Raw genomic sequence first — 121,896 nt, forward strand, 5'->3', positions numbered from 1 at the left:
TCTTATTTCATATGTGAAAGAAAGCAAATTTAGAAATGTGAGGTTTCTCCAAACAAAGGAATGTCTCAGTTTGCCTACTGTACCAAAATCCCTATAGCACCTGGGCTAAATCAGTTTCCAAAAAGTAAACCTCTTTCAGCCATGTGTTCGGGTTTTGCAGTTTTAACTTTATTAATCCATTTCTCTATCATGTGCTATATCCTATAATTTAGACAGCCTATTCTTGTTATTTAACTACCATATATAAATGTTTCTACATGCTCCCCAAATCTTTTTTTTTTTTTCTTTAATCATCAGCAATTCTTTAAAGTAGCAGTTCAGGCTCCCCTATACCCTCAATTCCATTTTGCCAAACACATCACAAAAAAGATAGCCTTTGTTAAAAAGTTTAATGTTCTTAATTAGTAGAATTGTCAGACTAATTAGAATACCAATTAGAATTGGCAGGACTATCATTAATTTAGAAGTGCTGTGGTCTAGTGTTAAACGCTATTAAACCTTATAGTTTGTGAAAGAGAGGGAGCAAGGAGATGAATACGCACACATGCAACCTCCCTCCCCTCCCATTTTAAATGTTAAGGGTCCATAACCATAACGAACCGTGCTGTCAATGTGTACTTAGGGACTGTTTAATCCACGGAGACATTGATGCAAAGTTAATAACTGTTTATGCGCAAAAGCAGCATTGCGGAATAAAAACTTGGAACTTGTGTGTTACTGTTAAAATGGTGAAATCCCACCAGTGGCTAGAAAAGATACTCAAAGCACTGAGGACTTCTTAGCAGAAATGTGCAAGAGAAATCCCCTTTACTTGCTTTTACTTTTGGTACTGTGAAAGTTACTTTGCACTTCTTGCAGCACATGGCAAATAAAGATCTCTCAGGACTGTCAATACAGAAATTAAGCTTCAGTGCCTGCTGGTTCAGTGAGTTCATATCAGTGTTTCATAGATGGAGGAGCTATCACGCAGGTTCCCGTGGTGAGTCAGACGTACAGTGGGAAATAGTCTGAGAGCTCAGCAGATTTTGGTCTCCAGATCTAACCCACACCCATGTATGCCCTTCCCATTGACCTAATTCTAACTTTTAAGTAATGAGAAGATTGCGGAGCAAAACAGTTTTATTCTTCAACCTCAAAGGAAAGTAAAGAAACTTCTATTCAAACTATGTACTTAAAACATCTGTTCCTGACTGAAGCCGTAAGGGACAAGTTCCCAACAGTGGATGCTGTGAATATTGCTGTGATGCCATGTACACCGCTACCATGTGCACAAAGCCCAGTTTATATCTGCAAGTGATTAGGAAAAAAGGGTGTTCAGGTGGCTAAAGAAACACGCAAGAGCCTGATGTGTCCAAGTCCCAAGTACAAACAAAACGTTTCCTAGGTATGCATATATTTTCCATTTTGATGTTTTTTCCAGCTAGGACAATTGCCTTCTGAAATCTCTTAGCTGTGATAGATTGAGGCAAGAGTGATGGTACTGATTATTGTTTATCTGGGGCAAAGGTGGTGTGAGCTAGAATAGGACAGACTGAGGACAGAGCAGAAAAAAGAAAGGTCAGGGACATTGCTCTCTATGGAGCATGTGAATGTTCTATTGGTAACGCAGCACAGTGTAAAGATTTTTCTGTTCCTCTCCAGCCTGATCCAACCCAAGTATTTTTCTACTTAGAGCACAGCTAGTTTGCAGTCTGATAAAATCTACCCAGACCTGACTGTGCTGCTTCTTCTATTCCAGAGAAACTGAACAATTCATTTTCAAGGAAGTCAGATGTTTAAATTGCATCTTTTAAGTGTACGGTCAAGAAACCTTTACCTTGGTCAGATGGCATCTTGTACACTAATGCTTTATTTAACCTCTGTTTATGTAAAGCTATAGTTGAATATAACACGTATGTGGGTCTGCTCTTGCAGAATAAAAAGTGTGAATTTACATGCTTTATATAGGAAAAGGGATTTAAGAATTGGCTCCAAACTTAAACTTCATAGTTCCCATTGTGTTACTGCTCAAAGCTAAGATTTGATCCTGGATAAGTAAAATGCTAAAAAAGAATAATAATTAAAATACAGTAAAATAAATTAACTGATTAAAAAATGATTTAACTGAAAGCCAGCATTTTAATTCAGTTTTTCACTAAGTGAGCTAGGTAGTGAATGTTAAAAAACTGCATACAAAACCAGATTTCATTCTGGTCTTTATATTAGAGGGTAATTCAGATGAGAAATTAAAAGAGGAACTAAAAATTCATAATCAGTTAGTAACAAGAAAAAAAATGCTTTTCTCCCAAAGCAAATCTTTTTAAACATGTAAGAATCCTTCCAAAACCCTAGTTGATTTATTATTTTTTTTTAGGGATTTTTATCGATCAGGAGTCTTTTTTTCTTTATTTAAGTACTAGTACACTTATTTCAAGACTTTGATTTTGAGCTGCCTAAACAGTATAGGCAGCGTGGTCAAGCCATAGAATTATAGAATTCTTAAGGTTAGAAAAGACCTCTAGGACTACCAGGACATTTAAAATCCTATCAAAAGTTTATTCCAAATCTGTCAGTCCCATTTTCAGTGACTGTTTTTCTGATAAGGAAACAAAAAGATTCCTGTCACCTTAGGCTGCTGCAACCTTTGCTCCCAGCAACATATTTCATGCCATAGCTTCAGGTCTCTGCAACTCTAATATTACAGAGCCCAAAACATTATTTCTTTTGCACAGGCAGATGCATGCAACCATGGTGATGCTAAAGATGAAAATGAGGATATGGGCTTCTCACTGAGCTGAGCTCCAGGTGGACTTCACTCAGCACCAGCATCAGGTTAGATGGGCAATTAATACCAACCCTGCACATACATGTGAAGCTGTGCAAGGAATCGCATACCCCCAGCTTACTGCCTAATAGCTGCCTGAGGGAAAGCCACCCGTCTAAGCTTGCTTTTAGAGACTGGGAAGAGGAAGCACCATCTTCTCCTGGGATGTCTAAACTAAGTAAGTGCAGTGAACCACCTTCCACTACTTTCCACTAACTCTGTGTGTGTGTTAGACAACCTGCTTAGGAAAGACAATTTTTTTGGTGGCTTGTGTTAGATAAATCAAATTCCACTGTAAGTCTTCACAGGGCCAAGACTAGAGCTGGTTGGAAAGCCTTTGCCAGAACAATTTCCTCTTTATAAAGCTGTTCTCATAAATCAGAATTTTCATGGGCGTGTTTCATCTGATCAGACAGCCAAAACCAGCCCTTCGTGGGGTCAATAAATCCCAACAGGAATAATCTGTTTGTTAGGCTACCCCAAAAGGTATATTTCCCTAGTCATTTAAACATCAACGTGTCCTGTCCTAGAAGTCATATTGAGGCATGGGAGCTGCAGTGTGAGTCCCAGTTTTTCTTTATGGCTTTTGTTCTGTGACCATAACGTGTTTGCCAGGGTGCAGAGCAATCCTATCTCTGAACAACCATCTCTCCGTACCACGATGTGCAGCCAGAGCAGGAAGCTGGGCTTGCAGGGGGCATTTGCTCCTGAGGAAAAACTCCCACAACACCCAGTGTCATCGGAGAAATAGGCATTTCTCTGTTTTAAGTGTCTGGCAATGAGCTGTTGTTTCGTACTTTGTACATCAAAGCTGAAAATGTTCAGCTTCTGAAATTTAAATGTAACTTTCTGGTTGAAAATACTGTTAGGGAGTATATCAACCAGATATCACAACATTTCATCATGGCTGGGATTGAAAATAAACATGGAAGTTTGGGAATAACTCACTGGAAGAATACTCTGACTTTGGTTTAGCTTTAACAATCTCAGCGTGCCTTGCAGCCACAAGTCCATTTTAACCTGTCCTACAGCAGGGTCAGCATTTCTGCCTCAGTGTAGTACAGTGAAGTATCCTACAACAAAGGTGAGCGAAGGACTTTGAAGTACGGTAGAAGAGAGTAAGCCAGATCTTTTTATCTCCAGTAGGGATGTGGTGGTTCCATTCCACTTTTCTGACTTGAACCAGTGGAAGTCCCCAGCCCTGAAGCACTGACCTGCTTCACACTTTGATTTGCATCAGAGATGCTTGTTGCTGTTGCCTTCCTGGGCAGCTGCAACTGCAGCATCCGAGCCCTGGGCTCCCGCTGTTTTTATATATCACCATATCCCCCCCGCCCAGCCTCAAGTCTGGTTCCCCACACAGCTGCCCTCTCTGAGCTGTGGTGATGGTGCTGCATCGATGTGAGAGCAGAGAGGGAGGCATCTCTCCACTCCTCTATGAGAGATGAACAGCAGTCTTAGTTTGCTTCTCTAGATATCTTACCACTTGGTTGAGAAGACATATTTGTGCTTGGAGTGCCTGGAGGCAAAGAGCTGCAGTCATGGAGTTTCAGTATAGACAAATGATTTTCCCATTTTACTGCTATCCCTCCAATCGTTATTTTTATTTTTTGCTTAGGTGGTTTGCAGTTACCATGCTTATCCATTCTATTGTTTGCCTTTAGGGCTTCTCTGTGCCTTTTCTCCACCATTAGTCTGTTCTTTTTTTCCCCCAGTGATTTTATATGTAATCTTCATTTTAATCTAGCCTGATAGTTGTCCTCTTGTCCATTGTAGATGCAATTGTTTCTAAAGAGATGAAAAATATTAACGAATTTTTTTGATGCAAAAGACCTTGTGTATTATGCCATCTCTTTTGCTCAAGGGATCAAGTTTTCCTTATCTTTTTTTCATCCCCTTTTTATTCTAACCTTAAAAAGAATTAGGAAAGAGACTAAATGAACTGCCAAAAGCCATCCATTCCCACAAGAGGAAGGACCGTGTAGGGATATAGTCCACAGCAGAGAACACAGGAATTTTTCCTGTTTATTTAGACCTGAGATCGATCTCATCTCATATTTATTTTCTGGCAATAGCCATTGCCGAAAAGAGACCCCTAAAGTGTGTACATGAAGGTTAAAAAGAGATTACCCTTGTTAAGTCTCAGCCCGTTCTCTAACAGTTGCTGAATTCTGTGAGCCCTGAAGCATGACCCAAAAACGTTATTGTAATTAATTATGGTAACTCTGATATGCATATCGATTCCTTTTTGCAAACATACATTTCTGAAATCCACTTCTTGTGGCAGAGAGCTCTCTAGCCGAAGTACATATTAAGTGCAGTCCATTTAGGATGCTTTATTTTGGGGTTTTTTTTCTGTTTAAAACTCTTAATATGTATTAAAAAATCAGTTGCATCTCAGATCTAGCAAAACAGAGATGTATTAGCTGTCCTTTTGCCTCCTTTTCCATCACTGAGCCTTTTATTCCTCCATTTAGAATGAACAGGACCTTGTTCAGAACGCATCATAATCCTTGATGAATTTCTGGCAACGGTTGCTGTACTGCCATAAGGTTTCCTACTTCTGTGCCCTTCCTCCAGACATCACTGAATCACTGTGCAACCGAGGACAAGGCTGCAAATTAGCTCAGCATGGTACGCGTTCTGTTGCACTGGGGCCACCCATCCTTCCCCCAGCAATGGAGGGGGGCCTTTAACCCTTAAAAAAAAAAGGGTGCTGGAATGCAGTGCCCCAGTGTTATGCATGCAGAAAGCATTCACTGGGAAGCAGCAGAGTGACTATAGGCAAGTGCCATCCTCCTCCAGAGCAGGGCGAAGGAAAGGGACATCAGTGTAGTTCTTGTTTGAGTTTTGCTCATGTTAAATTCTTCTTAAATAGGACACTAATAAATAGTGAATAATATATATAGCAAAACGCTAACAGAAGTCAATAGCGAGTACACTGGTCTACTTGCCAACAAAAAACCAAAAGTGAATATGTTAACATGTGAATGCTGCTCTCTGTATGAAGAAGTGCCATGTTCCAAGCATAAGTGCAAACTAAAACCCCATTTGTGTGAATAGCTAATTACAAGGGTGAAAACACTGTCAATCTTAACACTCATCTGGGTTTCATCTTGGATGCCAAATGGGTCTTGCTGTCCTATATGTTAAGAAAAGTCTTAATTTCACAGCCCTGACAGGAGAATAAATATCAGCCAGAAGTAATTGAAAGGGAATAAACACAGACTATCATGATGGAATTTTTATTAGGATCACTTTTTTTCTGTAAGAATTCTGAATCAAGACAAAGTTCTTCAGAAATAAGTATGGGCAAAATTTTCTTAGCTATTTTATGAACACAATTAAAAAAAAAAAAAGAAAAAAGATTATTTTGTTCACAGTGCCTGCCATGAGGAAGCTTACTGCAATTTGCAAAAGATGAATGTGCTGTTGAAGTTTTCTAATTGAAGCTAACCCATCAAAGGGTCTAGAGTCTTTGTCAAATGTCTTAAGTTATATCTCATGTCCCAGTGCAATTATGATTTAAATGTAACTCTTTAAAGAACGCTACAGACAACCAGAACAAAGTCCCATTACCGTCTCGTAACTATTCATTATTAAAGATTTACCTGTGGAGTTTTGTCAAAATCTTTACATATTAATCTCTGAAAACTTGTAGGGTTGTTTTTTTTTTAAAAAAAGAAGCTGTTTTTTTAAATACCAGCCAAAACTCATGGCAGGTGGGGAGGACTGTACTATATAACAAACAATTCGGATCCCATGTGACTCCAGGATCCTACAGACCTAGAAAGATCACAAAGGTGGTTTGCTTTTAAATAAATATTTTCATTTGCATGTTAAATGGCATAGCCATTAGTGTATATTAGTATTTCAAGCAAAGGTGGCAATTTTTAAAAAATAAATTTTATCTTTGGCTGTTCCATAAACAGGCTGGTCAATTTCAGTTATTTTAGGTTTTTTTTTAGTTTCCTCTCTTTCCCCGAACCTAAGTCACAGCACTTCAGATTATCAGTTCAACAGTATCTTATTCCAGTGTTTGGATGGGAAAGATAAATAAATAAGAACTTATCCTAGGGTTCCAAACTATGAGAAAAATAAACAGTTCAAGTTCTGGTTAAACCTAGCATGATAAAGGCTCTTGGAATTTAATTACCTGTAAACCTTATTTATTGTTTCAATTTAAACCCAATAATTTAAAGCATAAAGCAAAAAATTTGCTAAGGCTTTTTCATATTTTTTAATATCAGAAGACCTTTTACATATGAGATGCCTGAATCTCAGAGATACAAGAAGAGAGCTGTTGACTTTTAGAATGTCTTTATCTGGTTTTCGGCCTATCTCTGAGGCAGATTAACCCACTTGATCACATTCAAACTCTCAAAAAAATAGGTCTGTGAATATCTCTCATTTATTGAAATGATGGCATAAACCAGTGAAAAGTAAGCAAGTGGAGGATGAAGGAACCTGAGAACAGTGGGAGATGCTGCATTTCTAGCTAGCCTTAACCTGTGTGACATAAGGGGACGCACTTTGCTTAACGCCTTTCTAAACCTCTTGGGAAAGCCCTTGGCTCCCAGGATGCCCGTGATGAACTGTGCACCGTAGCATTGCAGTGAGTTGGTGTAGCTCCATACAATGAGGGGACACAGTGACTCTCTTTTCACAGCCAGGTGCTGGTGGGTTCGTAATGCTACGGGGATGCTTTTCTCCTGTCCTTCTTTTAGGGAGGAAGACACAGAATAAGCTGAGCCACCCGACACACTGACATCCACACACTGACAGGCTGTGGTACCCGAGGCTCCACCAGCATGCCGCCCTGCATGCTATTGCTGGGGTGTGAAGTCAGTGTGGGGAACTCTCTGCACCTCCAAGACGTCACTCTGGGAAAGGAAGACCACAGATCCTGTGGCGCTGGGCAGACCACCAGCAAGGGGGCAATGGAGTCACGCTCACTGTTCCTGGGGTGTGCTGGGGAGGTGAGGGATGCGAGGGAGCAGTGGCACTGGCTGGGAATCGAAGGTTCCGTGTTGAAATGAATCAGAGCCAAAGTAAAATTCAAGGCCAGAGAAGGGCTCTGCAAGCAATTTCTTCTTCAGCTACTTGTCATTTTTCCTGACAACCCATTCAAATGTGATCCAGTGAGGCTGCAGGACTAAAGCATATATAGTCATGATGGTTTTAGCAGCCCCAGCTTCCTGGGATTTGAGCGCAAGCTTTAGCAGTCCATTCAGGTAGAGCAAACCGAATGCTTTCCTCCAGATTATCTTTCATGTATGTATAAACAGCATTTGCTGCAAAATGTGTGAACTACGGAGCTCAGAGTCACAGCCTGCAGCACAGCAAACTGGCTTTTCCTGGAGCTCATAATGTGATAATTAAATTGCTAACAGGCACCTTAGTGATGGCATTTGCTGGAGATGTGAAAGCTTCCTTACAATCATACCTTTCTGTAGGGGACTCATCAGTAGAAGCAGAGCTATCAGGGTAGGTTTTTTTAATATATATTTTCTTCAATGAGTACATTAAATTTTTATGTGGAATGAAATGGGACAGGACGTATTTCCCTTCCACTGCACAATGATTTATTACCCCAAAAAGACCGCAGAACTAATTAGCAGAGTAATTAATTAATATAAATTTGCATATTTGCATTTGCAATTAGTGCAGCCGACTGATTAGTCTGAAAATGGGAAGTTTGACTCATTAGATGTTAGTGTCTGCTGGACCGGAAAGCGGCTGCCAGATGAGGCGAAAAAGCATAGAATAAGCATGAGCGTGTGCATGTGTGTGCGCGCGCAAGCTCATCATGTCTTTTGTTAGAAGAACGAAGTGCAAATATGTGGTCTAAGATACTAAGACTGCTAATTTTTTTTTCCCTTTTAATCACCTCTTCAGCTGTTTTCCCCATTAACTTACTTCCTGCAATGAGCTACTGCAACCACGAAACCCGTCAATGCTTCTGAACAGGGAAATCTTTAAAGGAGGGTAGCTGCTGCAGATCTCCTGATTTAGGTGCCGAAGGGGAGCTGTAAGGAGCCTCCTTGCCGTGTGATAGATGGGACAGGGATATTTCCCCTCTTCCTTGTTACATTGTCTAACCATTTGCTAATGCAGAGAGGTCAAACTCAGCGGAGCTCATAAAAGCCCAGGATAAATTATTAGCTTTCCAGATTGCCGTTCTGTCATCTTTTCCTCCTTGGACACGCTTGTGGGTGTGCCTCTTTGTGTACATCTAAACAGTCCTGCTCCGCATACCTGAATGTGGTATGCCTGGACAGCCGTTGCCCCAATTTAGTGAGGTTTGAGAGTACATTGAAGAGAGGGGTGTCTGCCCATCAGGTAATATATCCAGATGCCATAATATCTGTAGGGTGATTGCTAATGCTCCTCTCAGGGTGCCAGAGCAGTGCTGGCTTTCATGGGGGTCAGTGGAGGAAGTCCTGGTACCTCTCAGGACACTTTACGGCTGGGAGAAATCTCCAGTCCTCCCCCAGTGAGACTGCTCGTCTCCTTTTCAAGATTAGTGTTGGAATGGGAGATGAGCAGGAGCTGGCCCCAAAACAGTCCTCTGGAAGGTCACCGGGTCCTTGTCCAAAAGCTTTGATCAAATTTTAGCCATTGGTGCCATTTTGACACTTGTGTGAGTGTTGTGGAAGATTCAAATGGGCATTGCCCATCACTTGCCATCACCGTGTATTTACAGCGTGGTGGCATTCAAGACTAGTCGCAGCTTCCTTTAGCTCCTCTGCTGTATCACAGCAAGTCAGCTTGGTCCTTATTTTTTTAATTTTTTTTTTTTTCTATTTTTGCTACTAAACTTAAAAATTCAGCTACAGCAGATAGAGCTGTAGTATAGATGCAGTTATAGTTTCAATAAAGTATATTTCTATTCTGCTCAAGGAATGAGTTTAAACTAATGTACAGTTTGCAGGTATAAACTCTGTCCCCTCTGCTATACCTGCATTTGTTTGTAAGATCTAAGTGCAAACTGGGCTTAAGTCAACAGGAATATCTTATAAACTTGGATCCATTAATTTTTGTAAGATTTGCAGGTGTTGATTAGCTCCCAAGATGCTCCTGGCATATTAGATATGTGCAAGATAATTCAAAACGTAATCATCCCTATGAAATAAGAAACCCTCTATTTTTCCTTTATACACCTACACCCAGGTACAATAATTTGTCGTTGTAATGTATGTGTGGGAATTACAAGCAAAATTACTTTTTTTTTGCCTACCAATCAGTATATTTTATCTCTACATTTACCATGGAAAATTAATAAATTCTATCAGTAGCTGAAAATAATTACAAGGTGAGCAAATATTATTTCTGAAATATTTTTTGTTTCAATTATGAATCCAGTACTAGTAAGAAAGGATTTGTGTATAAACATTTGATGGAAAAAGAACTAATATGGGTAAAGAATGTTACTTACAAGAATCTTTTTACCACTACAGGTGAAGATATAGGGTTTACACTCATTCTTTTAATAAGAATATTTTTCACAAATTCTATCATACTCAATTGCATCATAAACAATTAGGAGAAAATATGAGCAAAAATAAAATTTGTCCTTCATGAATATAATCTCAGGTAAAAATCAAACTATTATCTGTAGGACCAAACAATTAGACTTAGTTTTGACCAAAGTAATTTTTGTGCTTGAAACATAACCAGATTTCCAAACACACTCAGGACCTATAGGGGCAAATAGGTTCCCAGTGCTGTTTTCAGTGCCCCACTCCCATTGAGTTTTCTATCTACATCCTTTGGCACTCTTTAAAAATCTAGCCCTGTAGGCAGGTGAGAGTCATTTTGGACATGGATGCAAATATGTACATGAGGCAGCCCTGGCCTGGGAGCCATGGCACTATGTAATGTAGGTGTTGACCCTGCTGTAGGATGTCCTCCCTGTTAGCAAGGCTTATTATTGGGACTCAGTGCCACATACACACAGCTAACCTCCTGGCAGGTTAGGATTGCTTGGTACCCCATCAGCTTGCAGTGTGGGCAGATGCGTAGTTCTACATGTCCGGAAGCTCCCAAGTCACAGAGTTGTTCTTTGTTTTAATTTAAATTACAGACAGACATGAATTTGCTTTCAGATCTAGATTGACATATCAGCTTCCCATATTTGCAGCTTTGTATTCTGACATTGTCTCCAATTCTAACTGTCAAAACTGTGCTAAAAGAAAATAACACTCTGGCCATTGAGGGAGGTCCTTTCCCCTCTTCACCAAATGCTGACTCAACAACTGAGTTCACCCTCGTCCTAAACTCCCCCGTGCAAAATAGCAAAACATTCTGTTTTCATGAGGTCCAAATGTTTCATTTCAGCTTTATTGAAGAGTTGCATTTTGATAAGGCTGTTTGATTCCAACCACAAAGTAAACCATTTTGCAGAAGCATGACGCATAAACAAACAGAAAAGTACAGGGCGTACAGTGCCTGCAGTTGGAGAGCACCCCCAAAGAGACTCAAGCAGCAGCAGTGACACAGCACTCTTCTTGGCTACGGTACAGTACAAAGGGAAGGATCACAATGCAGCTAGCTTCCTAGGTCTAATTAGCTGCACAGGACCAAAGGAAAACCTGTGACATTCAAAACCGATAACTGGTGAAAAAGTAATCTATATCCATGAGACAGAAGATGGGCATAAGCCAGCTTCCATTTGGATTCTAACATAGCCTTCATCAGTAGGACTAGCGAAATATGGAGGTCTTCCACCCCAAGTGTTGGAGAAATACAGACTGAATATAGATGCAAAGGAAAAGATCAGAATCTCTCTTTCTATATGGTTGACATGCTGGCAGATCAGTCCCGAGACAGAAAATGGTTCCACTTGATAAAAAACTTGATATTTATGCAATCCATTTCATAGTGAAGGCAAGTAAAATGGGATTTTCCTGACAGCTAAGAATTTTTTTTTGCTCACAAACATGGGATATACCCTGGACACTGCAAAAATAAGTCACCTCCCAAGGTCCTGGTACTGACAGCTCAGGTATTTCAGCAGCCACTTCCACAATCAAGGTGCACAAAGAGGTAAAGAAACCTCAGTGTCTGACACAAGACATTTAAAGTAGCCAAACCTCTAAAATGGGTACAATGAGGAAGAATATTATAGTCATCTGGATACATATCAATCACTGCAAAAAATAGTAACTCAGTATTTCAGGAATGCAATAGGCTCCCTATGCTATAGGCTACTATTTATCAGAACTCTGCAGTACATTCTGAATATAGCCTGCCCACCCTGGGCGAAGCAGGTGAGACTGGAAGAAGAGATGAGCAGACACAACTTATCGTAGGAAACACCTGCTGGCCTGTTATCAGCACATGAGATTTCCTGGGAAAAGTGTACGTGAAGCATGAATGTTGACAGGAGGTGAAAACATACATGACAAATTAGAGGTATGCAACCAAGACAAGAGGGAATACTGCCGCTCAGCCAAAATTCGGGAAGCATAAACTAAACCTGGATGACAGCAGAATGTAAATCACTGCATAACAAATGAAGGACTTCAGGCACCATGAATGAAGTGAATGCCATAAGCCAATGTCCTCTAAGAAACTGGAAGCCATGTGTTGGGTAACTACTTACCGATCCAAGATCAGCAGAAGTCACAGGACCGCCATAACAGCAGGGATGGGGCAGCAATCTGGAACATGAAGGATGCTGTTGCCTTCAGAAAGAAACAAAATACTTTATGAAAATAAGGGAAGTCCCACAGCAAGAAAGTGCTTAACAAGCAGCAGTTGGAACAGCACTAGTGCAAGAAGAAGCTCCACAGAGTAAGGATTGAGAGCATAGATGTCAACACAGCAAAATAATGTTCAGATGGAAAAATTGGATTATTGCTGTTGTCCCCAGGTATCAGGAGCTTAATCAGCACATATATAGCTGTGCTGCTACCACTGAAACAGATCACAGGCCCCCAGAGGACATTCCTGACAAACCTCTAGCATCTGTGTCACCAAGATTTTGTTGCAGCACTTTTAAGCTGAGAAGGTACTTCTTGAAAGCACAGTGCAAGCCCAGAAGAAAAATTCCTTTAGGAGATTATTTTCCTAACTGCAGTTGTTGCAGAAGGGGAGGAAGAACTAAAGGAGCAGCCATGTGTGCTGCAGCAGCACTTACCAGGAAAGAAACAGAAAGTGACGATGTAATCAGTCTTTTGAAAGAAGGGATCACCTCAAGGTGGTCTGTACAAGAATAAGTTCCTTTTGCTCTGGAGAGAAAATGCAGTGAATTGTGGAAGTCGTAGCAAGTCGAGTCCGAAGAAGCTGTGGCCAGAGCCACAAAAAATATTCCCAGCAGACAGTTTCATACAGCACTATCCAAAATATGGTTTGGAGACACATCCTTCCAGGTCAACATTTGTGCGCTGATAGCCCCACGCTAACGCACAAAATACTGGCCTTGCTCCACATGACAGGGCACAGAACCTTTGAGCACGTATGTCAGACCTAGAAAAGTGAGGCAGCAGCTGGGGTCCCCTGAAACGGAGAAAATGCTATCTGATGGTGAGTGAAGACAACAGAATTTTTCTGAGGCCACTTCAAGAAAAGCAGGGGCAATAGTTACTGTTTTATCACCAAAGTAATCCCAGAAAGCAGAGAAGAAATTTTGCCTGAAGAATCTTGAAGATTTCGGAGGGTGGGTGTCTGATGCACAAACAACTAATGGTTTGCATGCCACATCGTCCCAGGGGTGGCTAGCCCGGGTGACTGAAGAGGAGCCAGACTGTTTTCTCAGACAGCTGAGTGACTTCAACATACCTGATGAGGTTTTCCCCTGACACCAGCTATGAAGGTGTTGCCCATTTCATGGCTCAGTGGTGGAAAGCTCTGCAAATTAATACAACTTCCTGGCTGTAAGAAGGAGGAGGAAATCCTCCTATGACTGAAGACCATAAGGTGGAAGAAAACCTCCTTTCTAACAGAGGAAAACCCTATTGGACAGTATTAGGCTGATGTGGTAGTCACCCAGCTGAAATGCAAAACATTCAGTTAGAAAAAGTAGTTATCGAAGTGAAGCTGCAGGCTCCAGGGAATTGCTAATATTAGTGCAACTGCTTCTGATAATGAAAACTCAGGCTGCAATGCAGAAACCGTGAGTGAAGTTGCTTGCAGCAATCAAAAAAGCCCAGCAAGAAGGGGAAAGGGAGAACACAATTATAACCCCTGTAATCATGATTGGTCAATGACACTGCTAGTGTGTATTCAGCCACCAGGCTTTCTGTAACTAAACTATAGCCTCATCTTCCAAGCCATCATCTACAGTCAATTAAGAGAGAGAGTAACTTTTTTTAAAGGGCAGTCCTGAGCACTTGCATTAGGATCCTGGACTATGTCTTTCTCTGATGGTGCCACTGCTGACTGTGGAAGGACCTGGGGAGTTCAGCTCTGTGGTGGGTGCTCTGTAGGAAACTGCCTTGTCATAGATGTTGCAATGATTCATCTTACCATGTCTTTGTCCTCAGAAAGTAATACTCACTCCAGACATTGGAGGAGCTTCCAGCTCAAACTGAACTGAAGTAATAAGATTGCCAAACTCTGACTTTTGATGGGGAATGCTTCATGTCTATGCCCAGTGAGAGAGCTGATGTCCTGCTAGCAGAGGGACAGGTTCCTTGCATATGGGTGCTTAGCTGGGTTGCAGAGAGCAAGGGGTCTGCTTGTGAAAAACCTTATTAAATGAGCCCTTCTTATTTTCTTTTGTCTTGTGTAAAATATAAATGGATGAAAATAGCCTGAACCCAGGCAATGTCAGTGAGACAAAAGGGTCAAAGATGAAATGACCTTAAATGATGGCCATGCCACAGGATTCCACAGAAAACCCGGTTATCATGAAGCTGAGACAGAGCGCTCTAGAGATCCTGGCAGGTCTCTCGGCCTGAGCACTTTTAAAGACATTCATCAAAATGTCTTAAGCAAGTAGGTGTCTTCCTCAACTCAGGGAGAAGCCTTCCAGTGTCAAGCCTTGCAGAGGGGTCAAGGGAAAGTTAATTAAAGATTAAGACTGCAGGGTTTAGCCCTTGACCAGAGGAAAGGCTGCACAGAGCTCCCCAGCAACAACAGCCTCAACCAGGGGACTTCCAGCGAAGGGGAAACCCCAAGAAATTTCCTTTCGACCACAGCACGAAACACTGCTGTGGTTCATGAGAGAAGGAAGGCATCTGAATGCAAAGACAGGCTCACAGAGAAAAGCACAAGTAGTCAAGGCTCATGGGTACGGTGCATGTCTTACACAACCAACTTCCACCTCTCATGCTCTCATTATTAGGTCTCGTTCCCATGCATTTGCAGTACAGCCTTGTGGTTTGCCTCCTGATCCCTCACCTACCAATGAGTCGTGGTATATGGAATCTGTAGGAAGGAGAGACCATGGCAAAATAGGGAGCCATGGTCATTTCAGGGAGCACAGGCTGGAAGCATACTTTCTCTCTGGGTTTCTCCAGCATGTCTTAACACACCTGTGGTGGCTAAGCATGCCAGAGCTGTATCTCCCATGTGTGGATGGCATGTGCAGGGGATTAAAATCTTGGAGGGGTCCAGAAATACTGGTAGGGGCACAAAGAGGCTTTCTAACACGAGGTTTCCCACTTCATCCAAATTGTACTGTAAGCCTGGCAAAAAGGGTTTCAGAGAACCATCTGGTGGTGGTTTGGCATCCTGTGGGAACTGAGTTCCTAGTTAGTGGAAGATCTGGACAAACAAGATAATTATGGCTACCACTGGCTTTAAAGATCTTCTGCGGTTGCTTCAGCACAGATGTTTAGATCGGAATGAGAATGGAGGTTGAACTGTCTTCTCCTTTTTGATTATGACTGTGGGTGGGGAAAGCTTTGTGGTGGTTTAGATGGGAAGGTATATGGAACAAGAATCTCCATACAGCATTTTTGATGGTTAAGCATTTGACTTTCAAGCTCCAGAACCTGCTGCTCTGGCCTTTCTCATGAAAGCCAAGGGCTATCAGGCCAAGTATGGTTGAACATGTATTTTCCTTCCTGTTTTGTACATATTGTTATCTATATTACACATGATTAAAGCAGCAGTTCTAGAGAGTGCAGCATTACAAATGATGCTGTACGTCTTTTTACAAATATCTGATTTCAATGATGACAGAAAGCAAAAACTTGAAAGATATACAGTATATCTTTTCCTCATGCCTCTTTCTTCTAGGAGAGAAGAGAGGTGCTGAGGAACCATTATATCCCACTGGTAAAATAAATTAACAAGTCTTCTGTTACTCTGCCTCCTATGTGTACCCCTGTAGTGGCTGCAAATATTCACAGTTAACGATTATTGTGCTGTGAAAGAAAAATAATTTACTTTAAAATAGCACAATTTGGAATGTAGTGCAGCTACCCTGCCTGAACGTTGTATTAGAAGGATGAACTAAGCTTCACAGTCACCTTACACCATCCAAATTACGGCAGCAGTTCTGCCTGCAGTTCTGTTGCTGAAGTTTGCTAGTCACATCATAATCTCTACAGTCAGAAATAGGGAACTGTTTCACAAAAGCTCGATTTGACCTAAACCTTGACCAACCAAGTCTCAGTATGACAGCGAGAGCTAGGTGGGATAAGGATATTTTTATAAAGAGGATGATGTATGTCAGAGTGGCAACAGCATTTGATTGTCTAGCTCCCATACTCCCATGCTGGGATGTGAAGGTGGTACGAGGTCTGAGGCTGGGAGAAGCCCACCTTGCTGGTCACTGAACGTACAAGGCCTTAAATAATTTAGTTTTAAATGCTACTTTATAAAATATTTATTTGCAAAACCATTTTAGGATATTTCCTTTCTACCCTGGCTCCAGTTCTTCACTGGAGCCAGTTCTTCACTGCTATTCTTTCATTTATGTGAAATAATATTTTTTTTAAGGAAATTGAAAAAAAGGCAGTCTTGAATATAAACACCGAAGTATTGTCACAATGGAGAGGCTGTAATCTTTGACAGAAAAGCAGTGGGAATGGGAGGTTCTGGAGAGGGTGTAGAAACCCTCTTCTTGAGCCAGGTCTGATAGGAAAGGATTCATAACGTGGACCTGCACTTTCAATATCCCAAGTCCAGCTTTCAAGACCGGCAGGAATATAGGAGCTTAAGGCCCACTGACTTTCAAGAGGGGAGAGGTTTTTTTAGTAAGGCATGTATTTTTTTTTTACTATCGAGGTAGAAAATGATGCATGAAGACCCCTCATTAGTTTTTAAAAAATGCCTGGGGACTGTTTTGAGGTGAACTGTTATGGCCTAAATACTAGAAAGGGATAAACAATCCAGGGCATTTGCTGTTTGAAGTTGCCAGATCTGAGCTCTGTACACAATCATTTGAGAGCAGGAGCAACCATGCCTAAGCTGGCTGTCCAGAGAGGGTGGTCAGAACATGATCCTTTGTAATTAGCTGTAGTTTGCAATGAAGCTGTCATTTCAGTAAAAGCCAATAAATGAGGTATTTTTGGAAACTTCCGTGAGATCTGCCATATCATGCCAGAGTCACTTTTCCAATCACTGAGGTATTTTGGGAAAGTTACTAGTAATGACTGAACTAAAGAACCCATGAAGAATGAGCAGAGTAGGCAGGAGAACACCACACAAATGGGGACATAGGTGTCAGATAAGAGAAAAAGGAACAGAAAATCTTCCTCAGCACTTATCCCAATCATATGCCTGTTTTCTTGTAGGTATTCTTGGTAGAGTCAGGTCTTCCAGAGTTACCTGAACACAGTGAGAATCTTAATTCAAAGGACAATCTAAAAGAAGAGTTCCACGCAGTATATAGTATAGGAGAATTGTCAGAAATGTCTGTTTGGCAGTAAATAAAAAGCTGTCTATTTAATATATATTGAAAGTTAATATATCAGAACATATCTGGGGGCTTTCTCTTGTTTCAGTGGCATTAGTAGATGACATCCTCCCTTGAATGATGATTGTGATTACCTTGTGCCTATTTTTTGCTATAGAAAATAGATGGGACATATTGCACTTGTGAATATGTTCTTGCTACACTCATTGCTGATGACAGGGTGCAAGAGAGCTACAAAATCATTCTAGTGAGTAGTAATTGAAATTTATATGACTATGTTTGCATATGCAAAATATCTTCGTTGTGTGGCAAAATGTACAGTGAGGAAGGTTTGGCATTCCTATGGATATTAACTATTTCAACACATTCATAGAAGGTGTGTCTTGAATTTCTAAATATGAATATAAGCTCCAGAAACCTAAATTTCATAATTAGGTTTATTTAGACAGGAAGATGAAATCTGAGTATTGTCTGGACAATCACTCTTGTTCTGGGTGATATGAGAGCCTCCACTGTAATCAGACTAGTCAAGTCTACTGTAGAAGTAGCTGTTTCCCCTCACACTTTCAGTCAAATCACATTTATGTTCTGATGCAAGGCCTGTTCCTATAGATATGTTTATAATACCTATCTGAAGAGCGTCTAGGAGACCTTTCTTATAACTACTAGAGACTTTGTTTTTATGCATGCCTCCACAAAGAAACTCCATCTTGCACATGCAGTTGGACCAGGCCTACTGCATAGGCACTGTAGGAACACCAGACTTGCTCATCATTGAAGCTGTGACACCTTTATAAATTGGGCTCGTTCCTTAATACATTAGTGTGGCTGTGAGAGGCTTTCTGTTAGGGGGTATGGACAGCTTACATGCCTGATAACAAAGTCAGTCATAATGTGGCACCATAAAGAGCTATGTTATGTACTACATATGACACAAACAGAACAGAGGAGTCCGGGGTCTAAGTTGCTAACAGCATTTTTTCTGTTAAGTTAGCTTTAAAATTTATTTACAAGTCTGGTCCATTTTATTTGTGGTCTTGATTCTGAGCCTGATGTAATCATTCAAATCCTGAAGCAGCTATCAGAGGCAAACATCAAATATTGTGAAACTTGCTGAAACCATGATCTCAGAGAACACCACCTTTAAGCTAGCTCTGCAGTTTTATGTTAATATACATACAATGTTTTTATGCACTGTTATTCAGAAAACCTACCATCAAAAAGGTATATGCTGAAATTTTACCTGTTTTCTACTTCATTTTACATTTGACTTTAAAAGGTTATATTGTATTAAATGTTATCTGAAGACCAGCATCTGAATTCCTGGCTCATACTGGAGAACATCTTGCTCCACCAGCAATTTCAGAAGAGTCAGGCTTTAGCTGGAGAAGGCCACTGAATCAGTGTGCGGTAACAAGAATTAATTGTCTACCAGGTTAATGTACTCCAGAACATGAAGACCAGTTTGTGTTGCCAAACCTGAATGGTTTAATTTTCCAGTTTCTTGGCAGGTATTTGGTGATTTCCCGATGCCCAAAGCATGACTTTGAGGCCTAAAGGATTTGAGTAGATGATCCAATAGCATCAATGTCAATGATGCGTGAGAGGATCCTAAATTGGTAAGGAAATAAAGGCTGCTTGTGTAGGCTTTTTCCAGTGCTAACTCCTGTGGTACCAGGATAATTTTATTCGAGTATCACAGTATGAGAAAAAAAATCTGCCCTGGTAATTGAAACTTTACATCAGGCAATCATTCATTTTAATATGTCAAATGTACACATTACAAGAAACTGTTGAAAAACCCAGACTGGAAAACCCCAGGCCAAACCATATACTTCAAGATTGAAACCAATTTAAATTCCAAGAATAAGTAGCTGACAAAGATAATTTTCATAGATTAACATTTTTCACCTGGGTTTTATATATCTGGAAGAAATATACACTGCATTGGTTATGCATTGATCAAACTTTTATTGTGCCAGCTGTACTTCATAGACCTGAAAAAGTGATTCAAGCAAAACAAAAGAGAACATAAAAGCACAACTATAATGGTTTTAAATCCCAAAGAGGCAATTACAAGTTTGATTCCAGTGATGCAGCTGGACTACATTGGAAAACTAAACACTTTACACATATTAAGTAGATATGAAGGCTAGGACTAGGACTGTAAATAATAAATCTATCCTGCAGTTTTATTTGTAAAGTACAGCCCTTTTAATAAGTTGGGAAAATACAGCAATAAAATTCACACTAATTCATGTGTAAAAGGTAGTTTAAGAGAGCCGAAATGTGTTAAACCAGATTTTTAAAAAAAAAAAAGTTGCAAAATAACTAATCATTTAAATAAAACAACTGGAAAGTGGACCAAAATAATGTTGAAATAGGAATAAATTATAATTCTTTAGCCTCTGTGAGGGTGTTAGGGTATAATATAATGTTTATATTCAGTATATTTCTTCACCTGTTTTATAAAGAAAAGTCTGGTAATTGCAATACATAATATTTATCTTTGCTCTGGGGGCTAGGGAGAAGAGTAAAGGGCAGGGCAGCACCTAACAAACCAGCCAAACAATGGCACAAAGTTTAAAAACCTAGTGGTGCAGATGGTGACTGTCTGGTGGGAGCAGAGGGGAAGGAGACACGCAGCCGCCTCTGCATACTCTGTTCCCAAAAGCAGCCTTTGCATTCAGGTTATGTGCATGGGGTCTTTGCCTTCAGGTCTACCACACCAGCTAAATGTGACATGCCAAGTATAAACTAGTTCTGCAGGCTGCTTTAGAAGGCATTCAAGAGACATTTCTGGAGGGCAACTCATCCTTTGGAAAACTGCTTCTGGCTGAGATGGACCCTCTCTCTCTACGGAGTAGTACTACATAGGCAGTTTCAACTGGATATCTCCAGTTTAGATGGTTAAATTTGAGTGAAATGAGTCCTTCCCTCAATAGGTGCTAAAAGACTGATCCATCTTTTCTCTGCTTCTTCTTGTGTGCTGGGTGTACAGCTGGACAGAGCAAGCTGAGGCAGTTCCAGGGGTGTTTGGAGAAGTTCTGCGTGTGCCTGGAGTAAAAATCTTCCTTGTAGTTCTCCTTGGATGGAGCAGGGTGTTAAGGGCAACCTCCTTTTCTAAAGGCCAGGAACAATCACCAGAGTTTGGGGCGGGAATATCTAATTAAACTTTTATTCTCCAACATTTTGGCTTTCAGAATTAAAGCAAAACTAAACAAACAAACAAAAAAAAGTACTGAAGCACAAAATGAAAGACAACTGGAGACAACTGAAGGGTAAAAATTAGCAGATCATAAGAAAAATAGATAGGACACAAAGTAAATCTGACATTTTAATTTTAATTATTTGTTTTCTCTTTGGAAAATGTAGGTTCATTGAAACAACAATAAAGCTTGCTTGTTAGAAAGGATCAGTTTTGATTGTTTTGATCTAATCTGAAACATTTCTGGGGGGAAAAAAAAATTCTTGAAATGTTCCCTTTTGATATTTTCAGGAAGAGCTTACTGTTTTGTAATTCAAACCAATGCTTTCATCACAGTGTTTTAGTTAATTTATAGTTTAAAGTGTTAAAAATTAACAAAAAATTAAAACTATAAGAATATTATTTACATTAATTATTTTAACAATTTAATCTTAGGTGTTTCTATTCATCTTCTTGCACACCATTATTTTTCAGGTTTTTGTCTTTTTACCAAGATTCTGAAACTTATTATGTGATGGGAAAAACATTTGTGGCTTAGCTTAATGGTTAAAACCTAGAAAGGTCTGCAGCTCATATAATAGTTGATGTTACACTGTTACATTTTGTGTGAACTTCAGTGAACTGTGTGTTGATGCTGCTTTCCATGGGATCCTGCTGGGTTTGCTGCTTCTCTTCACCAGAGGCAGGTCTGGGAGAACAATGTTAAATATACCCTAACATTTATAAAGCCACCTTTCCTGGGAAGTGTGATTCAGACTGGTATTTGCCACCATGTGGCCTTAACGTTTGAGGACACGCAGAGGACACGGATGTACGCCCAGGCGGTGGAGGTGTGTAAACTGGCAGACATCGGGAGAGTTTGTTTCTTGCTTTATAAATGCATGCTTAGTTTGTCTGAAGCTGTTTCTGAATATATTTAAAGTTTGTGATTAACACCTCTACCCACAGCAAGGGAGAAGAATTGAGACAAGAAGCTACAGTCAAGGTCTGCAGAAATAACGGCAAGCATGGGCTGAGGGGTTGCAAACATAACTAGTGCCACCTATAGGTAGAAGAAAAGCAGCCGGTGGAGCTGTGGTCTGCTTTGCTGATGAGCAGCACGGGAATAGCTTCTAGATTTTGGCGGCAGGTGTGGTTGTTTGTATTATTTGCAAGGTGTGTAAACGGGTTGTATTTCTTTATCCTTTCCAGGTTTTTCTAGTATGGCCGTAATATTGCTGTAGCTGGTGACTTGAAGCTGTGGAAGTAAATTGGGGAGTGCAGGTGACTGAAAGGAAAATATTACACAAAATGGTTTCCTTCAGGGGGAGTAAACAAGAACACCCTTTTATTTCACATTTTTACACTGTAGCTAAAGGAAGCTACAAACATCCTGAGATGAGGGGCATACACTTAGATTTAGCTACTCCTTTGCAGCAAGACCAGAATAGAGCTAAGAGAAGAAGCTGAACTAGAGTTTGCTAAGATGGAAAAAAAACCCCATCCCTGAAACCAGACTAGGACCACAGTGAATTTTTAAGAGAAGTTTCAAGGACTCTAGTAGTCCTATTATGATTGTTATTGCTATTAAAAAAATTAAAAATATTTCAGACCATATAAAATACTAGGATAACGGCCTCTTTTGCAGTTAGGTAAGAATAGTTTAAGGAACCCCATAGGCTTGACATCTAGTCCTGGGTGCTATTTCTACTTCCAAACTTCATCAATTTCTGTAGATTTTAAATCCCATTGTCTTATCCTCTTTTCTGTGAAAGATGTAGGGGAGTCAAGCAGGATAACATGAAACTCAGATCATGATAAGAGTTGGTAGGTAGCTTTCTTGCTCCCACTTCATGGGTTCCTATGAAGATTTGAGGCCAAACATATTGGCAGTTGCAGAACCAGGCCCTAGTTTCCTATTCAGGAGAAATACTGAAATTGTTAAGCTCTGAGTGTTCCCACAGGTTACATGTGGATTCAAGCAAGCTCAGTGCCACTAAAAATGAGAACAAAAGTGATGCCAGATGTAAAATTAAATTGATTTTATGTGTGGGAAACTCATTCAAAAAAGAAAATATATAGAAAAATATTAATTTCACCTCCTTTTCAATTACATTTTTTCTAATTGCTTAAAAATTTTGAGTGGAAACATGAGTCTGAAGTTGACTTTGTGCTATCTTGCTTTTTTAACTTCTTCCAGCAGAGTTTTAAAAAATGTTTTGCAATGTTTTTTTCCCAGCATAGCTCAGGTATGTTGTAATTTTTCTTTACAGTTTCCTTCTGTCCCTGTGTGAGGAATGTGACATGAGACCTTGTGTTGCCTTTCCTTGCTTCCTAGTGCTCATCCTGGGCATGTGTCATGGCACTATTATTTGGTGTCTCTTATACTTTATGTTCCACTTCTATTTTTTGATGTGTACATACCACACTTTCTACTATGCCTCGTATTACTAGGGCTAAAGATAAAAAGATTTTACTTTTCTAAATCTCAGGACATCCTCCCTATCTGATGTTTTGTGTGTTGTTGCTTTTTATTATCAGCATGAAGTCTATTATTGCCTGGGGGGGTAAGCCAGAGAAGAAACCAGCATGGCACGCCTTTTGTGAAGCTTCACGCTTCCAGCCTATTCTCTGATCATCTTCTCTCCAATCTTATCTCCAGCTGATGAAACTTTGAATGTAGTTTTCCCTTTTTTTCTGTCTTTTAAAAACAAATTGGGCTACTGCTTTGTTGGTGAGGATAAGTAGATGTCTTCTAGCTTGCCAAATAAGAAAGAGTGATCCTCATATCTGTAGCAAGCACAAGTGATAGTTTTAGTAGAGTTGCTGTTAAATATCACTGTCTGGATTTAAATGTTTGGACAAAGATTAGCTGCCAGTACAAAATAAATAGCATGAATGTTTAATCAAGATCTATCATTCCTCCTGGTCAGATCCTGCCTTTTTTTTAAAAAAAAAAAAACAGTATAATGGAGACACAATGCCTTCTGAGAAGTCTTATGACTCTGTTAATAACTGGATAGTTTTAAGCAAAACCCAATTCATACCTTGGTGCACAAACAGGAGTGAAAGAAAAGAGAGTATAATCTATGGATAGGTAGGTAGATGCGTACTTTACAGTCCCTTTAAAAATTATGTCTTTAAAGCTGGGGTCACAACTTTCAAAAATACATTTAGTCACTAGAGGGAGACATGATCTCGTATAACCTAGAGCATGTCTACCACCACAAAGAGATCAGTGATAAAAAATCCCATTGCAGTGAGGCAGATGTCAACCATGCTGAGTGTTACTGCCCAAGTGAAAGGATGCTGATTTGTTAAGCATCTGTGGGCCGTGGGGATTAGAGAGAGTGAAAGAAGCCTTCATGGACCTGCCTGATCCTTCAGGATAGCATCAGCAATGCCTTTCTGTAAAACACATCTGATCTGGGTTCCAGTGAGACCACCTTCAACTGAAGTAAGCAGAAAAGGCTTTAACCACATCTTCAGCCAATGCTGGTCTGTGCCACGTGGCTTGTCTTTCTCAAGAAACCTGCTGGGTGAGACACCATTTCTCGCCCCACAGCAGCATGGCTGGGTGGAGAAGTGGAAGGTCAATGCAGAAAGCCCTGTCTCTCCTCAGGAGCTTTTCTACTGTCAGAAGTGGACTGGCATACGTTATCGGCTCCTGCCGCATGCTGCCCAATAACTGTCTATTCCCCCACTGCTGCCTTTGGACTGAGCAAAGATGCTGCTCAGGGGAAGCCAGTGAGGGAAGGAGGTGCAGAGAATGTTCCTGGACCATTTGTTGGCATGGGTGGGAGAAGACCTGTTTTTCTTTTGGTGCAAGGCCCTGTAGGGGTCAATCCGTGCAACCGTTTGGCTAGAGAGAGCGGTATGCGAGGCTGGATTGACAGGGTCTCACCCCACTGATTTACTTTAAAATGAAAGCTTAGGTGCAAACATTAGAGGCAGATTTTGTGCCCACTGGAAAGTGCTTTGATCAAAGCACCAAGCCCAGTGAGAAGTCTGTGCAAGTGTTATTATTCATCCAAAAAACAAACAGAGCAAGCCAAAGGCCCTGTCCACACTGGGATCAGGATTGGGCTAGCACCAACCATGTTGCTGCTGATAAAACCACAGGGAAACATCTCTACATCTGGAGCTTCTGTTCAGTGTTAATCCATACTGAGATGCTGTTTAATAATGTATTTAACTAGAGTACTGCAAATGTGTGGCAAATGAAATTTTTTACCATTACATTAATAATAGGTGTTATTTATCCTTTATTGCCCAGAAACATTTTAGGGACCGCTGTTAATATTTCCTCAAAATAAATGTTTATGGAATCATTAACTCTGGTTTTATTTGCCATATTTCTCACAAAGCTTCTGAGTCATGCCTTCAAGTCTGCTAGGATTTGTGATCCTATTTTCTCTTTGCTTTGTACATTTTGTCTGTCTGTGTAATTTGAAGAGAGAATTGTAGAGTGTAAGATGGAGGCAAGTATTCTTTATTTTAATTAAAATGCTAACATAAGAAATTATCTTATTGAGTGATTGTGTTGTAACACAGCCACTTGCTCTGCCATACAGTAGTTAAGTGTGATTTGATGCTTCCTCTAGAATGCTTCCTATTCTCCAGGGCTTATACTGTAGCCAAAAAAAATCCCTTTAAGCTGAAACTTGGCATGTAAAATCTCAGCTAAACTTCAGTGTTGCTTGAAACTTAAAACACAAAACTTTGCTTTCCCATGTTCAAGTTGTTTTGGGACACTACACCTGGTGGTTCCTTGTATCATTTCTTTGTGGAGGGATTGAACAACTCAGTGTCTTTCTAATATTTAAAATGAAATGTTGCTGGCATTAATTCGTAATGGGAATTCATTACTGCTGACTGCAGAAAAAAACTGTATCATAGGCCAGATGAGTTCTGGACAGACATACATATATCACTGCACATGAAGCAAAAATTAATTCTTTTTTTTTTGGCAGGATTTGCCTGTGTTGCCTTTATTAAATGGAGGTCTCTTACCACTTGTGGAGGGGCCATGACACAGGTTCCGTGGATGACCCTGGTTGGAGACAGGGGTGTCTGCTAGCTGGACATTTGATCTGATCCAGGCATGAGCTGTTGTCTCTTCTCAACAGCACAATGAACAGAGGGGATTGGAGAGTCTTGTTATAGTGCCAATGCTGTGAGTCTAGACTCTGCTGTAGACCTTAACGAATATTTAATCTTTGGTTATTTATATGTAAATGGTTTCTGAAGCAAGCCACTGACTACAGAAAGCTGGTCATAATAATCTGACTGGCGGGGTAGATTTTTAATCTTTTGATGAACAATGTACACATGCACATGGAAGAAGAGAGTCAAGCCTACTGTAACCTCAGGACACATAAAGATTGTGTCTAGCACATCTTTCTCATCTAGGACCAACAAGTACCTGTACAGCAAGGTTACAAATCTGGACAGTATGTATCTACCTAATCTTTTTTCCAGTAAATTGTGTACCTGATTGAATTCAAGACGTTTTTGCAGCATGCTTTTCCAAGATCTTTACAATAAACTTAGTAGTTTCACATGACTGGGAAGTGCTTTCTAACATTTTTTTTCTTCTGGTTTTATTTATAGTCACCCTTTGAAATATCTTTGCACATAAATGAAAGAGAGTGTTTATTTGACAAAAATGTCTATGTCTATGAGATGCCTATGGAAAAGGTTCCTTTTGTCAGAAATAAGGAAAACAAATTAGTTCTTTTAGTACAGGAGAAAAGGAGCACTCAAAGTTTTTGCAGTTGGAGAAGTACTGGCTGGCACTTGGGAACAGGGAAATAAACTCTCAGGTAGAAGATTTTGTAGTCATTTAAGCCAGCCAAGCATCAAAAGGAAATTCAGAAGAACATGATAGGACGTAACACAATGGCAGAGGAAACTGAAAGTTTGTAAATGCAAGTGATTTATCTTGGGATAATGAAGGGAGAATTTAAAATAGCCCATCTATTTTTGAGGTTTCAAGTTAACTTCAGTACTGATACCACTCCACACAGGTCAGTCAGAACTAGTCAGTCTGTAATAGTAGCACAAAAATAGACAAAAGGTTAGCACCTGTAAACGTTGGACTATAAAACTATGTCAATCAGTTACAGTTACAGAACAGTGTGAACCTGATAACGTCACTGTATGTGTCAGTGGTGTGTCGTCACCTGCAACATAGGATAAGAGAAGGGCCAATATAGAACATGCAGAGCTATTTTTCTCTTTTTTTATTATTTTTTTTTTATTTTCCCCAGGCAACTCTAGTGTTACATTTGTAAGAGTCCAGTGCTTGTATATCAGTACAGCTTAGGAAACCTGCTTTTGGCAACGGAGACTCATGCAGATCTTTCTGGTCTACCATTTCCATCCCTGTGGGTGTACAAAGTTGTATAAATCCAGAAGAAAATCCTGAATTACTGTTTTCTACCTTTCCATGTGTCACTCATTCCTTTTCTCTATTTTGAGACACCAAATCTCCAGTGACTGGAAGGAAGTCCATTTCTATGCTATGTCATTGATCCTATGAGACGTGGAGTGTTTTCCTGCTCTCTCCAGCAAAGCATCTACTTACCTGCTTGGCTTTGAGCACATCAGTGACTTGGGAGTTCTTGCAGGAGCTCACATGCGTGTTAATCCTGAGCAGAAGCTGGGCAACAAGAAACTCATAGGACCTTGTGCTGGTGTGGGAACAGTCTGTCAGAGGACAACGGGGTAAACAGAAGAAGAATGGCTGCTAAAAAATAAAGCAATGGGACCTGACTCTGCTTTCAGAGATTATGGGAATCACTGGCCTGAAAGAGATGAAGTGATATTTATACAGAAGTTGTTTAAAAGGAATGAAACCCCAGCTCACAGCCTTTACGGGGTTAGTCTTTTCATACTTCTAAGAGCAGAATCGATGAACAAGGTGAGTTAATAGTACATAAGTAAAACTGAAGCCTACAGCAATTAAATTAAGAGCTAAAAAGATTTGGAATGGTAAAACTGAATAGATTTTAATTGAACATAATTCTATTGAAGACTATTAAATTACCACAATGGAATAGAAACACAAAAAACCATGACAATGAGTTCCTGAATGAAAATTTTAAATGGATAAACTGAAAAATTACAGGTACCCCGGTGTATGACATGCAGAGTGCTCATGATATGAGAACATGAATTATTTATATCTTCTTTAAATGTAGAATGTAAATTTGTTTTGAATTAATTTCTGTTGGGAAATCACTACACAGTAAACATAACTGTCTCTTAGGGTGATGTTTTTTCATTATTATTATTATTACTATTATTATTATTTTATCATATTGTTGTTTGGAGAGGGGAAGGAAAAATGGCAACTTTTATGGTAGTAAGTCATTTAAGTAATGCTTATATTGAAAAAAATGCAGTACTTTGAGATGAAATATACTGTAAGCTAGGCAGTTATTACAGTAACTTAGGACACATGAACCCCAATTTAATGTTGCTGTGCTGTGGCACAGAGGTTGGTATCTCCCTGTTTTTCCTATAGCAGCACAGTAAGTTGGTAGGCTGGTACAGGACAGGAAAGGGTCCAGCTAGTGCCTTGTTACTGTTGTGGTCTGTGGGATCCAAAGGCAGGTGCCTCTGCTAAGGCACTAATGACCACAGAAATAGTTTAAGAGTGGAAGAAAAGCTCTTGTGAGTAGGGAGAGAGTTGTTAAAGGAATGATCCGTTGTTATTGTTACCTTTAATTTCTTTTCTTTGTTTTTACTTGTACAAGTGTGTTCAACAGTAAGGGAGTGTGTTACTTTGGGGGAATTAGGACAAACAGGTTAGTTAAAACACAGTTATGCTCGTAGCTTGCCTGTTGGCATTGTTTTGTTCAAGTGATTATTGCATCACCTCTGCAATACTCCTGCTGAGGCAACATGCGGGCAAGTCTGAAGTAAAGTCACTGGGAGTTAGGACTTCCCAGCTGTGTTTTGTACTCCTAAGTTTAAAATATTTGGGGCAGAGAGCTCCTTTTGGTTTCAGTGTGGCCTTGTGCTTGGGGGTCACAGAAGTATCTTTGTCTAAGACGGAGCTACTGGGACTGAAGCTTTTGAGCTTTTGTAACTTGGCCTGACCTTTGCAACCCTTGCTCCTTATTCCTAATGACACTATTGGGCCCTCTGTCCCATGTCACGGAATAAAGCTACCTTGTGGATAATGTTATGTAGCAAACAAAAATTTTGAGTGGCAAGTGGAAGATTAAAAATATTATTTTGCTACATATAATGCACTATTTTTTCATTACTTGTGTCTTTGACTTGCAACCCATCCGGATCTGCAACTCCTCACTAGCTGCAGACTATGTTCTGCCCATTCTCAATCCTCTGACAATGGGAAGACGATGAGCTAAAAATGTAAAGATTTTTGTTCTTATTATTTTGGAACAACTGCTCTCCCGTTTTCTGCTGTTTTCTTTTCATGGACCATTAGCAGCTTCCAAAGGCAATATCCTTTCACTGTCACACTATGCCATGGGGTGCCATTTCAACAACTTCAGACGAGGGCATTAAGTACAATTCTGGATGAGAGTCAGAGCATAACCAAATAAAAATAATAAAGGAAAGCTTGTAAGAGCAATTTGGAATGCTGTCCTGTGCTGAATTCATTTGCAGCTTAGCAGAGAGCTACCAATCACGGGTGATCAGCGCAATACTCCGCAGCACCTTATTTAATTGTAAAGTATTTCATACCCTAAGAAACATCACTGTTCATTTGCTTTTCCTTTTTCGGTGATCATCTTAGCTGAATGCTGAGCGGTGAATCAGTGGGAGGGGAAGAAAATTCATGTTTCTAATTCGAGGAGAATAAAAATGGACTTCTTGTTGTTCCTCTCCCTTTCCCCTTGCAATTAATCTGGAGTTACACATTTCTTAGGATAGTTTAAAAAAAAATCCTGGAGGGAAGGAAAAAACCCTCATAATCCTTTGGTAAATCTCTCAATGCATCAAGGCCAAATTGTGGCTGACATTGCATAGAGGCGCAAGCCAAAGCATCCTCCTGGACAATGGTAGGACTGTGGGGCAGAAGCAATTTCCTTTAGCTCACCTCCCAGAGAGACAGAGGAAGCACTAGTCTATAGGTTCTCTCAGCACCCCATGCTTTGTGGAGGACTCAGGTTACCTAGGTTCATTGAAATAGCCCCTAACTTGGCACTGACCGATCTGGCACTGGCTTTTGCTTTCAGTACTTGAACAAATTTTTCATTCTTTATAGTGCAGGAAATCTGTAAGGTGCGTGATGAACAGGCTGCTTGGAGCTGAAGTCAAAGCAGCCACTGACTCTGATGCTGCGTTCCCTCTCTGCACCTCTTTGTTGGTAATGGATGTGTCACTTAGCAAGCACTGCTTGGAAGTGCAGTGTGGAGATCCATGTAGAGCTTGTCAGCTGGAGAGCAGATCAGTCAAGAGGCTTAAGCATAGGACTGGGAGGTAGCTGGGATGGTTGCTGTCTTGGCTATGCTGATAGATCACTTTGGGCTAGGTACTTAACATCTGTGTGCTCTGCTTTCTCCGTCTATAAAAGAAGGCTAATCTCTCTGCTTGTGGATGTCAGAGTTTTCTCCAGTGCTGGCCTGTGTAATAATATCTTAATGCCAACACAGCAGGTGTTGGGAGATTCTGTGAAGTCTTATAAAGCACTATGAACTTGTGTTGGGCTAGGTATTACCAATGCCTTGCTACCAGTGTTTGCATTTGATTTGCACTTTATGTAAAATACAATTTTGTACTACCCTCTGCTCTGTTGAACAATGTTGAGGCTCATGTAATGTTCTGCCTAATATAGTAAATATATCACCTTGACATGGTAGGCTAGACAAGGGCATCCAGTGCTGGAATAAAAGGCAGAGTGGACATAAAACTGGAGATGCCAGGGCTTTAAAGAGAAGGAAGGCTAGGGAAGTCATTCCTCTGTCTCAGCTCCATCCAAGCTGTACAGATTACTGATCCTAATGTGGTTAGTCATGGGTTTTTTTAAATTCTCTGAATTTTTCCAGTCTTTTTTTAACTCATGCAGACTCTCAGGATTTCCAACTCCTCTTGCCACAGAGAGCTGCAGCCTAGCCACAAGACCTTTTTCTGTGTGAACAAGTACTTCTTTCAGTTAATTTTGAACCAGCCATTGCTGCCCTGCTTCATACACCAGAAAACACAACAGATGATCATTCCCTGTTTCACAGCGGCACTCATGGTTTCTTATGTTTCTTTATGTATCCATGCCATCATTCCACACCAAAGTAGAAGAGCCCTAGTCTATTTAGTCATTCATCTTACAGAAAAAGTGTGTCTAACAAAAGCTATGTCCTACTCTTCACCATCCTTGCCACCGTTCCCTTCACCTCTTCAGTTCCACCATATTCTTTTAAAGGAGGGGGGACTGTTGTTGCAAACAACATGCATAAGACCAGCACATTCTGGAAATAGAAAATGCTATACATGTGTCTTTGGTTTGCCCTCTGTGACAAGTCTGTCATTCATGGTCTTGCATTGCATTTATTTCAGGTGTGGCAATAACGTTGTTACAGGGGTTGGGGGTATATGAGTCCTAGCGCTGCATGACAGGACAGATACTCACCGCCACTGTAAGTCTGAGCGTGAGAGGAAGGAGCCGTCCAGACCATCACAGCTTCCTCTCCATTCTTCCTCGTTTGTCTTTCTGCCTGCTTTATGATGCCCCACATTTTATTCATCACCTTGGATTGTTTTCCTCTAATTGTACATTCGCTAGAAAAGCAAAAAGCCTCTCTAAAACTGCTGGACTGAAAATGAAATATAGGATGGCTGCAGGCTATGTTTTTCTTTGCTGGGAAGCACTGCCATGATAATTGTTTCTACAAAAAGAAACTACTACTCTGGAAAAAAAAAAGAGGAAAAAAAAGACAAACAAAAACCAAAAACCCAAGCACCCTCTGTTTGCTTGAACCTACCATAAACTATTGCTAGTAATTATAGAAGCCGACTGCACAACAGCTTAATTTGACTTAATTGGCAATTTTTTAAAGCTGCAACACAATAACAATAGAAAACGAACTCAGTGCACAGGTTCTGGAGATGTTAAATTTCACTTTACAAAAAAGCTGTAAACCTTTATGCAACGTGTTGGCTTGTAATTCACTTTAGTTGGTTATGTATTTTTTTATTTTATTTTTTTCTTCTGTTGTGATATGAAAGTGTAGAAATATGCAGGAGTGTCTGAAAGAAGACTAAGCTTTGCTTTTTGCCCTCAGTGCTGGGTTCCAGTCTGAGAGAAATATTTCACAGTGAAAGATTATCAAGAAGGAGGGAGATCATCTGCTAGCCTTATTACTTTGTTAATGGCCACAGAGTTGGGGTTTCCTGTATTTATTTTAAATTGACTAGTAATTCTAAATGGCAAATTCTTTTGTTCTCCCTAAACATTTAAGAAAATGGTGGTCTACTACAGAGACAAATCCTTTTTGAGCTACAAATTTACCCACTGTGGGTTTAACTTTAAATAGATTAGTAGTCCCCTTTAAGTCAATTGAGCTTCAGTGGGTATTACAGAAAATTAAGCCATCTGTACACACTACCAGTGAGATGATTTAATTACACAATGTTCTGATATGGTAAGAGAACAATTTATATTAAGTCAATGTTTATTTATTTGGATGTGAGCTGAAGATTCTATGTTATAGTATACAGATATTATACAAGTTGATGTGATAACAGAATGAATTGATTTATACTGTAAGTACCTAAGGGATGCAAATCTATGTACACAGTTAAAAGATCAAGTAAAGATCTGCAAAATTTAAGCGTTCAGACTTTACATCCACCATCCCATTTTACACATCTCCTGTCCCATATGAAGCACCTAGTCCCAGCTCTTTGGAGAGTGGCCCTGGCCATGGGAGTCCCTCAGAGCTCACCTAGTCCCTTCTCTGGGGAAGGTGCTGTAGGTGGAGAGGACTTGGGAAGGACCTAGGTGGGAACTAGGGGGAATGGGAGGGGGTTGCTGCTCAGGCACTGGCAGGGCATTGGTTTGTTGATGATGAGCAATAGTTTTCATTTGCATCACTTGTATTTCTTGGGTTTTATTTCTCTTTCATTGTTATTTTCCTTTTCATTACAATTTATTACCATTATTATTTTTATTATTATAATATTTCAATTATTAAACTGTTCTTATCTCAACCCACAAATTTTCTCACTTTTACCCTTACAATTCTCTTGCCCCCAACCTGCTGCTGGTGGGGAGTGAGCGAGTGGCTGCGTGGTGCTTAGCTGCCAGCTGGGGTTAAACCACAACAGTCCTTTCTGGAGCCCAACATGGGGCACAAAGGGTGCGAGATAATAACAGATTGACCAGAGTGTATTAGGAGGGATTTATATCTGTTAACAGTTGCAGGTCATGATGTTGATTTATCTGCTTCTCAATATTAGTTTATCTGATCTGGGCCATGCTTTTCTTTTTGCTGTACATGTTAAAGACTGAGGTTGGCTTTTGGAATTTGCTGTGCTCTGCAGTGATTAGTGATGTTTTGCCTGGGAGATTTGTTATTAAAACACTGACTTTGACCTTAATCTGGTGTTTGGGCTCTGTACTGAAGCTGTTACTGCACTTTGGGTACCACCTCATGGAGACAATTAACAATGATACTTCCTCCTTTGAGAGGATTTTTGAGGAGGAAATAGAGAATTACACCTTCACTACCTTCTTCTGTGATGTTTTCTCCCTTGTTGCAATAACTTGTCAATATCTTGAACATCCTTGGGTAGTTCTAGTACTTCTGTTGGTATTTTTTGGGAATATTGCTTCAGTTTTTTCTGTGATTAACAAGCAATTTAGGAATATGACCCAGGCTCTGCGAGAGTATGGTCATGGGTGGCACAGCATGTGGGAGAATATGGGCAGGTATCTCAAGAACTTCCCACCTCCAATGGTCTGAAACTTCACTCCCAAACAACTGCAGGATCCTGATGAAGTGACAGAATGCTTGAAAAAAAAATGCCATGCCTATCCCAAAGAGGCACAACTTACCACACCATGTTGGGCCCTGGCCAGCATCTACCAAACACTGCTCAATATTTTGCAACACCCTCGAGAAGAGAGGAAAAACATACCAGTAGACCCTATGGCTACATCAGACACTATATCAGTCACTCCTATAGCTGAAACAAAACAATTGAAGTGGGAGTCAGCTTGTTTAGTAAGGGATGAAGAAGTTTCTCCTAAGAGGGAACAGGAGGAAGAATCAGAAGAGGCAGCCTCTTCTGCATCAGAGCAGTCACAAGAACAGGAAGAGGAAGAAACTGAAATCATAAACGAGACAGAAGCCACCCGATCCCTAAGTGAGCTGCGAGATATGCAGAAAGATTTTAGCTGTCAACCAGGTGAGCTAATTCTCAGCTGGTTACTCTGATGCTGGGATACTGGGGCCAGCAGTCAGGAATTAGAGGGTAAGGAAGCCCAGCAGCTAGGATCCCTTGCTAAGGATAAAGCCGTTGATAAAGGGATTAGAAAAAGGGCAGGAGTCTTCATTCTCTGGTGGCAACTCCTGTCAAGTGTGAAGGGCAGGTATTCCTTCAAGGAAGAATTTGCAAATTCCCAAAGCAAACGGACCAACACTGAGGGAGGCATCTGGTATCTGAGGGAGGCATCTGGTATCTGAGGGAATTAGCTGTGTTGGAGGTGATCTATAACAGCTTGGATGACAAGCAGGCTTCCAAAGGCCCAAACGAAATCCAGTGCATGCAGTCCATGTAGCAAAAGTTTGTACAAAATGCACCAATGTCATACGCCCGCACCCTGGCAATAATGAGCTGGACAGACACAGAGGCACCAACTGTAGGTGAACTGGCCAGACAACTCTGAGAATACAAAGATAATCTCACTTCCTCTATGTGGGCCTGTGTCTCAGCTGTGGACAGACTGAACCAAAATATGTCTGAGCAAGCTGAGAAGGACAGATCTTCTTCATGTACTCCAACCAAGGCCTCAGCTATTAAGAGTCAGCTTTTTTCTGTAGAAGTGAAAGGGTACTGATGGCACACACCAGGTGCAAGCCTGTGTTTCTTCTTATGTGACCAGGGGGAGGACATGAGGAAATGGGATGGTGAACCTACCAGAGACTAGAAGCTCAGGTACAAAAATTGCAAGAAAAAACAACAGCAAAAAACATGCATCCAGGAAAATTACTGCTCTGGGGTCTGCTGGGCAGAGGAGAAGGGCTGATCATACTTTTGACCCTGATGAAGGGACTTCTGCCCTGCAGTTACAAAAACCAAGTCATGAAGACTCCAACTAGAACTAGAGGGGCCCCGCCTTCAGTCAGGCAGAGAAAAGGGACAACCGGGTTGACTGGACTGTGTGGATTCAGCAGCCTGTCTCATCAGCCCCAAAGGAGTATAAAGCTCTAGTGGACACTGGTGCACAGCATACTCTAATACCATCAGATTACAAAGGGGCAGAATCCATATGTATTTCTGGAGTGATGGGAGTATCCTGAGAACTGCCTGTGCTGGAGGCTGAGGTAAGCCTAATTGTCTTCCCCCCATCCTGCTGGGGGGTGGAGTGAGAGAGTGGCTATGTGGTGCTCAGTTGCCAGCTGGAGTTAGGCCATAACACTAGGGCACCTTGCAGTTAGTGGATGGTTCTTAATGGACATTCTCCAGTTGACACAGTTTACCACAGCTGCAGGCTAGGCAGAAAATCAGAGTTAATCTATTAACCCAGTACACCCAATACTGTGAAGAATCTACTCTGACATTGACTTTGACATTAGTCCCCTGTTGGCATCAGAAATCAGATTGCACTTTGTCTAAAACAGTTCATGTTCAAGAAAGATGAGTATGTGAAGCTGACTTTAAGCTGCATTTGAACTTCCTTAGTCCTAGAGTTGGTGCACATTGAAGGCTGTTTTAAGTTGCCTGGCTTCATTTGAGCTAGCTGGTCACTAGTAGATAAGTTTGCTCTCCTCCTAATTCCTGTGATAGTGTCTGACAGGATCACTGGTTCCCCAGTGTAGCTTTGTAACAATGATGGTTTGACTTGGTGGCTTAAATTGACTCAGAAGTTGTCAATAGAAACACAAGAATCATCCCAGGTAATGAGGAAAAATGAACCCTACTTAAAATAAAGCCTGTACAAGATGCACACTTCCGGTGGAAAATGGGTGTACATGCCATAGCACTTAGCCATTCCTGGAAACCAGCTTTAACTACCGTCCCATTCTTGGTCTGCTCTGTGCTTATATGAAGGAGTTAAACTGGATCATCAGTCCTCGGAGTTTATGGGACTCTCAGTCTGGTTTCTGTATGAGCTTCTTACACTCTGATGCTGCTGACTCCCCTGCTGGAGCGTGGTTTAGTCCTGAATCAAAGAGGTGCTGCAGATAAATTCTGACATCATGTGGTGATACATAAATATATATGCTATTACTCTGGGTTTTTTTTCTTTAAAGTCTCATTGCTTTATGGTGGAAGGAACATGGAACTAGCTCTCCCATACCCTCCAGTCAGCATTTATCTATGGGCCAGGTTTGTTTATGACTTTATGGCTACACACTTTTCAATGAGAATGGTAGCACGCTACACACTCTCCACAATAGTTACAAAAGAAACAGGGAGGAGAACATTTGAGACTCTGGTGCAGTATGAACCTACAGGAAATTTCTAGTAGAAAATAGTAGGAGCTGCCATACAATCTAGCTTTTCACAGTCAGTTTTAGCTCTGTTTCATTTGGAAGAGGTTACTAGCAACAGGAGCAGGACTGGACTTTTTAAATAATTAACACTCCTAACCTGCGTATTTATTACCTGCCAACTGGCAACAACAAAGTGATTTGTCTGATGTGTTCACTGAGCAGCAGAGAACCATGCAGCCTGATTTATAAGATAAGAGAACATAATGGGGGACATGCTGCTATCTACTGAAATTTGCTGAGGGGAGTATGGGAGAAAGTAGCAAAATCCTAACTTAAGCACTGTGAATGGAGAGGTTCCCACTTTATGGGTACCCTTTACATTTTTCCCAAGATATCTGTGTCATTCTGATGAAAGGCAGCAGAGGATAGCGTACATGATATTGAAGTTACATGGTAAAAAATTAGATTTGCTGAGGTCATGAGGATACGCAGTCAGCCACGGAAAACTGTGCTATCCAAAGCGCTTTCCAACATACAGTCAAGTCCTAACAACTGTGATCCCAATTTAGTGGCTTAAAACGGCAAGAAAAATTTAAACACCCAGGTGGGAATTTATTTCAGAGAGTCTGAACCTAGAGCGTTCACTTTACTTTCATGCTAACAGCATTTTAGCCAGTAACCTGTTCTTTTTTATTTCTTCTAAACTGGAAGTACCACAGAGAGGGAAAAAAAATCATTAGTATTTGCACTTCAAGTGAGTAAAGCAGTATGTACTCACGGGCGCACAGAGAATTAAATGGTTGCACGAATTTTTTCAAGGCTCATGGAAGGCTAAATATGGATTTTGTTGAAAGTTACTGCTAGGTGTTTTTATGACCTGAGCTGGTTTGATGTCTGTAGCTGGAGTATTCCAGGTGCCACACAAATGAAACACTGGAAGTTTGGATCCAGGCATGGCTTCATTGTTAGTGAAGATTAATTTACATGCTGATTTGCATACAATTACCTTTTCTTTTTCTCCCATTACACCTATCTCTGAAAAGTTTTTTTCTTAGTGTGAGTGGCTCCCCTAACCTAAATATTCATTTCTTTTCCCTGTACATTGACATTGCCTCTGGCTAAGACAACTGCATAGAGCCAATGAGTGTGTAGGGTGGAGAGAAGAAGCTTTTGGCTTTCTGTTTTTTTTTTCCCCCCAAGACATTAAGGTTTCATTTTTTATTTCATACGGGATTTGCAGGAACATGCTAAGAGAAAAGCATGACCCCAACTATATCAAATATTCAGCCCTATTGATTTTGTTACCAGGTTTCACTTAACACCTGTCCAGAAAACCAGACCAATTGACCCAGAACCGCAGCTGGACTGAGTCAGTGTGTCTCTGCTCTCTTCAGGGGACCTATAGCAGCTACAGTCATTGCTCTCTGTGACTCACCACAACTGAGGATGTGGCCTCACTCTTTTAAATTACTTCAAGATGTTCAGAGCTGTATTTCTGCCTGTGAGTGAGCACATTCGGAAGCATCTTGGACACGGTGTATCTGTGCCTTTTCATTCGTGTTATTGAAACATCTCTTGTTCCTCTGAAGGGACTGACTCTCAAGAGTGATCACACGCAGTATGGATAGCATAGCTGTAACGCCAGGAGGTTATATAGGCAGAAATGAACTGCAGATAGGGTAACTTTTTGACACATCGCTGTATGGTTGTGTTTGCATTTCCTGGCATATTGCTCTTTTGCAACTATTTCAGGGCTAATAGTCTTTGACTCAAGAAGCTCGTTTGATTTTAACACTAAAGTTTTGGCTTTCTGCCTGTACTGTCTAAATTGTTGAGCTTTGGGGGGATAGGTTCAACATAATGTCTAGCAATACTAAGTGCTGATCTGAATGCTCCTGGGCTTAAGAAAAAGCCAATCTATTTATTATGCTCATTGAGTTTTTCCTCTCTTTCTAGGCTATAGGTAAAGCTTGGCATGATGTGCTTAAACTAATACAACAGAAAGAATTGTTGAAAAACTCACTTGTGAGTTGTGGGTCATTATTTGTTATTACCTCACCCAGAATCCTCTAGAAAGCAAGCTGCAATTCACCGTGTGTTGCTATACTGCTCAGGTGTTGTAAAGAACTCCATTTAAAAAAAAAAATGCAGAGTAGTAGTCCACCAATAAAAAGTAGTATTTCCTATTTAGTTCAAACAGTTATGTGTCAGACATGTGCCCACAATGATTGGAAATGCTCTGTAGTGATTTTGTATTCCTGAATGTACCATAGGTTTCATATTCTATTCTATTCTATTCTATTCTATTCTATTCTATTCTATTCTATTCTATTCTATTCTATTCTATTCTATTCTATATGTGATCAGAGTAGGATACTCAGGGTCTCTTCTTAAATTTCTTAACAGCCAAATGGTATTTGGAGCTTATTCTTTGAATTTCTTATTTCATGCTATGGGTGCCATCATAACCAAATGACTTCTGTTCAAGCTCCTTCCATACACAACCCTGGTTACAAAAGATGTACCTCATGTACTCAAGAGTTAATTGTAAATGAACTTATTGACCATTAAAAACAATTCATTCTCAGAGGTACCATGTAAATTCGTTAATGGAGTCATGGATGTCCATTCCATAGTAGACAGCTCATTATTCTTCACCTTCTAGGATGTCCAGACAGCTTCCAAAGACTGAAGTGGGAAAGGATTTTCCAAATGTCAGAAGTTGCAGTGAACATACAGGTGAGAAAGGAGTTTTTCTTTCAAGTTTTCAGGGGTATGAGAATCAGTCTTTGAGGGAGAATGACTTATCAGTGTTTTCTATGGGAAGAAATATGCTTCTTTTCCCAAACTATGAGCATTAGATATACAAGCCAGTGAATAACCAACCATGATATACATTAAAATCTGGAAGTAATACTTTGGTGATGGCTTTAATGCATGCATTACAGCAAGCACTGAAAAGTAATGACCTGATGAAGTAGGTAGTAGTATATGATAGGTGGTCTTCTATCCCAGACGGAGGAGGACATCCTGGAAGACCCTGATTTAATTCTTGGCTCTGTCACAGTCCTTTTTTGTGACCATGGACAGGACATTTCATCTGACAGTGACTCAGTTTTTTTAATTCTGTCAATTTATTTATTGTTTCATTTGGATTATGAACTCTGTAAGAAAGAAATGTCTTACTCTGCACCACAATGAAAAAGAAACTTGAAGAACAATAATGTAACATAGCAAAATGTAATCATTTTAAGAGGCTGACTCAGTTCACTGAGTAGCATGATGAACTCTGAAGGGCATGTACTTCATGACGCTGTGTGTGGTCTGAAATCTTATGCAGAGGCAGATTGAAATCCTGATATTTTAATGAAGCTTTAGGTATGAGGAATAATACACTGTCATATTAAATGACTGTAGTGAGTTATTTCGCCAATTTGCAAGTTCCCATAACACTGTAAACAAAAATTAAAAAGCCCTACCCTTGGAAGACTTTGAAAAAGAATCAAATCACACAAAACCCCTTGTATTTGAGAATAGCCTAAATAGAAGAGTTGCAATATTATCACAATAATTTCAAAGTAAAAGGATAAAGCTAGGAAGCCAAGTATTTCATAATGAATGCAGCATATAGCTTTTAAACAGGGCTAACATATGGACCACTAATGTGAATGTGAATGCAAATTAGATACTTTTGATTGCTTGAAATAAAGTCAGCAGAATCCAAGCTTCAAAAAGCAAATTGTGTGGATTTAACTACCTGAGTGCCACAGAAAGAATACTGTTCCTACAATATTTCCATATGAAACAAGGTAATGAAGCTAATTAAGCTAATTCTAAGGCAAGCTGCCCTAGATAACTTGAAGATGAATTGTATGTTTTCTCTGGCCCTTTTTTTTTTTTTTTTTCTCTTTTGGTTTGCCTGAGTTTCGCAACACTGTTTTGTTTAACCTTTTGAGGCTACTCTGCTAATTTTGTCACCCCAAACTACAGGCACTTTACAGGGTGTCTGTCAGTTTTAGAAGTGATACAGCTTACTACGAATATCTTGCTTTTGAGGAGAGGCAGCACAACTGGTGCTGGCTGGAATAAGCAGGTATTGGGAACTCGTCATTTCATAAAGTATGATACAGCAAATAGCTTCTAACACGTTCTGTTTCAGGTAAGTAAAGGGAGAAGATCAGAGGTTGCCTTAAACCTTGGAAGTGCTGGTGTAACGTAACTCAGCAGGACATACCCTGTACCCAGCCTTGCTGGACTGTGAGCAATGGGAAAACTGGAGAGTAATATTTATTTTGTCTGTGAGCCATTGCCCTTTATGGAAAAGCAGCAAGCTGCTCTTGGTGAGACATAAAAAAGCAAGAGGGCTGCCTACCACCCTGCATCTGGCATGGCTTGCCCCTGTGCAGCAGCTGTCATATCCTCACTGCGAGCAGCAGTTTGCAGGTACAGCAGGAGCTGCTGCCAGGAGTTCTTATAATGGATGCCCATGGGGCTGCATAGCCTGCGGGGGGGAAGAGCAACCCCAACCAGTGGGAACCTCAGAGCTGGGATATCTCCATTCCAGCTCCACATCTTGCCCATTTAATAGCAAAGTCTTAGGCTCTACCAGAAGAGTCAAGAGATTATTTTATTTACCATACCTCCTGATCCCACAACCTTCTTCTGTCAAACCATCGCTTCCTCATCCAGGGACACTAGGTTATGCTCAAAACTGCTGTCCCCTGCAGTGAAACCAGCTCTTTAGCTCCCCTGACAGCCAGTGTTGCTTTATCCAGTCAGGTATCTCAGCTCCCACGCTGGCCCGACCATGATAAACATGACCACATCCGCACCCATTTACTCCTGATACTTCTGCAGCTGTGCTGGATACTCCCCTGATGCCTTCCTACCACATCTGAAGATCTCCTCAGTGCATTAGCAGCCTATGCCGTTTTCTAACATCCTTCCCATACTCAGCCAGGCGTAAGGGTACACTAGCCCAAACCCCTGCTAGACCTGCCAGGTTTGGGGCAGTTGCATTAACTTCCCCTTATTGCCATAACTTGGGGAAGGGTGTACTGATCTGAAACTGAAGTTTAAGGGAAGAGGAAAATGACTAAATCAGCTCATTTACATCTTTGCCAATCACTTCCCAATTTGCAAATATGTGAATTAGCGCATTCTGAAATTTGCATAAATTCACACATGGAGCTGTACAAGACTTGGCAGCTATGAAACAAAAAATAAAAAAATGTATTAATGGCTGTGCAAAAAGGAAAGGAAACTGGTTCCAGAATATAAATGTCTTTATAACTATATGAAGAATGGGGAAATGGCTTTTGAACTTAAGATTGCTTCTCAGATTCAGAGGTGGTAAAAACGGATGCAACTCTGTTAGTATCACTGCTACCCATTTATAAAAGTCCTGAAACTGGGTTTCATGATTCAGAGCATTGACTTGGGCCCCCTTCTTTCTTGGGAAACCATAAAAAACTGTTGTGAAGACTAGGAAGAAAAATTCTATGAAAAGAAAAGCACAGCACACAAGGCATTGGCTAGTGTTAGTGAAGTCTTTGGGGGGATTTTCTATCTCTTATACCGTGTGTTTCACACCAACATTACCCACCCCTGGCTGCACAGTTGCACTCTTAAAATTATTTTTATTAAAGCAAATGATGTTTCTAACTTATGGCTGTGTTGAACCCTGAAGGGATTCCTAGAGCACTGTTGCATTCATGTTCACATGTGTTGCTTAGCTAGCAAGGCCAGTGAGACCAGGCTGCAGCCTGACTTGCAGTTTTCCTCCAGAGGGATCCCTGAGAGCAAGCAGGTGTGTGACATTTGTAGCTAGATCACCTCAGCTGGCAATTGGTCTTACATTTCTTCCCTTGTCTTCAGAAATGTATAGCAGCTTGAATTGACTGCAGCTCCTACCTCTCCACAGGATGCGAACTCTGAAGTAGGTATTTTCATCCTCACCTACTTCAGGGATGGCCATTTGCAGGTGGACAGGTAATGCATAGTCCTCATTGTCTGTGCCTTCCCAAGTGCCGCGGCCTCCAGCTAGTTATCTCTCAGTAAGCAAAATTGGCTGATAATGTCAGTGAATGTCAATGACTTGGGCAGTGTCAGTCAATATCACATATTTTTATTAGCAGAGGTGTAACTCCCATGGATAGGCAGGGCAAGGAGTGATTTATGGCATATGTAGCTATGCAAGGGGTAGCCAATGGTGTTTTATGCTAACAGAATTGGGCTTTTGTCAGTGTGTTTTACTTTACCTGTAAAGGTTGTATCAATTGCTACCAAAAAAGCACAGTCATCCTCAAAAAATGAGCACTTTGCTAGTCCTAGATCCTGTTAGCATTACACAAGCTGCTTCCTTCATCAGTGGGTCTGACCGCTGTTATCAGCACCCCAACCTCTTCTGGGTTGAAAATAAAAGGCGCAGATCTGTGTGCAATGCGGTGAGGTAGTATCAGTGTGAGGGGTCACAGAAATCTCTTCTTTGAAAATGTCTTTTCATAAGCAAGTGTTTTTTGACTGGAATGAAAATTTCATGTTTTGCTGGAGTTTTTCTGAACTCATACAAGGAAGACACAAAAATAAGGAAAGTCAAACTTGTTGTTATTCAAAAACTTATTTTAGATTAAAATTGCCTTGGTTTTGCAAAACTGTTATTTTACTGAGGGTGTTTTTTTGCATTATAAAAATATAAATAATCTTTTGGGAAAATTAGGAAATGAGAAGAGCTATTAGATATTGTAGGTTGAATTTTTAAAATACAACTGAAAATGCCAGAGCACCTTCATTCTGAAGTGCCTTGATACCACAGACTTCAGGAACCTTGCTAAAGCTTTTTGTTTTTCCTAGATAAAAACAGTTGCAACAAGTTAGTCCCTGGTTACTTCTGTTACATTTAAAGGACTGTTTATTAAGAATGTGAGGGTATGATATTTGGGGGAAAGATGGTATAAAAGCTAGTATTCTGTTGTACTTTTAAAAATATCTGAAGAGACTTGCAGCCCTCAAAGTCTTACAGGTTCTTCCCTCCCTGATTTAAATGTCATACTCCATGTTGGATATGTTTAGATACTATCATCACTGACTACCTTGTAGACTACAGTAATTAATCTAGTAATGCCCGTCTTGGTGTGGATGACACAATTGGAAATCTGTCCAGGTAGAGACAATTATGTAAAAGCAGAGAAACATAATCCCTCTGTCCCTGAAGTGACAGAGTACTTATCTGCTACTGTTCCTATGTTTCTTCTTGAGAGAGTCAGCAACTATTTCAGTTTCTCTCATTTTATTTACTTTCAAGTCATGATTAGATTAGAGAATTCTGTTGTTGCCTCCCTCTCTTAAAATCCAGGAAACCAGAGCTGAGCTGATTCACTTTTTAAAGATCATTTAATTGCCTTAATGAGTTTGCTTGATTCTTCAAATCTCCAGTGAAGTCATAGGCAGAAGTTGAAATGGTTTTATTTGCCTTGGAGAAAATATATCCACTTTGTACTAAACAAGCAGTTTGTGTGTGTAACACCAAAGCACACACAGCCTCATCTGTCCGCAGCAGTGATGAGGGGGCTCCCATATTGTCGGCAGCACCTGGCGATGTGCACGAGTAAAATCTAATTTGTAGACAGAAATGTCCCAAATTTTCAGCAATGCTAAGTATGCTGAACCTGAAGTGGAAAGAAGCTGAAGGTGTGCATTATCCTGCCAGAACAGGAACATGTTATGCAAAACTTCTCATGCAAATATTCACATTTGGGAAGATCAGCTCTGGGCAATTTGCTCTTGTTTTTATTTCTGATCCTCTGAAATCAGATTCTCTATTCTTTAGAGAGGAAGGGAAGATGATGGTTCTGTGAAGGATGATGTGCAGTCTTGCCCTGTTCCAGATTTCCCAGGTGGTCTGAAGCAGGTAATTTATCTTCTTTGAGACTTTGTTGTCCACCCACCTAAGAAAAATACAGTTCATAAAGATAAAACCATTAGAGGTGTGGGGTGCTCAGAAGCTGTTTTAATGGAGGTGATGTGTATTAAAACTATTGCAGAAATAAGTGCAACTGGCCAAGGGTGATATATAATCTCCATACCCTTCAAGTTGGTAGGTTAACTTTGGATAAAGATTTCTTGTCCAATTTCTGAAGCAAATAGGTGCCAATGGGTCTACCTGTGCTTGCAGGCTTTAAGACTTTGCTGCCTTTCCAGGCTTTTTGAACACAGGAGATTTGTTCTGTGTTTAGGACTAGGAACTATTCTGTCTGTTAGGGTGGCACATAGCAGACTTGGAGCTGCTGTGCAATCACTTAAAATACTGATCTATAACAATTTTGGAAATTCCATATGTAATCTTATCTGTGAGACAAAAATATAGTATCATTCTGCTGAGACACAAAATTTCCCTGTATTACATTACCCTAGCTGAATAAGGGTGTACTGGATAACCAAGTGGGTAATCAACTCCATGGATCTAGATAAGCATCTTTCCAGAAAACATCTGGGGACCTCAGGCTGCCAGCTGAGGCTGTTTTGCAAAAGGCTAAAGGGGCATGTGTGATTTGTTCCCATAGCAGGAACAAATGGCAGGGGTTGAGCAGCGTCAGAAGACTCTCCATGCCATGCGGGGCCATGTGAGAACATGAGAGACAAAGGGCAAAGGCTGACCTAAGGTAGGCAACTTGGGAAACCATTTTAAGTGGGCTCCTGCACTTCCCAGAGGGTGAAACTTCTGTGAGGCCAGTGACATGACCATCATTAGCATTTTTTAGATAGCAAGGAAGGGAACGCACACAGTCAAGCACTGCAATGCCTACTTTCCCTTTTTCCCTGCCTCCTGGCCTGTTGAATTATTTGGGTGCGGAAAGCAGGAGCTCCAAGCTGGTGTGATGGTGACCTTATATCTCTTTACTCTGCACTGCTGGGTTGCTGCATGTGGGACAACCAGCAGCCAGGCCTGGTGCCTGGGTCTGCCAAACCCCCTTGCTGTATGGCTTCTGTAGTACCAGATGCGCAATGTAGGACTTAAAACGATTCCTCTTTCGCCTTCTTTATTCTCTTTCATCTTGTCTGAGAAATAAAAGACTGCATTTCAAGCCCAATAAAGCACTTAAGTGTGTATTTACAATAGCTTTACATATTTAATAAAGGCATTTCACAATGTTTTTGATGTTTTAGCCTGTCACAGTAAGAACACCTTTAATAATATTTTCTTTTTTTTGTATTTCAGCGCTAGCCCTTCCTGTCTTGATTGCAATTAGAAAAAATAAGGGTAAGAAACAGAAAACAATCAAATACAATCTTTTACACTTCCCCAAAGGTCTGTGATCTGACTTGTTTCAAGTTCAAATAAAAGTTTGTGTCATTTCTTATTTAACAGCTTTGTTTTTCCCTTCTCCAAATTAATTCATCCTAGAGGCAGAATTGTCTTTGGATCTTTGTCGATTGCTTTTTTTAACCCTCTTATGGAACATCCAATACTCTAGGGCTGCACTGGATTTTTTTAAACACTTGCTTGTAGTTTAGAGGTCTATTGCGTTTAACCTCTTTGGTGTCTGGTACTAATGAGTGTTCACACTTTGCTTGATCAGTGTGTATCCAGGTTGGACTAAGTGATGATAGTAGTTCTGATACAAAAAATCCATTTACTTTGGTATTTAAATTCCATGTCTAACCATGCAGTGAAGTGCTGAAGTGATGTGGGACACAGAGGAAATTAATCAAACTGTGGGAACTGCATTTTTTTTACGAGGGTGAGCCTAGCACCTTTCCTGGACAGAAATACTTGCACATGCACTGTCTGTTAAGTGGACAGTACTTGGGGATCATCAGATATGTTGCATGTATGCAGACAGTCTTTGTGGTAAACACTGCATGAATCAGATGTATCCTGGAAGTGACAGATTCAGTATAACTGGACTATAAGATTTATCCATACTTGCTCATTGTTCTTCACCAGGTACATATTGGGACAAAAATTTATATCTCACCCAACAGGAGAAGAAAGGTCTGAAGGACCCCAAAAACAGAGTAGCTTTATGGAAACACCAGGTGTAGGTTTTTTCTTTGTGGAGAATTTAGCTACTTAAGGGTGACACTTGAGATTGTTTATAGAGTGAAAGTGCCTTTCCTGCCTTTGATGAAAGTAACAAAATCACCTTGTGGAGACAAGTGAAAAATGACAAGAGGCTTTGTTTGTGCTACTCTACTCCATGCACCTAGAAATGTATCTGTGCAGCTTTAAATTTTAATTTTACAACTTTTTGACTTGGATAGAACAAATGTCAAATGAAAAACGACTGGCATCCTTACTGAAAACATAGAATGTAGCAGCCAGAAAGAGTTTCTGTAAATCTTTTGTGTAAATGATGGCACTGCTATTGCTGGCATTGCTATATGAATTATTGAGATGCTTGCTAGTAAGTGGTAGAGATGTTTTGACTCCTCTACAGGCATTTGGCAATAAAATTTATAGCTTCCATATATTGCAGATGATATAGGTCTAATATTATACACACAATACAAGCAAGTACTGTGGTCAGCTGAATCCACAGACTTGGTAAATTAAGACACTAAGGAGTAATTACCTGTCTTGTGACCTTTGAGGTATAGCTCTATCTTGTGACCTTTGAGGAGTATCTTTCCACCTCTGCAAATAGCACCTTGCATGCAAAAATGTTAATTTTACAGGTGGGGTTTTAGTTTTAAAAATCATGCCAGTATGAAATGTCTGCCATAGTATTAGGGAATTATGATCTCAAAACCTTCTTTCATAACTGTACCAGTCGTTACTTTCCCTACTGTCTGCTACCAGTTAAACCTGTGTCCTAGCTATGCTGTCAGAGTGGACAGAGCAAGTTCAGGCAGGTTGTAGACAGCTGCAGAGTTTGAGTTCACATGTCAGAAACTGCTGGCACTTGTGTTTGCCAAGCAATGTGCTTCATTTTTTTAGTCTAAGTTCAGTGGTTTGTGATCGGTGGGCTTGCAAACAGCCTGTTCTGTGCTCCCTGAAAGCACAGCATCCTGCAAGGACCCCAAAATTGATGCAGCGATGCTGTAACAGGTACCTCATTTAGCACAAGATGGGAGGTTTCTTCCACATACCCCTCCCAGAGGAAGATGTGTGGGTCACACCTAGCTGTGAACAAGCTCAGACTTGGCCAGGACAGGCCACTACAGTGCCATAGGAGATGTGGAGGTGTCATGGGCTGTGCTTAGAAGAGCCTTGCAGCAGGATGGAGACAGTTATCAAAGCACATGCTTTTAAGTTGGACCTTGCAATACAAGAAAAAAGACATTTTCTGCTCCAGTGAGCTTGTGGTTGGAGGCATGATATTTGTCCTGAGGAGGAGGAAGCAGAAGGTCGGTGTTGGCCAGTGAGATAGCTGACTGTTGCAGGCAGAGCTGGAAAGGCAAGATTAGTGTTTCTAGAGTTTCCTCCCATCAATTAGAAATGCAGAGGAGAAAAATAAACTCCTTCTCCCACTAAATTTTTTATCCCAGAAGAAAATGAGAGAATCATACTCTCATTGCTGTACTTCAGTCCTTCAAAATGGTTTCTGTACCAAATAAGTATTTATGTCAAGTTACTGGTTCTAGACAGTATTTGTCCCTTATGATTCTGGTGTGCTCTAAGGTAAGTATGTTGCTAGTACTTAATATCTGGGTTTGTTACATTCAGTAAGCATTGGGCAGCTATGGTGGCTTTCCAGGCTCTTTAAAAACAGGTGTTTCTTTATCTGTATGAAAGCATTAGGAGTGGGATGCATCCCATCGCACTGCAGCTGCCTGGAGTGCAAATTTCTGTGCCTGAGCTAGTGAGTCTGGCTCCCTTCAGTCAGTCATTTAGACAAATGAATCCTGTTCTAGATGTCTGAGCTTTGTGGATGTAACCTTCCTTTTAGTTTTAATTTAAGCAAGATTGGTGGATTTTCTTTTTGGTATTCCATTCTCCCTGTTTCTGAACTCTGTAACTGGATAAATATTCTCTCCCAATAGAAACCTGGTACTCCTGTATGCTGTTATTCACCAGAAAACGTTGGTAGTGATTTATATTATAAATATACTAACAGTACTTTATACGTACTAGCTGACATATATTTACTTCAAATTCTTAAAGATTTCAAATATTTGTATTGACGGATGAGTGAAAACTATAGATCTTTTTTTTCCCCTCTAATTCTCCACACTTTGGGGGAGAAAAGTCAAGCAGCTATGCTTCTTAGCTTTTGGAAGTTTTATGCCTCTACTTTCAGCACAACATGCAGTGTAGGTGTTGTCAAGTCCTTTGCAGTTTTTGTGACAAAGGCAATCTTTAAGGAGAGATTTGCTGGAACAAAATGAGTGTGTAAAGTTCAAGGGAATGCACAGGAGAGATTGTGATGGGATTTGTTTGCAAATGTGACACCAGAACAGAGGAAGATGACCTCCCATTTGAGGGATCATCATTTTCTCTTTTTCTTGATCTTTTTCCTGTTCTCCCCAAGCATTCAGAAACCACGAGTCAAGCCTCGGAAGAACACCATGAAAAGGAATGGAAAATTACTGACTTGGCATGCTTTTCATTTGTCCTTTCACAGCTGATTTTGCAAGCTTTTTTTTATAATGAGGACCTCAAATTCACTTCCTGCTTTTAATGAGCATCTTTGATTCTTAGATTCACATGACTCCAGTAGCTGGAGCTTTAGGAATAATATTGTGATACATTAATTATAGTTGTGATATATTCATGGGAGCTAGCAGCTGTGAAATAGATCTGGAACTGAAAGTGTAGGAGAGAGCTTCCCCTTTCTGTAGATACTTTGGGCTAATGGAGTTGTAGCCTGCGTCCGTTGGTACTTCCTTGGGAGTCTTTGCTGGGTCAAGGAGACAGTGTAGTCCTCTCAACAGTCACTTGCACTGCTGCTGCATCCAACCCCAGCTCTTGGTCCGAGGTTTTCCTGCAATGTCCTCCCTCATGCTGTAGAGGATCTATTTTCTTGGCTGTACAATCAAAAAGTCCAAGGCTTCCTCTGTGATGGGAGCTCAGGCAGCCTAGGAAGGGCAGAAGTACCGCTTCCAGTTTGAAATGTACGCACATGAAGGGGTGATCTCTGAGTGGTGGTGGGCCTTGTAATCATAATTTCTTGTGTGCCACAGTGACCATTTACATTTTGTGGAAAAAGTCTCCCTACAGAATTAATATTCAGCATTTGGGAAATATGGGCAGCTTTTTATAGTCTGTTAATAATTTATCAGCCTCTCTCCTGTAGTCCTTTGCTTGCTGGCCACTCTAAAAGTACACAATCAACAAGAGAGCAGTGAACAGAAATATTTTCAAGAGCAGATGGGATGTACCTTCAAAAACCAGGATTGTCCCAGTGAAACTGGGACATCTGGCAACCCTAAAAAAAACCCAAACTAGATGAAATAAAAATTATGAGATGGAGGAGCAGAAAAATATGTCTTTGCATTGATTAGCAGGCAAAGTGATTAATCTCCTTCAACTCCCCTTTCAGTCCTTGGTGTAAAACAAGGAGAAATAGGGATATTATTGCTTTGCTGAGCATTAATTCCTGTATAGTGATTGCCGAGCAGTATTTTCAAACTTAGAAGGGATATTTCACACTCTTTCCGCCCTCTTTCCTGTTGCCCCCAATAACAATCTTCATGCCATTTATAAACAAAACCCATCCTTCACTATCTTTGCCCCTGGGCCTAGTTCAAAAGTTTTCCCATTTGCCTTTCGGGTGCTTTGGATCAAACTCAAGCCCGTCTTTGCTAAGTGTGTTACTGTGCAAGACGCCAGCCTGTCCACGGTCTAGTCTGGAACTGACTGTCTATCCTGGGACTGCTTTATAACAAGTTGATGTATATTCACCTTCTCAAAACACTAGACAGACAAAATAGCAACATCTCTGCAGTTTCACATGCATCATCTAGTCCCACTGAAGGCTTTCGGGTAGAAAGTTCACCAAAATGCTGAGTGCGAAAGACAGGGACATTTGATCTGTCAGTTCAAGAAATTAATGTGTTTTGCTAGAAAAATGTTCTAGAAATCCAGATGAACTATAAAAATTATGTTCCTTGTATTGCAATGATTTAAAAAATTATTTATATGCATTTAGAAGACAGTATGTGCTTATAGCACGCACAGTCACTAGTGCAGTGAAATCCTCACCCATGTCAGAGTGGGGAAAAACTCGTGTGAGGTTACAGGTAAGCTCTGTGGGAATGTTAAACAATACTGGTTTTGTACTGTGTTTCTTCAGCAGATAGCACGATATCTCCATAGTGGAAACTTGTAATTTCGGTAAAGTAAAAAATTAAATAGTAGAGAGGTGCTTGGCCAGCGAAAGCAGGTGTTTTAATGGCGGTGAGACAACATTAGAGGTAAATGTTATTCCAAGCATCTTGTCACCTGTAAGATGCCAAGACAACCCGAAAAATCAATCCAGCATAGGTGTGTTTTCCCATATGATTGTACGACAGTTACTATCAGCTCTCCTCTCACACATGTCTACTCGTGCGTGAATCACTGTGTTACTCTCAATGTTCATTTTGGACAATTGCACATTTTATCAAATTTCCCATTTCCCTTTGTTTCTATTTTTTAATTAGTTACAGTACAACGGTTTAATGCTTTCTCAGGTTCCTGACATAGCTGTGCCTAACAGGTATTTCTTCATTTTAAACTTTTTTTTTAATTCCAGGTTCCTTTTCTAAGTAACAACTCTTACCTTTGCTGAAGCTAAAAATCTAAAATGCACACCCTTCCTAAAACTCAAATGTCAGTATGTATTACTTCATAGTTTGATTTTTCAGGTGAATGGTATGCATGTGTATGTCCTTGTGAACACTGTTTATCAGAGAAGCCCCTCAACGACAGCCATGCCACTGAGGCAGTGTATGTGGGGGTGGGATTTCGCCTTCTGGGAAGGGAATAGCAGACGATGCTGGTAGACACAAGGAGGAAAAGGGAGAAAGCAGATGGCTCCCATTTGCCCACTGCATTTTTACTGAGATATATATGGAGTTTTAGTGTTGCATAGGCAACTTTTTCCCAGACAAAAATAATTGCTCAGGAAAAATATTTAGGCCATCAGCGTTCCTTAAACTGACCAGTCCCATATGCATAAGAAAAGTGAAAGCAGGGGTTTTGTTCATATTTTACAGCACAGACTGAATTTGTTTGATCAAATTAGATACATTTGCTTAAGCTTTTTAACATTCTTTATATCCCACCCCAGATTACTTTCTTTGATGAAGAATACCCTCGGCATTGGGACTGTTTCTAAGATATGCCCTTAGATAAAAAGACAGAGCTTTTTATGAGCTCCTTAACTCATTCTAGAGTGAAAATGACCTCTGCTGGTGGAAATCTGCACGTCTGTTCAATTAATCAAGTATTTTTCATGTCTTTTCACAAACGTTTGTGTCCAAATGCTGTTGCCCTGCTTTCTCAGTGTATTTCATTGCAGCAATCTTCTAAGTAGAACTGGAATATTTCAAAGATGCTGTGTGTCAGCTATCTTCAGTACCAAAAAGATATAGGCCCAAGGAATGTTAGGGAGGATGTCACAAATGCTGAAATATTAAAGAAAAGACAGTGACCCCAAAATATTTGTTGTTACAGGAAGCATTTTGACTGTGGCACCCATTCCTGTGGCATCCTCTCCTTAAAAGTAATGAACAGACGCGTAGCAAGGATAAAATTAGATCACATAAGTGGTAGTAGAAATTTTACTCCTTTCTGTAAGAAAGATGGATTTGATTTGGAAGAAGATTGTCATTCTGCACTTTCTAATAGAGTGTCTTTCTAATCCTTCTATAGGATCCAAAAGGTTTATGGTCTAAATTATGTTTACAAAATATGTCATTTTCTATGTCCTTCTATAAAGGGCACTTGGTGAATGATAACAACAAACAAACTTTGCATAGACAGTGGTATTAATCTGTATGCAGGCACGGAAAAGTGGAAAATTATGGCCATGTAGATTTCTTAGATTACAGCAGTTTTGAAAATGTTGCCTAAAGTCACAGTACCATTTTCTAGACGCCAGCTTACTGTTTTCTATGCCAATGTCCACACACTTTTGTTATTGACAAAGATCTGAACATAATCAAGAGAAAAAAAAGGAGGCTTTTACCCACTTTTTGTAGTTGCTGAGCAATGTTTGCCAGTGTAAAACAGTAGCAGAGTGAGGAAATGGGATGTGAAAACACTGGGGTGTCTTTCTAAATGTGCTTGTTCCAAAACAATTTTTAAAAACTCACATTTAAAAAAATCCCAGCTCGTGAAAGCTTCATTCTCATAAGAATATCAGTTTCAACTTAATCCCATTTTTCACTGGGGAAAGAAAGTTCTTCAGAAACTTTCCAACCAGATGTCTCTAGGGAGCTTGCAGTCACAGGACAGGCCCTATCATTTATATGCTGTTTTCCCAAATTGTCTTTCGCATTCTGACTTGGAGCTTCCCATGGGACAAAAAGGGGGCAGAAAAGACATGGCAAGAGCTCAGAATGAGCTCTTTGTGCCATGGGTTGCAAGAGAACACGTATTAGTTGTTTCCCAATCCAGATTTGTTCTTTGTCATGTTTCTGGCTAACTTCACAGAGAATGCTGGAAAAATATACTTTCAGCACTTTATTCTAATTTTGTACACTTCCTGTACACCCCCATAGAAAAGCAGACATACGTACATGTGCAAATACCTCCTTATTAATGACTGTCCTTTTGAAAAATATTCTCCTTTTTTGCCTGGTATTCTAGAAACAGCTCTGAGAGGAATAGTTTCACTTCAGTGTCACGGGTCATCAACCAAACTTTTAGATTTTATTTGTACAGAAGGTATCTGTGGCTTTATATTTCTGAAGAAGAAGATGATGAGCTATTTGAATTTTTTTTTTTTTAACAGGAGATGGGGAAGGAAAATTTTAAAAATTATTACAGAAAAGTTGACAGAAAATCTTCTGCTGACGGGCTGAGTCCATCTTGCTTAATTTCAAGCACAAATCTGTCTTTATCAGCAAAACAGTGGAAGCTGTGCTTAATTCTAAGCCATGCTTTGCTGTATCCAAACCTAAAATCTGGCCAGAATTTATAATACATTCTGTAAAGATATATTATTTATAATAGTAAGTGAAAGACGACATGGAGACAAGAACATAAATGTGCTGTGATTTCCCACCAAATGCAGAACATTCACCTGCAAACCTGAGGAGCAACTTACCACCGCTTGGCAATGATATTCATCATATTGCGTCCCTCAGAAACTGACAACATTTGTTCCTGAAAGACAGACGTGTCTTTTAATAGGACATGACTCTCCTCAAAGTAATTTGAGATTGAGGGAGGAGCAGGGAAAGGAATTAGAGGTAAAGCTGATTAGAACTTTTTTTGACGTTTTCCTAATTAAAAATGTTGGTCTGCCAAAACAAGAACATTTTATAGAAATAGTTCATCTTGACCTGAAACTTTTTAGGGGAGCCTTTCTTCTGGACTTGTTCAAAATGTGCCATTGTAGCATTTTCATCACAAGATTTTTTTTCCTTTCTAGTCAGAAAGCTTTTTTACATAGAAATTGAGTTTTTTAAAATACTTGTTTTCAAATTAAATTAGAAGAATGAAATTCATTGGTTTGATATTACTAAAATAAAAATATTTAATGGGCTTGAAAGAGCTTGTAAAATGACTGTTAGTACTTTTTTGGGGAAAGGGAGAAAATATTAAATAAGAATGGTGGAAAGAACAGAAATCTAAAAAAAATCAAAGGATTTTGTATATGGGGAAAGTTTAAAAAGAAAACTGAGAATGCCATTTGACCCAGCAATTCCATACTGGAGGGCGAAATGTCTTTGAAACCCAGTTTCTGAGTCCTGATGGAAATAATCATGAAAGGATTTTTTGTATGTTCAATAAATTGTGTTCATGTGTAACGATAAACTGCATCATCCTGGCTGTCGCAAAGACATTGGGATACGGCACCTGCCTTGGTGAAAAAGCTGTGGAAAAGAATCGGGTCTATTTCTATTGGCCTCCTCAAGTTGATTGTTCTTGCTTCACCCCTTTGGTACAATGGTCCATTGAATGCTCTGAAAATAAAGGGACGACAAGTACAGAAAAATTGCTAATGCAGGCCAGATTAGACATTTTTCCTCTTAAAGAGGCTGGGATTTCACTAGGGAAAATAACATCATATTGTGAGGGTGAGCTTGCTATATGAACGTCATGCAACACAACTTTGTATTTAAAGACATCCATGCAGAGCCTGCTGGGCATCTTGCTGCATCTTGCACTAATATCAACTAGTGCTGGTAAACTTGGTTAGATCTGGTAAAATGCCATGCAATAGTGCAAACTAGTTAGTGCTGTATGCCAGGAGTTTGATGGAGCTCAGTGCAGCTCTGTTGTGCTTATATTATTTCTAGTTTTGTACATCTACCCTTAAGCATGAATGAGGAGGGATAGCAAACGCACAAACCAGTGGTTTGTGTTTTGGACTTCCTCACTGACAAGTGGGAAGCCAAAAAGTCTAGAAGATTGAGAGGAAGAAAGGGGGAAGGAGAAATTACACTTAATGAAATCATGTGTTATTTATGTGTATTGACACATGATAAGTAGCTCCCATTCACAAGGTCTTACAGAGACCCTGATGGGATTCCTAGGTTTTTCCTTGATCATGTTTTTTCTAGTCTCAGTACTGGTTTAGTGAACCTACTTGACTGCCTATTTCATGGAGCCCATCCAGTATGAACTTCGAGCTTTCAATGCACATGGAGGGAGACATTATGGAGACTTTTTTTGTTCAGGATTCCTGGTCAAAGAGCTCAAGGGCATCCTTGCCCTCATGAGTGTTGCTTTCTGAGTCTGTAACATGTGCTTGCAGAGGAGATGTTTCATCCCCAGTGAAGACTGACTTTAGATGGCCATAGGGAATACTAATAGGGACTAGTAATGTGTAAAGTATTAAAGTGTAAAGTGGTATGCATACCTTAATATATATGTGCCAGGTTGCTAGAATTCTTATTTTATAAGTGGTACAGTGTAGAGACAGAGAAGTCAAATTACTTGCCCAAAATACTTAGTAGAAGTCAGAGGTTCAGCCAGGCTGAGGATATGAGATTTGTCCCAGGTTACATCCATGCTAGCTGGTCTGTTCAGTACCTCTGGTGTAGTGGGCCTATTGAAAGTGTCCTTGCCCCCAGCTGAAATGGTGCACCCTGCAGCAGTTGCATGTTTGAGAATATTGTGCTGCTGAGAGTAGCTTTGTGAGATTGGATTTGTTGTTTGTCAGGCTGTTTATTTTTTTCAAGTCTGATGAGAGCAGCTTTGTAGGCTTTGGCTGTGTTGTTATTTTCATTAGTTTTCAAGTGCTGAGTTTGTTTTTGTTAGCTTGCCTGTTTATTTTAAAAGTCTTGTTTGTTCTTGGGATTGATGTTTGAGAGCGCTTTGTGCCATTTCCATGAGTCGTGAAGGCACCAGGAATTTTTATGGTTCTGATGAACTCTGCAGTCGCTACCATCCCCAGTTTGGATGCCTGGCTGACAACTGGGCAGGCTTCCTTCTCACAGACAAATGGACCTTCATACCTGTAGAAGATGGTGTGGACCGACCACGTTAAGGTAGTCTGGTTTTAGATGTCGTTGGGACCACTTCCCAGCCTGTGTCTGCCTCACCCGGCAGGATTGCCCAGTGTGTTTTGCATTCACGTACGACTCTGTGCAGACAGGTTGGCTTGTGGCATCAACAGGGCAGCAGTGCTCACAACAGGTCTTGCTGACCCTACAATCTGCCAACTTCCTGCATCACTTTAAGAAAAAACTGAATGGTACAAAACTTTCTGAACATGTCTATTCTTGAGAACACTTTGTGACACAGAGTAGACAGTGTGTATTTGAAAAACAGGTTTCTTTTTGGCGTGAATGGGTGGGGATTATGAAAATATCAGCCGAGGTTAGGCAAATGTTTGTCTTCTCTCCTTTAGGAACAGGAAAGCTGCAACAGATTTCCAGAGCTGTTGAGCAGAGATGGGAGAGCTGCTGGAGAGTCTCACCTGTCCCTCCTCTGGCTTCTGAAGGAGCATTAGAGCATGCTCTGCAGTACCCATGCTGGCCCAGGTGAGCCTTGTTTACTTTCCTTTATTCTTTATTGAAGCTGCATTTGTATTGTAAGCCTACCACAGACAAGAACAACTGTCAGACAACAGAAGACAACAACTTCCATGCCAATGGAAGTATCTTTGGAGGACAAAATTCCTTTTCTGCTATTCCACCGTGCGGGAGCACATTAACAGAGAGGGAAGGTGCGTCTAACTGTGCCTCGTACTATATTACTCCATGTGCATGGGACAATGCCATTACCAGTGGCTAAAGCTTGAAGCTTACGTCACTGAGTAATTAAATATACAGTGTCTAATGATACCACTATCTAAGACACTAACCCGTGTAGTTTTATTGGCCTGTATAAAGTCAGTTTAAGTTATTGACTATACTCTTTGTTTTCTCAGACATAGAGATAGGATTAGCAATTGTTTAAATGACATCTGTTTGACTCAAGGGCATAAAATCTGGCCTACAACACAAAAGATTACATATACTTACAGTCATTGTCGTCCCCCTCTGCCACCCACCCCGGGTATGCAAAGTATACTCTTATTAACCCAGAGGAGTAAAATGTTTGCCCTCAGGGGTTTCTGTGCCAATTTACTGATGGGGGAAATTAACGTTTGTGATGGCTAGCAGAGTCTAGTGTGGACGAAGCCTGATCCAAATTTTCTCAGTGGGTAGTTTTCAACTGACTTTTGTAGTGTCAGAACTAGACCTGAAGTGACTGCAGTTAAATCAGGAGTAATTTTGGGCAAAACCTCTCTACTTCCATATGAAAGAAAAATTGGTTGAAACTCTGTATTGAAGAGGGAAAGAAGGGAATAATTATGGTTAAATATTTGTCAGAGCAATTCTGGTGAACATGTAGCATCTCTAATCTAAGATAGGAGGTCAGCCTCATCTGATTTCTTTCCTTATTTGCTGACATATATCAAGCATGCTGGCTTCTGACAGAATTCAGCCAGGCTGCTTGTGAACTAACCTAAAGCTACCTGAATTTGTTCCAAAGTCATGTCAAAATCAGGTATGACTAGTTGCAAGGGAGCAGAATCAGTGTTTCCTTCTCCATGTTAGGATGTTACTGAGGTATTAGTGAAATGCATATCCTTCCAGTACTGGCTTTGGGAACTTTTATCATCAAATAAGAAGTCTGAGCTCCCATGTAAGGGTGGGACAAGGATATAAATGTTGGTGAGAACCAAATTCCACTTGAACAGTATTGTTGTAAATAGCAACAAATTTAAAAATAGTTTACACTGATGCTATACTTTGAAATGAGCCCTGTGAGAATGACATTTCAAGGGCCAATACACTTAACTGTTGCTCTGTCCTTTGTGACTTAAAGATCCTAGTTTTATCGAGAATAAAAACCAAATGTTCTGAATCTCATTTCTGCAAATTTACCCTTGTCCATAAGAGTCAGAGTGAGTTATTCCTAGCCCTGACAATGCTAAAAATAAAAATAGCAGGCCATTTACCTCTTCTGGAATATCTCTCTGTAACTCCCCTGAAACCAGTAGAAATAGCAGGATATCTACCATTTATAGATTCATCATTACCATATAGAATTTGCAGTCAGGCTGATGTGAGGAGGAAGGGAATGCTGCTTTTCCCATCCCTCTTGTGGTTGTGCAACATTAATAGAATTAAAGCAACAAAATATTTTTCACTAAACTAAACCAGGGACTGAACACCCAGAGGAAACAGATCTATTGATTGTAGGACTGAGCCCAAACTTATTTTCAGACACTAAAGAAAACAGTGCTTTTCATAGATTATTCACTCTGAGTCATTTTGTCATTCAAGAGACTTTACCATCCTGCCTGCCTCACCATGTCTTCACTGGCCATTGTACTAATGTTTAAAGAAATGCCAGGAAAACGATTTCCTAATCAATTTTGTTGCAGGGGAAGGAAAAGATCCTACATGGCAGGTGGATGGGACTAAAAGTAATCAAAATGCTAAGTTCAGTTTTCCAGGAAACCTACGTATGGTCAGGATTTACACTTGCTTTGGTCTGACAAGACAGGCTGGCACCGGCATTTTCTACACTTTCCTGTTGCTGCTCTAGGGTGCATCTGGAAGAGGACTAAGAGCAGCCCGTGGGCAACGTGTCCCTGCTGTGCACCACTGCAAGGGGAGACTGAGGACTGGGAAGCCCTGGAGAGCTGTTGCAGGTATTTGCTCCCATTTCAAGTCCCACCCTCCTCCCTCTCCCTTCTTGACCTGCTTCGTGGGCTGGTGCAGAGAGGGAGGAGGAAAAAGTAGGTGCAGAGCTTTGTTTCATTGCCGGGCACTCTGAAAGGTTAGGAGAAGAATGAAGCACGTGTATATAAAGTCCAGTGGTGCTTACACAGTCAACACAAGCCTGGGGCAGATTTCTGTGTTTAATACTTGCCCCCTTCCCTGCCCCTCTCCCCAGCAGCTTGTTCACTAAAGGACCTGGCAGATGCTGTCCCATCGGTATTTAACTTAGTATTAGGGTTACTGGAAACGCCTGAAATAATCCTCAGGGTACATGTAGACCTTGGTCTGGTGATGTTGCTGTGTGCCTCTAAAACTGGTCTCAAGGGCACATATTACTGTGCTGCTACGGGGTCTGAGCGGGAGTTCAAGGGGCATGATGAGGTGGGACAGCAGAGCAAGGAAGTAACTTAACCCTTTTGCAAAGCTCCCTATTCTTTGCTCACAGTGTTTGCTCAGGGACACAGTGGTAATGGGCTTGACCTCCCCATGAGCACAGTGTTAGAAAATGCATTCAGGGCTAGGTGTGGCACCAGCTGCTTGCTTTAGAAGAAAGGGAAAAGGCAAACACATCTGGGGGTGATGCTTCTCTCACTCGCAGACACAAGGAAGAAACAAAGCCACTGATGTGAGTGGTGTATATTGGTGCAAAGGTACTATTTTGTGGACCGTTTAGTGGGCAATGGAAAGGTTGGTGGTCCTAATTATCCCCCCCTACCCAAGGAGAACAGTGGTGTAGGGACAGAGAGAGATCTGGGAGATCTTCCTTAACAAAGGAAAGCTACTTAGATGGTGTTGGTGCCCTGTCACCAGCTGTGGGCCACTGTCCTGAAATGGGGAGCCAAGAAAAGTATCCTGGAATGATGTAGCTGCCCTGGCCCCATCAGGGATGGGCCTGGTCCAGTGCTAAGGGAGGAAACAATGTTTTTGCCAAACATCTATCTACTCTTCGGGTTAATCCGTGCCTAAGATCCCTGGGAAAGAAAACTCTTAATTCATGGATGTGGGCTATTTGGATCCAGTTCTTTTTTCACTGAAACTGATGGCAATTTGGCCGTTTCTATCCATAGAAGCAGGGCCATACCATTTGTATTCCATGTCAGTTGAAATAAAAATGATGTGTGACTATATATCTGGCAGAGCTTAAAGCAATAGAAAAGAATATCTGACAGCCTAGCAATCTAATAGACAAACAACCATTTGCAATTTGTTTTAGGGAAACAAGACAATTTCCCTCTTTGCTATTAACTGTGCTGTGCTGGTTCCCACTAGGTCTGCTTAGGGGACTGTTCATCTTGCTCATTTAACTGGATTTTGTATAAAATTAAGGTACTTTATATAGTACTTCTGCAGAATGAAGAGGATACTTAGCTAGATAAAAACTGTTGCATAAAAGCCCAGCAATCATAAGACTTGGCCGCTTCCTATTCCATTCCAGTGTTTGTGGAAACCACTTACTCCAGATTACCAACACACTGATTGCCGGGGGGGGGGGGAAAGCTGGAAAGCTAAATGATCACCACACCTATACAGTAGCTATTTCACACTAGGTAGGGCAAGAAATGCTATTTGTTCTGCAGACGTGCATGATTCTGCCTCTTCTTTCTTCATCTGAAATGCAACATCCCTTACACTTGTTCTCTTGGTACCAAGCGCAGACCCAAAGCTGGTGGTTTTTACTTGTGATCAGTCACAAGGAAGAACCTGGGACGCTCTGTGGCCAGAATATCAACTTGGGTGTCCTTCACTGCTCCTGGTTGTTTGCAATGCAAATGGGAGGCTTTGTCTCACATAGTGCCATATCCATGGTAACCAAATGAAGACAAGTTTGCATTACTTCCTTAGTAAAGTGTAATCCTTCCCCTGGTGTATGTGCCAAAGAGGCATACGGAGTTAAAGGCACAGCAATATATTTCTTGGAAATGGAAGCAACCAAAGCGACTTCTGGCTTTTTATTTCTCCCCCCACCCCCCACCCCACCCCCCACCCCCCGTTTCAGTTATTGTTTCCCTCACTCCTCCACCCTCTCTTTCCCATCCTGTCTTTTGCTGACATTCCCATTGTTAAAAACTAGATTAGTCCCGATTTCTGCTTTCCCTTTGCCCAGAGGCTAAGCAAACAATCATCCCACCAAACTGTCAACTTAAACACCACATTGTTGGCAAACGGCCTTTCCTTGCCCTTCCTAGTATCTTTGAAAAAAAAAAAATTCGTGGGGGTGGAAAGCCAAGAATACCAGTTCTTGTCCTCCAGTATTTCAGACTTTGGATCTGTTGCAAAGCAGAGGCACAGATGCACCAGTCTGCAATAATTCCATCATATTAACAGCTGGATCAAGCCATACAGGTTGGAGCTTATAAATTTTTTTCATTGTAGTCATTAAAAGTTTTATAAAGACTTTTTATTCCTCTACTTATCTGTAAGATATAATGCGAGAAATAATAATTATTTTTTTATTTCTGGTTTTAATTCCAGTTAAGAGTTTAATTCCTGATTCAAAGAGCTTTGATTTTTTCACAGCTTCATAGACTGTCTCAGTTGACTAGCCAGGGGATGTTTTTTAGCAAAGAGACCAGGCTCAAACTGAGTGTCCTCAAAATTATTGCTGCTGTTACTGTTTTCACTGTTGTTTTGTCTCCTTGCTTGTGACAACCTGTGCACTGAATTTATCCACTTTCCCTTATGTATCTGGGAGGCTTAAAATACAACTCTTCCTCTTCAGCACAGTCTTATGCTGTTTCAAATGGAAACATCTTTAGCTACTGTTATTTAGCATTATCTGTTATGTTTCTTCTCAATTAAGACTGAGCTCACACTGTGATTAAAATGCAGCATGATGATACCATCAGCTTCCAATTCAGTTATTCACAGTAAGCAACACTGATTGTCTCAACCATCTCTAGGACTTCTACTTCAAAAAGAGCAGAACAACTTGATATTGTGGCCTCTGAGCAGCAATTTTGCCAAAGGCTTCAGACAGACAGAAACCTACCCAAATTTATATTTACCAACATATAAGAAGGCCTGAAGTATAATTACAAGCTTTTACTACCTGGTACACTTCCAGAAAAGCTTCGTTCCCTGGAGCCTCTTCACTTGTGAGTTTTCACATGGATGTTCCAGGGGTGTTTTGAATATCCAACCAAGTGTGTTTCATTTCTTTCAATGCAAATGGCAGGCATGCTGAAGAGAAAAAATAAATTAGTATCTTCCTACCGTAGCTAAGATTTCAGTGTGTTTAACCACTTGCAGGTTGATGGACAGGGAAAGGGGACCTCAACTTCATTTAGCTGCCCAAAGTCAGGGACTAAAGTTGGAGACTGAAAAGGTTTTTGTCATCTCCTTTTGCTTCTAGTAAGACAGAGAGCAAGAGTCCTCAGTCTTCAAGCAGTGGTTTGTCCCAGAAAATGGCAACTGAAAAGAGTGAATACTACAGACCAAAAATTACGGTTGTTCCTGCTTGAGGGCACTGTGCTAGCAGCATCTTTCTTCCTGTTTACTGGAACAGAAATGGGTAGATAGATACCATCATCTTTCTCCTTGATGGAGCTGCCATAAAAAGCATAGCTAAGCCAAAATGCTAAACACAACTGTGTCACATAAATGACTCCACGATAATAGTAGGAAGGATCTTCTTTATGTTTTCCTTGCATTCTTTTCTTTTTTTAATGGTTATCCGAATGCAGTGATTGATTCAGAAACCATATATGTATGAGTTCATACAGTTGATAATAGAAAAACTCCTCATCCTAGTTATGGGATCTGAAAAAAGCATTTTTTTTCTTCATTCTGTATTGCAAAAGTATACTTAGTGTTCTGCTGTTATGCTGAAACATCCCGGTCACCGTAAATATACTCAAATACTTTTCTGTATGGAAATAGAATACCTTGGGAATTTTATGTCCTTCTTAAGGTATCTGAGATTTGCTGATACCTCCTAATCCATATCTGTATATCTACAAGTTTAGTTGCATGTTTCTCAATATTAAAATTAACCATGTGCTGTCTGTTCAGGTGTTGGTGCACCTGGATATGGAGATGTTTGCATTCATAAATGACTAAAGGAAGTGGATAAATATTAACCAAGTGTGATTGAGTAATCACTTGGCAAATGGAAGGGGATGAGTAATATTAACAGCTCTATCCAGTAGGTATCACACAGTGTGAAGAATATGGTGTGAAGCTGAAGAAGTTCAAGATCCTGCTTCGGTGAAACAAACACACTTTACTGTAGTTGGTGGCAAGGAGAATGGTTCTGTTAAATGCTGGCAACCGATGTGAGACAAATCTGTCTGGGAACCTGCCATAAACTGTTTATATGTTTTTCAATTTTTAGAAACTTTTCATTTCTTCCATTCTGTAGTAGAAATCTGGTATAAATTTCTTGCTGATGCAGAGTCCTCAATTTCTACCTTGAAACCTCCTTGGAGGGGAGGAGGAGAGGGGGGAAATAAAAAAAAAAAAAAAAAAAAAAAAAGGATTTCCAAGATGTTCTCAGTGTGTTATCAAATGAACAAAACACAGAACATGGAAACCAGCCAGTCATTCATTCCATCAACAGATTTGCAGAGCTAAATTTGCTACTGGAGAGCAGTTAGAAATTAAAACACACAGATGATGAGTGGTGCTGGCACCCAAACTGTGATCAAGAGGACACTCTTGTCTGAAAAGATGTACCCTATCAGATTAATCATTATGTGTTAATTAATTTGAAATCAAAAGGATGTCTTCTGCTGTATATGTGCAGGAAATTAATGGTGATAGCACTAATTAAATGTAATGGAAGTTACCTCTGTACTTCCCACATCTGGGGCCAAACTCTCTATTGCCCTTCATGTTGTGTCATTTACAGTTCAATCCCATTGTAACATCTTACCCTCATTGTGCCCCGCTGTAAATGGCTGTGCAAGTCATCAGGCAATGGAGAATCAGGCTGGTGGACTACTTAGCTGGGAAATGAGCTAATTTCAGCTAGGCTTGCTCTAAACTTTGACTTGTAACCCTCCTCTGCTGTGAGTCATCCTGTCATGAAAAAATGGTCCTTCTGCCTCACTCTCCCCACTTTACTCCCCCAAAACACTACTGTCCTTTCTTTGACCTCCTTCTGCTGCGCAGGCATTACCCCTGGCAACTTCTCTGACAGATGTGAGGCTCCATTTCCCTGCAGTTTTTTTCTTTGACCAAAGGCAGCGAAAGATATTTTTTCACCGTTTTGGTGTAACTGCAATGCTCTAACTGGAATGAAGGATTTTTTGAGAGACCACACTAAGTAGATGAGACTCTAGGCTCCCTCTGCTAAAGAAAGGACTTGGAAACACAGTTCATGCTGTATATGCCATCCTCTGCACAAAGGAGATTGCTAGTCCATTCTCTCAGTCTTTTACTTATGGCATTTTATTAGTCTCAAGGTTTCCTAAAAGGTAATAATAGCAAGGAAATCAGTTGGTACACCAACCCAATGACAAATGACTAACGAAAACTAAGTGATTTCAAAGCATGTCAAGTATCCTGGTTTATTTGTCCCAAGAACATTTACAAAAGCGGCAGGAAAGAAATTTTTTCCACCCCAATCATTGGTAGGTGGCTTTGTAAAGTCTTTGTCTCTGGTGTCATGTCTGCGTTGTTGTATGTGACTATGGCAGACCTACACATTGTTCCTTTGGGTTTCAAGCCAGGAGAGTCATAAAACTAATTCTCGTAGCTGCATTTCACCTTGGTGGATAGTCTTTTTGCTCAGGAAGTGGTGGCAGTGTCCCAGGCAATGAAGATCAAGTCTTTCAGCAAAGCTAAGTGGAGATGACTTTTCAGGGGCTGCTAAGCTGTGCTTCCTTGAACCAATGCTCTCAGGATCAGACAAAAAGCCTCCCAATTTCACTAAATAAAACAGCATTTAATAGGTGTTCCCTTTCAACACCATGTGCACTGATACCGAACCACTTAAAAGCTGCTCTTCTGGGGCTTAATCTATTTTAATCTCTGAATGTCTTTGACACAGCCTGGTTTCTATCTCTCATCTTATGTACCCTTTTCTCCCCAGGCCTTCTCACCATCTCAGGAACAACCCCACCTTGATGTGACTAATAATTGCATTGATGGCTGCGAGAACATTGCCTTGCTGGTTTGCTGAAGCAGTTTTCACAGTCTGAGGGGTAGCAGCTGGACAGCTATGTCAGTGGCATCATACCAAGCTCACTTTTGGTTGCAAATGCATCTGAATGTGTGGGAAAAGGTTAATTTCTGAAAGATATGGGAATGGATAGAGAACAAGATGCCACAGCACTAGTCATTGCAGATGATTTTAAAATATCTGTTATGACGGTACTGAAAAGAAGAAAAAGAGCATGTTATTACACTGACCAGGGTACAAGGTGCTGCTGGTCAAAAATCTTTACAGTTCAAATGGATGACATTGAAAAGAGGTGGTATTGTTATATTTGCATTGAGCACAGGAAACTGAGGGACAAAAGTAAGAAGATACTTGCCCATGCAAGAAGAAACCTGTGTTTCCAGAGTACCAGCCCAGGGAGTCAGCCTCAAAAAATAGTATCCACTATATGATCAACAATAGAACTCCCTATTGACTGATAGGCTCTAAAACCACTGCTGATGCTTTATGATGAGTAAGGGTGAAGGATATTTTTAGTTTTCAGACTTTCTTTGTGAGATGGCATCAGATCCAGGCCAATGGATCAGCCATAGCTTTGAGATGGACAAGGGAGGGATTCTGTTGTGCAGCCGAGCATGATGGACTCACCTAGATGAAGACTCTCCTCTGTTAAAAGTGGTTGACTCCCCTTTTTCCTATGCCACTGCTTCATTAGACTGGAAAAAGGGATTCTGCAGATTCTCAGCATCCCATGGTGACTAAGGACAATATCGGGGCAGGGTTCTGTACTAGTGTGCTTGTGCTGGTGACAAGCATTCCCGCTTTGCTCTTAGTCATTAACACCACCTTCATTTTTATTGTCAATCTTTTCTTCTTGCCCACAAAGGTGCTGGTGGAATCTGTGCACCTGTTAGTATTTCCTATTGAAATGTTAAATGTGCACACATCTATTGTTTCCCCAGGACAGTTTGTAAGTACCAGATACTTACATTGATACTCAGTGTAACACTTGCAGTTGCAGTTTGCCTCCTTTCTCTTCGTTGGATGGAGAAAAATCACCATGTGTTGCAAAATCTGATCTTGTTTTCATCAAAACTTCACCTTTGTTCTACTGTTCTCACTTCTGCCTGTGTGAATGTGCCACTTGTCAGGCAGGGTTTGTCACCTAACACCTGGGATCATCTCACTACCCCTTTCAGAGCTCTGTGCTTAGACCAAGGCTAGGCTGTTTCTTCCGTCGGTGGAGAAACGGATCTCCACACAGCTCCTTGTCTCTTCCTCCTAATGTAGGTGAACTGCCATGGAGGTGCATTACTCTTTGTATTGACCATAAAGGGAACCTAAAAGACTGGTTTGGAGAAAACGTGCTGCCTTACTAAGAGATCTTAATCTTCAGTGCACCAGTAATGAGCTTTCAGGGTTACAGCTAGGCAGAGATTGACAGTCTTAAAATGACTCTGTTACTCTGTAGTTTAACAAAAACCAGTAACCTTGCAAATCCACATACACTGTATTCTACACATCAAAATTAGATCTCTAAAGACTTGAGCGTAAAGAATTCTGATTGCTGCAGTCTTTCCATGTCTTTTCATGTGTTAATGAGAGCTGCATCATTGAATCCAAGGGCGATAATGCACCAAATCATGTCCCACTTTGTCCTGTGTCCAACTGAGACATGTTGCAGATCAGCATTTCCCTGCCCTCTCTGTCACAGAGAGCAAGGCTGCTCCTTAAACTGATGGTCTCAGTGGCTTCAGTTGAACCTGCAGGGAAAGAAGCCTGCCTGTAACATTTTTCAGCAATGAATTGAATACTTCTGAGACATCTTTGCCTACCTTTGGGTTGAAAAACTGAATGGAAAGGCAAGAGAGCTGGGATCTGTTCCTGGCTCTGCTGGAGGCTTCCTGCATCTTTGCTAAACAGGAGAAGATAAACCTCCCTCCACACAAGAGTGGACTGTCTTCCCCATTTCAAGCTATTCAGGAACCGTGTGCCAAGGTGCATTCACGCAGAATAAGAAAAGCTAGTTTTCTATTTTCATTAGGACTGCTAGATACCTTAAAAATATGGATCACTGGCAGATAATAGAGACAATTTAATAATTCAGGATTTTATTTTGTTTTCCAGATTTGGTTAAAAAGAAATATTTTTCTTTTTAGAAAAGAAAAGAAAATGAAAAAAAAAAAAAAGTGGTAGACCCTTCTCCTAGTATTTCTCATGCATTCCATGATTCACCAGAAATGGAGGCATACTATAAGGTAGTTAATTCTTACAAAAGGATCTGGCAATACTTTACCTAAGAGCTCTACTTTTATTTTTAGAAGACTTTATAGAAGAAAATATTCATCACTGGTTGAATTCTTGTGTTTTGTAAGTTTGGGTTGCATTATTACTTAATTATTTGTTGCCTGATTTCTCCAGTAGAAAGTATAATGTCTGCAACATTGGAGTTTATGGTAGGAAAATTGTGACCCATGAAAATTCAGAACAAAATATTCTGCTTTGACTGTTTCAACTAAAGAATGGACTTTTATTTTGTTGAACTACATCAAAATACCCTTTCACAACCATTTAGTCCGAAATGACCTATCTTGCTTATGACTAAGTGCCTCATAAGAAATGTATCTCAGTGCTCTGTTCATTTCCAAGGTATTATTTGAAGGACAGCATTTCCCATCATGTGTCTGGATAGCTTTCTGATCAAGCTATCTGCTACATCATGGGAAACTCACAAAGCTGTGTTCCCCAAGGGAAATGAAGCCTGCTGCACAAACATGTTTTATGGCACAAACTGTGGTTACACATACCTACAACTCTGTGAGGCAATGTGCTACTATAGGGAAATATAGATTAACCTTGAACTTCAACTTGAATTTATGTTGTTCACCAAAATTCTGATTTTTTTAACTTTTTGTCTTTGTTCACGATAAAAATAAAGACTTGTATTTCCCATGAACTTTTCAATATGACTTAATACATTCACTGCTTAAGAAATGCAGCAACCAAAGTGTATTTGTTTAGAAGCAGGGTTGTGCCAGAGAAGAAAAAAGAAGGACACAGCCTTAGGAACGATCTTTGTAAGTATGGTGAGGAGCAAAAAAATAGCAGTAATCTTATGTAACAGTTGTGGCAGTGTTTTCCAGTAGCAGGATAAGGCCAAGGTAGCTAAACACATGCATTGCAGGGCTGGTTACTATTACTGATGTCATTAATAATTACTATGTCACCATGCAGACATGGATCAGCTGAGAGCTGCCTTTTATGTGATACACTGAAAAGGCTTTTCCTTCCATTCTTCTCACTCCTGCCCCAGACAAGATGACTTAATTAGATTCTTAGTAAAATTTAAGTTCAGAAGGGACAGGCTTTGCTCATGCACAGTGCTAAAATTTTGTGGTTCTTGCCTTATGCATAAACTCAAGATTTGAATCTCAACACTTAACACTGGGGAAAGTAGGTGATGTTCACAGGCAGAAAAGATGATGAGCCTATGGTTCTGGTTTTCTACCAGCCATCCCCACTCAGCTCATCCCTGCCCTGAGTGCCCTGTGCTGTGCTTGCCCATTGGACTGCCTCCCTGACCTTGTTTCTTCTCAGGAAATTCTTGGGGGGGATTTAATTTCTTTGGGTTTTTTAATGGTTTTTCTCTTACAGCCTCTCTACAAGTAGGGATAAGCTGCAAGGCCAAGAGCAGGCAGGTAAGACAGAATATCTTTTGTAATTTCTAATAAGGACTGTTAACTATAAAATACCAAGCACCACAGACCTTGGTGGGGGCTATTGGGAAAATGTGATATTCATGGATAAGCTATATGTTTTTTCCTCCATTAGGAGTTGTAATGAGGAGATTCTCTTATGACATCATCAACAGAAAAGTCTTAGGCTCACCTTTTCCACTGGCATGATTTGATTTTCTTCTACTGAAGGAGTAGAGGTTTCTAGGATGGGTTTGCACAGTAGTCTGGAAGTTAGGGTACAAGTGTTTCAGGTGACTGAAATTCTGCCTGACCTGAATGCAGAACTTCTCATTTGTTCTCACTTACTTTCCTGACCTCCAGAATGTAGAGAATTCAGAGACTATTATTTATTTTAGGAAAGGAGCCAGAAGCCCAAATCACCTCACAGCTCCTCATATAATCGGGAAAATGTCCACATATTTAGTGCTTTTGGAAGCCCAAAATATTATTTGTTAGTGATTCCATATCTATGCTTTTTGTTTATTGGGTTCACAAGTAGAAGATGCAGTTCAACAATATGTGATTTAACCTTGTCTCCTGCTAATCAGAGATTACCAAGGCTAAAATGCCTCATCTTCCCTCCAGTATCAGAGGCCACATTTTGCTTAGCAAAATATATTATTCATAAGCAAAGATATACTTAGATGTGCAGTAAACAGAGCACCGATTAGCACCACAGTTGGTTTACAAATTATTTTGTTTGTTTGTTTGTTTGTTTTCATAAGGTTTTCTGACAGATTTCTAAAGGGCATTATTTCCCCCAAAGTATCTTCCAGTTTGGTAATGAGATTCAGTGTTTCTTGTGTCAGGAACAAAATACTTACACAGATCAGGAAATATAAATACCGTACCCTCCCCATTACTATTTCTGTGACCTCTTAAATACGGAGAAAACAAACTCTAATATTTCAAAATGTCAAGCGCTCTAATGAGGAACTTCTCATGAGAGTCTTCTCATTAGAGAAAGAAGTGGAGACTCTAATCATGAGTGAAATGGCCTGTGTTGCACTACTTGGAGGTGAAAAGTTTGTCCAAGTCACAAAGTGGACATGGGCTCCTGAGCCATTTACCACCTCTTAACAAGTTGGATGGCTTAGCCTTGGTAGCAGTATCATAGAATCCTAGAATCGTTAAGGTTGGAAAAGACCCTTAAGATCATCGAGTCCAACCACTAACCTATCACTGCCGAGTCCGCCGCTAAACCATATCCTCAAGCACCACATCTACCCTTCTTTTAAATACCTCCAGGGATGGAGACTCAGCCACTTCCCTGGGCAGCCTGTTCCAATGCTTGAAATGGATGTTGACGTGTTCTTGACCCACAGCAATACAGGACAATTCAACTTACTTTAGCCTACAACAAAAGACCCTGTGTTTGTCCAGTTTGAGAGTACAGCCACATCAGCTACTACCTCTTACCCAACTTGTAGTATCCTATCAAGTTCTGCCCATTTGATTTTTTTTGGTGACCTGCTACTTCCTACACCACCTACAAACACCAGGTTTCTCATCATTAAATTATTTACTTAACACCCTGGCCAGTGTTTCACAGCGTTACGTTTTTAACTTGGCAGCACTTGTGTTCATTCAGTCCCAACAATATGAGATATTGAGGAAATCAAAGCAGCAGCCAGTTTTGGTATAATGTTCTGTTACAGAGAGGAGTGCCTACGTGCTGCTAGGGAAAAATTGTATTAAGTCTCACTTTCAGATCTTATTTTTTACATTCACAAGCATTTTTATAGTGAATCTACAGCTTCTGTTGGCACGTGAGTAGGAAATGGTATACAACAAGTAGCAGATTCTTATTCAAATTATGCTCAGTTTGCTGCTAGAAAGTCTGGTTTATGTTACCACAGCAAATTACAGGATGTCAGTAACCTTTATATTCTCAATTTGGATGGATAACCTTGCTCTGAGTAAGCCAGAATGAACTTGTATTGGAATTTATGAGCGGAAGAATAATCCAGTAGAGAATGTGAAAGGATGTTTTCTCCTTCTTTATTGACATAATTTTGTTAAATAGAAAAGAAAACATTCAAAATTAGAAAAAAAAATATTCATCTTGTGGAATGCAGAAGGATATCGACTGTTGCTCCTAGGCAAATGCTACCCCACCTTTCAGAGGATCAACATGTGTGTTATTTCAGTGTTAGGAGGGAAAGTGACAACTACAGGCACTGCATATTTGCATCTGATTTATTCCCATTTCATCATCATGAAATGTCGAAATATGCACCTTACAGCTGATAGGTATAGCACCCTTGGAGTCCAATAAACCATGTTATCAGTTTTTGGACAAATACTTTCTCCTCCAGAAACACTTGCAAGTGCCCTGCAGCTGTGTCACTCCCCTCAAACACATTTAGAGCATGATGCAAACCCCAGAGAAATCAATATTCACTAATAGGCACAAGCTTTCAGTGAATTACTCTTTAAAAACTATTATACGCAAAAAAGTTGTACCAGTATGTGCTCAAATGAGAATTCAAAATAATATCCTTTAATTGTATTTTTTACTAAAAAATCAAGGATTAAAAGTTATTTTCACCATATTTGCTCGATGTATATCTTAAATGGCTCTGCAGCAAATAGTAGAACCCATTTCATAGTGCTTACTTTTAGATAGCATAGGCTTAGAGTGTACTGCTACTGGTTTATGAAATGTAAAGGCACCTGTTTTCCCTTTCTTATTGACGTGTGCTGCATTTACCTGCAACTAACATACGCTGTAAGTTCAGCGTCCCACAATGTTATTGTTCCGCAACCTTGCCACTCAGGCTAAGATGTTTCCTCATATAATGCAATCGGTCTTTGGGGTTTTTCTCTAGATTGGCACATTTCTGTTTTGAGGGGGGGAAAGGGTAAGAAAATGAATTATTTTTATTACTTCTTGTTTGCAGTTTCCTTGTCAGTGCCAGAAATGGTACAAATGACTATGCAAAGCTACAGGAGGTAGGTGTCATACACCGTAGAGATCTGTTATAAATTATTATTTCTTCCTTTTCTGACAAAACGAGGAATTTTAGTTTATTTTTGATGTTTTGGGGTTTTTTCTCTCAAACTGGTAACAACAGTGTTAGTCCAAAAATCTACATATCCCTCTAGGTCCTGTCTAAGATGTGAGCTGGTAGATAACATGCAATGATAAAAAAAAAAGATCAATGCAATGCTTCCACTGTATATAAACATTTCCTGCTGATCTTGGTAGGTAAAGTTAAGTTACCTATTGAGAAAGACTACCATGCTGCAGGATATTCCTTTTGTGGCGAGCAGGCTCTGAAAAGCAGTTACTTCTCTGCAGATTAGGAGATACAAACACAACGAGAAGCAAAGCACAGAATTGTTCTCAGGTGCCACTCCTGCTGCTGAAACTCATTGTGCCTTGTCTCTACAAAACTTTGTCAAGAGCAATTATATCTCTTGAAGTAGGTGGCTAGAGAAACCGTGCTCCCTAAAGGTTCCCCAAAGATTCTCCATCTGTCAAAAGTGAGCCATTCTGCCACCTTTATAATTAGCATTTACTGGTACCTCACACCTACGTTCTCACACCTACTGTAACATACTGTTCTTGAGAATAAGCGTATTGCCACACTCTCATGCCAACTCTTCTTCTAAGGCATTGCTATTATGTATCATTATAAACCAAGACAAAATGCAAATGTTTACTCTAGGAGGAAATTATAATGACATCCCAGAGGAGCACATGAGTAAACACATTTCATTGTTGCTTTTTTCCAAGCAGGTCCCTGCAAGAGTTTTCAGAAAGTCCGGTTATGTCAAGATGCAAGAGCCTTAGCTCTTCCCATTCGCTCACTGGTGTACCCCAGAGGTTAGTTATTTCCAGGTATTTCCAGCTGGGATTACAAGGTATTAGCCCATCTAGGGATCAACAAATGCGAGTATAATTTTGAGTATGCGGTCAGGGTCTTAATTTGTAAAAGGCATGTTCTCACTTATTTTAATAAGATCAAAATAAACCTCTTAATAACAGGTGTCTGCTCTCAAATGCATTTGTACCAGAAAAAATCAAAACCTACCTGAAACCACAATGGGTTTTGAATCCACTGGAAGGTAAACGACTGTGAGGTCTTACGGCAGCTGCAGCATGCCTTCTCTGTATTGTGTCTAGAGAGAAGTGAGTCTGCAGAGCTGTGAACCTTTTATTAATGTTCTTCTTGCTAACCTATCTAGATCCAATGCCACCAAATTCCTCTGGGTAGAGGAACATGTATTAATCTCCTAGCAATGGGACTGAAAATTACTACTTTCACTTAAGTAGTAGTCTCCATAAGATGGGAGAGGAAGGGAAGAGAATTATTTAATAAAAACAAGACCATATGATAGCTAATGCAAAAGAAAAGTGGTACCAAGACAGTGGTGTAAATAATCCCAATGTTTTCACCACAGCATCACTGAATGGCTGGTATTGTGGGAAAAGGATCCAGTGGAGATTCTGCTTGATTTGGGGTTTGGTACAGAAGAACCTGATGTCTGCACTAAGATCCCTCCTCGGTTCCTCAGTGGTGCTTCTGTAGCAAAAGGGATCAATATCCGAGTCTTTTTGGAAGCTCAGAAGCAGCGACTGGACATTGAGAGGCCAAATCTCTATGGTAAGGAGAGACTTTTGGCAAAAGGAGAAGTTTCAGCCATAAATAACATGGGGACTGAGGGGGTAGGGAAGAAGAGGCTTATGAAAGAAACTGATGAAAAAGGGACATGTATTCAGGAGACATCAAAGATCCTCATATACTGCTTTGTGGCAATGATACCTCCTAATGTGACTGCTGACAGCTCTCCTCAGCTGTGGCCTCTGATTTAGGTACTGAAGCTACCAGCTTGTAGTATTTTAAAACATAACTGCCGATCCCCTGTAAGACCTGCCCCACCACCAGAGATTGTTGTCAGTGTCGCAGGGGCTGCAGAACTGAACATGGGTTCACTGCCTCAGCCGCTTCCCCAGCAGCACATTAGTATGTACTCGCCATCAATGGTGGTGTAAGCCAATACAGTGGATTTTTAATTCAGCTAGGCCAGTTATGGGCTTGCATTCCCTTTTCTCCTTGGTGGAATCAGGACCCCTCTCACAGGGAAATGTGCAGAGCAGATGACAAAATCTTAACTTCCCATGACTAGAGCTGCCAGGGCTTATGCATCAGACCCACAAATCCCTAACTAGAACCTAACAGTTTTGTGGTTCAAATATGCCCTAAGATGTAGATGAGGATCATATTATAAGTACAATAAAATTGCAACACTTAAAGGACACAGTCTTGATTTTTATTCATTTAGAAGGTTTAGTTCTCATTTTGTGTATTTTGCAGTAGAGAAATGAATACAAGGTCCTCACCCTAAAGATATATCTGCATTAAAATAGCATTGTTAATTCGCTGGTGTATAACCCATCTGAAAAGTCCAATTTTGACATCATTTCCCCTCATGTCTGCTGCACAGGATAGCCAGATGGCTCTTGAAATCTTCTGTTTACTTAAGATGCTCAGTGAAGCAGAATCTCTCACATAGCCCATGCATTCCTGTTTAGAATTACACCAAGGAAGCAGTATGGATGGAATAAGAATTGAAACAGAAATGTCAGAGCATTGTGGAAAATGTGTTTTTCTCCCTCCCTCTCTCTCTCCCTTCCTCCCTCCCTCTCTCTCTTTATAACAAGCCCCGTGCACACATTTCAATATTTACAGCAAACTGACACATCAAACAGGTTTCTCAGCTCTCACTTTCTCTCTCTGTAACTCCTCTGAGAGAGAGGGAGAGAGGGATCAGAGATAATCAGTATGAGTGGATGGTGGATGGAGACCTCAGGGAAGAAGGTAGAGAACTAGAAGGGAATGAGAGCAGAGAAAGAGCCTCTGAGGGAAGGAGGTTGCACAGTGAAGGCAGGCAGCGGTAAGCCAAGGTGTGAATTTAATGACTCCTGCAGTCATCCTCAATGGGAGCACTTTTAGTACATGTTAATGGCTTATCTGTATGGGGGAGTTGCTGTGAAGTAAGATAAGATTTGGATTTCTCTTTCGGTGGGTGTGATGTCCATCAAAACAGATTATCTTGCTTTTGACAGTTTGGGAGGGGGTTTTCACACCATCTGCTTAGGCCTCCTAAGTATGTGCCTGGGCTGGGAATATTTAATCGAGAGAGGTGGGATTCATCCTTCAGAGATACTTACCTCTTCTCTTTTCACTGACTACGTGTTTCCATATATGTGGTGATTAACCTCAGCCTGGTTCACTGCACCAGATTATAGGCATTTAGTTGAAGCACCATCTCAGGGAGCTTAATCACTGTAGAGTCTTTCCATCTCCATAGCAAGTGGAGAGAGTCAGGCAACTCCTGTGGGTGATCATCCAGCCACCACTTAAAACATCTCTCAGAAGCCAATCTGTCTCAGTGACCATGTAGGTAATCTTGCACAAGTACCTTCCTGGTGTTCCAGGAGAGGACATACAGCTAAAAAGGGATGTAACAGGTTTAGCATACAAACGCCTGAAGAATAACCTCAATTGCATTTGTTCACAAACTGCTTTTTTCCAATCTTGCCAACTTTAGGTCATCTAATGATTTTGCAGTGAGGTATAGCAAGAAGGAGGAGTGGCAAATTCTGGTTCATTAGATTTTAAAATGGACTGCATCTCTACAGTGGGACCTAATCTGTCCGCCTTCAGTACTAATACTGCACCTACATTTTCAGGAACCTAATGAGCCAGCTCTTCTAAAGCAGCAGCCAACACACCCTGTAATGGCAATGAGGACAAGAGGTGCTTTTGAAGGCCTCCAGAAGACGACCCAGAAAAAGACCCTTCTCTGTAAATGAAGTAGAAGGTTCAGGTCCAGAGGTGTTCCACAGCATTTACTGCTCCGTGAAAAATTTAGGGAACACCAGACTCCTTACTGTCTGAGGACTATTTCACCAGGGCATTGAAATGAAAGTGCCAAAATGAGGCAGATCATGTGCCACCTCTAGAGATTTCAAGACAGTATTGAACCACTGTTCCCAGAGATGTGCTGGATGAATTCAGTTATTGTCACCCTGTTTGGTTTATTATCACTGAACCATTTCAATGCAAATACAGTCTGAATCCCTCTCATTTGTCTCTAGCCATGGAAAAGGAAGAATTGTTTAATTCTGAGTTAGTGAATGCCTGAGAGGTTATCTCATTGTCAGTTTACTTTCTCCTATTCTCTGAATCAGCAGAGAAAGTTAATTGATTTAGTACAACATGTGTTACTCTGACAAACTGAGAGATAAGGAGAAAGATTATAGGTACAATATGGCAGACAAGAAACCTAGAGGAAATAAGAGGGAGAGGGAGGTGAAAGAGGCCAAGGATTTCCATAGCAGAGTGATCTCTCTCCACTTTCATATTTCATTCATTTCCTAGTGCAGTCCTTTCCTTTTTCTGTCTGGCTCTTCTCTGCTTGTGAAGAATATAGATTTCTAGGCTTCCTTCACTGCTGATTAGACCTTTTAAAATACTTGCGGATTGTTATAGCGTTATTTATTAATTGTCCCCTCCCTTAGTGCTGTTTCCCTAGCATTATCTGACAGTGCTTTCAAAAGGTTCAGTTCACAAAGATAAAGGTGTATTTTCAAAAATATTGGTCACCCTTTCAGTTTCTCGGCCAGATGCAAAAGAACAGCTTATCCCCATTATTTGCCAGTGATGAAAATTTTACTGACCTCACTAGGAGTGATATTTGACTTTCTAACTGAAGAAATAAAGTCACTTGACAATCAGAAGTTATCTTAAGTGAAAAGTACTTATATTTCTGAATATGTTGATCCCCAAATTCTTTGAAAACTGCAAGTTTGTGAACACCTTAGTTCAGAAATATTGAAGTGTTTCAATCTGACACTTCATAATAAAAACAACCCACCACATTTCAGTATCACCTTTCCTTACTGCCATATCTAAATCTGCTTGGGGTTTGGTGTCTTGTTTCTGTGGATGATATATGTCAGCCAGTAAATCTACCTCTGGAAGAGAAATGAAATGTAAATTGCTAAATGCATTCTCTGAAGTACAGCTTTGATTCAAGCAAAGGCAGTATTGCCAAGACTGAAGTTGAAACAATCTAAAAAAATGAAAATATTTTCATATACAACAAAGCAGGCAATGTTTAAATTTCATTTTTCTTTTCCTGAGAAAAACTGAGCAATTTCAGATCACAGAATCACAGGTTGGAAGGGACCTCACGGATGATCTAGTCCAACCTTTCTAGGAAGAGCACAGTCTAGGCAAGATGGCCCTCTTGTGTCCAATCAGAATCTTCCCAAGACCAACTTGTGTCCATTCCCCCTTGTCCTCTCATGTGACTCCTTGTGAAAAGGGAGTCTCCATCTTCTTTGTAGCTACCCCTTAAGTACCGGTACATGGTGATGAGATCCCCTCTGAGCCTCCTTTTCTCAAGGCTGAACAAACCCAGTTCTCCCAGCCTATCCCCGTATGGCAGGCTTCCCAGTCCTGTGATCATCTTGGTGGCCCTTCTCTGGACCCCTTCCAGCCTGTCCACATCCTTTTTGTATAGAGGGGACCAGAACTGCACACAGTACTCCAGGTGTGGCCTGACAAGCGCTGAGTAGAGAGGGATAATGACTTCTTGATCTCTGCTGGCGATGCCCTTTTTGATGCAACCCAGCATCCTGTTGGCCTTCTGGGGCGCAGCAGCACAATGTTCGCTCATGTTGAGATTCCTGCCCACCAGGACCCCCAGCTCCCTTTCCACAGAGCTGCTCTCCAGCCAGGTGGAGCCCAGTCTGTGCTGCACTCCCAGATTATGTTTTCTCAATGAATTTTTTTTCCCCCAAAATTTTACCATTTGCTGTGGAGGAAAAGGTGTTGATTGAAAATTTCTTGCTGGCTCTGGAAATGCGTTCTTTCTTTCCACTGTGGGCCTACTGAAGACTGTCCAAATCTGTCATGTAGATAATTATGTCAGCCCATGTAATACCAGATTTAAGGAAGGAGGAACAAAACTGTGAGCTTCCCCTCCTAAATTATAAAATGGTTGATCATAAAGTCATTAGAAGCCCTATAAAAGATACAGATTCTGTTGAAGATTCATTGATCTTGTTTACAGCAAGGCCATTTGCCATTTCAGCTGAAGTTGCTAATGAAAATGAATCAACATTTATGTCCTTTAATTTCATCTGTGCTACAGTTTGAGACTATTTTGCAGCAGGCTGCAGGGACTAAAGAGATCTTGTCAACCTCTTGTCTATTTGAGGTGCAATCCTTAGGGACCACACCTAGAAATTTAAGGGATTGCTAGCCTGGAGAGAAATAGTCCATGAAGCAAGGCTGTCCCTGACATAATTTCTTCATGATCAGTGTATTACATTGCACGTGAGTGAGAGGAATTTTTTTGTTGTTCATTTATAATTCTCTTCTTTGATTTGTTCTTTAGGTGTCCCAAGCTCTTTGAAATAATCACAAAAGCTAAGTGGTTTGTAAAAACTATTTCAAAGTGCAGCAAGTTTGGTTCTGGTTCAAATCAAAAGAAGGACTGGACTGCTGTGCTACTTTCAGTCAAAGGAGATTAGCATTTGGCATTTTTGTGACCTGATGTAGTGGAGGCCAGATGAAATACTGAGGATAAAATGTGCTTTACATGGAGAACATGTGGTAGCACAATGGACGTACAAAACCAAAAATTATTTACTCTGACACCCCAAACTTATGTAAATGGGAACTATACAACACTGTATAATGTTTGTACTGATAGATCAGATAACTCCTTTAAACAACATCAGGTGAAATCTTTGACCACATCTTAAAAAGTGGCAGCAACGATAACGTATTCCCCCAGTGTTAAAAGTCAGGCAATGTCTGGGCAAAGAAAAAAAAAAGGAGTATTCTTGAGATACAGTAACTATCAGGAGTTATATGTCACAGTATTGGTCCCCAATGCAAAGGACCAACTCAGATCCATGTTAAATATCCCCTTGTCTAATTGTCAGTGAAACAGCATTACCAATAGCCTGCATGCAGACTGCATGCAGTAAATTTGGCTGCTCTCTAAGAGAAATGGCAGCCAAGAAAGTTAGCATTTTGCCATCTACTGTCCTCAATGAGTCTCTCAAGGAAGGAGGAGCCCTGGTGACATATTAATTGCCTCAGGATAGGTACAGACAAAACATGCAAGCAAATGTGTTGTGTTTCTTTGTGTAAATAACTTCATAGTGTTGTAGTGATGGAAATCTCCAGGATCCCTTAGAGAATGCATTATTTGCTTCTTTTCAGATGTTATGCCATGGAAAAATGACCCAGAAATTACAGGAGGTTAGTAAAATGAAAAAAATCTGGGAACCTTTCTACGACATCAGCTATGAGTTTCTGGGGGATAAGTGGTTTGCTTTGTGCTGCTATGAAAATGAGAACATAGCTTCTGTGGTCAATTTTTTTTCAGTTAATGGCTATATGCATTTTGCAGTTATCCTGGACAGCTGCCAGCTGTAAACATTTGAGATCAGATTTTAATAACTTTATTCACATGAATTTTAATAAGTCCTCAAAAATGGCATCCAAGTCTGGCCCAGCCAACCGGAGAATTTCAGGCTGGATTCTGTAACCTTTATTCACACAGAGCAGTATGCAGCTGCACTTGACCCAATGAATTCAACATTGTGTAAGTGTTTGTCTAATATAAAGAACTATGCAATGACGTCTGTATGTAGCCTGAATGGATACTCTGGAAGCAAATGGAAAAATTTAGCCACTTTTGAATGAGGTACTTAGTATGTTTCTTGGCAATGACAAGTTTGAATATTCATTGTACCTAATTATTTCAAATTATATTTTTTAATAACCATGTTGCCTTCCATTCTGCCAAACTTAAGAACGTTTTCAACAGCTCGAAGTACTTGACCGTGTAACCAGTGCCCTCTCGTCTTTGCTGACTGACGTCAACACCCAACAGACCAAAGCACAGGACGCCGGCGGTGATAAGACAGCTCTCCTGGATGCTACAAAGAGCAGACCTGTGGTCACACGAGTGAAGCGGAGGAGAATAGGTCACCTCCTGAAAAGGGCTTCTCAGCAAGCAACACTGCTGAAACAGGGCTCGCTGGCACCTGGCGAAGCCAACTTGCCCAGCAGAAAAGAGCAGCCCTGTTCTTGTGCAGATATTGCTGAGAGGGGAACAGTCCAGGTGGGCTTTTCTGCACATGTTACATTGGGCTGTCCGACCCAGGAGCAAACTCCCAGAGACGAAGGTGCCTTGGTACATCCCACATCCCTGGGTCCACTGACCCCATTTGGGAAAGCCTCAGCTTCGTTGCACTTAGTTGCAAAACAGCCCCACCTTTCTCCTGCATGGCAGGTGCCTGCCGAAGACAGGCCAAGAAAGGAGCCACCTTTTCTTGTGGCCCACACACTCAAAAAAGTGATCAACCTAAACTGCCAGCTGCCAGACTCATTTGAAATCAAAGAGGTGAGGTGGATTTTTGTGTATTGTGCTAGCAGTGTATCTCCACCCATATTTATGGTATAAGTTTGGATTCTGTTTTTCAAGGTGGAAACTAGAGTAAATTCTTTCAACAAACACCATGCAACAGCTTTATGGGGAAAACATTGATATTTACACTACTCATTGGCGTTTTGATTGTTTAAAGTTGTCTTTGTGTTAGGATACTGCCAAAAAAGTTGGCACTGAAGTTACTGAGGTAGGATTCATTCAACCAGTATGATAGTGTAACATGCCAATGTGTTTTATGCAGTGCTAGGTTGTTATTTTTTTATAGAAGGAAGTTGCAGGAACACTAATACATATGGTAAAGGATATTTTTACAGATCCAGTCATTAAACAGGGTTGGGGGTTTTTTTCCTATCTTTTTTTAACCCCCCCCAAGCTCGTTTTCTGGTGTGCTCTTTCAGAAAGTTGCATCACAAAATTAGCCTTGGTTTTATAGCATTTTTTGAAATATTTTATCGCTCTGTAAGCCAGGCATCCAAAAACCAGAATAACTCAGAACAGCAGCTTGTTCTTATATCCAGTCTGTGAAGTCCATGATACTCAGCTCTCTGTATGTTTTAGCAACAGTAGATTGTCAGTGGGGGTTCAACATGAAGGAGCAGAGCCCAGGACACTTTCCAGTCCCTTCCTTACATCTAGAGTTGTTTTGTGAGCAGCAGTTTTTTTGGCTGTACTGCTGCAGAAAAAGGTCTGTGGGAGGACACTCTCCTATCATACAGACTCCACTGGGGTGCTGACAGGAATACTCTTCCCTTTCCAGCCATCCTTCAAGAATGAGGAAAAGGAAGGAGTAAAAAAATTAGGCTCTACTGTAAGAATCAAAGAAAGGAGGAGAAATGGGACAGTTGGCACCCCCCTGAAAACATAGTGACCATGGGAGGGAGGGAGGGAGGAGCAAGCAGCGAGGAGCTGGAAAAGGTGGGAGTCTTAAAAAAGTTTTCCATTTTTTAAAGCACTGGAAAAGGTCAGGTTAAGGTGCTGGCATTCTTACTGAGGAAAGCATATTTATCTTTTCAAGTCCTTTCAAAGGTGTATTTTTCTGCAAAAGGTTTGGTGCAGCCTTCGTGTCAGCAGAGCTGACTCAAGAATCAGAGCACGGGCCTGATATCAGCCTCAGTGGGGAAGAGGGTGTCTTTCAGAGATCTCCAGCACAGCGAATTTATAGTTCCAAAACAGCCCATATGTCTTTGTAAAGCACTTAGCATGCTGGACTTGCAGCTCTGTGACTAGCAGCTCACACAAAAGTGAGGACATTGACAGAGCAGTAAATGTAGATGATCATAAACTCCCCAGTTTGATGTCTAAGACAATTTAGTGAATGCTGTATGCTCAAATTAGACAGGATATATATTGTTTAACTTCTGAGTATTCTCTACCACATCATTAAATTAAGGCTGTAAGAACCATGTACTGCAACCATCAGGCCACCTAAATTGTTAGTTTGGCAGTGGCCAGCAGCAGATGTATAGCGAACAGAATGACAGGCACATATAGAGCGATCCTTCTCTTGTTTTCTTCTAGCATTTGACAATGAGGGGCTTAGAGATCTCTTGAGCTAAAGACTCAATGGAGGGCAGACCCAACACACATGTTCAAGTGTTACTTTTACCTAATAGAACCCCTTTTCTATTAATTAAGGGTTTTTTTCTGAAGGAGTTTATGCAGCACCATGACATGCTGTTCCCCTTGATAATATGAAAAAGTCAAATGGGTCTTCATTCCTGGAGGAAAAAAAAATCTGACCTTATATACACTCTTTGGCAAGAATTTGCCTCCATATGGTTACATTTCCTTGGGTTTCTTCTACTAAGTCATATTTTTTTTTTCCAGGGACATTTCTCTGAGGCTGTTCAAACAAGATTGTTAGTTTATTTACATGTTGGGAAACTTTATGTATTGATTACTTTGAGCAAGGTTTGGTAAGGTTCTGAAACTGGAGCCTGGTTTATGACAAGGACAAATACTTTAAAGAGGAGACAACCAAAAAGGAATCATCTGAAAGATTTTATATTTTCACTTTGAAATGTTAGGAATTTTTTTGGTTTTACTCCTATTCCCCCCTCATTATTAGGTGTACACTCATAATCATTACCATCAATACAAATTTTTCCTTCTCGTCCTTTTCTTTTCAGATTCAGAGTTTTGAGGACGAAACTCAATGTCAAAATGCTCCTGACACCACTTCAGGTGAGTGTTAAGAAACAAATAATTTGGCCAGTTTTGTTTTTAAAATACTGTTCCCATGTATCTACTTCTGAAGCTTATCCTAGCAATCCATTTTTCCTCTCTGCTTCCATCACCTCTGGCATTTGGATGCATTATTCTAGACATAGCAGTCTAGGTGATATAACTTGATAAATCATAGGGCTGTAAAACGTACTGAGCTCATCAGGGAGACACAATGAGTGCACATGCAAAGGGCATCTCATATGCACAGCTTTGAGAGTGTGGGGTCCCTGCCTGATTCTTTAAGCAGACCTCTCTACTCTTCCAAGCAGCATCAAAGCTTTGTTCCTACTCAGTGAATTATTTGCCGGACTCAGACAAACCCTTATCAGCCAACTCTTAGATCCCTAAGAAATAAGTCAACCAGGAGACTGGAGATGGTGGCTCTGCAGCCACTCTGTACCCAACTCAACAACGACTAGGCAACCAGGACGTTCTGGTGGCAGCATGGCCTCTACCCCATCATCTGAGACTCCTATATCACATAGAATATCACCACATGAGCTGACATAACATTGAGTCATGTGTTAGAAAATAAGTTATTTGAGGAGCCTATGAAAGGATTAAAAGAAAAGCTGTTAGACCAGATGTTATGCTGTCATTTGGGGCAATCTGATTTTGGATCCTGAGAAGCGTTTGCTGTCAGGGGTGGCGGTATTGGGGAAACAGCTGTTCAGCCTCCAGAACAGGGAACGCTTGGCCTTGGTCTCTAGGGACCCTTGCTAACCAGTGCTTAGAACAGGACTGGCAGGTTTTTTTGTTTCGTTTTGTTTTTTAAATGGGACAGAAATTTAATGTGAAAGGTCTGGTAAGTAGCAAGAAGCAGATAGCAAGGGACAAAGGTGAAAGTTTGGTGAGCCCTCACCTTTTGAGGACTACATTGTATCACTTTCGGGGAGCCAGCACAAATACTTAAGCAACCCAAGTTCATACACAGGTATCTAAAATAGAATTCAGATATCCACTGGTGTTGGTCATTCACAGATGTTATTGGCTGGAGACACGGCTGGATTTGTGGGAGTTAAATCATGAGCCCGTTGGAGGCAGTGGCATAAGCTCTCCTGACTTCAGCCAGGCCAGTGTTTTCATCAGTGTGTGGAATTTTCTTAGTAAACGCTAGAGCTGAGTAAAGGTGATGGAGTATAGCATGAATCTCTCAGTCCTGGAGGGTTTATTTTTGTTTTCAAGTGATCTGTAAACATACTTTTGCTGTTTTGCTAGGTGTTTTTTTTAACTGTGTAACAGATTGCATAGCTACAGCATTCAGCTGCTCTTGCCACGTCTTCTGGCAGGATTGTATGCGTCCGGTCTGTCAATGCATGACTCCAGTGACTTTGGGAGCTTAATGTCAGGTCCTTGTTGCTATTCGGACTGTATGATTTGTCGCCTGAGTTACATGAGGTTACTCTGATTTTGTTTTCTGATTGATGTTTTGATCTTCATGAACAAAGACATGCCCCATATCAGTAGTCTTGCTCATAGGAATATCTACACAAAGAAGAGCAATTCCCAAGAACTGGTGCAGTGGAAAAAACACGACTTGGACAAATATTCAGTGGGAAATTAAAAAAAGGTAATATGGACATAGCCCAGTGGGGAAAAAAATTTCAAAAGCTAACAACATACCCACAAATGTTTCTTCCTTTCTTTGTCCATCTCTGAAAAATGACTATGCTATTTAATGATGAAGGAATTAACAGATTGTATAGGTATATCAATCATAATATAAGGGGAAAAAAGTAACCATGTGCCCTGAATACTCTTTTAAGACATAGGAATAAGCATGTATTTAGTAGTAATTTCATGACAGAAAATGCAGGAAGTATTTATCTGTTTTTAAATCTGCTAAGACTGTCATCCAGTTAAGTGATCAATGAAAATCATACAAGTAAACTGAACCTGTGTAAGATTTATGCCTTTGCAAAACCACAATATCATTTCAGAGTTTTGTTTAAACACTGGAACATATATCTCTCTCTCTCTGTTGTTTTAGTGTTGTTGATGCTTGGCCTAAATTTAAAGTGGAGATTTCTGGCTTTTTTTTTTTTACAGGGTTTTTTTCATATTCTTTCTCTTTTCCCCACTGCTTTTAAATGGTGTACCCCTCCATACCCATGAGAGTTTTATTGTGACTTCAACTTGCTCTGCATCATGGAAACAGTCTAAAAATTGCCAGTTGTGAATGTAATATTGTTAGTAGTGAATAATACCTAGCTCTTAAGAAGCTTCCTACCAAATTCAGCGGAATGTGGCTCAGGGAGGACCCATAAGCAGGGGTCCTCAAAACAGCACCAAGTGGGAAAGAGAGTCCATCAACAGCCTACACAAGGAAAACCTCAGCTCCCAGGAGACCGTGCCTCAATTTAGATTTGGCCTCCCAATTCCCTGGCACACAGGCTGCCTATTTTCCAAGGCTCATGCAGTGCCTGATACAATAAGGGCCCACTCTCATTTGGTTGTGGGCTCTGTAGGAAAGGATGTTGAGTAATGATGAAGATGTGAGATCCTGACGTGACCCTGCTGAAATAGGAGCTCACCTGAGCAGGAAAATGTGAAGCGCCCACTATGAGAAGAAATAGAGATAGATAGGAACAGACTGCTTTGACTAGATGGAGCATATTAGAGACGGGTGACTTATGGAAGTACTTGTCCCAGTGGTATTGTCCCTTGGCTCTGTAGCCTGGCCTCAATTTTAGTCCAATTGCTTAATTTTCTACACTCCCCATGAAAGCCAATTCCCTGGCTGCTGTGTGTCTTCTTTATATTTCTCCATAATGTAGATTCTGGCTGTTTAACTGCAGTAGGCTTTATGATAAGGCTTTTTTTCCCTCTCTCTTGGCAGAATGCTGAGACTTAATTTTAAAAGATGCTCAAACCCCCCAAACATCCCTGAATGACTTACAGGGAAAGCAGAGTGTTTTCTAGCTCTGTTTTAAAAAATATTACAATCTTTTTTATTAGGCAATTTTATCATTGTTATAAATAAGTAATTGTACTGGGGAGAAGGGATAATCCTTATTTAATTAAATTCATCTATACTCCCAGGTTGGCAGCAACCAGACATATGTGAGACTAATACCCACAGCCTGCCTGTATGCATGTGCAATTAAAAATTCACTCTACAGTAGCACTGGCAGTTTAGTGTTGCTTTTGGCATTTACAAATTCTTTTATTTTGTGACTTTTTTTTTACCATACACATATGCTGGAGCAGATGTTGCTTATTTGTTGTTTATTCAAATCTGTAGGCTCTGGCAGCTAACTCCATTGTTCTGTAATGAAGCTTTATTCACTGTCCTGTATTAGGACCCAGCAAATGCATGACAGACAGAGTTAGCTCTCAGCAGGAACTACAGTTATTGTCCTTACTTATTGGCTGTTTATATTCTAAAGCTCACAGTTGAGAAAGCTGGCTGGGCAGGGTAAGGGGCTGGGGATGCTGTGTGCCGAGGAAAATTACTTGACTCCACTCACTGTATCTTTGCCCTGATGAGGTGCAGGCTTGCATGTAAACTCATCTGTTGCGGGGATTTCATATTCAGCACTTGAAAAATAGAGCTGTTCTCCCCCTCCACCCCCTCTTCCTCCTTGTTCTCCCCCCCACCCCTGCTGCTCCTTCCTTTTTCAATTAGCCTTTGTAAAGCACTGGGTTTAACTAAAGGATGTTTCAATGTTGCTCACCCCCATTAACTCAGCACGTGCCTGAAAATTCATTAACAGCAACATCTATTAGGGAGGCATCGGAAGTCCGTGTTATTTCGGTGCACATTGTAGTCACCTGCTCCCCCTTGCTCCTTATTTACTTCCTTCTCCCTCTGCGGGGTGGCCACGCACCCGAAAGGCAGGAATTCCTGCATGGTGCTGACCCAAGCGGACACGCTGCTCCCAGGCGCTTGAGTGCCAACAGAAAGGCATTAGCCTGCTGGAAAAGCCCTTGGTAGCCCACAAGGCAATCAATCAGAGAAGTAACCACTTCCATCTGGCTCCCTGTGACATGGTAGCTTGCTACTGAAGCGCTTGTGATTCATCTTGTCCCAACGAGTGGTGCCAGGGATTGCATACACCCAGTTTTTGCGGCAGCTGGGAGCGTCCTAGCTTCCCCGCATGCTGAGCTAACACATTAGCTCCTGTGACTTATCAAGTAGCAATTCTTTCAATTATCACACCTTCACTCCTCCTACTCACCAACTCCTCTGATGGTTTGGCACCATGGGAATATTCACAGAATGCAATTGGTATTTCTTTTAATTGACTGAGTGCCAAGAACGTGAATCCTGTTTATTATCCATTATCCATTGTAACGTCTGCTTGCAATTGAAGGAGCAATGTCTTCAAAAGTGCAAGAAGAAAAGGCACATATATTTCCTATGCTTCAAAGAGTGCAGGATTTTCCATGTACCTTTCTCTAGTTTCAGTATTAAGAAGTGAACAGCTATTTCATATTTCTTATTTGCTGTAGTGCCTACATAACACTGTTTTTCTTCATATGTAACACAGTGACTTTTAGTTTTAAGTACAGATTAAAGGAAAGGGTAAGGCAAAGAGATGGCCAGAGGGAAGACTTGCTAAAGCTGCAACCAAAATCAGGAGCTGAGCTTAAAATGTCCTACAACTACTCTTGTGTTGATACTGCCCGACATTTATGTTAAACATTGGCATTGGTTAATGATCACATACAGTCTCCAAATATAAGTTCTCCCTTCATAAAACATGATGAATAATAGATCCATAATAGATAGATCCCTCTCTGCAACAGTTTTATCTTCTGCAGGTGACCTGGCACAAAGGAGACATCTGCCTTCTTTAGCTGCTTTGGGTTGCCTCTATTTGATTTATGATGCCACAGCCCATATTTTTCCCATCTTCTGCAAATGAATCATGTAAAGGCCTTCTTATTGTTTCCCTTTTCTTACATAAGGGACCTGTAAGTGTGAGTAAGAGGGAGCTGTATCATTTCAATGCATTTTGTAGTCTGAAGGAAGAAGTCTGGAGGGAAAGTCCTGTGGTCTCAGAAAGAAGCAGAGACTGAGAGAAAAAAGCAAAGTGAAAGCAAAGTTGTGAAATGGTGAGTCTTCAAAACTCCCTGCACCTTCTCCATGTCCAGAAACACTGTGAGTTGTCTGGTTCCCTCAGAGAAGTCCTCCTGGAAAGACAACTTATTTCTGCAGCTCTTGAGAATACTCTGAGTGCTTTGCTTTGCCACAATCCTCCTTGATGTATCTCACACACATGCATATGTCTAAGTTCAGCAATGGATATAAAGATGGAGACCCAGAAGGAGGTGATGCCGTGTTCACCAGCACAGAAACTGGACAGGCAGCAAAGATAGAAAGTCTGGCAGACTTCTGAAATGGCTTCTGGGAGGTCGTGCCACCTGCCAGTGGTGTCAGGATGCGCTGCCTGCAGTCCTTGGAGCTTTGGGGGATTGTATGATTTTCAGTGAGTACATTCCTAAAAGTCATTGTACATTTATAACATTTTGTTGCATGTATGTGTCATATTTTAGGTCCTACTGCAGCAAGCTGATTCATCCTAGTGGGAAAGGATATGCACACACCGCATACTTAAGGCAGATGGCCCAGTGAAAGTTATAAAACCTGCTGTTGTTTAAATCTTAGGGGGGAAAAATACAAAATACCTTTGCTATCCAGGACAACCAAATGCTTGAGAGACATTGGTTTAGATTAACAGTGATAGTCTTTTAAACTAGAACACTTCTGAAATGAAATCTAGTTGTGCTAAAGTTATGTGCTGAGATCTTGAAAGGTCTTTTCTAATATTATGTCTGCCTTTTCTTCCCACACCCTCAGCAGAGCATAGGAGGGTCAGAGCATTGCTTGTACAGTCATGGACCTCCATGTTGCCGTACTAATGGTTCCAGCTGACAGTCTGACCCTTTGAACCTTGCTGCAAAATTCAAAGTCCCAACCCCACATCCAGCTCAGGCTTCAAGGCAACTTTGTGAGAACATACATACTTTTTCTGATGGCACCACATTGCTTTGCCATGGCTGCTATGAGAGTGTTGATTCCCCTCATGGTCAGTGACAGCTGGGAGATGGGGACCTTTGCTGTTACCCTGGGTGTATTTTTATGCTCTAGAGAACTCTGAATTCTTTATGGGTAAGAAATGGCTCCTATTCCATAGATCTTCTACATACTTGTCAACTACTGGCTGATAGTTAGCATTTCTCCTAGGGAAAATATCATTGACAAAGAGAGGCAAGCTTACTAAGCCTGACACTCTTAGACCCCCAGAACACAGTTTAATGCCTATTACCATGGAAATAGAGCTATTATAATTCACTGTTGATCTCTACAAAGTAACACCCAAAAGCCAGATACCTGCTCTGGCCTCCCAATTGCTTTGGACACTGCTGACCAGGCAGAAGTTGTAAGACCTAGCAAAAACATAGGGGCTTTTCACTCATGTTTCTCAGAGGTCTCTGTAAGGGTTGCTGGAAGCCATCCTCCGTTTTGTGAGGTGCTCTCATTGCATAGAGCCCTACGAGGCTCCCTGTGATCACTTATTTTTTTATTCATTATCTCCGTGCAGCTGCTACTGGGAGAAGTTGTGATGTAACGTGATCTACAGTGTAGGCTGATGACATTCAGCTCTACCTCTCATTTTCATCAGAAGCAGACACAACCATCACCCGTCTCTCCCGACATTTGGCAGCAGCATGAATCTGAATTAATGACAGTTGGCTGAAGCTCAGTTGAAATAAGATGGAAGTGATACTGACTCTCAAGGAAAGTAGGAGGAGGACCTGGCAAAGTTTGAATCTGTTTCATCAGCTGAGGGAAGATAAAAGACCATTGTCAAAGTGACTGTAATTTCAGGTTTTGACTAGATTCATCACTACTCCTAACCTCCCAGACTGCAGAACCATCATTTATCACGGAGAACTGCCTACAGTGTTCTCTCTTTTCCTGTCAAATTCAGCTCTTAGATTACTCCTTTATTCTTTTATCATTTCTAGGGCAGTGTGTTCTTGCGTAGGACAGGCGGGAGATGAGGGGAAGCTCTGACTCGCAGGGAAAGCAGCCGCCTTGCTCCCAGACATGGCAGTTTGCAGGGGTGCGCCTGTCACTCTCAGCGACAGCATGGGAGATTCACGATGTCAATCTGTATTACCAAACCTGACATGACCTTTGTCCCCAGCTACTTTAAATACTTTCTGTAGCTCCAGCCAACCTATTAAAGGGAGTTTCCAGAGTCATGGGCCAAATTGTCCTGGGGATATTCTTGAAAGGGGCAAAGGTGGAGGCTTCTGGATGGTGAACCTCTGCCACCAAAGCCCACAGATGTCAGTTCTGAACCCTTCTGGAGATGCACAGGGTTGTTCACTAGTGCAGGAAATCAAATACTTTTCAGTGATGTACAAAGTAGAGAGCATGCTTCTTCCCTTGCCCATATGCATCTCTGATTTGGGTAGGGAGGAGATTAAATGAACATTTAAAAAAACCCCAAAACTAAAAAGCTTTAATTTTTCTTTAATGAGTTACTTAACAGAATATTATCAGCTAATTCGGTTCTTGTCCAAAGCTTCCTTCTATACATGAGCTCAGGACAACCTGTAATGTGAGAGAGTGAAAGAGAGAGCCAACCCACCCACCCACCAGCCCCAGGCATTTCACAAAGAAGTATATTTATACCTGCTGTCGCAGTGCTGACTGTAGTTCGCAGCAGATGTACTGAAGCTAGTTTTAAATCAGTAAATATGTGCATCAGCTTTAAAACATGTTAGCATCTAGTGCAGGTACCAGTGGCTGTCTAGCTACAGCATTGAGGAGCTGACAGTGCACCCTCTCACCCTGGTTTTCAGACAGGTTTTGCAACCTGGGCAGCACTCCAGGCTGCTGTGCTCTGACTGCCGACTGTGCTATGCCATGAGCATGCTAGACATAACCGTACTATACACTGAATCTTAAGCCAAAAACTTGGCTGGAACTTGGTGCAAAACTGCTTTTTTCCTCAGGTGTTTTGGAGGAGGACTGAAGCTGAATGCTCTGATGATAGATGTAGATTTGCTACCTAGCTATTTCTATCATGCTCTGGGACAGCGCAGTTTGTGTCACTAATGCTCCATGACCTGGTTCCCTCAAGTGCTTATGGCTGATACCAGGAGAGCATCTAGGCCAATATCCCCCCAGGGGGATGTGGGCACCCAGAGCTCTGCGGGGAGCCGGGCCCTGGGCGAGGAGTGGGAGGCTGCGCAGAAGGACGTGAAGCACAGTGTGTGCGCTCCCTGTGCCCCTGGAGCTATGCACGTGTCTCCTGCTAACGATGGCTGTGACAGCCAGACCCCGTAGATAACCGTGTAAAGAACTGCAAAGCTGAACATGGAGATGAAGCAAAATATTGGTAGCTGTCACACAGCATATGTGCCCACCACATTTCATCCCCCCCGGCCCTGTCTCACCTCCATGGGGTGCAGCATACATGCACCCCTGTCCCACATGAGGTCACTGCAGTCATGGGGGCTGCAGGGCTTTCCCCACTTTGTTCACAATGAGTCTGGCTCCACCCCCACAGAAAGAAAAGTACACCTGAAGTCCTCCGTATGCTGGTGGTACCCAAAGTAATGGGGAGAACATTGCAGACTGCGTGAGAGCTGGGGTAACTGGGTTTTGACAAGCAGAAGGAAATAACTCAGAGGAGCCAGGTTTTGTTCACCTTGTAAGCTCTTCTGAGCATAGACCATTCTGTTACCTTTGTACAGCACCAACCAGCCTAGTGGGGCACAACTAGTAATAGAAATTGCTTTATGTAGGGCTTTTTTAAAAATATATTTTCGCCCAGTCACACTGTGTTAGATGGTTGGCATGAAATGCCCCTTCAATTCAAAAGGAGCAAGGGATAGACAAATTTCTTAGCTACACTTGTTTTGGAATGGGAGCTTTTGCTGCATCTGGTGCATTTTGAGGTGTATTATTTGCTTTCAAGTAATATGTCTATTCTAATAATATAGTTTATCTAATTTCTGCTACAATGTCATTGAAAAATAAAATATGCAGAAGAACATCAATAAAAACTCGTAGTTTGTGCTGGCCTTTGGAAACACAATTTGTGGTTTATGTGCTGCTGCCATCTGGTGATTTTTCTTCTGAAATGCAGCACAAAACTGAGATGTAACTGTAACGGGGTCGGTGCTGTACCCCTGCTTCAGTGATGAACAGTTCTGGACTGATCTCTCTTACGGGCAGGTTGTAGAACTGTGTACTGTATTTGGCTAGAAAATAAATATAAACTAGATCTCAGTTTGCTTGTTCATCACCGTTTCTGCAACATGGAAAGTGAACCAGTGTTATAAAAGTTGTGCAGGAATATTGAAAGAAAGACTAAGAGTAGACTTTTCCTTTTGGATTTCAGTGGCACTAAATGAAATATATATGTTCATAGTCAACAGTCAGTAATTGGTGCAGTTGCCTGCTTCTCAGGCTAAGGAAAGAAGGCACAGTATACTGGGAACAAAGCAGATTTACTGAACATTACCATAGGATCAAGTTTTGCCACATACCTGGGAACTGATATGAATAACATTTCTTTTCCTGAAATGCTGAAAGTTGTACAAAATTATTTCTTCTGGTGCACCAAGGTTAAGTGAGCTGCAGAAAGTCCACTGTTCTGCATAACATCACCAAAAAAAGGATTCTTTGTGGCTTATGCAGAATAAATATTTTCGGGGAGTTTTATTAGCTCTTAATGGCCATCTAGTAGAGTGTTATACTTAAAACTGATGGTGCCTGTCCTCTCTGAGTAGCAGGAGAGCGAAGTAAGCTGTAGCAGTTCTCCCGTCACAGGCCTGGACCATCTGTAACTGCCATGCAGTTGATATATTCCTCTAGCACACAGTAGCTTGTCCTGCAACATCATTTTGTGCAATAACATAGGTCAGGCAGTGTTGTTGGGGATAACATAAAGATTTACCACTTTGTAGAGCAGGTAGTGTGAAATGCCTAAATAGGAAGGATCCAGTAACTACTCGAAATGAACCTATTTCTATTTTGAAGTCCTTTTTTGTCATGTAGGACAGAAATTGATTTTTTTGCCTTGTGTGTTGCAAGGTTTTGGAGAATCAGGGCCTTCACACCTTCCAGACTGCCGCTAGAGCTGTAGTGTTGAGCAGCTTTGGTGGACCAAGAACTTTTGAGTACTTGATGGCTATGCTTGAGAAGCAAATCACAAAACTTGCAGAATGTAATAAAATATCTGTTCAGTTCTGGCACTTCTGTTGACATGGTGCCACCTTTATTCACCCCATCTCTTAGTGCGTTTGACTACTGTTGAATTCAATTACTGTTGCATGGATCTGCTTCTCAAGGCCCACTCAGTGAGATACTTGTGTGTCAGTTTAACTCTGTGTGTGGGAATGTTATGCATAGACTTAAGCCTGAATCTAGTTTCCCTGCTGAGTTTAGTCTGAGAGTTTAAGCTGTGATGAAGTTAATGCCTTGAGAGTTTTTTTGTGTGAGAGACTGCAAAATGCCTTTCCTTATACAGTGAAGTGGAAAACTCTTATTCTGAGTCCTTCAGGCTTCTTTTTCTTTTACTAAATATGTGACTAAATTGTGGCTTCTGTGTGTTATTTAGTCCTGTGTATGTAGCAGATAGTTTTAGAAATATTTATCCACATCAATGTCCAGCAGCATTTAAATAGCTACAAAAATGTCCAGTATTTGAACAGCATTGCTATGTCACAGTTCACCATTCTGCTTTTTCCTATGACAGGATGAGCAGTCCAGATTTTAATTTGTGAATTTGAAATTTGAATATGCACAAATGTCCTTGCACTTGAAGTTTTGTTCCTATGCTTCCCTGCATACTCAAATGATGTAGAAAAACAAATATTGAAGTACATTCACCAACGTTAATGTGATTCAAAAGGCATGCAAAAAATGTGCTATTATTTACAAGCAGTGCAGTAGCTCTCATGACATCTTTTGCAGTTTGCGAGTATTCTCCAGGCTGGAAACTAGGAAGAGGTTGTGTTACTTGCAGCCAAGTCCACAGAAAACCAGCTGCAGAGTCTTCAGAGGAATGCAGAATTGTACTCCAGCACTTATTTTCTTACTAATTAGGGAATATGCTTTCATTAATGGTGAACCTAGGAGCCTGATAATTTCGGAAAGTTCCTGCACTGACAGTTGCTGAAAATGGAAGCCACTGTATCTGCATGCAAATAAGGGAAGAGAAAAAGTCTCTTAATGAAATTGGATTGAACAAGTAAAGGGCTGGAAAGCTCTGGGACCTTTGGGATTTGGAAGGCATGTACTTTCTTACATGATACAAAATGAAGCACAAATCTGATTAGTAAGTTCCTCTAACCTATTTTTATTTAAAATTCAGGCAGAACAGAAATAGGATTCAGGAGCTAAAATCTCCCAGTTCAATTAGCACAGAAAGGCAAGGAGCCAAGGTTTTCCTCTCCAAGGTCTTCAGGGGCGATTCTCAGGTTTTCTCTTTCCAACATAGCCAGATGTATTCTCTGCACAGGGGCCAGAGTTGTAATTTTTAGTTCATAGTTGAATACTGGTCTGTGTCTCTACTTCTTCTCCAAACATAATTTATCTTTCCTTAGTGTGATGCTATGCATGTATTTGCAGAATCTCTACGGGTTTGGGTGTCTCCACACACTAGGAGAACTGAGTAGAGCTACATGAATAATGGATATTTTGGTTCAGTGGCTGAACCAGACAATCAGGGGGAAATGCAGTTTGGGTAGTCTAAAAAGGAAAACATGTTTTGCTCAATGTTCAGGTGATTTAAACTTTTTTTTTTTTTTGCATCTTCTTTTTCAAATTAAAAAAATGTGTCTTCTTTCAGAAAAAGAAAAAAGCATGTTTGAAAGAGAAAGGCAAGAGCATTTTAAAAATGTCAAAATAAACCACGTAAATTCTGGCCGACTTGTGTCCTTCCTAAAGACAATCTTCCAGTTGCTGAAAGACTCTAGCACATTTAAAAATAAGGAATTGTTTCTGTGAAGAATTGGTTTCTTTAAAGCGACCTTGGCCACTGCTGAAAGGGCTTTAGATGTTAGTCCATTCTGAGAAAAATCACCACCAGCATCCAGCCTGGACATTTTCAGAAACCTGGTAGATAGAGGAATTTGTCCTAGGAGACTCAGCAAAGACCTGCTTTCGATCTCTGCAAAGAGTCAGTCTCCTAGCAGAAACTCAAGCTATGATTATCCTTGCTGGGTATTAGAGCCTGCCAAGAAAAACTCTACGGTTACCATTGACAAGCTATTAACATTACTGAAAATTTCACAAAGAGGAAAACGCTATTCCTTCTCAGGACAGCAACAGGCATGGTTTAATTTGCTGTCTTTCTTAATCCCTATTTGGGACACTAAGAAGAAATGAATTGATAGATTGGTCCACTCTTAACCCAAAACACAGTTTCCTCAGTATGCAAATGCTACTCTCCATTATGCAAACATTACTTGGCTTTGGTATATAGACATTAAACCAAACTATATTTACATAAGTTGAAACTGAGCTACCTCAAATTGAAAAGGTTATCATGTTTAATCTAGCTTTGGCACAGCCCCTGCCTGCAGCGCAACCTACCTTCCCAGCACAGCCCTGATCCACATTGCTCCCAGGAGTGTGTTGTTCAGCTTGAAGTCCTTGTGGGAGCACTTCGACAATCTCTTCATAGCTTTTTTTACTTCACCTTGACTTGGATGCCTGTATTCATTTTTACTAAGTCTTTTTTAAAGTCCAGATTTCCACTGAAATCAAGGGAATTTTGACTGGCTTTGAATAGTGTTACAGAGTCAGAAAAACATCTCCTCTTTTAAAAATTCCTTATCTTCACCTGCCTACCTTCATCAGGGCCTGGCACACTGGGTAGGATCTTGTAAGCCAGCGTGGGATGCAATGATTAAATTAGGCATCTGAATGTAGATGGAAAAGAATTGCAGCTCAGACCCTCAGGGACTTCACTTTGTACTGGCTATATGGGGAATTTAAGCCTTTACTGTAGGGGTATTAGTTCCTTACACATCTAATATGTCAGTAGGTGCAAATTAGATGTGACTACTTGGTCTGAGGACAGGAAATCACAGTAACAAGCACAGGTGAACTGTGCTTAACCTGGTTCTCCTTCTACTACACTTTTCTTATCCTTTATAAGTTTGAGCGGCTAAAGTCACTTTGTTTGTTCAGCCTGGAGAAGAGGAGACTGAGGGGACACCTCATCGTGGTCTACAGCTTCCTCACAAGGGGAAGAGCAGGGGCAGGTGCTGATCTCTTCTCTGTGGTGACCAATGACAGGACCCGAGGGGACGGCAGGAAGATGTGCCCGGGGAGGTTTGGGTTGGATATTAGGAAAAGGTTCTTCACCCAGAGGGTGGTGGAGCACTGGCACAGGCTCCCCGGGGAGACAGTCACGGCACCAAGTCTGGCAATATTCAAGAGTGCTTGGACAACGCCCTCAGACACATGGTGTGAGTTTTGAGGTTGTCCTGTGCAGGGACAGGAGTTGGGCTCGATGATCCTTGTGGGTCCCTTCCAACTCAGGAAGAAAAACAAAAAAGGTTTCTGTTTTGCTAACATAAACATTGTAGAAATTGGATTTATGCTCAGAATGGTCATTAGGTTCTATTATATTACCATTTTAAATACATAGACAGCCTTTCGGAGTGGTTTGAGCCTTGATTTATGTACACACCTTGCATGCTTAATCAATGAGAGCCATGACAGCAGAGTACACATCACACCTCCTTCCAGGGCGAGTCCAGGGAGACACATGGAGGTCTTTCTGTAACTTAACTGTAATGATATTGACTTGGTCTGCAGACATTTCATCCAGGCTTTAATGTCTCACCTAAAGATCGGAGTCCACTGTCACATGTTTTGGGTAGCTCCCCAGCTAGTACATGAATGTAGATGTGGGTGGGAAGTCTGCGTGGTTGTAATACACAAACACAGTTTACCATTGCTGGAGCAGATGCATCACATTTATCGTAATAAATGGGTCAAACTTGGCTACAGCCACCTCATTCTGACCAGGTCAGAAGATGAATTTCAACCACACTTACTCTTCCATTAAAAGTTACAGGGTTTTTCCCTACACGTAATTTCTAGCAGCACGTCAGCTGCTCTGGTATCCTGCAAATCTCAGAGAAAAACAGGCACCTTACACTAGGTAAGCAGATAATGTGTGTGGTCTTCTAACTCTGCAAACTTTAAAGCCTGAAGGTCAGTTCTTATGATTGTAGGATATGATTGAGTATTTGAGACTCAAATAATTTGAGTCTGAAATTGGTTGGAACTACAGCAAATGTAACATTACAGTTTTTCAAAATTTTTACTAAGCCTTTCTTCATTTTTATGTATGGAAAACTATAGGCCAGACTGACACAGTAGAAGCAACAGCTGGGAAAGATGCAAAGGGTAATTGAAACAGCTTTTAAATAAGTTTAGAGAATCTGTAGAGCAGTTTCCCTGGGGGAGAAGCTGAACCATGATGTCGTTTGTGGGAAACTGCAAGGATGAGTTTCGAGACCACCCACAAAACAGGCAATTTTCAGCAACATCACTGCAGATTTTGTAACGTGTGAGATGGGAACCACATATTTCTCATCCAAAATAAGAAAGTGAGTGAGTGACTGACTGATGTGCTGATGATGATACCAGGACTGACAGTGCAAGTAGTTAATTTAAAAGCCATACAACGATATCTGGTTTTGATTGTACAGTTGCTGCCTACAAATAGATCGTGTGATTTTCATTAATTGATGCCCAAGATACAGTTTATAAAGCCTATATAATGTGTGAAAATATAATTTGTAGACTTTTTTTTTTTTTTGCATTTACCAATTCACATAAATGAGAATTAATAGCTCAGGTCTCAGAACTGCTAGGTGAATTGTCATATTTTCATGGATATGACCAGAAGATAAAAAGCCCTAGGATTCAGTAGTGGTTATGTATGGAAGGAGCAAGAGAGGAAGTGTATCCAGAGTGTCTCAGTCTCCAACTCTTCCCTTCCTCAGCAGACACCCTCAGCCTGCTCCCCCAACTCTACCTCTGGTTTTTGTGCCAGCTCTCTGAGAGTAAGGGCATTATCTGAGGATGAAGGTTATCTGAAAGTGCAAGTTATCTAAGGGCTAAGGAGGTATTGGGATATACAGGATAAGTGAGGGTTTACTTTCAAGCATTTGTACTTTTAAAGATGTTTGGCTTTTATCCATTAAATCAAATAGTTATCGGTGTATAATTTATTTAATTGCAAAAGTTGGGGTAAGAATTGATTTAGCCAGATGATGTGGCTGTTAGATTAGAAACCTTCTCTGAAGTAAACCGAGAATATCTTCCTCTTGCCTTTCTGTCTTGCCATGCAACCGTACATCATCTCTACTTGTTACTGTGATTTCCTGCCCTCAGACCAAAAAACAACAAAGATGACACATGGTGCCTCAAAGTAGAGACAAACTGGTCTAGGGAGGGGCTAGGGCAGCTACCTTTCCCTGTGGGAGTCACCTGGTTGAAGCCCTCAAAACTACGTAGGTATGAATAAGACTTAGTCTGGGCCAGTTCTAACAATCAGAAGCCAACATTTTTAGCAAGGGAAAACAAGTGGTTGGCTGCTTTTTAGGTTCTTTACATTGTGTATGTTGTGTGAATACAGCAAAATCTGAAATCTGCAGTTGGTGATTACACTGATGAATAAGTCGATGCTTAGTAACACCAGCAGCAGGTATCCTGAGCACATTTTTTTATTTTTTCTTCTTGCAGCAATATTGCAGATTTCTGGCCAGGATCAAGAACACTCTAGAAATGTACACTTACAATGCCCCTGCTTAGCTCTTTGTTAATTTTGGCTGGGTACTGCTTCTTTCTTTCTATTTTTTCTTAACCTTTTTGTTTTCCCCAGCAGAGGTGATGGTGACAAGAACAAGCAGCTGCCAGTCAGACATCAGTGGATTCATGGAGGAGATGCCAGCACCTGTAGTTTTACAGGTAAGAAATGACAAATAGTCATTGGTAGGTCTATGAAAACGCTAACCCTGGCACAAGTAACACACAAAAAAACATGAAGTTGTGAAATCTTCATGAAAACTAATTCATTCTCCTAGAAAACCTCAGAAGGCAAGAAGCTTTCTCAGAACTTTATATAACACTTCCACCACACTAATGCAAGATATGTGCAAGGTTACAGGCATAAGGGAAGAAATATTACAACAATCTTTAATTATTTGGCTCATTGGGTATTTAAAGATGTATTTAAAGATGTCCTGGGGGTGCCCAGGGCAAAACAGTGGTGGGCAAACCAATGTGATAGAACAAATGTAGTATTTCAATTCCTCTATTGTTTTTTTCCCCTTCAGAATGCATCTTTGTCAGGAAAGGTTAATTTTATTTCTGATATCCTCAATCAAGAAACAGGTCTGTCACATAGGACAGTTCTTCCTACGTTAAATCAAGATTTTCAACAAAGACCAGGTGATTGTGTGGCTAAGGTCCCCATCACAGCTTGTGAGAGTGTTTTGACAGTACCTAGATCAACAAAATCATGCAGTGACCAGGGAGAAGAGACTCATCTGCTGCTGGCTGCAGAAAATGGCAAGTATCAAGCCTATAATACTGAGCCACAGACCTTTTTACAAGAAATGGTAAGTGACATGGACAAGAAAGAGGGTAAAACTGGAAGAAAGCAACTGGAAAAAGAGGAGTGTGTAGATGAGCATAGTCCTTGTTTTCAGGGTGATACCCAGGATGAAGGAGATCCTACCTCCTCAAAATTTGATCATAATTTCTATCTTAGTACAGGACGCAAGAAGGTGAATGTAACCTTCATTAAACTGAGTGATAGAAACCTTGCAGTCATCAGTGGGAGCAAAATCATGGGCGAAGGTGAAGGTGAGAGGTGCCTGACTGAAAAAGACCTTGGAGTTGCATGTCATGAAAATATCCATCGAGGTCATGCAGGAGGTGTTAAAGGACCATGGTGGGGAGTGGAAGTGGTCAGTGAAGATGGTACCCTGCTTGCAGTGAATGAGGTGACAGATGGGCAGAAGTGTTGCAAAATGGATGGTGATTCAAAAAATACAAGATGCTTCCCCAGAACGGACCTGCCAGAAACTCTGCAGCTGGGCTCAGCAGTGCAAAGCAGGAGCAGTGCTGCTTCAAGATGTTCTCTGCAAGTATCTCAGAGGTGTCCCTCCCACCTAGCAGAAGGGCCTGGATTAAGTTCATCTGAAGGTCAAGAGACTGGTAGCATAGGGAAGATGTTAGGTGCCAACAAATCAGAACAGGGAGACTCTGTCCAAAACAGTGAAATGGCTTCTGCTCCTGTGAAATCTGTTACTGTTCAGATGTATTCAGGGCTAGAGTTTACTTCAAGGGTGAAGTGCACAAGGCAAAATGCTCCCACCAGTGGGAGCCTTGCTAGGGAAGACCTTGTGGAATTCTCTGACATGTTAATGCACCACTCTGAGAGTGGTCCTCTCATACAGTCAGACCCAGGGTCTTCAAAGGATGGTGTGAAGCAGACCACTGAAGCCTCCAGCCAAACTGATACCCACACCAGGAATACCAGGTGGCCACCAATGCTTGATCCACCCCATAGTCACCTGACAAAATCAGCCTCCCTTGACACCATGCTTCATGGCAAATACAGGTCACACTACTGGGGTGAAGCCTCTGGTGCTGGGGGTGCTCAGGGCAGTCACTGCTGTCACTGCTGCTGCTGCCACCATGGCGGATGCCCTTGGACCTTCCCCGTTGGTGTCTCTCCCCATTGCCCTGGGGGCTGCTGCTCAAACCATGCCTCCACCGAGCTGCAACACTTGAAAACACCAACGTTCCTGCAGCACACTGCAATGAGTAATCTTGCTCCGGTGAGTAGGTTTCTTCATATCCATGGTCAGCTGACACAATCATGAGTTAAATGCACAAGCTGCCTTTTCCTTTTCTCTCCTGCCATACTTGCTTCTTTAGTGAGACATATCTTGGGAATGTAACTGAGGAAATGGATGGGGAAAGAAGAAGTACTTTCTGGACAAAAATGGCAAGCATATCTGTGTACCTTCAGTTTTGTTGGGCTGCTTCATTTAGTAGCTTATATCAGTTTAGTCTTAAAACAGTTACTGCGAACTGGATGATAAAGTTTACAGGCCAAATGAAGAACTGAGAGATGAGAATGAGTTTCAGCAAGTTCCTGTGAATCAGCAGAGTTACAGTAACTGAGTATCTTACTGGACTGCAGAAAATACAAGGTTATATGATTTAGTGTAATCCTCTTTTACTGAGAACTCATTTAGGTTATTTTACTTAGTGTTTTTTAAAGACTAACTGTGGACACCCAGATACATACCATAAGCCAAACTGCTCTAAATCGAGGTGTACTGTGACTTTTCAGAGCCACAAGCCATTTTACCATGATAGAATGAAAAGCTTGCATTAAGGCTGCTAAGATGAATTTTTTGCAATAAAAATACTGATAGTAGAAAGTCACCAGATTTTTATTTCACTGTTCAGAATTGATGAAAGTTCCCAAAAGTTGTGAAAGATTCAGGGCATGTTGGGGAAGCAAGCAAGGAAGGTAGTGAGGAGTGGCTTTTGCATCCTGAGAAAAGTGTGGAAGAGGCAGCATACCTCCTGGTGGTTTGCAGGTGTTTCCATTTTTCCTCTTCCCTTTGCTTTTCATAAGGAAACGAAACTTGAACTGCTGCACAAATTAGGGAAGGAAATTATTAAATAAAAGTTCCAGAAAGTGAAGCTGGTGGTTTTTATGCTGCAGTATCACTGAACATATAGATCTACAATGTCTTGGTTTTGAACCGTATATTGGAAAATAAGCCTTCCGTCAGCTATCCTGTTGTTGCCACGAGGTGGCAGTAAATCAGTACCTTATGCTGGACTATGAAGCCTTTTCTCATTGCTGGACTGCTGTTCTGTCACTGTTCTAACGGAGGCTAATGGTGATTTGTCTTCTCTAGTCTGTGGACAGGGAATGTGGGAGGAACAGACTTTGCACCATACTATTATCCAAGATCTGTTCTTAGGGATACGGCTCCACATCCGAGTCACTGTGCAATAAGTGAGAGAATTTACTGAGTATTAGCCACTCTGCAGAGATTACAACTATGATTACTTTGTACTTTGCATTAAAGGTAAAGTAGTTTCTATATCTTTTACTGAGAGAAGCTCTCTCAGGTTACACACCATTTACCGAGAGCATGCATGGGGAATGCAACCACCATGGAGCAACTGTTAGACAGTAAATTTACCCTGTTTACATGCACCTTACCTTAAACAGGTCTTGCATGAGAGTAGTCCTGGAACACTTAGTTCCTCCCTGCATGCTTGCTAAGCCTGAACTCTGAATAAATCTATGTGAACTTGTGCTCTGCAACATGCTTAAAGAGTCGGTGCTAGGGGAGCTGCCTATACCTCATCCATAAGTGCTGACATGACTTTTTACCAAACCGACCCACATCGTGCATCTTGTATCTTTTGCATGGTGCTTTCTAGATTTTTGTTAGCCTTGAGGAACCAACTAGAAATTTGCCTGTGGCCCATTGACTTCTCCTTAGTGACCTGAATGACAGGAGCTCTTCAAATTCATTTGGCATATTTTTTGATGGCTCGAAGTCCTCAGTCTGCTCGGATTTAGTAGTGGGTAGAAGAAACCATGATTACTATGCGGGTACTGCTCACTTCCACCCCACACACTCCCATCTAGGAACAAGAAAAATGTCTAAGGATCAAGATTAAAATTTGGGGTGGGGGTCAAATATGCAATCAGCCAACACTTAATCTGAAGGTGCTTATAACACATCTTACTGCCTCAGTGGGGTGCAATTGCTACCCTGACCCACAGCACTAAGAGTACCAGCTGAGCTCCGCATGGACACTTAGGAGAGCTCACCTCCACTGCAGTCACAGGACTGGACCTATCAAACCGTTATTAGTCTCTAATTAGCCCTTTCTGGTGCAATCCCATGGCTGTTGGGGGTAGATTTTTTAATTTACTGCTATGGGATGTTTTCTCCCTGGGTCATGCACATCAGGAATGTGCCTGACATAGTATCTGCACTGAAATGGATATTGGGAATTAGATTTCTCAAATGCATGGGGAGCATCTTTTGCCCTCTAGCTGAGGCTGATCCTCCAGCAAGGACAGTTTCCTCGTGTTTCAGGCCTTGCTGGGACTGAGGGACACATTCCAGCACATGAACATGAAGACATCAACAAAGGACATGATTACAGGAATCCAAAGAGGTCAGGCATTTCTATGCTCTGCAAACATGCCTCTTGTTCCCTAACAGCTACAGTGGTCTGCAGTGGAGTGCAGATTTCTACATTGTCTTCCCATGACTTACAAGAGACCAAACCTGCTAATATGGGAACATGCCAAACACCTTCTTGCTCTTGGAGCAGTTTTGGCCTAGTAAGGGAGCATGCTTTCAGAAGGCAGGCAGTATCATCTCCAAAATTATTTGGATTATGTTGTCTGCATTCCTGCCCTGAAAAAGGTGTGAAAAGTCAAGCAAAATTCTTCAGTGTGGCTAGAAACTTAGACATTTCGCTGTCGCTAATGGGCTGCCATTGTATTAGTCCTGTGCTACAAAGCAGTAACTTGCAAATCTTCTAATTTCTGATGTACCATTCCTGCTCATTCGTCTCTCCTGCCATGAGACTTTCCTGGTGTAGGTGTCTGCATCAGGATAGATGGAGATGATCAGTCATACTAGATACCTCCTCTTAGTGAAGAGTAATGGTCACACTAATGGCATAGATCCTCTGACCTGTTACAGATGTATACTTTTGGATCAGAACATTTGCTCTGTTGCAGTACTTGCATGTACATCTATTGCAGGAAATGTCTACATTTGGTTAGATAAATCCAATTCTAGGTTTCTAACTGGTAATAGATGAGAAATTATCAGTGTAACACCTACCAGAAATCATCAGGAAAGACTCTTTTCCTTCTCATAGTTCTTACATATCTTCCATGTCTCCCTCTTTCTCCTTTTCAAAACAGTTTCTACCTTCTAGTGGACAGTAATTTAACCTACCATTAACCCATAGCAACTCATCCTGCTCAAATATAATGTCTGGCAGCAGTGCAATAACATCACAAATTAGCACATTGTGCCAGATCTTTGATAAAAGTCCTTTTCCTCTTCAATGGCAAAAAAGAAATTCTCACTGGCTCAAGTAGTGCCAGCACATAATCCTACGTGCTTCAGGAAAAAACGTCGTCACTGGGATGTGAGCAAGGCACCCAGAGCACACTCACTTGAAGTGTTATCTGGATTTTCATGGCAGCTGCTCACAGAATCCCTGTTGTGCAGGTACGAGGAGGACCCATGCTGTTTGGGCTGTCAGCTTCAAACACACTTGACATGGAAGTGCTCAAAGAAAACTGGTAAAGTGGGGTATCTTCTTGCTTTTCTGTGTAGCGTACCCTCCATGAAATAGAAGTGATGAAGAGCTCCTGCAAGCACTTCCAGGAGAAGCTGAATGAGATTGAACAGCGCCTGACTGAACAGCAGGTGCTTTTTTCTAGCATGATGCCAGAGGAAGGAAGGTAATGGCAGCCCAACACACTGACCGAAATCCAAAGCTAGCATCAACAACAGCCCGTGGGCACATGCAACATGTCTGGTCACTTGTGTTACCACAGCACTTCTGGTCAGTGAGGTGCAGCTATGGGCATTCCACAAGGGGAGGAGAAATGTATTGTGATGTGCTTTTTTTTACTCCAGCTTCTCCCCACACTGTTCAAGGCTCTTAAGCACAAGCATTTTGAAGGAGAAGATTGCTCCGTAGATGCAGGCTAGATTTTTGGTGTGCAACTACTATGTTTTAACAGCTATAGGAACACAGGAACAGATCTCAGTCAGCTGGATCTTGGTATCCCAGGTCAGTGGTGGGTTCAGGGAAGGGGGTGGGAGAGATCTGTGACAAATCATTTCCTTTAGGCCATCTACTTAGTGCTCATGATCTGTAGGGTGATGATACAGGAAAAATTGAACTAGCTCTTCACGGACTCAGCCCAAATTCACAGGGACTATCAAGAAGCCTCAGGTTCACAAAAAGTTCTTAGGAGCTTCCAGTCTTGAGCTGCCTGAAGGTAGGGGATTTACACAGTCTTTGTGCTGGTAATAAATCAGAAGTGACAAACCTACCCAGATTCAAGCCAAGTCTGCAACTACAATGTGTTTAATCTTGCGACTAGGATAATCAAAGAAATGAGGGTCAAGCAGACAAGGGCTGTTATTTATTATTTTGTTATGTATCCTGTGATCATGGGTAAAAGCAAGACCACAACAGAGGGACAAACAGGAATTATACTGGGACTGAGAAAAGGGAGGGTGTTCAATGCTTATTTGAGTGTGTTTTCACCTCTGTCCCTACAGGGAGGAAGGCAGAAACCTGCAACTCTTAAGGCAAGCCGTTCGTCAGGAAGTTGCAGAGCTGGAATTTCAGCTGAATGATCAAGCTTGGCAGGTCAGGGAGGCCATCCTTACGGTACGTTGCACAAGTCACTGCTCTGGGTCATGTGGGGAGAGTTTAAAGTCTGTCTCGCTATTCAGTGTTCAGAGTGTTAACTCTGAGGTACATCTGAATAAACCTTTCAGCACCAAGAATAGGAGGATTTCCAATAACAGACTAACAGTTTATGTAATCTGACTCTCTTCCTCTTTAACTGTGCTGCTTGAGCTCAACCACCCACAAAAAGTGCCAATACTTATAGAAGTGACTGTACTCTCGTCTGCTCTATAAAGGTCCCGTGATCTCCAGAATAGGCAGTCAGCCTACAGAATTACTGATAAATGGTTACTGGTCTGGTTCTTCTCTGAAACAGCTCTCCAGTTGATAAGTAGAGGTAAAGAGAACATGATCAGGGAATTGGTTACTTGTCTTTGATTCTTCCCTGACAAACTTGGGTTAGGGGGTCTAGACTGCAATGGTCACAGATTGAAGTCCATTTGGAGATTTTCCATTAGGCAATTGGTTCTACCTGTTGGAATAAAATGTCCTTTAGGCCTTTCTCCTCCTTTTTATGGCCGTATCGCCTTTGCCAGACATTGCATGTCTTCTTTGGACCAAGCAGAAGAAGCAGGCATGCTTCATATACTCTTGTGTATCCTGCTTGATTCCTTTTATTATATTTTTATTACTGCAATATGCTTTTCCTTCTATTTTCTCTGCAGCAGCTGGACCAATTACTAGTGGAACAATCCCATCTGTTTTCTGAGCTCGGACTCTCTGATTGGAAGGGAGAAAGAAAAGCCCAGAATAAACAAGCGTTTCCAGATGCTGCTGACGCTGCTCATCCTCAAAGTGGGTGCTCAGAAATGGTGCTCCAAAAAGCTCCTAGCAAAAATACCACAGCAACAGGCTTACTCTCTGCCCTGTGGTCAGGGGCACCCCCAAAGCAGTTTCCTACCAGGACAACACCTGAGCTGAATTCAGCTGAGTCTGACCCACAGGAGCTCTCCACCAGTAAAAAGGAAATAAAAGGACCTCCCCAAGCAAAAAAGGAGTTTAAGGCATTTTTACACAATGTAAGGAGTTGTTCCAGTCTCATCCTCAAGGCTTTACGTGGAAGGGATAGCTGACCTGCAATGTCATTTTACTAGTCTGTGTCTCATTGCCACAGCCTAGGTCAGGACCCTCTCCCACTAAGCCATGCATTCATCCGAAGGGACGGAGTGTGTGTTTCAGGGCACTTTCAGTCTGCATCAGCAGTGCAGGTAGAACTGGGACTGGACCTGCCATGATATTTCTCAGCAAGCTGCGGCAATGATCTAGATGTTCCAGAGAGAAGAACGTATACATATATGTGGATGGTATTTGCCTGGCTTGCTTGAACTTTGAATGCAACTGTTTGACTAATTAGTCTAGTCAACCCCGTCCCACCATGTGAAATCAGTAATTTACAGCTTCAATTTGCAGAGACCATTATCCAGTTTTACAAGAGCAGTCAATGTAATGAACTGAAGGTTTGTTGTTTTTCTGAAGAAATTCAAAGTCAGAAATTCTGGTCTCACAACATAACCGTAAAGAATTGTTTGCCTGCCCTTCTAAGTATAAAATATGCCTAGAAAATCTCTTAGATAGCTGCTTTATCGTTTAATGGTCTCTTCCACCAAAGCATGTCCCCCAGTTTTTAAATTCTCTTAAATGAAAAATCAGGGTTAAATTCTGCATAAATGTCATGTAAACACCATGGGAGAGAATGGTCTTTATTGTAGTCTTATACTACTTTCTTGATTTATGCTGATATTACCACTGATATTATCAAGCAGAATCAGGTTCTTTAGCACACAAAACAAAGAATAAGAACCATAGGCAGTGAAGAACGTGGAACTGAAATATTTGAGATCACATTTTGTCATCTTTTGCACCCATTTCCTTTTAAGACTAATCTTGATCTTTCTCTCAACATACAAAGAAAATAACACTTTTTTTTCCCTTTTTTTCCAGTTGCAGAAATCTTTCCGAAATTCTTTAGTTAATGACTCAGCAGAAGGAAAAGACTGATGGAGGACAGACTGGTGGATTTTGGTTTTAATAATTGTGGCCTTTTTCCTGAAATGCATGGCATATCACAGAAACAAATGAGCACAGCACTGCATTATAGAAGGTTCTGATCACAGCAGTTTTATTTGCGATGGGATGACTGGCCAGAAAAGCAGGCATTTTTAAAGGATGTTTCAAGGAGAGGCGCTATGTATTTTGCTATTCTGTGACTGCAAAACTTACTATGCTCCTACTGGCAATCATAGGGGTTAGGGCTGCTCTTTGCAAAGTCATTTAAAAGGAAGAGGAAAGGGCTTATTTTTGAGAAGAAAATTAAGAACTTGCAGGCAGCCCAGGGGATACCACTAGAAGGTATTCTCCTTATAGCTATTTATTTTAACACAGTCTTCAACCAATATTAATCCTCCAGCCCAAATTACCTTGTACAGTCCTAGCCACTTTCTAGCTTTTAACTTGATAGTAACTTGCCTCTGACTAATTTTATGAGGTTTGTATCTACTGTCAGTATCAAACCAGAAGCTTACAGACAGCTTATAAATTGTTAAATACCTGCTATTACTGTGGCTAGTCTCCTGGCTGTCCTCTTCCTTTCCTATTTGCTTCACATAAATCCAATTAAAAACAAAATGAGATTAGAAACACAAGATTTTCTACATTAGAAACCTTGAATCAGCATCCTGCTTCAGTTTTCTGGGGAGTCTGCAGAGCCTGGATTCATCTAGAAAAAGCCATGAGAAAAGACCTCTCAGGTTTGGATCACAGCAAAGAAAATCAAATGGTTCATTTTCAAAGCACTGCAGTTTGTACTACTGCTTTCAATTTAGCACTTCCCAGACTATGAGATGTCCTACTGGTGTGTTTGTTTAATGCTCTGGAGGGATCTTAGGTGTCATTTAGGCTTTGGTGTTGCAAATCACAGCTCTGCAAAGGTGCAAATAGAAGTAGCATTTGCACATGTTTAAGGAGAAAATGGAGTCAAACATGCTGAGCAGCCTCGAGGCTCCCTGCACCTCTACGTTGCCACAGATGTTCAGGGTAATAAAATGATTGGGAGAGAGAAGTAGATAACATAGGAACTGACAAGATCCTCCACAGCTTGCTGGGCCATGAATTTTACTGGTTGAAATTTGCCCCTTTCTTGACACCCCGCATGGGATTTGTACACCACTTCCACACCATCAAGTGTTTAAGAGTTTATACATCAAGATTTGTAATGGTTACAGTATCTCCAGGCAGCATGCAAACAGGACTGACACAACCTTCACCTAAGTCTTGGTGGAAAAAGCAATAAATTTGGCTTAGTTTTTTCTCTGTCCACTGGCTTATGAACTGCACTTGCAGATGTACCTCAGTTAGTGGAGGAAGGCAAATAACGAGCAAGGTGGAGGATGTACAACGATGCCCGTGCTGAACGCCTTCTGGAAGGGAGGATGGCTAAGAAGCTTTCTTACCTCAGCTGACCAGGGCTGTGATTCCTCCCATGAAGCAGTATGTTTTTTGCAAATATCACTGCAGCTTGATGAATAAAAGCTCTGTAGGTATGTGATGCTGCAAACACTGTCTGCCCGTCTTATGTCCATATGTACAGAAGATGGTATTGGCAGGTGGCAGCTCTTCTTGATTAGAAAGATCATGCAGGACCTCTGGCGCTATTTGAATCCTAGCATTTGTATTCTCAACCAGGACTCAATCTGATTCCTACTAACAAAACTTTCCTGTTTGAATAGTCTCTAGATGATTGGTATGTGCAATCACATTCCTCATTTCAATTTAATGATAAAATAATCTTGTGCAATCTATAAGGACAAGCTAGGGTTCACCCATATGCAACAGACACCCACAGATAAGTTACCTGGATTTGCATTTATAGCTAGATAACCTTTCAAGCCCTCAATGTTTTTTTAACACTTAAGTTGTAACCTTGTAGCAATAAAAAGCATACCAAGCGATGGGAAAAAGAAAAATCTTCTGACTTATTCTAGCACATAACAAGTGATATTTCACTTTAACTCCTCCGAGCGTGTTACAAGGGTGGCTGGAGTAAGCTTCATAGTGCTGCTGTTGAAGATGGGGGAGAAAAGAAAACACACAGTAATTTTGTGATCAGGAAAGTCCAGGGGTCGCATGCTGAGTGCGGGAGCCAGCTGTGCACCCACTTGACTCACAGTGTTACAAACCTTTTAAACTCATTTATTTCCCTTTAGGGCAGTCATAAGCAAATATGGTGGGAATCTTAATGATAACTCCACAGAATTAATGAAATAACAACATATCCGACTGAGTATCATAATTGCTCTAACTAGCTAGAACCATACAGATTAGCTTGCAGGCTCACAAGGCAGTAGGTCGTATCTTGGGGGGCGCAGGGAGGGCTACATGGCTTGCGAAAAGCATTAATGCTAGGCAGTTTGCAAGTTTGAAATTTGAAGAAAATTGACCCTGTGACACTGCAGGACTTCCGACAAAACAAAACACAATGCAAAAAAAAAAACCAACCAAAAAACACCACAAAAAACCCACAACCAAAAAAACAGACCACAAAACCAAAAACAGACTAGGTGGAGAAATTGAAGTATTTGAGCTAAAGAAGCTAGACTGCTTTCCTCCATATTCCACCTCTCCAAGTACAGCCATTGACTCTGTTTCACAGGGCTGTTGAGTACCCACAAAGGTCCATGCAATACAGCTCAGACCTGGTATGGAAAAGGGTAAGATGCATGGGGTTAGGTATGTTACAGCTGTGGTACGTTTCCCTGCTCTCCAGTGGTCTTTCAGCATCTCTTGCCCGCAGAAACCTAAAGCTGTCACCTGAAATCCTTGTAACTCCCTGTTAAAGGCTCAGCACTTCCTTAGCCCTGGTCACAAGTTCTGGAGTGCAAGGGCAACGTGCAGCCTCACCAAAGCAGGAGGGAGGAAAGGAGGGGTGTGGCAGGGGAAGTCAACTAAAAAGTGGTTCCCTAACACAGGCAGAAAATTCAAAAACTAATGATTGCTTTTGCCCACCCTAGTTCAGTAGCAATCTGTGTCACTTGGATTTTACTTCTTTTGTCATTGCCTTTTGCCTTCACTGGTTTTCCCTGATGCCCCATAAATCTTTAAACCCTGAAGCGAAAAGAAGCTGCATTGTGCACCAGCTTGAATATTGATTTTGCTAGAGAGTATAAAATCTAGAGAGATAATAAGGAAATCCATCTAAGGTACCCTGCCAAGGGCTCCCATTAGTTGCTTTACCAGGCATCAATTCAATAAACCCTCGAGAGCAGCACATGAATAAACATCAGAGCCTCTCTGGCATGTTAATGCATCAGTTGCCTAATTGTCAATGCTGCCAACAGACTCCAAGAAAAGTACTATCTTGGGAGTTCACCCCCTTCCAACTTCAAGTCCAAAGAAGATTTGACACTGGCTTAGATGAAGGCAGGGCTCAGGACAGGGGGTGTGACAGCTGAATATCATGGGCACGCCTGCTTTAAACGCGATGCTGACCTCCTGCTGGATGCACAGCCCAGCTCTACGTAATCTGGGCATGCTGCCTCCGTATTGCATCCCAGTGTGTGGTGAGGAGGTGCCCCAGGTCAGGCCCCGGGCTTTCCCTGGGCACGGCTGGAATTTGTGTTAGAAAAAAAGAGAGACTCAAATCTTGGCTTCAAGCAATAGGAATATACTGGTCCTCAGCTGCTAGATACGAATGACTTTCTCCTCTAGGGCTACCAGCGAGCCTGGGCAGCGAGAACCCGTCATCTTATTCTGGGCTCTACCACGTGATTTGCCTGTGACCAGGGCCTTTTTCTTTACCCCGTGGGGGCCCTTATTCCTGGCACAGCTTCCTTCTGTCTTATCTAATGAGGTTTTAAATTCCTTGCGGAGAAGTTATTCTCTCCTAATGTGTTCATACGGTGCCTGGCACAATAGGGGCCTAATATCAGTTGGGACCTCTACTTGCTGCTGCGATAATAATTTTATGAGCAGCCTTTCATTAAGATCCATTGCTACTTAAGAAACAGCTGCAGTGTCACTTTGTAAGGCTGTTGACTGTTTTAACTCCCTCTGCTCCAGAAACAAGGTTTTGATCTTCCCTATAGAAATGGGTATAGGTAAAATAGGCTGAAGCGTGAACAAAAATGCTATTTTGTTATCAAATGGAAAAATTTAGAATCAGAACATCTGAGAGTTCCAGGAATTAAAAGAATGTGAAACAACACTGTTCTCAGCTGCTAGAGAGGTGCATTTGATTTCATCCATCTTCATTTCATTCTTTTCCATTGTCTTTCAATGGGTGCATCACTCACTCAATTAGCACAGATCACAGCTAGTAAGGGGGACACAGGTGTGTCCCATTGAGGCTATTCGACCTTAAGATGGGAAACATTTATTACCATGACAAATAATGCAGAACACAGGCAGCCTTTTCCTGATTCCCTACCCCTACCCTAGCCCCATTAAAAATACAAAAGAAACCTGTTAGGACACTAGAGCTTATAGTTAATGATAGTCGTGGAAGTAGTGACGAGGCAAGAAGCAAGAGAGACCAAAAGTCAGGAGCTAAGAAGTTTTTAGTTTCCTCACCACCACAACCATCTCTTATCCTAAGGAAGTGTGAGGGCTTCCTGGGGCTTCTTCTGAAGATGTTGACACATGTTTCCCTTGCATGTCATGGGCAGGCTCTGGCTCTATCACCTGTGAAAGGCTTCTACAAACACACAGGTGAAATGTTCCTGTCTTTCTGTGCTCTCTGCTTAGCCAGCTGCCTCCAGGAATGGCTGCAGTAAGTATTTATTGGAGGGACTTTAGGTAAAGCAAGCATCTGTTAAGGTGGCAGGTTGCCAGGGGTCACAAAAAGGAGCAGGATGAAGGTCCTGGGTGGTGAAGAAAACTGTAGTGCTCACGTTGACATACCCAAACTCCATCCTATTTCAATCTCACTGTGCAAATTTTTGGGAAGTTGCTTTAGATCAGCTCCCAGTCTGTGAACATATAGTAAGATGCACCTTTCACAACAAATAGAGCTTCCTTTCCAACAGACAACTCAGGTCAAGCTATTGTAGACCTACTGTGAAACAAGGTGTGGGGGGGAGAACAGTCTGTAGTTAAGTATTATCTTGCTGGTGAGTTAGATTTTTAAAAGTTGCCCAGACTTTCCAGAGGTTTTCCTAAGCTCCTAAAAAAGAGAGAAATTATGGGGAGTCTCTTGGGGGGGAAAAAAGGAAAAACCTAATTACTTGAAAACTAGAGTCTATTGTATCAGTGACACTTCTGTAATGTCCTGCATAAGGGCTCCACTGCCCTTAATTTTGGATCTACAAGGAATAGCAATAATGAGAAAATTTACTCTCATTACATCAGGAGAGCTGTTCCAGATCTAGGGTTGCTCTAATCAGAGCAGACCACGTTGGAAGCAGGGTAGCCTGGACTCCTCGCATCCTTGTCCCATTTAAAAAATAGAAGCAAGGGTACCCAAGTCATCCCAAACCGGGCCAGGCAAATGTGAGAAGTGCATTTCTCAGGCTTGGGTTTCCTGCTGAGCTGACCCACAGAGGACTGAGAGCGTGTGTGTGCGGAGGGGAGATGGAGTGAGGTGTCCAGGGAAATTTGGAGCAGCTAGTGCCAAAGAAATCTCGTTCTGGGAGCTGATGCAATAGCCTCGTTGTGTCAGCAGGTTGTTTCCAGCTGTTGCCTAGCAAACCCATCCTCAAAAATGGGCAGAGGGAAGCAATGGCTGCCAAAGCACGCAGCAGCTGGGCTTACTACCACCCAGGCAGGAGGTGAACGAAGGGGTTTGTGAGCAGTATGGGGGAAATGTTCTAGCTGGGTATGGGACGGGGAAGCTGAAAACAAGGGGCAGACATAGAAAGAAATAGGGAAAGAGCAACAGTTGAGCAAGTATAACAAAAATGAGAGACCTGAAGCTAGACAAAGGAGGGATGAAGCAGACATTCATCTATATGTAGATTCATTAGTTTAAAGGTAGCCCAAATGTATTAGTCCAATACATAAAGTGACTTAACCCTCACTTGGAAACCTGGGGAAACAAATTCAATTTTTGCTCTTTCCAAGGGCGCTCATGAGCACTTCAGGATCACAGACTAGCAAAGGGGTTAAGGACCACAGATTAAGACAAAGCACAGAACAGTCAGTTTAAGGCTATCCAAGCTCCCAGTATAGCACCCAGTAGTTAAGAGCATGAGAAACAGGCTACAGGGCCAGACCACCAGCAACAGGACTATACCTTTGACAGTGAAACTAGTAAATGGTTTTCAGGGAGAGCCTGACTACGTTTCTGCAGGTTGCTCTCCTCCTATGTCCTCAGCAGCCACAATGGTCAGATAAAGGCCATTAGAGTGTATGTTTCTACATGTCCCTGTTAGCTTCTGATAATGTCACAGAATCACAGGAAGACAGGTTGAGAAGGACCTCTTGAGACCATCTAATCCAACATCCCACTCAGAGAGACTACCCTGCTGCCTTCTGCATTACCATGTCTAATCCTTTTTGTACCCTAAGATACCATAATCTCCCATTACTTCCTGTGGAAACAAAGTTGAGATTTGCTACTTGTTGTGTGAACTCTTTTGTTTTATCAGTTTTAAACTGATCTCCTACTTTGATGAATGGCCTCTAGTTCTAGAACTGCAGGATTTAACGCAAAAGAGGTCTGCATTCACTTTCTCCGCCACTTTCCTGATTCTACAACCCTGAGGAGCCTAGCGTCTCCAAACCGAAGAGTCCCAGCCCCTTTAGTCTTTCCTCTCCAAGAAGTTTCTCCACTCTCTTAATCTTTTCCACCCAAATCTGGCTGGATGACAACAAAAGTTTTCCAGATTTTCAACTTTGTACATCTTTCCAAAGTTTTTAGAGATTCCAGGGAGTTTTCTCCTCTGGTGCAATTTACAAAGTCAGTTTTATTATAGCTACTAATTTCTGCCGCCATTCTCCAATCTCAGTGGAAAGAGCTGAGTCTGAAGCTGTTGTCCTCTTCTATCAGAAATATCCTAGAAGAGAGCCAAGAGTTCTTATGAATTTTGAGTGCAACCGTCATAGCCTGCAAACAAATGTTCTGCCTCAAGCTCTTTGCTCTCTTCTGAGTCTTTTCTCAAAGTTCAACACATCCCAAATCCAAGTCTTTACTCAATTATAAATATTCCCCCTATTGTCACTGGAAGTGTTACGAAAAATGTATTCTTATCAAAGTCAAAAAATAAACACATGGAAGAAGGAGGAGGTGTAGGGTTGACAAAAGATATGAGACTAGAATGAAGACAGGAGGAAGAAAGAAGCAGTGAGAAAGAGAGGGGACTGAGGAGAAAAGCAGAAAGAGGAACACAGTGTCAAACATACAGGTGGTTGCAAACAGGAAAAGCAGTAAGCCTAGGTCCCTGTGCTAGGGGTCATGCTTATGTGCCAGAGTGACTACTGGGAGAGGGTCTTTTCTGGGAATCCACAAGGAAGGCAGGGAAGGTCACAGATGCTACTTGCCTAATGGATGCAGCTCCTGGACAGTAGGCACTTATCCATGGTGAAGAAAAGCCAGGGATGGAAATCAGCATAGCATCCAGTGAGAATGATTTTGTGGATCCTGGCTGAGTCTGGCAGATTGAGAAATTATTCTCCCCATGTGTTGTATGACTGTGCAGACACTTTTCTGTTACTGATTTCCTCTTAGTTTATAATTTTACTCCTTCTTTAGTCTTTCATTCTTTATTTCCGCTATGGGAGATACACTGAATTATTTTTTTTAATATCCTCTCAGATTCAGTTATTTTTTTGTGCTCTGTATTGTAGCCAACCTGTCAGGTAAAGCTTTAGAGTCCACAAAGACAAACTCAGAGAGTCTCAGTGGGAATATTTAAGCAAGAAGATGTGTTGGTCTTCTGCTAGGCAGCTAGCACTGTGAGATCGCAGCAAATTCAATACAAGAGGGATAATGTTAACACAGTTAAGCATGAATTTAGACATGTCACTGCTAATCCCTAGATTAACAAGAGGGAAGGTAATGTGTCAAAATAATAAAGTACCTATTAAAAAGGCTGTAGAGACAGACACTGATCCATAGTTAGCACCGATAGATGACAGAATATTGTCAGTGAAGCGTGAGCAGTCATCTGGCAATGCTCTGTTCTGCAGAAACCAGACAAGTTAGGGACTTATGTCAGACTCACTGGGGATTTCCAGACATTGAAAGAAAGAAATAAGGAAAGCAAATTTGGAAGAAAAATTTTAAAAATAAAAAAAATAAATCCTTGCTTTAATTTGGGGTCGTTAGGACTTTATTCTTTTTTTCCCTGGTCCACAGGGAGAAGTGATGATCCAGCAGGATATTCGTATGAACTGTGTGAAATTGCTGTCACAGTCACTGAAGCCCTTTGGAGGAATAAATTAATTACTCTCTTTAGATCATACAAGAGAAGAAGATAAAGGTCTCAGTGGAAGACAGACAGGAACCCCAAAAGTCTAAGACAGCTGGAGAGACTCAGAGGCTATGTGAAACACAGGGCTTCTCAGATATTAATCCCATGCTTCTGGTTTAGTTTATCAGCAGCATGTATGTGAAACTCTGGGTAATGTTGCTGCTTAATGTTTGTTTATGGTTATGCTTTCCAGAGGGCAAGGAGAGTCTATGGGCTCATTTTTAAAGATGCCCTGGGATGAGCCTGCCATCCCCTCTGGGGGGGTTGTGGGAGAGCCATGCTACAGCCCTGGGCAGCAGAAGGCACACGGTGGTTGGGGCCAGCACCTTGGCCCTGCCTGACTTCTGGATGGCATGCTTGGCACCAGCAAGAGCGCAGAAATCGTTAAATAAAAAAAAAAAAAGTGTGTGTGTGTGGTATTTTTTTAATTGACTCATGGTTTTGAGCGTCGTTCAAGATTTCCCCTATAAGCAGGAGGTCCATCAACTTAGCATCTGAGCATGTCACTCAGCATCTTATTAGGAAAGTAAAAGCAGCATACAGTATTATATGTGCTTGGGCATAAGGTGCATGGCAAAATCAAAGAACCTATCTATCTCTCTTTGGTATAGCTTAACAGCTATACAGCTGCTTGCTGTCCTCTGAAGCTGTCTCTTCCTGGCATTCATTAATAGAGCATCACCTTTCAGCGAAAGAAAAGGGTTTTTTGCAATCTCCTATGAAATTTCCTAGGAGTTTTCTTCCTTCTCCTTTCTGTGCATCTATGTTCAAGTCTGCCTGTACTGTGCAAAAGTAGGTTATTTGTCTGTTGGTGTTTTAAGGTGTAAACTCGATATCTAATTATTTTTATAGCTTGGGTTCTTAATTATACCACTCCAAGAGAAACATTTCAAGGATAAAGATTAATTACTTTTAATGTTGCTTCATATTTGTTATGCTGCATATAATGCTTGTTTTAAGTAAGTGGAAACAGGTGTGTAACAATTGATTAAATTAAATTAAACAAGCAAGTAGGGAATGAAATGCACATGGCTATTTTCAAGGAGAGATACTGTAAACACTAATTAAGCAGCTGGAAATCAATAACTACACAAAACTATTCCCTCTTCCCAATTTTATGAGATGGAGGAAGCCTGATGTTTTCAATCATTATGTTGTTATTTATACCTTGCTGGGGTGCCCATAACAAGGCCAGCCATGACATGGAAGCAGCCAGCTGAATTTTCTTATCTGGGCCCTTCTGTATCCTGGAGAAGCCCAAGAAGAGAGATGCAGCACCACTTTCACACTGTCCATTGGTTCCCAAAAGAGAAAGTGACTTATCTGAAGTGAACAATTTTCAGAACTAATTAGCAAAAATAATCCTCCATTCCCCTTCTGGCTAAAATCAAGTCCTTTTATAGAAAATAATTGATGGTTAGTACCTTTCCAGTGCTGAATTACCATGCAAGACTACTGTAAATTTTGTGTGTACATGAATAAAAAAGACCTAGAAAGGGAAGAAATGGATTTGCAAAATTCCGCAAAGGCTTCGGTATTAATTTCTGCTCTTAGACAGTCCCCATTTGCATTGACCTTCGTAGTCAGTAGATGTGTTCCCTGCAGCAGCACAGACAGGCTCTTCAGTTTTGCAACAAAATCAGTTTGACAGCTTTTTCTACTACTGCTACCAGAAGTCAACACAGCTAAGTTAGAGCAAGAAGCTACTTTCCAGTCTGTTCTGTGCAATCCTGTGCACAGTTATTTGCAAAGCTCCTAGCAGCTACCCATGTGCTGGCCTACAAGAGACAACAAAAGGATAACGTTGTATGCACAGAGGATCCACAGCAGCCAACTTCTCCTTAGGGAGTTGATCTCCCAGGTCTCGCCGTGCTAGTTCAGGAAGGGGTTTCCCTGTACCCAATGGAGCAATGCCTCTGCTGTTTGAGGAGGGGGAACAGGTCCTGCTGCTCAGAATCTGGTGGCCAGCCCTGCCTGCTTAGCACTTGCATTCACAAAGCCTGGCTCTGAGGGCTATGGTAGATCATTAAAAACATTAATAATAATAATTTAAAAAATGCATGTGGAGAGGAGAGATGCAGTCTTCCTTCTATTGTCCCTAGATGAGTGAAACAGGTTCAATCTCTATCCCGTGAACACCACCTCCAACTAATCCTGAACCAGGTATGGGTATTTTTTAGGGGCAGGAGTGTGGCATGTCACGGGGTCTGGATGGATGCAAGCTGTCTGGATGGATGGCACTGTTCCACTTGACATAATTAATTAGAAATTAACTGGAATAGAGATACAGCCCACTCTTCCCTCCCTGCATCTTCCCACCAGCATCATCTCCTGTCCCTGCTGCTCTAATAGGGAAGCCATAAAAATGCTTCTGGTGATAAAATTTCTGAGGAAGGTAACTTGGAGAGGGAGCAGGGAGGAGAGGAGGCTCTTTTCTTTCCTGGCTTTACAGGTATGCATGGGCAGCTTTTATTTTGGGTTGTAAGTGCATCCAGAGGTTTAAGTGGAAGGCTGGCTTTACTATCACCAGAGCACCTTCAGCAGGGACCCACACTGCTGCTTTCACAAGGTCTCTGGTTCTCCTTCCATATGTATAGAGGCATTTGTGACAGTAGCTGTAGAAAGTGAGCACCCTGCTATTACTCTTCCACATACTCCTCATGGAGGTTTGCTTGCAGCTGGAAACTCATGGTGTTTTAAACATGCATCATACCTTTGGTGGATGAGAGTTTATGTAATGACAAGAGGGATCAGTTCAACTTGTTTTCAAAACCTACTTGCTGGGCAATCTATCTGCATTTTCTGTCATGTTTCATGATAATAATTTTCTGGCCTTGCTGAGCAAAAATAAGTCCTCTGTGGTCTCACCGGACCATTAAAAAACAAGAGGCAGCTCTCACCTGCCTCTGCAAAATTTCCTGATATTAGCAATTATTGTTCTGATGTTTCATCACTGATAAGTGGGAAACCTACCAAAGAATGGGCATTTAATTAAATACATGCAAAGAGGCACTTAATGGTTAGACACTGCTTGAACTGAAGCAGTCTTTATTAATGTAACTGAAATAGACACTGACCACTGCGTATCAGCTTCATAAACATTCTGCTATATAACATTACACTGGCATTGCTCTCTTCACAAACCCAAATGGTCTCTTTCGGTATGATACTACTTCAGAAAAGACATTTCCCCGATGCCTTGTGGGCTGAAACAGTATTGCTGAAAGTGACGATGTGCGCAATTGCCCTCAAGGGAAGAAAAGTTGCCCAGTTCACTCTGGTGATGTCAAAAATCTACGTGCACAACAGAAACTGTATTGCATTAGCTGATTAATCAAGCACATTTTCTGTGTATCATGGCAATGCTCCTTATTCTAATGGCTGCCTCAGTAGAAACATCTTTCTGGCATGGTACAAAATTTGCCTTTCTGAGACAACAGAGAGCTTCATCTCCTGAGGTCCAGACTCCACTGAAGTCACTCTTCTGGGACAGTTTCCAGTTTTTATGTTGTGTTGGGAAATTAACTTTGTGCCATCTTGGCCCCATTAAACCAGTGGGAGTTTTGCCTTGGACTGCAGTAGAATTAGGATGTTGTGCAGTCTATAATAATTGAACTGGAAATTATAGGAGCACAGTCTTCCTTCTGCCCTATTAATGAGCTTAACAACTTGCTAGGAGCAAGCTTCTGCAGATAAGGAATCTGTGCAAATATTTACACAAATCCCACATGAAGCAAAGCTTATATGTCTCTAATGAATGAAATGTAATGTACCCATGCTGGGCTCACTGTTCAGCAGCTTGCTGACAAGCCTTCAGCCGGGCTCAGCTCTATTGACGTTACAGCAAAAATGGATAAAATGCTAAACAACTAACACACCTTTTTGGTATTAGAATTGCAAGCTTGAAATGCAGGCACTGAAATTAAGGGAAATTTTAGACTCGGTTTCAACCGATGCAGAGCTGCTTCTACAAATTCCATCCAGCATTTGCAGGGTAGAGGTTTTTGTTTCTTTTCTCCCTTTGAAATATTTTGTGCTATCTCCTTTGTACCATCACCTGTAGTGGAAGAGCTCATTCCAGGCAGAGGACACCATCCTGCTCTGCATAGCAGGCAGTAATCCATTTAGCAATAGGAACCAAGCAAGGGCAATTAGCACACTTCCTTCCTCCTTCCCTTCATTTTCCTGTATGGGCTGGATTGGCAATCTGAAAGTTGAGGGACGTGGGATAAATACAATGGCAAAAGCCCTGCACAACTGCTGCCACTGGTGCAGCACCACCACTATCCTCTGGGCAATCTGGGATTTCTCAGGATCCACCATGGGCTGCAACATCCCCTTGTTTCCCCTCAGCTCTTAGCACAGCTACACTCCTCAGGAGGCAGGGCTACAAACCAGGCAGCTGTCAGTGGACTGCAAAAAATCCTTGTACAGGAGGACAGAGTGATCTCACCCTGGCACCTTCTCTCAGCAACCCAGCACAGAAATCCTTTGTAGGGATCTTTTGAGCAAGCTGTTAAGGACAGAGGTGTTCAAATAAGGTGCCCAGAAGTGGGCTGGGAGATGTTTTGATTTGCTTCATGGGTCAACAAAATATGGGGCTCTTTAGCATCTTTATTATAGCTCCTTAATTGTGCAAGTAGAAATGGTATCTCAAAATCCCCAGAATTACAAATTAGAATCATAGAATGTCCTAAGTTGGAAGGGACCCAAAGGATCATCAAGCCCAACACCTGTTCCTGCATAGGACAACCCCAAAATTCACACCATGTGTCTGAGAGCATGGTCTGAATTATAATATCCACAACATGTGTATGTGTACATATAATCACAAAAACAACTGCTTTCTTCAAAAGCATATCCTGATAAGAAAACTGCAGTCGTCAGCCCACCATCGTTACATGATGGCCATCAGGGCTCTGACTGGGCCAGCCAGTTGACCAAGTAAGGACTTACGTTAGGCATTAGTCAATGATGACACCCAGAATGAAGTAGCAAAGATGTGGCATGTAGAAAACTGCTTCCTTGAACTCTCATCCTCTAGACAGCTTCAATTAATCTGTTATGGCTTCTTATATACTGACTTTTTCAGGGCTGTAAGTACTGAAAATCAGGTTTCTTTTCCTTTCTAAAGTCAAAAGAAAAAAAAAAACTCAGGGTATGGAAAGATGCATCCTTATCTCTTCCTACAGAGGGCAGGTGCTGAGAAACGCCAGAGATGCAGTTCATAGCTTGCACTGACAGAGCAATGCTGGACAAGTCAGCATCTCTGCCGCCCCCCATCTCAGGTTCCCCCTTGAGACCTGAGCCAGCCACAGACTGGAATTTCATCAGCACAGCGATGCACTCTCATTGCATGGTAGGGCAGCTACTAGAAAAGAGCTTGTGGTGCTGCTATAACAGAAAGAATAAAGGGTGAATAGGATTTTTCAAGATGCTTGCAACAAACTGGGAATTCCCAGGGGAGCTGAGAGGAAGCGGTATTCACCTTCCCTGAATTTCTCTGAACCGCCCCCCACCCCATGCAGACTGCTCTGCTCCTTACTTCATTTCATGCCCTGGGTTGAAAGACTTCTGGTCTGGTTTCAATCAAGCCTAGTTTATTCCTCTTTTAATAATGTGTTTACTGGATAACACATGCTGAAATATCCTTTGTCAGGAAAGTTCAGAGACATGTCTCAGATGTCTACATCTCTTTGCCATCCTGCTGTGAGGCACAGACAAGCCCAGGGACAGCCTGAGTTTGCTAATGAGTCTCTGTCTCTAGTCTGAGAGATAAGCACATGTTGTAGGCACTGGCATTTCTCACACCCATGCATGTAATTTCTAGTCAGAGAAATTGTTTTCTTCCCAGGTTTGCAGTCTAGTAAAACAAAGCAGCCAGCATGGAGGGAGTTAGAAAGGAGAGCAAACACAGCAGTGTTTTAGAAGCTGTTTAATATTTTAAACTATAAGTGCAGGAGGGCTGTGATGATATCTGAAAATATTATGCTTGGCTGCATAGTTAGAAATGCTGTAATCTTGTCCAAGTCCATAGTGTATTAGCAGAAAGACCCTGTGTGTCAATGCATGGGAAGACATGGGTTCAGCACCTGATTAACTACTGCAAGAAGTTAGAATGTAGGTGAGGAACAGCAGTGGGTGCTCCAGGAAAAGGAGAGACATGACAGATCTAATGCCCCTGGAAAGGGAAGGAGCGAGATTTCTCTCAGAGATAAAGGGCAGCTTTCACCCCACCCCAGCTCCCACCTTGTTCTCTGCTGCATAGAAGTGATGCCTTTACGGAGAAGCACAAGTTACGTGGGCCAGAGGTCATCTGCTACTGCTTTGTCCCAAGTCTCCCTGGAATATAGTTTTCCACTACCATCTGCCATTTGCTGGATTTTTACATCTGTCTTTCCCTAAAAGTAACGCCCCCCAAAGCACCCTGATGTAAGGGTTGGTGAAAAATGTGGACCAGAGTCTTTGGGAGCACCAATCATGAAAATTTTTCTCCCTCACTTCAAGCCATGTCTTTTTCTTTCCTTGTTTTCTCCTGGCTCGCTCCTCTTGAAGTAAGCAGGAAGACTTGGTTATAGATGAGATACATCAGAAAATGTTGAATTATATATCTAAATGTGAAAGCATGGGTTAATCGACAGTCATGTTCACATCAACTTAG

At 41.2% G+C, this 121,896-nt stretch overlaps 1 protein-coding gene and 1 long non-coding RNA gene across 2 annotated transcripts; both read left to right on the forward strand.

The window, feature by feature from the left end:
- Positions 1 to 23,306: 23,306 nt before the first annotated feature.
- On the forward strand, positions 23,307 to 33,381 carry LOC135312026 (uncharacterized). Its single transcript, XR_010371643.1, has 2 exons — positions 23,307 to 27,688; positions 31,339 to 33,381. It is a non-coding gene; the product is annotated as an uncharacterized LOC135312026 (long non-coding RNA).
- A 551-nt stretch (positions 33,382 to 33,932) lies between these two features.
- On the forward strand, positions 33,933 to 108,804 carry ITPRID1 (ITPR interacting domain containing 1). The gene is made up of 12 exons (XM_064441802.1): positions 33,933 to 34,191; positions 71,507 to 71,558; positions 72,349 to 72,435; positions 73,014 to 73,216; positions 79,456 to 80,048; positions 82,223 to 82,277; positions 98,204 to 98,289; positions 98,658 to 100,169; positions 103,740 to 103,867; positions 104,700 to 104,811; positions 105,498 to 105,851; positions 106,774 to 108,804. The coding sequence occupies exons 1-12, from the start codon at positions 33,933 to 33,935 to the stop codon at positions 106,828 to 106,830; spliced, it is 3,498 nt and encodes a 1,165-aa protein (XP_064297872.1). The 3' UTR covers positions 106,831 to 108,804.
- Positions 108,805 to 121,896: the final 13,092 nt, after the last annotated feature.

Source organism: Phalacrocorax carbo, chromosome 2, assembly GCF_963921805.1.
Source record: "Phalacrocorax carbo chromosome 2, bPhaCar2.1, whole genome shotgun sequence".
Lineage (NCBI taxonomy): Eukaryota > Metazoa > Chordata > Aves > Suliformes > Phalacrocoracidae > Phalacrocorax > Phalacrocorax carbo.

Coding starts and splice junctions, on each gene's coding strand:
- ITPRID1 (XM_064441802.1), top strand. CDS start 33,933: ATGGCTACATCAGACACTATATCAGTCACTCCTATAGCTGAAACAAAA. Junction 100,170..103,739: donor CAATGAGTAATCTTGCTCCG/GTGAGTAGGTTT, acceptor TTTTCTGTGTAG/CGTACCCTCCATGAAATAGA. Junction 105,852..106,773: donor TTAAGGCATTTTTACACAAT/GTAAGGAGTTGT, acceptor CTTTTTTTCCAG/TTGCAGAAATCTTTCCGAAA.